At 43.0% G+C, this 105,906-nt stretch overlaps 1 protein-coding gene across 2 annotated transcripts; it reads left to right on the forward strand.

The window, feature by feature from the left end:
* The first annotated feature begins 26,500 nt into the window (after positions 1–26,500).
* TRPC4 (transient receptor potential cation channel subfamily C member 4) lies at positions 26,501–93,711 on the forward strand. Of its 2 annotated transcripts, none has more exons than XM_035097403.3 (11): positions 26,501–27,008; positions 42,464–42,868; positions 61,763–62,281; positions 78,835–79,171; positions 81,814–81,953; positions 84,454–84,767; positions 85,589–85,784; positions 86,907–87,101; positions 88,818–88,859; positions 89,951–90,040; positions 91,430–93,711. In XM_035097403.3, exons 2-11 carry the CDS (start codon positions 42,491–42,493, stop codon positions 92,117–92,119), a joined length of 2,901 nt encoding a protein of 966 aa, XP_034953294.2. In that variant the 5' UTR covers positions 26,501–27,008; positions 42,464–42,490; the 3' UTR covers positions 92,120–93,711. The 2 variants fall into 2 exon arrangements, with proteins under 2 accessions (XP_034953294.2, XP_088514553.1); XM_088658427.1 differs by having other exon boundaries at positions 26,613–27,008; positions 78,835–79,003.
* The last annotated feature ends 12,195 nt before the right edge of the window (positions 93,712–105,906 follow it).

Here is a 105,906-nt window from a genome sequence, read left to right on the forward strand (position 1 = left end):
GAGGTGGCCAAAGTATTGGAGCCTCAGCTTCACGATCTGTCCTTCCAGTGAGCACTCAGGGCTGATTTCCTTCAGAATGGATAGGTTTGATCGTCTTGCAGTCCATGGGACTCCCAAGAGTCTCCTCCAGCACCATAATTCAAAAGCATATCAAGGCCAAATGACGCAACCTGAATCAAGGGTGGGAGGGCGGGAGATCTGTGGTGCGAGGCGTCACACTGTGGTTTAAGTTGGTCCTGGCAAGACACCCCAAGATGCCTGATTGGCTGCTTGGCTAACTGGCATGGCCGGGCTCCCCCAGCATAAGGCGGGGGGACACAGTCCCGCCTCCCACACTTAGGGAGAGACTTGCCGGCTCGCCCACAACGCGTCCCCACAAGGAGGTGGAGCCGATTTGCTGGAAATAAGTTCTAGGCATGCTTCTCCCCTCCAACGTCTCACTCTGGAACCCTCCCAAGCAGAAGAGGGTTGCTTCGAGAGGGTGGGCCTGTCTGGCATGTTGCTTAGCAACGTGCAGGACCCTCCTCCAGCAGGGAGTCAGAGGGGGACGAGAGCAGGACTGGTACTGTCTGCACGCACAATGTGACTCTCAGCTTCTAGGAGGGCCTTTCTTCTTCTGTCCCCCCTTGATTGCTCCAGTCTCCTGCTTTTATCAGCTCCCAGTTCATCTCTTCTGCTGACCGCTGCTCAGTTTCCCACCACCAAGCTCCAGGCTCTAAGGCAGGCATCCCCAAACTTTGGCCCTCCAGATGTTTTGGACTACAATTCCCATCTCCCCCGACCACTGGTCCTGTTAGCTAGGGATCATGGGAGTTGTAGGCCAAAACATCTGGAGGGCCGCAGTTTGGGGATGCTTGCTCTAAGGTGTCATCTTCAGAGCCCTCCCTGGGGGACTCTTGGGCTGGCGGATCCCACCACTCCTCCTCATCTAGCCTGTCCCTAACACCACACCACAAAGTCACTGCTGCTGGAAAACGGGAAAATGGGATTGTTAAATGTCTGCTGGTCCAAACTCGTATAATGATGCTAAGAAGATGTCCTTGTGGTTGCATGGTCTCATGGATTTAATTTTATTCTCAAGCCTGTTTAGCTTGTTTGTCACCCAGCAATGGAAGTATAAATGTATATGCTCCCAAAGGGATGCTAATAAATATATTTGATTGCATTAATATTAATTAGGTGGCTCAAAAATTAGCCAAGGTGACTGATAGTGCCTGTAAGTAATACAGGACTCCCCCATGGCATTCACCTACTCTCAGTGCCAAGGGTTGGGGGCAAACTTGAATCTGGGTCTGTTTGAGGAAAGGCTTCATCTCTACTTCCACCACTAGGCTACACCTCCAATTATTTATTTATTTATTTATTTATTTATTTATACCCCGCCCATCTGGCTGGGTTTCCCCCACCACTCTGGGTGGCTTCCAGCAAATGCCAAAATACATTAAAATATCACAGATTAAAAACTTCCCTAAACAGGACTGCCTTTAGGTGTTTTCTAAATGTCAGGTAGTTGTTTATCTCCTTGACCTCCGATGGGAGGGTGTTCCACAGGGCGGGCGCCACTACCGAAAAGGCCCTCTGCCTGGTTCCCTGTAGCTTTGCTTCTCGCAGTGAGGGAACCGCCAGAAGGCCCTCGGCGCTGGATCTCAGTGTGATGGGGGTGGAGACGCTCCTTCAGGTATACTGGACCGAGGCCGTTTAGGGCTTTAAAGGTCAGCACCAACACTTTGAATTGTGCTCGGAAATGTACTGGGAGCCAATGTAGGTCTCTCGTGGCTCCAACCACTATTGTTCAATATATACACAGGTTCATATTCTAAGCCCAACTGCCTACTACTTAGGTGAGAAAAAGCAAGGGCACAATATGCAAATCCGCTCTCTACCCTTCAGCCGCCGACTTGTACCCAATGTCTGCCATCTTCCCATCCTTCTTGCTCTACGTGGAACTTCCCTCGCTTCCACTTGGCTGGACTGCTTTGTGAGAAATGAGGGTGACAGGACTGGGAATGAATGGGGTTGTAATAGAGAAATGGAAGGCTGGAGCGTCTAATGAAAGGGCAAAGGAATGGCAGCCGCCGCCAGCTCAGCCTGACACCACCCACTGTGGACGTGTGGTTGAAAGGTTTTGACTATGACTGGGACTCTCTTTAGCACTGGACCATTTGGCAGGCTGTTGATTTTGATATTTATAACTGCCATGCAAGTCCAAGTGCAATTGCACAAGGGCTGGATCCAATTCAGGATCCCATCTGTTGCTACAGCCAGCACTCCCAGCTGCAGGAGTATTGATGAGACAGAAGCTATGGAGAGAGCTGTCTCTGCTACCACCTTCTAGGCAGGTGATGCATCGAACATCTGTGCATTTCTATTCTCAAAGCAGCTCTCACATATTTGCAGCTATGGAGAAGAATCTCAAATAAAGCTGCAGTTACTGTGGATTGATGGTGGGGAAAGGTTGAGGAAGTGCCTGGCAGCACCCATATTACCAAACTTTTAAGCCTTTTGGTGGTGGTGGGGTTTCCATGGAAGGAAGAAGTACCTAAGGTTGCTTCCTATGCCAGATCCCCTCAAGCCTTAGAAAGGTTGCTTTGGGAAGGCCGCGCTCTCTAATGTAAAAAGGTAAAAGGTAAAGAGGGATGCAGGTGGCGCTGTGGGTTAAACCACAGAGCCTAGGGCTTGCCGATCAGAAGGTCGGTGGTTCGAATCCCTGCAACGGGGTGAGCTCCCGTTGCTCGGTCCCAGCTCCTGCCAACCTAGCAGTTCAAAAGCACGTCAAAGTGCAAGTAGATAAATAGGTACCGCTACAGCGGGAAGGTAAACGGCGTTTCCGTGTGCTGCTCTGGTTTGCCAGAAGCGGCTTTGTTATGCTGGCCACATGACCTGGAAGCTGTACGCCGGCTCCCTCGGCCAATAACGCTATATGAGTGCCGCAACCCCAGAGTCGGTCACGACTGGACCTAATGGTCAGGGGTCCCTTTACCTTTTAAAAGGTAAAGGACCCCTGGATGGTTAAGTCCAGTCAAAGACAACTATGGGGTTGTGGCGCTCATCTCGCTTTCAGGCTGAGGGAGCCGACGTTTGTCCACAGACAGCTTTCTGGGTCATGTGACGGAAACCAGAAATGCCGTTTACCTTCCCGCCAGAGTGGTACCTATTTATCTACTTGCACTGTGTGCTTTCGAACTGCTAGGTTGGTAGGAGCTGGGACAGAGCAACGGGAGCTCACCCCGTCATGGGGATTTGAACTGCCAACCTTCTGATTGGCAAGCCCAAGAGGCTCAGTGGTTTAGACCACAGCGCCAATGTACCCTGCTATGAACAACCCTCCCTGAAGCCATGATGGCCATATTGCAGAGTTCAGAAACACAACACATCCTTCCAGCCCTATCTATTTTCCTAGGCTCCCTGGTCCCTTCCTGCTTTCTCTGTGCTGAAAAAGGTCCAATCAGAAGATGGCCATGCCTGGTACCCAACATCTTACCAGTTACAGATCCTTATGAGCCCTTAAGCTCATGGTCAAGACTGTCCTCTGCCCTAGATAAAAAGTGGTGTGTGGGTCACTTCTCAATGATCCCAGATGAAAAGCCTGGCAGGTCAAGTCCCAGAGGGAAGCATAAATGAAAATCTGGTTCCACATTTCTCTCATACCCAGCAGCCTGTGATTGTCAAGGAGAAGGGACACTTCCCTATGCTCCTGAATACAAGTATCCTGCCTTTCGTTGCTTAGTTTCAAAACCTTGCTGCCAACAAAGATTGGGTGGTGCGGGACTGCCCATCCAGACACGCTAGCAGAAATTCCAGCTGTGGCAACACTTCCCTTGGGATTTTCTGGACAGAAAAGTCCTGCTCTCTGCACCTGTTAATGGGACCAGCCCTATAGCAATACATCAGTTTGATACCATACTGTAGCCCCCACAACCACATGACTTGAGGACTCATCCTCCACGGCCACCATTTCATAGTAATGTATTCTGATTCTCCTGCTCTTTCAATGGTCTAAATTGCTCCATGTCAACAGACTCTTCCAAGGCCAGGGACAGAGATTGTAGCGCTGTGGCTTGTGACATCTTCCTAGTGGTGCAATCAGGGCCTTTGGGGGCACTTGGGACCTAAAAGTCAACCCTTATCTTGGGTATTGCTGCCTTGCCCTCAATGATCCAACTGCTCTTGGGGGCCTTTAGATGACCCTTTAGAGCAGGGGTCAGCAAACGTTTTCCGCAGGGGGCCGGTCCACTGTCTCTCAGACCTTGTGGGGGGCCGGACTGTATTTTAAAAAATATATGAACGGATTCCTATGCCCCACAAATAACCCAGAGATGCATTTCAAATAAAAGGACACATTCTACTCATGTAAAAACATGCTGATTCCCGGACTGTCCACGGGCCGGATTTAGAAGGCGATTGGGCCGCATCCGGCCCCCGGGCCTTAGTTTGGGAACCCTGCTTTAGAGGCACCAATAAACTGTGGGGCGGAATTTCTCTCTCCACCACCTCCTGTCTGCTCCCTGGTCCACTCAGCCTCTTGCTCACCTATTCCACTCCTGCCTCACCCTTCCAAGACTCCCCAAACACTGAGCAGGCCAGTTATGAATGCCATTTGGCACAGGCTGCTCCTCTTCGCTTACCACTTGGCACCACTGACAGTCCGATGGGGGTGGGGGGTGGGGAAAGAAGTCTTAAATATATTCTCCTCGCCTGCCTCTCTTCATGTCATTCCACACAGTTGCCTGTCAGTTCTATGGCTTGTGTTCCCTTTCTGAAAGAGCGGGGCAGAGGAAGGAGCTCTCTTATCCAACAGGCATGTGTACAGCCTGATCTTAGTAATCAACTATACCATTAAAGGAAATTGAGGGGAATTATTTTAGAAGAGCAGAAAGCGTCAACTTCCAAGGCACTGTTCTAAGGACTCAGAGAGAGAAATTGACACAGGCACGAACATCATTTCTCACTGTTTACAGTGTCTTTCCTCTCTGGCTTTCATATCTAATCATCATCATCATGGTATCCATCTTCAGTCTGCAGGGGGAATTTCATAATAGGAAATTTCATAAAAGGATACTAATTTCATACTTTTAAGACCGTTCTGATGTGCCTATACATTACCTCCTGCCGCCACCACAACCCTCCAGTGGAAATCTTTGACTTCTGTTCTCCGAGAGGCAGAGTCTTGCTGGTTTAAAGTGCTTTGTCTCCTCAGTCAGAAATGTGAGGTGGTGACAGCAAGCAAAAAATACAACCTACTTCAACCCAAAATGTATTTTTCCATGCAGCTAGGGTGGAGGAAAGAGGTGGGCTGGGGCACCGGCATGATACAAAACCATTTTTCTCTGTTCCCATAAAATAGGGAAAGAAAAGAACACAGCTTCGAACGAAATCTGTTATGATTGATTGGGCAAAAGATGTGGGTCATAATATCATGATGGAGGACTGGGAAAGGTTACGGAGGAAGAACATAAAGTTTACTGCGTGTAATGCTTTAAGAGAAAATGTGATGAAAATGATGTATAAGTGGTACCTAACACCAGTAAAACTAGCAAAGATTTATCATAAGCATGATAATAAATGTTGGAAATGTAAGAGTGTAGAAGGAACCTTTTACCATATGTGGCGGACCTGCCCCCAAAGTAAAGAACTTCTGGGAAAAGATTTATAATGAAATGAAAAAAGTGTTGAAAAAGACCTTTATCAAGAAACCAGAAGCTTTTTTTACTTGGGATAGTCAGAGAGGAACTACCAAAAAAAGATACTACGTTTTTTCTGTATGCCACAACAGCAGCAAGGATTTTATTAGCTAAGAATTGGAAGAGTGAACATTTGCCTACAGTGGATGAATGGCAGATGAAGATGATCGAATTTATGGAACTGGCTGAACTGACCGGGAGACTTCATGACCAGAGAGAAGAGTCGGTGGAAGAAGATTGGAAGAAATTGAAAGTTTATTTAAGAAATAATTGCAATATTAGAAATGTTTAAGATAAGATATGGAAGTACAGGGAGGTTGTAGAGGAGGATTTGTAGAGGTATTGTAGTATATTAAGATTTAGATATAAGGGTAAAATAAGAATTGAATGTTGTTAAAGAATTAATATGAGGCGAATTTTTTAAGATGATTAAAATATGATATAGAAATTACTAAGGATGATATACAATCAAAAGCAGAAAGGAGGGACCCGAAGAAGTCAACAATGTTAGGATATATCAGGCTCTCCAAACTAAGGCCCGGGGGCCGGATGCGGCCCGCACGGGCCAATTGTGCGGCCCCCGCCACCACCCGCCGCCACCCGTTCTTACTGGCACGCCATGGTGTGCTTGCCCATCTCCAGGTCGGCGCGGTGGCAGAAATAGCTTCTGTGCATGCATGGGCCGGAGGGCAGGCGATCGTGCTCCCATATTCACGTCCACAAGCTATTTCTGGTGCTGCGCCAACCTGGAAGTGCACCGGAAATGACGTCTGCGCATGCGCAGAAGCCATTTGCCGCGCCGCGCCAGAAAAAGTGTGTGCGCATGCGTATGGGCGCGCGTTGCCCCACCCTCCGGCCCACCGCGCGATCGGCGCCAGAGGAACCGGCCCGAAGCCAGGTAAGTTTGGGGACCCCTGGGATATATGAACGATAAATATGGTTGTTGTTTTTTTTCTTTTTGTATATTGTATTTTTGTGTTTCATGTGCTTTTTATTTTTTGTATTTTTGAGTTTTTTATGTCCGTCCGTCCGTCCCCCCGTTTTATAAAATCAATAAATATATTTTAAAAAGAAAAAAAGAAAAGAACACAGCCTAACACGGTAGCTGGTATACCCCGCCCATCTGACTGGGTTGCTCCAGCCACCATGGGCGGCTTACAACAAAAACACAAGCAAAACCAAACAAACCAGCCATCACAGAAATGTCCTTGCTCACTCTTCGCAAATCATAGCAAGTAACTGTGAATTATCAGAGCCACCTCCTGCTACAGCTATAATGCCCACCACATATAGACGGCATCCATCTGGATCCTTGGCTCCCACCTGACACCTGCCATCTCTCAATAGGGAAAAGGAGGGGCACATGTGACAGGCACTCAACGATGCTGTCTCTTTCAATAATTAACACCTATTTTTTACGTAATCATTTTGCATTTATTTTTGCGTGGTTGGGAGGGGAAATGGTGGGCGGATCATGTACAAGAACACGAGAAGAGCCTGCTGGATCAGGCCAATGGCCCATCCAGCCCAGTATCTCGTCCCCACGACAGCCAACCCTCTTCATCTCTGGTTTCCATAGTGTATGGCTCACCCTTGAATTATCAAAAGCAAACGACTGCTTCCTAGGGAACTTGACAGTGAGCCGAATACAATCCAGTCAATGTCTAAATTGCAGGTAAAGTTTTATTGTGATACAAGGGAGCCTCTCTGGCTGATGTGTTAAATCTTAATTCCTCGAGATTTTCTGGGCTGCATCCATGTATTAAGACAGACCACCAGGAAGCTGTTTGGAGTTAATTGCTTTGCCTCCATGCAGAATTGTGTACAACTGCTTTCCCAGAATTAAGACTTTGTGTTACGCCCACTGCATTTCTGGATGGCCGCTTCAAGAAATTATCTTTTAGTAGTCCATTTGCCACCACCCGTCTATCTCGTTTGCATGGTGTGCTACTTGTTACTTTTATTTGCCTGGACAGGCAGAGTCCCCCCCCCAGCCCCAGGCGACCCCCGAGCGGAATAATGACTCAAGACAACGTGCTATGGGATTAAAATTGGCCACAACTTTATTAAGGTTCAGATGTAGGGGGACCTTGGCTCAGGCATTGGACGTTTATCCAGTTGGCTCCTGCAGCCAACTGGAAGCTGTGGAAGCCCCGCTGGACATTCAGCTTCCAAAAATAGTTCACAAACCGGAACAGTCACTTCCGGATTTGCGACATTTGGGATCCAAAATGTTTGAGAACTAAGCTGTTTGAAAACCAAGGTAAGACTGTATTATGTTGCGAAAATTTAGGTGCATATTAAGAGTCGATGGCATATTTACATTCGCCAGCAAATATTTGGGGGGGGGTTTCAAGATTCTGAAAATTGAGGTGCGTGTTAAGATTCGATGGCGCATTAGACTCGAGTAAATGTGGTAATTTATAACATTCAACATTCTTCGGGATCCATCTGCTGATCCACAGGTCACCTTATTTGGACCCTTGAACTATTCTCAAGCTGGCAGAATTAATATGTCTTTCTGCAACATTTGTTCCACTGTTCAGCAGTCATTGAACTATAGCCTTTATTTTCCATTAGACTGTGCACTGTGCTTTCAGGAACAAAGAGCTGGGAATGGAAGGGGCCTCCTGTCTGTTAATATCAGTGTGCATAAGTGTACTTTATGCCTCTCAGCACAGCAAATATCCCCAACTTTTCTCCTTTCTATGCCTCTGACCATTAACTTTCCCTCTCTGCTAAGTTCTGACACCCATTTCGCACCCCACAGGCATAGCAGGGAGCGGGAAGGGGGCAGCTGTCCCCCCCCCAAATCAATAAAAAATCAATACAAATCAATACAAATACTGAAAAAACAGATTCTGCCCTCTGGAAGGACCTGTTGAAAAAGCCAATAATTACTGATGGAACTGAACTTAACATTGGTTGCACTTGTGGGCGCCAGGGCCAGCAGTGGTTTGAAAGCATGAAGAATGCCATAATTAAATTATTTCTCAGGAAATCCTGCCAAAATCTAAGATTCTTTATTTTCTTCATAGGAATCAAGAAATGCTGGTTTAAATTTGCATTCTCAGTTGCTTAATGGGGTATATTCTCTGAAGTATTTTGCCTTCTCTGGCACACATTTCAATCAAATGGTGGTAATTCTGGATACTTTAGGGTTGCAATGCAAGAGTTATATTGACTTAACATCCTTGCTTCTCACAGAAATTGGGTGTGTTCGAATTGTTCCTGATGGCAAGTAGGGAAGCCAAGGGAGAAGAAGGAGGATTTTCAGCCCCTGAAGAATTAATATCATGGAACCAGTTGCCTGTGCCCTTGCTCGCAGCATTGAAATCACAGCATACAGTATCTTGCAGCATTCCTTAATCCAAGACATTGACTGGATGCAGAGTTTGTTTTTCCACAGCACTCTCTGAAGGCAGCCCTGTTCAGGGAAGTTTTTAATGTGTGTCATTTTAATGTATTTTAAATTTTTGTTGGAAGCCGCCCAGAGTGGCTGGGGAAACCCAGCCAGATGGGCAGGGTACAAATAATATATTACTACTACTACTACTACTACTACTACTACTACTACAGTGGTACCTTGGTTTAAGTACACAATTGGTTCCGGAAGTCTGTACTTAACCTGAAGCGTACTTAACCTGAAGCGAACTTCCCCATTGAAAGTAATGGAAAGTGGATTAATCCGTTCCAGACGGGTCTGTGGAGTACTCAACCTGAAGCGTACTTAAACCGAGGTATGACTGTATTATTATTATTATTATTATTATTATTATTATTATTATTATTATTATTATCTCTGCAAGATTTAAATATTTGACTCTTTCGAGTGCCTTCTCAGCATCGTTTCATTGCTTGAAATAACTATCACTGCCTGTGTTTCTCTCTGTCTCCCCCTGTAAAGTTCACATGCCCTCAATAATAACCAGCAAGCAAGTCTATGCATGCCTACTCAGAATAGATCCCATTGAGTACCTTTACTCCCAGGTAGGTGGGATATGATTGCCGCTTTAGTGCTCATCCACACTTCCGCTTGTCCTGTGCCTAGAAAGTTTGGATCCAAGCAGTTTTCTGATTGCCCCACTACTTTCCCAAGGAAAAATCACTCTTTGGAGATAGTTTGGAACAAATGGAAACTCCAGGGAAAACCTGAATTGCTGTTTGGTCCGATTGAGTGTTAAAGAACAGTTTTTCCTAAGGGAAAACAGAGGGGCAAGAGGAAGCATGGATAAGCCCTTTATTTCCAGCAGAAGACTAGATAGTAGATCTGAATACTCCAGCGGAAACGGTATTAATTAAAGAGGCAATTGTATTTGGAAGCCGTTCACAGCAAGTAATAACGCTGAGAACTTCCATAGCACTGTTTTGAGTGTTCAAAAGACTTCGTATTCATTATTTCAACAATCTTTACATAGGCCCATAACGTACAGCCAAGAAAGTGTGGCTTTTCTCAGCCTGCTGTTCCCCAGATGTTTTGCATGACACAACTTCGCTGCTTGGGGCTGATGTTCCAGCGGTGGGGGAGGGCAGAGGACAATTTATAATGCATCTACTTAATAGATTGGATAAAAGTATTTAGACGCAGAAAAGAGAAGAGATAATTATTGAAAACTGGAGAGAGGAGTGGGGGGAAGTCAGGGGGTCAGAAGAACCCCAACAAAGATACTGAATTTGTTTATGGATTAATGCAAATAATAATGTACCGTGTGTAAAAATAAAAAATAAAATTCAGGGTACCTTAATCACCTCTAACATTAACAAGGTAAGCGGCAAGACCTTGACCATTAGCCTTTAATTTAGCCTAACTCACAGTTTTGAGTTGATGCGGGTGGCGCTGTGGGTTAAACAACAGCCTAGGGCTTGCCGATCAGAAGGTCAGCGGTTAGAATCCCCGCAACGGGGTGAGCTCCCATTGCTGGGTCCCTGCTCCTGCCAACCTAGCAGTTCGAAAGCACGTCAAAGTGCAAGTAGATAAATAAGTACCACTCCGGCGGGAAGGTAAACGGCGTTTCCGTGCGCTGCTCTGGTTTGCCAGAAGCGGCTTAGTCATGCTGGCCACATGACCTGGAAGCTTTACGCCAGCTCCCTTGGCCAATAACGCGAGATGAGCAACCCCAGAGTCGTCCGTGACCGAACCTAACGGTCAGGGGTCTCTTTACCTTTACAGTTTTGAGGATAAAATGGCAGGACCTTAACCCACTTCCCCATTGCCTTGAGCTCCTTGAAAGAAGGGTAGGCTGCAACAGGGATAAGAAATCAATAAATGCAGAAGCCTGAAGAAGCTGCATCCAGTGAGTCTGTATCAGCTGAAACTCCTTATTTCCCCTTTGCAGATGGGGAAGAAAGGACTGGGAAATATTCACCTATCATTTGCCTAAGGATGTGTAGGTGGAATGTATAAATGAGGCTACTATAAAAAGTGGATCTCCAACTTCTCTGTTTCAACCCCACTTGCAGGATGATGAGTAACCTACTTGTGTTGACTTCCTATAAAATGGAGATTTATTGTATAATGAAATGAATTATGTTGGGTAGGGGGTGTGTGGTTCTTTTTTGGGTTGTTGTTGGTAGCGCTGGCGCCGAATAAAATGTGTTTTAACTTGGCTCCGGGGGAGAAAGTAGGTAGGCCTCCCTGCCTGTTCTTTGTTTCCATACAATTGAAAACATAGAGATAATAGATGTATTATGATTATACGGAATAATAAGTACACCCTCTGAAACCGCAGCGGAGCGGTGTTTATCTCATTCTCATAGGATCCTTTCCACTTCTATGGTTCTATTTTGTAAGCTTGCTGTGAAGACAAGGAGCAAGGAGCAACAGCTCTCCTACCTAATTCATTTTGTTTCCGAGTACAAATCAAAGTGTTGGTGCTGACTTTTAAAGCCCTAAATGGCCTCGGTCCAGTATACCTGAAGGAGCGTCTCCACCCCCATCATTCTGCCCGGACACTGAGGTCCAGCACCGAGGGCCTTCTGGCAGTTCCCTCGTTGCGAGAAGCCAAGTTGCAGGGAACCAGGCAGAGAGGGCCTTCTCGGTAGTGGCGCCCGCCCTGTGGAACGCCCTCCCATCAGATGTCAAAGAGAAAAACAACTACCAGACTTTTAGAAGACATCTGAAGGCAGCCCTGTTTAGGGAGGCTTTTAATGTTTAATAGATTACTGTGCTTTATTTTTCTGTTGGAAGCCACGCAGAGTGGTGGGGGAAACCCAGCCAGATGGGCGGGGCATAAATAAATAAATATATTATTATTATTATTATTATTATTATTATTAATTATTCAGGTTGTGAAATGCAGAGCAAAGGACTCCGGGCTGCTCGAACGTTTTGCTTACCCCCATATTCCCTGCCTCTCCTACGAGGGGAATTTGTCCGCCCACACCTTTAAATCCCCCCCACCTCACCAATCCAGTCAGGCATTTCAATACAGACCAAAAAATGGCCCCAGGGGGCCTCCAGCTGCTGACTCATATTTTACATATTCTGACTGCAATCTGAAACAACAGGAGGAAGGTTTAAGTCCAGCAAAGTGAATGGCTAAGGCATGCTTAGCTTTCTGCTGGATTGTAGCCCAGCATCTCAAAGACATAACATAGAATTAGAGAGAGTACATTCATTGCCAGTTTTTCCCCTTCCATCCCAGACAACCTCAAGCTTACAGTGGGAAACCAGCTATGTCCTGCTGGTCTTCATTGTGGAGTATCACACAATACTGATCTCTCTCTAACACTCTCTTAAGTGTCCCTGTTTTCCAGGGAGAGTCCCAGATTTGCAGAAGCCGTCCTGGTTTCTGATTTGATCCCGGAATGTCCCCCTTTCCCTTAGGATGTCCCTCCCATCAGATGTCAAGGAAATAAACAACTATCTGACTTTTAGAAAACATCTGAAGGCAACCCTGTATCGGGAATTTTTTATGTCTAATATTTTACAATTTTTAATGAGATGTAAGCCGCCCAGAGTGGCTGGGGAAACCCAGCCAGATGGATAGGGTATAAATAATAAAATTACGATTATTATTAATTACTACTACTACTACTACTTTTTTCATCAGAGAAATGTTGGAGGATATGGAGTCACACAACCCCCCCGAGCCAAGGAGATAATAATAATAATAATAATAATAATAATAATAATAATAATAATAATAATAATACCCCGCCCATCTGGCTGGGCTTCCCCAGCCACTCTGGGTGGCTTCCAACAAAATATTAAAATACAGTAATCCATCAAACTACAGTATAAGTATATAGTAACTTATAACTGATAGTAACTTATAGTTACTATAAGTAACTTTGCAACCTTTAGAAGCAGCCCTGTATAGGGAAGTTGTTTTTAATGTTTAATGTTTTATTATGTTTTTATATATGTTGGAAGCCGCTCAGAATCGCTGGGGCAATCCAGTCAAATGGGCGAGGTATAAATAATAAAATGATGATGATGATGATGATGATGGAATAGGATGTCCCTATTTTCATCGGAGAAATGTTGAAGGGTATGATCTCTTATACACACATGCACACACGCACGCACGCACGCGCACACGCGCACACGCGCACACACACACACACACGACACTGTTGCTGGCTGATAAAAGGGAAATAACACAAAAATATTTTGTGATACCTTATTTCATATGTTTCTTTGAGGGTGGGGTAGGGGCTATTTTGGGGACTGCACCAAGACACACCCCCAACCTCTTTAATGTGGCCTTGGTCCCTACAAATGATTCACCTACTCTGGAATCAGTCCTCCTTCCCTTATTTGTTTTAGACTACCGGAGCACCTGCATCTCTGGCTAGCTAACCAGTTCTATAGCTGATTGACTATTGTTAATCTGTACACATTTAAGTGCACCTTCTGTGACATACGGTAGTACCAGGTACCACTCCCGCCCATTGTGAATTATGTAAAAATAAACAATAATGGATGCTTTTCAAGTACAGTCATACCTCGGTTTAAGTACACCTCGGTTTGAGTATCTTCAGTTTAAGTACTCCGCGGACCCGTCTGGGATGGATTAATCCACTTTCCATTACTTTCAATGGGAAAGTTCGCTTCAAGTTAAGTACGCCTCAGGTTAAGTACAGACTTCTGGAACCAATTGTGTTTGTAATCCGAGGTACCACTGTACAGCGGCCTTTTGCAGTTCACTCTTTGACTGTACTTTACAGGAGATCTTTGAATCATGCTTTGAATATTATTTCCTCCTAGAAATCCACACACACACACACACACACAGAGCCCTGAAATCTGAAGCGGTGTTCCATCCTTCATTTGTCTTCATGTTCTTCTCAAATGTCATTAAGTATGGATACTATGGAAATGGGAAAGCATTGCTTTTCATCTTCTAAAGATCCGGCCAATGGTTTTCCACCTGGTTACAAGTGCTTTCATTGTTGTTTCAGGAAACAGAATTATGAGCCTGTTGAAACTCAAACAAACAATGACCGTAACTTTCTATTTTGCAAGGTTCTTGGTGAGCATAACACAGCATTGCAAAAATTATTGTAAAGAGAGTTGTGAATTGAGTTCTGCACTTATAATACATATGCAAGCAATTTCTAGACATTGTTGAGAAGTTTCTTATTTACCGCACCATTGGGAAAACTTTAGGTTTCAGAAAATTATAGCAATTATAGTGTGTGTGTGACACAGGGGTCTAAATACAGTTGCATGATAAAAGGTATTTTCCACCCACAAAGCAAGGTGAGAAAATGTAAGAGGGAAGGAGCTACAGGAAGGCAATTAAAATGAAGCAAGGAGACTGAGTATAACTAGTTCATTTCTGAAAGGATTTTATGTTGTAAACGGCTCTGTGATCTTCAGATGAAGGGCAATATATTATTATTAATAATAATGATTCATCCTGTCCAAAAAGGAACTCGTTTCAGTTCATTTACAGAATGAGCTAGATCAGTTCAAGTTCTTCCAAATTAACTTTTTAGTTCATAAAACTTTTGACAACAGCAACAAATGATTGACATTTAGAATGTCACAAGCTGCTGTGCTAAAGTATAGGACTCAAAAGTACATCGGGCTCACATGCAAGTAATAAAATGTCTGACAGACAGAATGTCAACAAATGGATCTTTCCCCAAAATTGTATTTCCTTATAGTACTAGAAAAAGCTTACCCTGTATAATGTGTGGTTAAAAACATATGCCATCATTTGCTTTGTTCATGTACCTATACTTCTCACTGCAAAATACCCTCTTGTACCAAGAGTGGATTTTTTTCATCAGGGGAATGCTTTGCATCCCTTCCATCTGATTGCTGTGCAACAGTGATTCAGTGATTCTGCTTTCTTAGCAACAGTGGTGCCTCTGTTGCTGTCTTATAATGTTGCTTCCACATTTTGCTTTCTAACTTTCTTTATAGATGTCCAATTGCCTTACTTTGAGAGAGAGAGAGAGAGAGAGAGAGGGAGCACTAAGATTCTGCCCCCATGCTGGACATGTGTAAGAGAGAAGGAATGAGCATGAAGGTTAACTAGAAATACGGTAGTTAAAAGTTCCCAGAGTTTCCCGGGGTGCCAGTGGGTACTTTGCCCCCTCCCTTTCCTTCTTCTCCACTTTGGGTGCCATACATTACCAATTTTCTCTCTACTTCTATCCACCCCCACCCCTCCACCTTATTCTACTTCCTTTCACCTGCTGGTACATGTATTGCCTTTTTGTCTCCCTCTCACATTTTCATTTTGCTCACTTCCTTCCACTTTGTGCCACTTTCTATGCCACTTTAATGCTTGCTCTGTGACTCTTGCTCCCTCCTAAATAAAAATGAACAGGAAATCTGGGGAAGTTTCACCCCACCCCACCCCGAACCTAATATAGTTAGCAATTGTTCTCTGTTGCCCCTTAGTGGGAAGTTTGAAAGAACTCCCCATATTCTCCCACACTGAAGCAGCACACAGTTGTAGTAGCATAACAGTAAGCTTTCCTTGTTCTTTTGAGGTTGTGATGTCTTGCCATTTCACATTTTAAAAAAGAAAGCCACTAAGCCATTTTCACTCCGAATCAAGAAAAATAGCAAAGTTTCAGTCCTGCATGCATTTGGATTGAAAGCATCAAATTTGTCATAAACACACACTGCGATAAAACCTTGACGTTTCCTGATCTGGACCCACCCTCATATTGACTCCTGTTTGTAAATAAATGAGTTTTTAATGAGTTTTTATTTAGAAACATATATTCTCTACATCAGGCATCCCCAAACTGCGGCCCTCCAGATGTTTTGGCCTACAACTCCCATGACCCCTAGCTAACAGGACCAGTGGTCAGGGAAGGTGGGAATTGTAGTCCAAAACATCTGGAGGGCCAAAGTTTGGGGGTGCCTGCTCTACATTAACAGAATGCCTTTTCTCCAGGCTTTTTCAACGTGCTCTTGCAGAATTGAGACTCAAAAATCATGAGAGTAATTTAGATTTAAGAGAATTTTGGAAGCTCGTATAACTTTGACTGATTCCAACTTCTTTTGTGTTCACAGATCATTTTAAACCATTTACTAAACTAACCTTCTCTCTCCCAAATAAATCAAGGTCTGTCATTGATGAACAGTTTTTTGCTTCCGCTGATTTAACTGGGATTAAAATGCTTTTAAACAATGTAGTTTGGCGTCTTTGGAGGAAAGAAAGCTTATGGAGAATTAAATGCATCTGCCAGAAAGTGGCAGAATAGACACTGTGAAACGGCTTCACCAGGGCAATACAGGAACTGCCGATCTGCATCTTTCACTTGGATCCAGATGCCCAGTATCTCAGAAAGACTTGGGGAGGAAGCAGGCACCCTTTAATCAGTGTTTTCCTGCACTGCTGTTACTTGACAACCACAGGACTCACCCTGCTCATTCTGCTCAGCTGCACTTGGAAGCTTGGGGAAGGAGAATGAGAAGTGATCAGCATCCCACACCCGTTGTCACCCGCTGAAAAACTCACCTACAAGACACAATGGCCATTTTCAGTGCTTATTCCGACCCTCTGTGGCTCATTAGAAGAATATCAAAGGGTCTCAGTTTGAACCTTTATAAGGATTTAATGCCAATATGCTGGACTTAATTATAATTTCTGGTGTAATGTACAATCTTTCCTCCCTGCAGGCTCCCTTGGGATGAAAAGACCATGCAAACCTTGTCACAAGGAGCCCATCATCCGGGACTCTTTCCTGGTTAACTGTTTTATGCTTGTTCTGTGACCTTTTGCATTTACATTTTAAAACCAGTTACAGTTAGATCAACAGAGCCCTCTCTTAAGAAATTGAATTGCGTTCTGTAGCCATAGCTAAATTGCAGATTATGCCACAAGGTAAATGAGCTGGGGAATAGCAGCTCCAAACTACCTCAGAAGGTGATGGATTGGAGGTTTCTAAGCAGAGATTGGGTGGCCACCTGTCAGGGATGCTTTAGCTGTGATTGCTGCATTGCACCCCTAGATGACCCTTGGGGTGCTTTCCAACTATACAGTTCTGTGGTTCTGTGATATCATTAAAAGACGGACAGAAATGACTGTAAGAAAGGACACCCAGACAGAATGCTGCTCCAAGGAATGTAACTGAAGCAATAAGCTCACATGACAATTGAAATGATATGGGTTCAGAGGACAAATTAGTACAGCAGGCACGTCTACAGCACAGGGAAGTAGTCATATGAGAGGAGGAGGAGGAGGAGGAGGAGAGGAGGAGGAGGAGGAGAGGAGGAGGAGGAGGAGTTTGGACTTGATATCCCGCCTTTCACTCCCCTTAAGGAGTCTCAAAGCGGCTAACAATCTCCTTTCCCTTCCTCACCCACAACAAACACTCTGTGAGATGAGTGAGGCTGAGAGACTTCATAACCCAAGGTCACCCAGCAGCTGCATGTGGATGAGTGGGGAGTGAACCCGGTTCACCAGTTTATGAGTCCACCGTTCTTAACCACTCCACCACGCTGGCTCTATAATGCACTATAAACAACCTTTCATAATTCCAATGGAAGGAACAAGGGGAGGAGGGGTCTGCATCTAACATTAGGCTCTTTGGCGCTGTGGTTAAACCACTGAGCCTAGGGCTTGCTGATCAGAAGGTCGGCGGTTCGAATCCCTGTGACGGGGTGAGCTCCCGTTGCTCGGTCCCAGCTCCTGCCAACCTAGCAGTTCGAAAGCACGTCAAAATGCAAGTAGATAAATAGGAACTGCTACAGCGGGAAGGTAAACGGCGTTTCCATGTGCTGCTCTGGTTTGCCAGAAGCGGCTTTGTCATGCTGGCCACATGACCTGGAAGCTATACGCCGGCTCCCTCGGCCAATAATGCGAGATGAGCGCGCAACCCCAGAGTCGGTCACGACTGGACCTAATGGTCAGGGGTCCCTTTACCCTTTTTTACTGCCTGAATGACTAGAAGCATTTATTTTTTTTTGCTGAGATGCTTGAGAAAAATTAGAACGGTTTAGAAAAAATGATATTTTAATACATGGTTTAAATTATGTTTTCAACTAAAAAAGAAAAGAAAGACACAGCTCAAACCAGAGTTTGACTGCTTTGTACACACTGGACTTGCATAGTCTCTGTGTGATCATGGAAGCAGCTGTATCAAGTCACATGGGGTTATACTTATTATTCTAATAACCACAAAACCTATTCCAGCAGATGAAATCAGGTGCCTAAAAGACATAGAGGGAGTGTAAATCAATAAGGTAAGACACAACATTTATCTATTTGTGGATGAGTGGTTTAGTAAATTTATTGATCACATCCCACAACCAACAGAAGTCATAACACAATTTGTAGAACGAGAAATAAAATTCCAGAAATGGTTGGCATCCGTCTGTCTCGGAAGACAGTGGAAGTGTGTGGCTTTGTGAGTTAAGTCAAACTGTTGAGTTATAGTTCCTGCAATCTCAGAGCAGCAAAGGAGTTCACCGTGGGTCTCGAAACCATCAAAACAATTTCAGTCTAGATCAAAGTAGCTGATTTACAGGTAGTACTATACTCTGCTACATCTTCACAGAATCAATAACTTATTCTCTCTGTACTGCTAGGATGTAAAGAAAAAACAGGACACTAGCAGATATGTGGCAGCATTTTGAATGGGAAAGATAACTTTGGAAGTAAGTCTTTGTTATCGTGCCTGACATAACTCTGCAGAAAATTGAGCTTTCACAGACTCTTAACCATCTTTGAGAATTGCAGTGAGAACTTACTACATAAGGATCTCAACAAAATGAAAGGGGCAACATTTCTGGAAGGTAATCTGAAGTCTCTCAGTAAGAAGATGGACAGAACGAATATGAGGGGGGAAATAAATGTTGGAAGATCATACAAAACTTTTAATTAGCATTCATATTGTCTATGAACAGAAATCATCACCACACACTTCTGGCAGTGTTGCAAGCCGAATTATGAATTCATGCTTTTTGAACACCATCAACACCAACAAATAGGTATCAGTGCGGTGATAATGCCAGAATACACCAATTGTTTGGTCTTTGTTTTCTTTGGATTGTTTGTGTCCTGTTCTGCATAATGTTTGGTAATTTTCTTCTAACGTTCTAGTCAACATCTACCTTAAACATGTTTTCATGCACTGCTTTATTGAAGTGTGTGTGTGCACATGGGTGTATCGATAAAACCACATGGTACAAACAATATTGCAAAAGGATTAGTCTTTTTATTTCTTTGTCTACATCATACATTCATTGGTGCTTCTGTTTCTTAACTAAGAATAAAAACATCCGTTGATATTTTGCTTAAGGATAATGAAATGGCAGTGAATTGTGCACACTGACAGAAACTGCAGAGGCTGCTGCTGTTGCCAGTGGCAAGTTACGCTCCACAAATAACAGTAAACAACATCACTGCAGCTGCTTTCTGGTTCACCTCCTCTGCAGACAGGAAAATTAAATAGCCCCACACTTCATTGCCAAATACAGCTGCTTATTGTTTAGACGCAATATAATCACTGGATGCTTCTGCCTCTCCTGAACCTTTATACGTGACCGAGAAGACTAGTGAAACAAGCTAAACCAAGCATATTCACTCCCCTTTGCTTGCATATTTTCTGAAACAGAAACATCAATTTGCCGTGCTTTGATGTGATATTCTGCAAAATGTCATGTGATATTCTGGGGGCACTGTCATACAGTGGTTCCGCTCCTTCCTCCTGGGCCGTGTTCAGAAAGTGGTGGTGGGGGATGAGTGTTCAGACCCCTGGGCTCTCACTTGTGGGGTGCCTCAGGGTTCTGTCCTCTCCCCCATGCTTTTTAACATCTACATGCAGCCGCTGGGAGAGATCATCAGGGGGTTTGGGCTGGGTGTTCAACAGTATGCGGATGATAAAGGTAAAGGTAAAGGGACCCCTGACCATTAGGTCCAGTCGTGACCGACTCTGGGGTTGCGCGCTCATCTCGCATTATTGGCTGAGGGAGCCAGCGTATAGCTTCCGGTCATGTGGCTAGCATGACAAAGCCGCTTCTGGCAAACCAGAGCAGCACATGGAAACGCCGTTTACCTTCCCGCTGTAGCGGTTCCTATTTATCTACTTGCATTTTTGACATGCTTTCGAACTGCTAGGTTGGCAGGAGCTGGCAACGGGAGCTCACCCCGTCACAGGGATTCGAACCGCCGGCCTTCTGATCAGCAAGCCCTAGGCTCAGTGGTTTAACCACAGCGCCACCAGCCGCTGGGAGAGATCATCAGGGGGTTTGGGCTGGGTGTTCAACAGTATGCGGATGATACCCAGCTCTACCGCTCTTTTAAATCTGAACCAGTGAAGGCGATGAACGTCCTGTGTGAGTGCCTGGAGGCGGTTGGAGGATGGATGGCGGCTAACTGATTGAGATTGAATCCTGACAAGACAGAAGTACTGTTTGTGGGGGAGAGGAGTCCGACAGGTGTGGAGGACTCCCTGATCCTAAACGGGGTAACTGTGCCCCTGAAAGACCAGGTGCGCAGCCTGGGAGTCATTTTGGACTCACAGATGTCCATGGAGGCGCAGGTCAATTCTGTGTCCAAGGCACAGATGGAGTCTATCAGCTCCATCTGGTACGCAGGCTGAGACCCTACCTGCCTGCGGACTGTCTCGCCAGAGTGGTGCATGCTCTGGTTATCTCTCGCTTGGACTACTGCAATGCGCTCTATGTGGGGCTACCTTTGAAGGTGACCCGGAAACTACAACTAATCCAGAATGCGGCAGCTAGACTGGTGACTGGGAGCGGCCGCTGAGACCACATAAAACCGGTCCTGAAAGACCTACATTGGCTCCCAGTACGTTTCTGAGCACAATTCAAAGTGTTGGTGCTGACCTTTAAAGCCCTAAACGGCCTCGGTCCAGTATACCTGAAGGAGCGTCTCTACCCCCATAGTTCTGCCCAGTGCCGAGGGCCTTCTGGTGGATCCCTCACTGCGAGAAGCAAAGCTACAGGGAACCAGGCAGAGGGCCTTCTCGGTAGTGGCACCCGCCCTGTGGAACACCCTCCCATCAGAGGTCAGAGAGATAAACAACTACCTGACATTTAGAACAGTGTTTCTCAACCTTTTTTGAGCCAAGGCACACTTGTTCCATGAAAAAAATCACGAGGCACACCACCATTAAAAAAGTTAAAAAATTTAACTCTGTGCCTATATTGACTATAGAGAGAGAGAGAGAGAGAGAGAGAGAGAGAGACCAGTTTAGTTTGTGGGGTAAGTCCTAAATCTCAGTGAATTATGACTGTAAGAAACACTTGCCAATTGCTGTGTTGGTTGCAATCTCCTGTAATAAGGCTTCACAAGCCGCTGATTTCTCTGCCAGCACGTGCTCCTCGCCGAAGAGGCCGCACACTCCCTCGTAGACGCTGCTGGCTGCCCTCCGGAGGCTGTTCTGCTTGTCGGCCCGCAGCCTCGCGCCGGTCAAGCCCGGGGCGCCGCCAGCAAGAGCAGCGAGAGCGAGACAAACAGCAGCAGCAGCACCCGCCGGCCGCCTCTCACGTCCGAGGCCGTGGTGGTGGCTGTTGAGAGCTGCGCTCGCCCCGCGTCGTGACCCGGCCGGCTTCCTTTCCGGCGGGTCAGCGCTGTTTATTGGCGGCCGCCAGGCACGTGACAATGCAAATCGCCCTTCTCGTCGCCGCACGTCGCGGCACACCAGCCAGCGGTTGAGAAACGCTGATTTAGAAAATACCTAAAGGCAGCCCTGTTTAGGGAAGATTTTAATCTGTGATATTTTATGTATTTTAATGTTTGTTGGAAGCCGCCCAGAGTGGCAGGGGAAGCCCAGCCAGATGGGTGGGGTATAAATAATAAATTATTATTATTATTATTATTATTATTATTATTATTATTATTAAAACTTAGCAAGAAATGCTGACGTCTCTGTTCACAGTCTAGTGAAACTGAACTTGCTCCACTCCAGCAAAGGGATGTATGTCAAAACGGACCTCTTGTTTTGTGGCTTGGAGCAACACACACATTGTTGCTGTTGCTTGCTCTTTTGCGTAAATCTGTGTTGTTGTTTTTTTAAAAGAGTATCGTCGCCCCCCCCCCCAATCTAAGTTTGCACACATGGAAACAAATACCTGCAGGCATGCTTATAATGAACCTCAGGTTTCTGGAAGCTATGGTGGGTTAAAGGTAAAGGTAAAGGGACCCCTGACCATTAGACATAGCTGCCAAGTTTTCCCCTTTCTCATGAGGAAGCCTATTCAGCATAATGGAAAATCCCTGAAAAAAAGGGATAACTTGGCAGCTATGCCATTAGATCCAGTTGCAGACGACTCTGGGGTTGCAGCACTCATCTCGCTTTACTGGCCAAGGGAGCCAGCATACAGCTTCCGGGTCATGTGGCCAGCATGACTAAACTGCTTCTGGCACAACAGAGCACCGTGACGGAGCGCATGGAAATGCTGTTTACCTTCCCACCACAGTGGTACCTATTTATCTACTTGAACTGGTGTGCTTTTTAACTGCTAGGTTGGCAGGAGCTGGGACAGAGCAACGGGAGCTCACTCAGTTGCGGGGATTTGAGCCGCCGACCTTCTGATTGGCAAGCCCAAGAGGCTCAGTGGTTTAGACTACAGCGCCACCCACATCATAGTGCATGTGTTAATGTAGGTATATTTCATGAGAAAACAAGAAGAGTCTGCTGGATCAGGCCAATGGCCCTTCTAGTCCAGCATCCTGTTCTCACATTAGCTAACCAGATGCCTGTGGGAAATATAGTTTGTCTGTTTATACAGGCAAACTAGTTTTTGCTTTTGTTTGCTGGAAAAGAAACAGAAATGGAACATAGGAATCAAAGCATGCTGGTGATTGGGATGCCTAATTTCCCAGTTCTGTATTTTTATTTCTAGTGTCTCCATCATCTCCTTTTCCCCTTAAAAAAGCAAAAAAATATAGAGTTACAGATGTTAATGTTTAACATATGTCAAACTGCCCAAATATTTTGATGCTGTTGTTTTTACATCATGGAACTGTGGAATGGTGGAGTGCAGATAAATAATGTTCGTTGTGTGCTTCACAATTGGAGTGTTGCTGTTATCCAGTCCCTTGCCGCGCTGTATTCTTCCCTAGGGAAATGCAGCAGTGGGATGGGGTGGAGGGTGGGAGTTACATACGTTGATTGTAGTAGCAGTAAGAGACAGGGACTTGCCCAAGGGCACCAAGTCCACTCATCCTCTCTAGTACAGTGGCATTGCAGGGCATAGATTCAGCATTAAAATTGATTGGTTGTTTTATGTTTTTGTTGTTTTATGTCTATGTTTGGGTTCTTTGGTTTAGAAGAGAAAAAATAGGATAGACCATTTTAAATAACAAGAGTGCAAGTCATAGTTGTGAGATGATAAGGTAAAGGTAAAGGGACCCCTGACCATTAGGTCCAGTCGTGACCAACTCTGGGGTTGCGCGCTCATCTCGCATTATTGGCCAAGGGAGCCGGCGTATAGCTTCCAGGTCATGTGGCCAGCATGACAAAGCCGCTCCTGGCAAACCAGAGCAGCACATGGAAACGCCGTTTACCTTCCCGCTGTAGCGGTTCCTATTTATCTACTTGCATTTTAACGTGCTTTCGAACTGCTAGGTTGGCAGGAGCTGGGACCGAGCAACGGGAGCTCACCCCGTTACAGGGATTCGAACCGCTAACCTTCTGATCAGCAAGCCCTAGGTTCAGTGGTTTAACCACAGCGCTACTAATGTAATGCCTTGTGACACTTAAAACAGCACTGTGGTGCCCACTAGAGGAACTTAATCCTTCGGTTCCATTTTTCACCGCTGAAGAATGAATTTCCACACACACACATACAAATACTTAGGACTTGGCTACCCCAGAAGTTAGGTCAGGTGTGCCAAGTTGCCCCCAACATTGGGGGATCCATCACAAGTGCATGGCGCCAGTGAGTTAGTTCAATTCCCACAATTACAGCCCTTTTACAGTTTGTACTTGCCGGCGATGTATCCCAAGGCATTCCCCCGCCTAGCTGCTCTTGGGAGAAAAAGACAAAATGGGGGAAAAGCTAATTATAAGCAAGTAAACACAACATGGGGCTGGCTTTGAAAAGTTCTCAGAAACTTCAGCTGGCTCAAACAGCTGCAGCCAGACCAATGTTTGAAACTCCCATTGTTCTAGGTGCACTTTGTGATAAGGAATTTCATTAGCGTTAGCAGTTTCCGAGCTCTGGATGCAGTACTGCGCCTCAGATTTCAGATTAAAACTGCAGAGTGGAAGGAAAGGAGGAGCTTTTTCTGCCCCCCCCCACTTCCAGCTACTCTCTGAAGACTGGAGAAGAGGCCATCTTAAGAATATTAGGGGGGTTGGCAGGGGAATGACTAGACCATGTGAAAAGTGAACATCATATTTTAGCTGCAGCTCATTCATTTTCAGCTTTGTGTCCTTGTTATAAAAGTAACGCGCCTGGACATTCCATTGTTGCACTCATAATCTAGGTTTAAGGTGCCATTTAGCTCCTAGCTTTCATATCTCAGCTTCTAACACCGAGACACTCTGTTGACCAGGGCTAGTTATAGGGTGCATATGACTGCCTTGTTACAATAGTTCCACTGGCTGCTACGACCTATAAAGCCCTGCATGGCTTAGGTCCAAGGTATCTGAAAGACTGTATTCCCTCTTATGAACCTGCTCAGGTTCTGAGATCTTCAGGGGAAGCCCTTCTCTTGGTCCCATCACCAAAGGGTCTTCTCAGTGGCTGCTCCCAGACTCTGGAACTTCCTCCCTGGAGAGGTTAGGCTGGCTCCCGGCTTGTTGTCCTTCCACCAGCAGGCAAAGACTTTCTTGTTCCAACAGACTTTTGTGAACTGACTGCTTTTAATGAAAGAGCTGGTGCCGTAATTATTTCATCGTAATTATTTCTACGGTCTTAAACGATTTCTTGTGTGTTTGCGGGTGGCACTGTGGTCTAAACCAGGCATAGGCAACCTTGGCTTTCCAAATGTTTTGGAACTACATCTCCCATGATCCCTGACCACTGGGCCTGTTAGCTAGGGATCATGGGAGTTGTTGTTCCAAAACATCTGGAGAGCCAAGGTTCCCAAGCCTGGTCTAAACCATTGAGCTTCTTGGGCTTGCCAATCAGAAGGTCAGCGGTTCGAATCCCCGCAACTGAGTGAGCTCCCATTGCTCTATCCCAACTCCTGCCAACCTAGCAGTTCAAAAGCACGCCAGTGCAAGTAGATAAATAGGTACTGCTGTGGCGAGAAGGTAAATGGCTATTAAGTGCTCTCTGGTTGTTTCCGTCACGGTGTCCCGTTGCGCCAGAAGAGGTTTAGTCATGCTGGCCACATGACCCAGAAAGCTGGCTGTGGGCAAACGACGGCTCCCTTGGCCTGAAAGCGAGATGAGCTCCCTCGGCCAATAATGCGAGATGAGCGCCGCAACCCCAGAGTCGGTCACGACTGGAACTAATGGTCAGGGGTCCCTTTACCTCCCTTTACCTTAAGGTGCTACTAGAAGGAATCTTATTTTGTTTCGACTACGTCAGACCAACATGACTACCTTACCTGTAACTAGAACTTGGAACTCAAACACTGCAAACCTGGAAGTAAGTGTTCTGGTTTGTGAACCTTTTTTTTTTATGCCGGACATGCTCCGTTTTGAGTGTTACACTTCCATTTTGAGTCTTATGCTGAGGTCTGTCTGTTTTTGCTATTTATTTTGCTTTTTCTGTGGTTCCTTTTATTTATATATTTTGAAACTGTGTGGAACCCAGTTCAGCTACTGATTGATTGTGTGGCTGCAGTGCAATTGTTTATTGCTTTCATTTTATGGATCCCTGGTCCCGTTAGATAGTAAAATTCATTTTCGATTGGTTTTAGGGGTTAAAAAAAATTCCTTCAGTAGCACCTTAAAGACCAACTAAATTTTTATTTTGGTATGAGCTTTCGTGTGCATGCACACTTCTTCAGATACACTTGAAACAGAAGCCAGTCCCTTATGTATATACAGAGGGTGGGGGGGGGAATGGGTGATGGGCTGATGGGAGTGGTAAACCTGTAGATGGCTGTTAACGACTGCTGATGACTGCAATTGGTCCTGCGGGGAAAAAGAAGGATTTTTTTTTTTATATTTTGCTTCGACTCAGACCAACACGGCTACCTACCTGTAACTAGAACTGTTTTAGGGGTTGTTTTCCAAAGTCTGGAATGGATCAATCCGTTTTGCATTCCATTCTATGGGAAAGCGCGCCTTGGTTTTGGAACGCTTTGGTTTTGGAACCAGACTTCCGGAACGGATTAAGCTTGAGAACCAAGGTACCACTGTAAGGGGCATTTGGGGGGAAAGGCCCTGACTTAAGAACGGCGGAGCCCTCGCCGGGTCGCCCTTGTCAGCTACTACCGGTTGTAAAGCCTGCGTTCCCTCAGGAACCTAGAGGCGGCGCGCGGAGGCGAGGCGCCTATTCCCGCCTTTCCCAGGTGTTTGTGTGTGTGTGGTTTTTTGTGTGTGTGTGTGTTCGTGCGCGCGCGCGCTCTTGCTGGTGTCGACAGACTGAAGGAGCCAGTCGGGGAGAAGCCCTCCTCCGTCTGAGGCGAGCGGCGTCCCTTGTGTGAGGGGAGCCGAAGAGGAGCTTCGCCAACGACGCTCTGCCTCCCTGCCCTGCCGGAGCCGGCGTGGGTGGGTGGGAAGGATCCACCACGCACGCCCACATCCCGCCTCGCCATCCCGGAGAAGCCGCTGCTCGCTCCCGATCCCTCACCCCCCGGACTCATCTGTTGCGCCGCGGCGAAGCGGCACCTCTGCCGGGGGGGATCCTGAGGAGAGCGCCGGGCGAAGGCGGCTCGGGAGAGGACTTGAGGGAGAGAAAGAGGGAGAGAGACCTTCGCTGCCTTCGGGAAAATGCGGCTGCCTCGCCGAGCCTGCCTTTCCTTCTCACGCCCTGTAGTAAGTCTCCCCCGTCCTCCCGGCTCGCTTGGGGACTGTACGGGTTTTTGTTTTGTTTTTAATCTCTAGAACGGCTTTTTATTATCCTCAGGGGGAAAGATTCCTGCATTGCAGGGGGGGGTTGGACTAGATGGCCCTTGAGTGTCCCTTTCCAACTCTTTTGTGGTGATTATTCATAATGGCAAATTATTGGGGTGGGGATGGGGGGGGCAGGCAACCACCACCTCGAAGCGGGTTTAAAACAATCCGGAATGAAACATTGCCCGAGGAAAGCCAAATGGGAAGTACTGTATAGGTTTTCCATCACTTAGCACCAGGGGTAACTTTTTCGTGCCCCGGAGGGAACAGCGGCATGAGAGGCGCTTATAAGCTTTAGGAAGGGGCTATTCCTCCCCAAGAAGGGGGGTGGAAAAGGTGGTGCTGGTTATGACGCTCTCAGCGAGACCCATAGCTCGGAGGGATGAACATGACTCCCCCCCCCCAATCCTCCCAATGCTGAGGTCCAGAGGAACTTTAAAATCCTCACAAAATAAGCAGGTGACAGAGGGAGGCATTGTTATTACTCTCTTTGAAGGCTGCAGAAGGGTCACTTAACATGTTGCAGCAAAAAAACAAAACAAAACTGGGCCTGTGTCTCCCCTTTCTGGACTGCCTCGTTTCTGTCAAATTATTTCTGTGTTTGTGAAAGTGTGCAAGCAAACACCGGCCTCCGTGCCTCAGCCAATTCTCGCTTGTGGTTTTTTTTTTTCCAGACATAGGAGCGCCTTTTTAATACTATAGAATGGAACATAGGAGAGAGGGTCAGCGGTTTTGCTAGGTGGCAAAGGGGGGGGGGAATGGCAGCACTTTTAATCCTGTTTTATATTGCTGCCAGTGAGAGAAGTTGTTCCTGTTTTTTTCAGATGTAGGACTGAGGTTGTAAGACAGTGATGTGTACGGTCAAGAGCCGGTTCATGCATATATGTGCACATCGCTTGAACATGTGTGAACTGTACTCAAGGCTGTTTCTTTCAAATCTCACGCAGAACCAAGATGTGTGTTGGTATTTCACTACTAACTTGTCAGGTTAAAAAAAAAATCTTAGCCATCTATAACTTTGCAGTTCTATCTTGTCAATAAAAAAATTGATTTGTTTCTCAAATCTACTTGCTGGCTATGAGCACGGCAGTAACACTAAAGGGAGAACATTACCCTTTTGTACAGATGAGAAGCCTTGGTACCAATGATGCTCCTTTTGATTTTAGCCACATCATCATTGGATGAATTTGAATAGATTGGTTCGGTGTTATTGATTATGCAGAAGAAATACAGTCCTGTTCTGTAGAATTTCAACTTTTCTTTGACAGTTTTTCATCTAGAGAAGGAGAGTGGAAACATGCAATGATATCTGGAAAGATTTTTGGAGACGTGAGGACCAACAGAAAAATATTTATGATGTATTGAGTTAACATGAAATTTAATCATAATTATTGCAATCAGATGTTGATTTTTAAAAAAACTGATCCGATCGAAACCTTGTTTTGTAGAATAAACGAGAGAAAGAGGTTCAGAGCCCCGTGAAATTCACTGGATGGCCTTTCTTCCTTAGCCCTTTCTACGGTTGTTTAAACCTGGGCCTGTTCTAATCACATAATGCAAGACTTGGGAGGGGGAGGTGCTTTTAAGTTCAGGTGGCCATATAGGTGAGGGGTTCTGACCTTCCCTTCCCTCCTGCAGCTTATGTTCCTACTCTCTTCCACAGTTGGTCTCTGATACCAAAAATGAGCTTGGCAGTGCCTAGAGGCAGGGGCGAACTTCAGTCTTTCAAATCTCAGTGGCACGCCAAAATTTGGCATCACTTTCCATTCTACACATGCACTATGTCATAGTTGCTAAACCCTTTGGCATCCCTTTCGGCTCAGTGCCCAATGTGGCGGCACTGATCACACTACCCTAAATCTGTCTCTGCTGGAATAACTGCAGGGAGGTAAGCCATGGGCAAAGATCTGCCCCTTACAATCTTAAAACTGGGCCCTCACATTTTTATTTGATTGGGTCAAACCAAGGCTTTAAAAATGGTTCTGCTACTATCACCTGCAGTTTGAGGCTGCTTTTCAAGGTTAAACAGAAAGACTTGCAAATTTTCCAAGGTTCCTCCAAAGAATCTTGTTCTTCTTGTGAACTTTGAGATTACAGGGGGGGGGGGTCGGATATTTATCAGTTCTGCAAAATCAAAGTTGATAGGAACCAGTTAAACATGCAACAGATCTTAAGTAGAATGTTGCAGCATTCAGCCCTTTAGGCTTGTTCTTTTTCAGTTTGCATATAAAGCCAAGTGCTACAGAAGTCTGCAAGCACAGAGAAGGAGTCGGGGAAGAGATGAAAGTGAGAGGTTGGTTATATGGCAAAGAACTGTGGTGAGAGGAGCAACAGACAGACTTATATGGTAAACCTAGTGGCTGAAGGAATTCATCTGTGCATTGTGTTCACTTTTGTAAGCTCCTAGATGGTCTGGCTAAATTACAGACACCATGAATCTAAAAAGAAGTAGCTGGCACGCCATAAAATAGGATAAATCTTGACAAGATGAATTTCAGAACCATGGAATACACTACTGGGCAATTTTGATTTTTACAAGCACTTCCTCCACTAACATCTCCTCAATCGATTCCCAGCACACCTGGCAACCAAAATATATTTAAATGAGAAAGTATTTAAAAATGGCCACTCCAGAATAAACTTCTTATGCCAGACAGGAATATTAAAGGAAGAGAAAGTACAGAGAGTGCTTATCATACACACCACAAAGTAAGATGAGTGTGGCACCCCAGGAATCCTCTTTGCCTCCCTAGGGTGTAGATAATCTCAGAAGCTCTTTTCTCATCCAAGAATTCCTTCCCCATGGAGGGAACATGCCCAGCACATCTGAAGGCTCAAATGTATACGGTACTAAAACTAAATCAGAGACACATTTACCCCAGGGAAGTTAGCAAACTGCAGAACAAAGAGAGACTATGAGGCCAGTCCACAGAAGGATAGGCATACCAGAAAGCAGTGGGATGTGGAGTGGGATGACTCAATGGTGGTGGAGCAAGGTTTCGGTTGCTATCTTAGATCAGCAAGGCATGAGTATGCTGAGGCTATGGCAAGGGCAGACTTGGATTTCCTGGTACTAGAAGATATTGTTTCTCTAATCGTAGTACTTCTAGATGTATGTTTATTTCTTGCAAAAAATTCTTCTCACAATGCATAAAAATATAAGGCTGTCATCATGCAGCCCCCCTTGGAGGATTTGCAATGTCTCATAAGAATCCTGGATTTGCATGATGTCAGGGTGGGGGGAGCAAAAAAAAACAAAAACAAAACAGCAGTGACCATGGAATAGTAGTGAGAAGGGACAGACACTGAGATGGGGGGAAGAGGTGGTTTAAGTAAAGCAGATATGGAGAAAAGTGAGAAGAAATTTGTTCTAAACAATGACAAAAGTTTGAGTAAAAAAACTGGAATATTTGAGGGTTCTGCAGTCTTTCATATCACATTGGGCAGCTGAGGGGTGGAAGAGGGAGACGTTTGAGTATGTTGAGAAGGGAAGAACACTGAAATGGGGGAAAGTGGTACTTTTAAGCAACAGGTGATGTTTGAGTAAAGCAGGGGTAGAGAAAAACCGAGGAGAAAAGTGACAGAGGGTTGAGTATAGTGAGCAGGAGGAACAAGGCACAGCGGGTGTGGGGAGTGGCACCTTTAAACAAAGCAATGAGAACTGTACACAGCATTCCAGGTGAGGTTGCACCATAGATTAATGGCCTTATGATATTGGCAGTTTTATTTTAAACTCTCTTCCTATTGATCTTCTGCACTTTGGGTCAACATTTTCATCAAGCTATTCATGCTAACAGGGACCCAGGTGGCGCTGTGGTTAAACCACTGAGCCTAGGGCTTGCTGATCAGAAGGTCGGCGGTTCGAATCCCTGTGACGGGGTGAGCTCCCGTTGCTCGGTCCCAGCTCCTGCCAACCTAGCAGTTCGAAAGCACGTCAGAATGCAAGTAGATAAATAGGAACCGCTACAGCGGGAAGGTAAACGGCGTTTCCGTGTGCTGCTCTGGTTCGCCGGAAGCGGCTTTGTCATGCTGGCCACAGACCTGGAAGCTATACGCCGGCTCCCTCGGCCAATAATGCGAGATGAGCGCGCAACCCCAGAGTCGGTCACGACTGGACCTAATGGTCAGGGGTCCCTTTACCTTATTCATGCTAACACCAAAGGCTTGCTCCTGGTTGGTCATTTCTAGTTTGAACCCCATTAGAATATATTTGAAGGAAGGCATACGTATAGGATTCTTTGCTCTGATGTGTCACTTTACACTTGCTTACATTGCAATTTTAATGCCCATTCATCCAGTTTAGAGAGGTCCTTTTGGAGTACCTGGCAATTCCATTTTGTTCTTGCCATTGTGAATTATTTGGTGCCCTCCACAACCTTGACCACTTCACTACTCACCCCTAACTACAGATAATTTATTAATAAGTTAATAAGCCCAGGTGCCAATACAGAACTTTGGGGGAACTCCACATCCCTGAAGGGGACCCACCCACCTCTCTTTCTTGCTCAGGTTCTCCAGGTAAACTATCTTGTCCTTGAGGGAACAAACTGGTTCCCTGAGGTTATTTCATTAGTATTTCATTAGTATTATACAAAATAAATGGAAAATTAAAAAGAATTTTTTTACAATAATTAATTCTATTGAAAAGCCTGTGCACTGGATTTGTGATATATATGTGTAGAATAAGTCCAAACTGATCTGGGTGGAGAATTCCAGTTATATGGCATTTAAATTGAGTTATTAAAATTAATATGATTTTATAATCATTATTTAATACTGTTAATACTGAGGATTCCATCCTCGGGGGGTGATCCTCGATTGTGTCCACATAACAGAAAATTGGACACTGTCCTGGATCCCATTAAGGAGGTGCACCAGATATAAGGCAACATCACCAAAATATACGTAAACCTCACTTGTAAACCCATCAGGGCCTGGGGATTTATGCGATTTAAGAACTTGTGGCTCAACTACTGGGCTTCACCAAAGTCCATTTACCAGAATTTTGAAGAAGGGATTTAGGTCAGTTTTAATGAGAATTTTTGTTAGCAGAGTGGACAGTTGATGATGATTGAATGGGGATGTGGGCAGTTGAAGCTCCTCCGGAAAGGCAAGGGTCTGCTTCTCTGGGTTCCCCCCACCAAAAATGGTCTAGACTTTAACTGATCTTAAAACAGAACCTTACGTTTTGCAGCTCTGTGGAATTGCTGCTAAGTAGCGGTTGAGTAGTTGCAGAGTGAGCAAACTTCCAGTTGCTTGCCCTTGCTGATGACAACCACTTGCAGAATAAAAGTACTGTAGAAGGTTGCAGAAGAAGAGCCTGGGCAATGTACTACTCATCTGATGAATTCAATAGATTCTGGGTGAACTTCTTGTATTTCATCCTCTTTCGTTAGAATCCCTGATACATTGCTGCTCTCCAAACAAAAAGCTTGTATTGCTTGTGAAGTCAGGCCAGCCCTGACAGAGAGTTAAGACAGGCTTCTTTAGAAGAAAGCAGCCCCTGCAATGACTTGCGGGAAGCTCTTGGTATCTCTGAGTTATTCCACAGAATTAGAATAGGGCTTCAAGCCCAGAGAATATTTTTCTGACTGTAAAAAAAAAATAGGTTCAGGGTGCATTCATTAACAGCGGTGGGGATAAAGATTGTTTAGAGGTAAAGTATTATTTTCATTGCAGCAGTTCTTTCTGTGCTTCTTATTTATTCAAAGCAAATATAATCTTGACACCAGCCAAAACTTGCTTATAAGAAAAAGTTTTGATTTGTTATAGCTTGCCATTTGTCAAAGAACAGTCTAACTGGAAATACTTCTGCACCAACTCTACTGAAACTATTCAGAACTATGCTTGGCTCATGTGTCGATCCTGTTCATTTTAAAGTGGCTTGCATTCGAAAGCTTCATGCTGAATTGGGACAATAATGTTTAGGAAAGCATTTGCTCAGTATTGGCTCTACTGTGTGCCACCACTCTGAAATCCTGCTTAACTCCCACGACCCAGTCACTAAAGGACCAAACTTGTGCTGATAATGCTGTTTGAGGATGGGAGCTTGATTTCAATTCCAAAATCCACTTATACCACGACATGGGCAAAAGAAGATTAAGTGGTGCCACACAAAAACAATTATCTTATACTATAAAGACAACAACAGAAAAGAGCCACATGTGACAAAACTAGCATATAGACATAAAAACATACCGTATTCATCTCTCTTCTTCCCACCCACCAGCAGTAGCACTCTTGTGAAATCAGCACTACTATTTTATTTCATGAAGGTTTTCTGTGGGTGGGTGGAGGATGACTCTTTTTATTTGCTACTTCAGATTTCATTTGTTTTAAAAAATATGGTTATATTCTTTGTTCTGCTGAGTTTAGGGATGTACGGACAAGCCTCAATCCATTATGATATTCATTTGCACTTTCATCTGGTATATTTGACTCCACTGCAGTTGCTTTAATTTGCACAAGTCCATGTTTTGTTTCATCATTTTCTGATGCAGAAATATATGTCTTATTAATGAATAGTTAAAATAGACAGGCTTGTCTCAGACATCAACAGATATTTGGATTAACTTCCTGGCATGTTCACTTTCAGAGTTCATAAAGTGGCTAATGGCCCATCACAAATCTAACTACGGCTGCAACCTAACTATGTCTACTCAGAATTAAGTCCTATTATATTTAGTGGGGTTTGGTCCTAGCAAGTGAGGTTGGAATTGCAGCCACTCTTGCTACTTTGGTTTCACAGTTCAGTATATACTTGTCATCCCATCTCATTTTCCTCACTCAGATATCAGAGAGAAACAGTTTAATTATAGGCCAAGAAAGCTTTGGAGTGGGGAGGAAAGGAACTGCAAATTCAATATTTTTGTAAGCCACTTTCTGTTTTGGGGTTTTAAAAAACCAAACAATGTATAAATTTTATTAAATAAATAAATAAATAAATTTTACTCTAAAAACCAGGTTTTAGGGTGGTAAAAAATGGATGGTCAAAGCCAGATGGTTGTCCCCACTTTGATAAAAAGCTAGAAATTTAAGATAAAACAGAAATAAAATCCACAGGTAACAGAAGGGTTCATTATTGACTCTGCAGCAGCAAAAAGAAAGAAACCTCAGCAGCAGGGTAGAAGATCAGTCTAGCCCAGTCTTGGATGACCTGGCTAAAATCTAATCATTAAGAGGCACTAACTTTTGAAAAAAATAGAGCAATTGAACACAAAATTCAATTAAAAGATTCCAGTGAATCAAGGCAGGTGCCTGGAGTGTATAAGACTCCTTTGAATAAGCAAAGCATGCAATTCCCACATAGCTTCAGAGGGGCAAAACCCGAAATACCCTGTAAGATAACACAAGTTTCAAAGCAGCATTCATAAATTAAAGAGTGAAGTGGCTAGCTGAGCAGAAGTTGTGATACAGCCCATTTTACACAACTGTTGTTAGTTACCCCACTATCTCACAGCTCCTAAGTGGCAAGTGGTTCCTTAGTCCAAAAAAAGGCCCTGGTGCCTGAGAAAAGACCTAAATCTTTGAAAATTCAAAGTCAGGTTCCTTATACATAGGAGCACTGTAGGGATCCCAGGTGCACAACTTTTTTGAAGGCAACTGTGCTAGCCTCTGCCAACTGAGCCTTTGTGGAGAATAGGTAATTACCGTGTTTCCCCCTTTTTAAGACGGAGTCATAATATAAGCCATGGCAGGATTTTAAAGCCTTTGTAAAATATAAGACATACCCCGAAAATAAGCCATGCCTGCAGGGTCGGCTCCCAGCAGCGCTGGGCATGGGAGAGAGGAGACTGAGCAGCCACTGTGGCATTGCGCTGCCAGAGACTCGCAGCCACTGAGGAGCTTGCGGCGCCGGGGCTTGCAGGCGGCTCTCGCCTTGCCGCCCTTTCTCCTGCTCCCGGGGGAGACGTGGCTTCTATTCCCCATTGCCAAGGAAACAGCCCGGGGGAGAGACGCCAGAGCTGAGGCGCCCCCCGCCCGCGGATCCCACGTGCCGCCGAAAACGGCAATGCTTAGGGCCCCCCACTCCTCGCCCGAAGTGGAGTAAGGCCCCCCGAGCGGTCCAGGGCTTGCTTCCGAATGCGCAGGGACAGGACTGCGCTGTTAAACTCTTTGCAAACTCCTTGCCCAAAAGAAAGCTGTCCTGCAGAGTGCCGGATCGAGGAGCCGGTCTGCAGAGTCAGCGCCCAGCAGCGCGGCGCTGGATTGAGGAGGCGGTGCTTCGTGCGGAGCTGCTGGGCGCCGACCCGGCAGGCCGCTTCCTCGATCCGGCGGCCTCCCGGGTGGGCGCCCAGCAGCGCCGTGCGGAGCACCGGATCGAGGAAGCGGCCTGCCGGGTCGGCGCCCAGCAGCTCCGCACGAAGCACCGCCTCCTCAATCCAGCGCCGTGCTGCTGGGCGCTGACTCTACAGACCGGCGGTGCTCCGCGCGGCGCTGCTGGGCGCCAACCCGGGAGGCCGCCAGATCGAGGAAGCGGCCTGCCGGGTCGGCGCCCAGCAGCTCCGCACGAAGCACCGCCTCCTCAATCCAGCGCCGCGCTGCTGGGCGCTGACTCTGCAGACCGGCTCCTCGATCCGGCACTCTGCAGGACAGCTTTCTTTTGGGCAAGGAGTTTGCAAAGAGTTTAACAGCGCAGTCCTGTCCCTGCGCATTCGGAAGCAAGCCCTGGACCGCTCGGGGGGCCTTACTCCACTTCGGGCGAGGAGTGGGGGGCCCTAAGCATTGCCGTTTTCGGCGGCACGTGGGATCCGCGGGCGGGGGGCGCCTCAGCTCTGGCGTCTCTCCCCCGGGCTGTTTCCTTGGCAATGGGGAATAGAAGCCACGTCTCCCCCGGGAGCAGGAGAAAGGGCGGAAAGGCGAGAGCCGCCCGCAAGCCCCGGCGCCGCAAGCTCCTCAGTGGCTGCGAGTCTCTGGCAGCGCGATGCCGCAGTGGCTGCTCAGTCTCCTGCTCTCTCCAGTGTCCAGCACCGGCGCAGCTGGGCACCGACCCTGCAGGCTGCCTCCGGAACCCAGCAGCAGCAACGCTGGCTGCCGTAATTACAGTTAAAAAAAAATTAAAAAGACACCCCCCCGAAAATAAGCCATAGGCTTATTTTCTTGGGTAAAATAAATATAAGACGGTGTCTTAAAATGTGGGAAACACGGTACATCCAAACAAAAAAAGCAAGGGGGAACAAAAAAGAGGAAATCCCATTGCAGGAAAAAGAAAGCTGTTTCAAAATGGGAGCCTTTTAGCAGCTCCTAATACGCTGTGGGTTAAACCACAGAGCCTAGGGCTTGCTGATCAGAAGGTCGGCGGTTTGAATCCTCACGACGGTCCCTGCTCCTGCCAACCTAGCAGTTCGAAAGCACGTCAAAGTGCAAGTAGATAAATAGGTACTGCTCCGGCAGAAAGGTAAACGGTGTTTCCATGTGCTGCTCTGGTTCGCCAGAAGTGGCTTAGTCATGCTGGCCACATGACTACTGTACGCCGGCTCCCTCGGCCAGTAAAGCGAGATGAGCGCCGCAACCCCAAAATTCTCCACGACTGGACCTAATTGTCCCTTTACCTTTAATACTCTTTATAAAGGTAAAGGTAAAGGGACCCCTGACCATTAGGTCCAGTCATGACCGACTCTGGGGTTGCGCGCTCATCTCGCATTATTGGCCGAGGGAGCCGGCGTATAGCTTCCAGGTCATGTGGCCAGCATGACAAAGCTGCTTCTGGCAAACCAGAGCAGCACATGGAAACGCCGTTTACCTTCCCGCTGTAGCGGTTCCTATTTATCTACTTGCATTTTGACATGCTTTCGAAATGCTAGGTTGGCAGGAGCTGGGACCGAGCAACGGGAGCTCACCCCGTCACAGGGATTCGAACCGCCGACCTTCTGATCAGCAAGCCCTAGGCTCAGTGGTTTAACCACAGCACCACCTGGGTCCCTTAATACTCTTTATAGGGGTTACCAATATATGAACCACTGTGGCTGAATGAGCCTTATTCATAAATGGTAATTGCTGGCATACCAAACAAAGCTGGTAAAAGGCACTCTAAGCTATTGAGGCCACCTGGACCTCAGGCAACAAAGATTAATCCAGGAGATTAATCTCAAGTGACATGTCTGGTCCTTCAGGGAGAATGCAACCCTGTCCAGAACAAGTAGCTGACCTGTCTCAAACTTGGGAACCATCTACCCACAAGGCTAGTTTTGCTTGAGTTTACTTGCCCTCAATAGCATGTCTTGGACATGTAGGTAGTAGAACTGAGCTGAAAGAATTAAGAACTGTGTGTGGAAAAGAGACTTAAACACATAAAAGGTAAAGGTAAAGGGACCCCTGACCATTAGGTCCAGTCGTGACCGACTCTGGGGTTGCGCGCTCATCTCGCATTATTGGCCGAGGGAGCCGGTGTATAGCTTCCAGGTCATGTGGCCAGCATGACAAAGCCGCTTCTGGCAAACCAGAGCAGCACATGGAAACGCCGTTTACCTTCCCGCTGTAGCGGTTCCTATTTATCTACTTGCATTTTGACGTGCTTTCGAACTGCTAGGTTGGCAGGAGCTGGGACCAAGCAACGGGAGCTCACCCCGTCACAGGGATTCGAACCGCCGACCTTCTGATCAGCAAGTCCTAGGCTCAGTGGTTTAACCACAGCGCCACCTGGGTCCCATACTTAAACACATAGCAGGGGGAAATTACTTGAATATGTGATCATGTGAAGTTCAGTGGCATTGGGTTGCCTATCCTACTTTATGTCCTATCAGGTTACTTTCCAACAAATTAGATGGTTTAGAATAATAGTGATAAATCTCTTTGGACCTGACTGTATATTTAATAAGAGATGAGTATCTTTTGAAAGTTTGCCATTTTAGCATATTTTAACAGGTTTCAAATGCTGGTTAGAATGATTTAATGATTTGTGTATTATGCAGTCACTAACCATCTGCAAAGCTGAAAAAAATGCATATAATATTTGAAAGAAAATGTCACAATTTGTCATTAAAATTTTGGCACCGAAAAGTTTGACCAGCTGTTAAAATAGATCATTTTCACTAATGATAAAATCAAATACACTAAATTCCTTTTGCACGCGCGCACACACACACATAACACTTTTAGACAAAAATTACTTTTTTCCAGACTGATTCTTTCGCAGAGTTAAAATGTAACCACTTCTGAAAACTTCCAAATTATTATTAATAACAAACCCCATTTGTTTATTTACAAAATAAGAACTCTCCAACTCCACCCTGATGTGTGAGTTCTGTTAACTGCAGCTGAGGGACTTGCTTGCAATTTAGTTATTGATTTAATGAGGTCTGCCAGGATTTACAAAGCCATTTTATTTTGCAATATGCATAGCTGCCAAGTTTTCCCTTTTCTCGCGAGGAAGCCTATTCAGCATAAGGGAAAATCCCTTTAAAAAAGGGATAACGTGGCAGCTTTGAATATGTGCAAACTATCATTTTGTACAATACAATCACTGTCTTTTAGATTTTTTAACTTTAAGAGTGCTTCTATAATGTAGCCCTTTAGTGAAGCTAAGGCCTTGCTTTTCTGCCATTATTAAAGCACAATTAAAATGGAGATGTCATACGACTAGTGACAGCTAGTGGGGCTGCTAGGAAGTCACAGGGGTGTGACCAAGTTGTTCTGGTTTTCTCCCTGTCCTTTTCCCTTGTAAAGATACTGTAGACCAGGCATCCCCAAACTCTGCCCTCCAGACGTTTTGGGACTACAATTTCCATTATCCCCGACCACTGATCTTATTAGCTAGGGATGATGGGAGTTGTAGTCCCAAAACATCTGGAGGGCCGAGTTTGGGGATACCTGCTGTAGACACTTAAACATTGCAGTTTTACAAACTGTTATGTTCTTGGCACCTGTCTGTCTTGGGACACAGTGAATGGGGTGCATCTTTGGGGGTGAGGTCAAGCTGTTGGAAGGTTGCAGCGCCTACTGTGGCTGTAGAGACCACTATGGGAGAGAAAAGTTTCGTTATGACTGGGGCAGATGAAGGCATCCGTTTGTGCTGCTGTAGATGCACTCTGGTGTTTCTTCTCTCTGCGCTCCTCCCAGTGGTCATTCCTCCTCTGGTAACTGCTATGCATACATGACTTGACTGCCTGTTTCCAGGCACTGTGGTCTTCTGCAAGGGATTCCCACATGGCAAGGTTGATGAAGGTTGCCCACCTTTATGTCACATTTGCAGACATCTTTGTGGCACAGAGTTGGTCTGCCAGTTGGCCTGGTGCCAGAAGCCAGCTCCCTGTAGAGCATGTTAGCACCTTACTAAACTGAAAGGTGACACATGGTCCCATTGGGTTGCCCTATTTACCCACCTAGCAGCCACATTCTGTACAAGAGGCAGCTTCCAGACTGTCTAAAAGGGTGGTTTCACATAGAGCCCATTTAAGTAGCCTAATCGAGAAGTCCCAGCTCCTGCCAACCTAGCAGTTCGAAAGCACGTCAAAATGCAAATAGATAAATAGGAACCGCTACAGCGGGAAGGTAAACGGCGTTTCCATGTGCTGCTCTGGTTTGCCAGAAGCGGCTTTGTCATGCTGGCCACATGACCTGGAAGCTATACGCCGGCTCCCTCGGCCAATAATGCGAGATGAGCGCGCAACCCCAGAGTCGGTCACGACTGGACCTAACGGTCAGGGGTCCCTTTACCTTTACCTTTAATCGAGAAGTCACTAGAGCGTGGACAGCTGAGGCCAGCCTATACTGGTCCAGGAACGACCAAAACTGGGGAAACAGCCTAAGCTGGCATAAGCACTCCTGACCACAGAAGCCACTTGAGACTCCAGTGACTAACTGGAATCCAGGAGTACTATGATCCTGTTCCTTCAGGGGAAGTGTAGCTTCTCCACGCAGGAACCACCCACAGGACCAGGATTCAGCCTCATTTTATTCGTTCCCTTCCAGAGCTTCACTGCTTCCAGGCACTGGTCCAACACCTTCCAAGCCTCTCCTGATTCGAATTAAACGGAGAGAGAAAGAGCTACATGTCATCAATATGTTGATGGCACCATGTTCCAAATCCACAGATGACAGATAACAGTTTCATATAGCTGTTGAATAGCATAGGAGAGAAAATGGACCCGTATGGGAGCCCACAGCTCAAAAGGCACAGAACCAAGCAACAATCTCCTAGTACTATTTACTGGTATGACCCTGCAGGTAGGAGTGGAACCAATGTGATACAATGCCTTCAATTCCCATCCCTCTGAGTCATTCCTGAGTCAAGAGTCAAAGGGAATTTTCCTCTCGTACCTAGACCATTTTGGTGTCATGCTACATGTGTGTATAAGTTAGGGTCTAAAAAAGAAATGCAAGCTACATTGGGCTCAGCTCATGCATCCAGGGTTCTCTTAGCAAGAAGGGATGTTTATCCCAATCATTGACAGGCAGCCACAAAATGCAGATGTTTCCCTCAGATTTGTGAGTTAACAACACCTGCCCACACTTACGGTACTTAATTGGCTAGTTAGTTTGCAGATATTCTAATTGTCATACAACATTAAATATAACATTTTCACCAATATGGTGTCTTTTGAGTCTTCTTACACAGTGTAGGGGGCAAGAATAAATCCCTTTACATGGCTGTATGACAAAAATGGATTCAGGTTGTAGCTCCAGTGCAGGGGAATGAATGATCTAGGCGGCTTGCCTTTAAGGACCCTTATACCAAACTCAGACTGCTTCCTTGGTAATGAACATGGTGTATCCAGTTGTGTTCTATAAAGGTCATTGCAGGCTCATGCCTCTCTCTACTGATATGAACTTGGCATTTTTTTAGCATTAAAATCAAGATGGAACAATTGTGGGGGCATGCCATTCACAGGGTCTTCCTTGTAGACTTATTTCCCTATCTGAAATGGTCTGCATTAGTCCCAAACTGCAGTCCTTCCTAAGGCAATGCAAGTGTTCTTTCTTATACAGTATCATCAGTGTGCGTGGTGTTTTGAATATTGAAAGAAGGGAGATAACAAAGGCAATTGATGGATGAAAGGAAGAGATTGGTATAATAGTGTATGAGTATGTGCAATGTAGTCTAAAGGGTTCAACAAAAAAAGTTGGGGTATCATGAAAAACTATTCTGTAATTGTGATTAGTACTGGGTATTCTGAAAGCTGTAAGAGAATGCGTAGTGGTAAGTTAGAAATGTGATGGAAGATGCTGCAGAAGGAACTCACAGTAAAAAGGACATATTCTAAGCTATAGTATTTCCTTGCATTAACATTACCACGGATTCACCTTACTGCACAGTCTCTCTCACCCTTTCAACAGATGTTCTGCAAGATATCATGGCCACTTAAGAGTCCCAAATTGTTTTGTTTTAAATGGCCAATAATGTTTTTGAAAATGTGTAAGATTGATCATTCAAAAATGACAATAATAGTAACCTTTTCATTTAAAACACTGCACAGTTCAGAGATCCCTGCTGCACACACACCTGTTTTTTATTCTAAACAAGAAAATTATTATTGTGGAGTTTGGTTTGAGTTTAGGCCCATCTTTCTATTATATTAGTCTTTCAACTTCATTCTATGGTTTCATTTAAAAAATGACACCTGGGGGAACGAAGGAGAGCAAAATCATAACAAGCTTCCTTTGCTTTTGAGATGCAAGCAAAATGTTTCAGAATTATTTTATTTTCAGTCTTTATTTTTAGGTAAAAATATTGCCCTGAGACTACACAGAATTTGAGGAAAGAAAGGTTACTGTGGTAATGGCCAGGTGCTTTCCTTTTAACAAGGCCAACTTTAAAGGATATAACTTTAGAGCAACAACATCAGTACCAGTCAATAGATTTTTCAGTACATTAATGAAATGATTTCAAGTGCTTCCCAACAGAATCCTAAACTACAATATGGAGCAACCTAGCAATGCTTGAATGCCCTTATGCTGCAAATATTGACTACATGGTGTAAGACTTGGGCTTTTGTTTGGCTCTGAATTTTTCTTTGCAAAAAAATGTTTGTATTTTCAGGCAAAGGCCACCTGAGTTAACTCTTTGTATAATACTTATCAAACACTATTCTTGGTTAAGCTCTCTGGCTGTCTTTGGTCTATTATGTGCATTCAATTAAATCATATTAATTCATCTATTATTGCTTTAAAGATTTGCAAAAGGTGCTTTCAAAATTTATATGGCAGGGGAAAAAACCAGGATTAAATATAAGATTTTAACTGATAGTAAAGTACAGTGCATAAATTAATAAAAACCAGTTAAGCTTCTTTGATCTAAGTATTTATGCAGTTTTTCGTCTTCCTGTTGCTAAACATGAACGCAGCCATTTCTGTGAAATTCCATTGCTATAATAATGGTGTACTTGCAATATTGTGTTCCAGGAATGTTTAACTGATGGGTGTTCCCTTTTCTATTGCAGAAAGACATGGTTAGGCTGGTGTGAGCTATGGCCCAGTTCTATTATAGAAGAAGCGTCAATGCCCCTTACCGAGATCGAATCCCGCTACGCATTGTACGAGCTGAGTCTGAACTCTCACCTCCCGAGAAAGCCTATTTGAATGCTGTGGAGAAAGGAGATTATGCCAGTGTGAAGCAAGCTCTGGAAGAAGCAGAGATATATTTCAAGATCAATATTAATTGCATTGACCCCCTTGGAAGAACAGCTCTTCTTATTGCAATAGAAAATGAGAACCTGGAGCTCATAGAGCTACTTTTGAACTTTAACGTCTATGTTGGGGATGCTTTGCTGCATGCCATCAGGAAAGAGGTAGTTGGAGCTGTTGAGCTGCTGCTAAACCACAAGAGACCCAGTGGGGAGAAACAGGTATTTTCCAATGGAAGCTTTTTGTCTGTTGATAATTGCTGCTCTAAGTCTCTGTATGTGTGGAGAGGGGGCGATCCTTTTCAGGATCATGGCTGGTGTAGAAAGGCTTAAACTTTCTCCCATGCTGCAGGAAATTAAGGGAGACTGTGTCTCAAATGTATTTTAAAACAAAACAAAACCCTCATGTGGATGCATCAAATGGCTAGACCATTGAAAGCTTTGTATTCCTAAACTGTTCCCAAAAGGCCAGTTGTAAAGATCCTTACCCTTAGTGGGAGACAGCTGTGCAGTAACTGAAAAGTACCCGGAAGGATGCTTTTAACCCTGACATAAGGTTCCTGTGTGATAACCAGACACACATAACCAACATACTTGTCTAATTAATGCATGAAAGGTTTTAGACCAAATAGTAAGCTGTCCTGCCAGGCTCAGCTCACCTTTGGAGGAACTAGGTAAACAAGCCTACTGTTCTCTCCCAGCCTACCTAAGAAGAAGAGGTTTTGAGTGGGTTGCTACAGCTCAGACCACATGGCTCTTACGAGCCATTACTGTATTCCAATACCAACAATTTAGGAAGCTACACCACTGTAGCTAAGCCAAATTTTACTGCCTGTGCAACTCTTTCTGAATGCTGTATGGAAAAACACATGAATTTGACCTTTGGAGAGTTTGTAAGTAAATCATTTTTAACTTACCAATCGTGTGGCCTTTTCCTATGTTAAGGCAAGAATTTTGGAACTCACAAGGACATATTTTAAAGGTCTGTTTCCATGACTTGCTTTGCTGCCTATTTTGTGTTTTAAAATCTCTTTGGGTTCTCTCACCAAAGTGTACTTGCCCCAAACTTGGATCTTGGCAACCAGGAAGCCTCCTTTCTATATACCTAGATTTTTCCTTGCCACCAGCAGTTCCCAAGCCCTGCTTTAGAATATCCAGTATCCAACATTTGTCCAGGTCCCCTTGTGCCTCTCTGTTCCTGCTTCTGATGAGAATAGTTTGAATGTCAGAGCCCTTGGGTAAGAGTCAGCCACTGAGGCAGGAGGAGAGAGGTGGCTTAATATGCAGAAGTGGACAGCCTGCTGTGCCACAATGTGTAAATCCAGAATGTCAGTAATATCATAGGAGAAGAGTGGAGGATTATAGTAAAGTGCTATGCAAAGCTGATAGGTGCTCTACTCCTTGTAATGTTGAGAAAGGTGTGGTGAAGGCAGATTGGTAAATGGGATTGCTGCAAAAAGTAGCTCTGAGGTTGCAGCAAATGCTGTTCTGTGTCAGTCAGAAACACTAGCAAGAGTCCTTGCAAATAGAAAATCCAAGCATGTATAGAAGGCAAGAGAGATAATATAAGACCTGCACCCCGAATGATGTGCTAGAACATTTTTGTGTAGAGATTAGAAATAGATGTAAGGTTCTGGTCTTTTCTTGTCTGCTTTAATTTTCATACATTATCAGGGTACTGTTAAAATATTGAAATGAACAGCATATTGAAATGTCTGGGAGTATTTCACAATGCATAAGGTAGCATTTAATTACACTATCTTGTTCTCATTGTGGATTCGGTAGTGAAAGAGGAGTAAAACGTATAATTCATTTCTTCAATAGCATAATGAGAGCTTATTGTTGTATTGTGAAAGCATTCAATGTATCATCCCTGTTTTTGCACTGCTGCAATGCTATGCAGTCTGAATAGAAGGGAATAATCAATTCCCCATTAGAATCCCCCCCCCTTTATTATCTTTCCATTTTTGGAAGAGAGAACAGGCAAAATCTCTGTGTCTTCTTCTAAATATTATTCATACAGAATACTACATTGCTTGTTTTGTATCCTGTAATTTCAGACCTCGTATATTCTTCTGTGACTCAAAACTCCAGTAATAATTCTACATAAGTAAAACCTCTCCCTAAGATGGAACCCAGAATGAACCTTACCAAAACTGCAAAATTCCTGAATCACATTGTTGTTGTTGTTTTTACTGTCCTTTACTTTGCTTTGGAGTTATGCCACAATTCCACAGGAGTGCAGGAAGAGCTCAGAACATGACATTGAACATATAATTTCTTTCTGAAATCTCAGAAGCCAGGAGGAAGGACCAATCTGAATAATAATTCTAGTAGATGGAAGAGGGGCCTGAATTATGTAAAAACAGCAAACATTGCAGAATACATTATGCATAAGAGAAAATATACAAATATATTAATTTGCTTATTTAATACATAGTATAAAATCCAACTTTCCTTGGGGCACAGTTTAGAATGCAGAAAGTTAAAAATTTTTAAAAAATACTGAGTTACATATTTCTCGGTGCACAGAAACAGCAGATATCATTAAACTTTAGTACAAAGCACATAGCGCAACTCAGCCACAGTTAAGCACATTTAAATTCTTCCAGTTGGTGCATTAATGTGTGCTTACATGTCTTCCATTGACATCAGACTGACATATAAATGCTTGTATTTGTCTGGATTCTGACCATTTTTTTAATAGGATGGAAACAAACGATGAGACTTCTCTCATATGAAATGCATTCTCAACTCCACAATGCTTATAAAGGACGGGCCACTCTCTCTATATTTTCATCCCCGAAAATTAGTATAGCTCCAAGGTTTCAACCAATCTTAATCTTGCCTGAATATGGTATGTTTTGGATGCATAAGTCCTACTTGTGTGAATGTGTGAGTGAAAAGGGGGGAGGCGTTTGTTTGTACCTGTGGTCTGTCAGGTGTGTGTGTACAGTGGTTCCTCAGGTTACAGACACTTCAGGTTACAGATTCCGCTAACCCAGAAATAGTACCTCAGGTTAAGATCTTTGCTTCAGGATGAGAACAGAAATCGGGCGGCGGTGGCGCAGCAGCAGTGGTAGGCCCCATTAGCTAAAGTGGTAGCTCAGGTTAAGAACAGCTCTGATTTAGTCTCACACTCTAAGTCATGCAGCTTCTCTATGCATAGAGAAGGCTCCCTATTTCAGGCATTATGCTGAATGCAATGACAGTAATGGTGGGAGCAGGAAAAGCAGTATAAGTTTGAGCATGGGGCTAAGCACATGACCCTGAATACCCCCTGAACACACTCTCCTTCTACCTGAGAGTAACATGACTCCTACACACCTAATTCATATCAGCAACTCCCCTCACAGGATATGTGTGTCATCTCCTCCAAACTTCGTTGGCCAATGTTAAATAGATATACTTGCATCAAGGGACCGTCTCAGTTAGTTTTCTATATGGGCAAATAATGCTTTGTTCAGAGTTTGATTCTATAATGTCTCTGGTATGTAGCTAGATAATTAAAGTAGTGTGCTAAAGTTGTAACAAATGCTGCTCTAGAAAAATTAGAACTGATTCATAGCAAGTGCACATAGAAATGGACTTGGGAACAAACATCCAAGACCAAAATAAATTAAAATACTTCCCTTCACATGCAAGAATAACTCAAGAGTTCCAGCACAAAGAATGACATGCAAATAGTAGCAATATATCAAATCACAGCATATAAACAACACAGAACAAGGCTTTGCAGAGCTGAGACACTTGATCTTTACAACAGCTTTCCTATCTGAGTGCAAACAAGTTTTGAGTTACTCAGAGAGCTAAAAATTTGTTCAAATGTGATATATATTGCACAGTTTGATGTGTACAAGAATGTCTAATTTATTACACATACCGTTATTTATGTTCAGAGTTGATTGCTGGCTAGCACAACTAAATGAGAGAAGGAAGCTATGTAAATCGAAGCCAAAAGAAAAAGGATATCAGGCTACATCAAAATACTGCAGTAAATCCCAACTACATATTTCCATATATCATATATACTTTTAAGTGTTGGGTTTGAGGGCTGAAGAGGGCTGTCTGGCACTCCTGAACCCAGTGTTAAGCTTCTCTCTTCCCAATCAAGTTGCCTTTTGCAAGCAAAAGCAACAAAGCCTAGAAGTCCTACTTGCTGCTGTCACTTGCAAATTGCAGCCTTGTTTGTCCCATCCTTATCAATGGTGGGTGAGGGAGAAACAACCACTTTGTTCTCCATATGCTCAGTTGTCCTTTGTTGTGTGGTTCCCAAGTGCAAACCCCATACAAGGGATTTTGACAGGTGGGCAGCTCCACCTACCTGTCAACTTTGACCTGCAAGGCTGATATAGATAAGGATCAGGCCCTTCAAGCCAAAAAGGTTCCCCACTGCTTACACTGAACAAAATCATTTGATTTGTTGCAAACCCTAGGAAACAGTAGTGAATTGGGCTCTGAAAATGCACAAGTAAGTAAAGTGTTTAAGAGGATAGCTCACTTTTCAGTGAATATTTGGTTATGGATATGTTATGGATATCTGTAGGTAAACAAAACAAAACAAAACCTTGCACTCCATAGAGAGCTGGGCTGAATGTTAGCAAGTTTCAATTTCAGCCAAAACAAAGACACCATCCAAAAATATTTGGAGTACTGTAGAATAGCCACACTTTTTCCATTCACTTTTGATGGAGCATCTGCTTAACAGCTCCAAAATAGATGCAAAATTTATTCAGATGTAGATAAACTATTGCACTGTTTTCTTGGCCCATAAGATTGCTCTAATCATTTCCTTCTCAGTGACTTGTAGCTCCCTTCTAGAAATCAACTTTTGCACTTTAACCCTTCCATTTGAGCATACTGCTGATAATGTCAAGGTCATGGGTTTGATCCCCATATGGACCACCTGCATATTCCTGCATTGCAGGGGGGTTGGACTAGATAACCCTTAGGGTCCCTTAAAACTCTATAATTCTATGATTCTATTGCTCTTTTCAAATAGCATTGCCTTTATAGCCATTATTATCGTTGCAATGTGGGGAGGAGAAAATTATGAACGGGGGTTTCTCCCTTGTTGCTGCTGCTGCTTTAGTACCTTTTTACTCCTTGGCTGCTTCATTTGCTTTCCTATATTGCTCACACAAAGGACAACTACCAATCAGGGATTAAATAAAAGAGGGTAATGCCACAATGGGTAAATACACACTGCATTATTGTTTTGTATTTTATTATTGAAAACTTTTAACCATTTTAAAAAAGATTTCTAGCCACCACACAGGCAATCTGCAGGGTCACCTTGCCTAAAATTCCTTGATCTGAAGGACTCATGGCCCTTTCTCAGTGAGACAGAGGGAAGAGGGAGCTTGGGGCCAAGGTACAGCCAGCACAGATGCTACATTAGACACAGTAAAACACTAAACATCCTGGGTTCTGTGTGAAAAAAAAGGGTGATGGCATCGATGCTCCCTGCCTCAGGCAGAGACATTCCTTGTTTTGTACCAGCTCTGACCTGCAGCTTTGCTCTGACAGACTCCACAGACTTTATAGACATGAATTATGCTTCCTTCAAAATGGGCAAAAGCAGCCCCCTTTCTTGTTCTAATAATAGCTACTATTTATACCCCTGGGTGGGTGCAAGATGGAGAGAGAACAAACAAAACTCAGAAGCATTTGCAGTGATTAAGGTGCTGCACTACTATGCAGTGGTCTGTACTCCTATGGACTGTTCCATCTTTGGCCATGCTGCTGCAATGGATCAACTGTTCTGGGGATGTTTTCCAGTCACTTGCTTCTACGGAGTGTTATTTCTACGGAGAATTTCAAAGGCACTCATCTTTCATCGAAACACTGTCCAAACCTTCCCTGATTGCTCAAGCCCAGATTTATTATTTATATTTAGCGCACATGATCCTGGATTTCATGACTCTGAACCTGAACAACAGCCAGAACCCTGGCACAAAGGAGGAGGAAGGAGCTGGCTCAGGAAGACCAGTCATGCAAGCAGCGAAGATGCTGAACCCAGCCTCAGGCCCTGACACAGAACCTGACCTGAAGTTCTGCGTCAGGCTTTGGGAAGCAGGTGTAAGAGATCCTAGAGCCCTCTTGCTTCCTTCTCAAAGTCTCAGTAAGCACTTGCCCAGCTTTGGGAAAGGAAGCAGGAGGACTCTTAAGACCTTTACTGGGGGCCAGTGGCACTGCCCTAAAACCACCTCTGCCTTACATCAACTGTAAAGAAGTTGAAAAAGCTGACATGATTAGCCTCTTAGCTCATTATTAATGTTCATGGAAGAAGCCACAGAGAGAGAGGTAGAAGGAAGGAAAGGCTCTTTTATTGTTTGCATCTCTGGTTGTTTTTACTTTCCGGACTGTTTTATTGTCAAACAAAATGAACAAGTTATAAGGTGCTAGAAGATCTAGCTATGAATTAGTGCTCGTATTTTCAGCGAACAATCTAACTTTGTATTGATTTTACCATAGTTTAAATGCCATCTAGTGTTTAAATGAGGCATTTCATTTTTGAAATTGTACAATTACAATAATTGTACAATTATAATCCAAGTCACTAAGGCAGGCATCCCCGAACTGCGGCCCTCCAGATGTTTTGGCCTACAACTCCCATGATCCCTAGCTAAGAGGACCAGTGGTCAGGGATGATGGGAATTGTAGTCCAAAACATCTGGAGGGCCGAAGTTTGGGGATGCCTGCACTAAGGCCAATCTTTATAATGCATTCTGCATCTATTTCAATTACAACCTATTTTACAGTTTATGATTGGGATTATTTTGCCCTTGTAGCATTGATTACTTTTTTTTAGCCAATAAGCCACTCCTTGTGATAAGAACTTTGCCATATGACCTGGTTTTATTATTTTAGATCTCTATGAAGTTTTTAGTATGACACAGCCCACTTTTTTCTGCACCAGCATTGGAAGTTCTATTCTGAAGGCCCTTGATGGATTTCCATGCTGTAATCTAGTTGTTGTTTTTTATATGCCTTTATCCATGGAGATTTCTTGGCAAAATACTGGAGTGGTTTGCCAGTTCCTTCTCCAGGTGGATCACATTTAGTCTAAACTCTCAGCTATGACCTGTCCGTCTTGGGTGGCCCTGCACGGCATTGCTCATAGCTTCTCTGAGTTATTCAAGCCCCTTTGCCACGACAAGGCAGTGATCCATGAAGGAGTTGATGCTTTTGAATTATGGTGCTGGAGGAGACTCTTGAGAGTCCCTTGGACTGCAAGAAGATCAAACCTATCCATTCTTAAGGAAATCAGCCCTGAGTGCTCACTGGAAGGAAAGATCCTGAAGCTGAGGCTCCAATACTTTGGCCACCTCATGAGAAGAGAAGACTCCCTGGAAAAGACCCTGATGCTGGGAAAGATGGAGGGCACAAGGAGAAGGGAACGACAGAGGACGAGATGGTTGGACAGTGTTCTCGAAGCTACCAACATGAGTCTGACCAAACTGCGGCAGGCACCTACAAACCCATCACAATAACAACTGAAAACCCAGTAAAATACAAATCCATTCAGCGGGAAGATAATGTTACATCCACTTGTAAAATCCCTGCAAAATCCCTTGACCTACTGTTCTTATTTTTGAAGATGCGTGAACAACATTAAATAGAAAATTAGCAACTTTGCAGCCAGTCCTTATTACAAATTAAACAGATTCCTTATTCAAGGGCAACATAACAATGGTTTATATAGTGGTGGAAAGCACAGTTATGCTGAAGATTATCCACTAGTTGGCCTCCTGATGAATATGTATTATTTTTGGAATTCAATTATCTTCTCTTTGTTATGCTTTTCACATATCCTGCTGGCAAATGGAGTTGTGATAATGTAAGAAATTAGCTACTTTGCATGTCAAATATTGCCCAGCTGATCACACATTATTTTTCCCTTGACAGAATCCGTTTTATGTTGCAAAAACAGCCAACTTAGGGCATATACCAACATGTCTGCAGTAGTAGAGTTTATTTTTTTATTTTTAAAGAGAAAATGAGGGATGTGTATATTCACATGTAAAAGAGGAGATGAGTGTATGCCAAGAATCTGAAAAAGCTGTAGAATATGCCAGACTGCTGTCAAAAGTCATGCCCACATTGGAACAGGGGTTGCCAACTTTTTCTGGACAAAAGGGCACATTAGGAATTTTGACAACAACAAGAAGATCTTTATTACAGCCATAGGACAGCGAATTTTGTCAAAATGTTGTAAGTCACCAAGTGGCTGTCGGGCATGGCAGAACACAAAATGTAATGTGTGATGTAACATAAAATTAAAGTACTCTTACTGCTGCTGCTTCACTAACCTACCGACAGCCTAATGTTTACTGTAGAAAGTTAGCTGTGTTCTCCTGGTCCTGATTGGGGAGATCACACAAGATGGATTTCACACACAAATCCATGAGCGCGTGCATATACGGATGCTGTTGCTGTCTGAACAAGGATCATTCCCTAGTACCAGGAAATATACATGAAATGGGTGCTCCTCCCAGCAGTGGATTTAGGACAGTTCAGGCAATTCCCTCGCACATGGCACCAAGCTGAGGGGGCACAAAACAACAACAACAACAATATTGCCTATATTTATATGGGGACCTACTGAGAAGATCCATAAAAAAGCAACTCTACCAAATGAATTATTGTGAAAATAAGAAATATTTGGGTGTGAGTGCGCAAGATTTCGTCCTTGCTCAGGACCCCATATTACCAAAGTCTGCCCCTGACATCACATGCACATGACAAGGCCCCCAATGTCGGGTGGAACTCTGTGCCTCTGATGTACAACATCCATCAACTGAACTTAACCTCTATCTGAACAGGCTAACAAACAGCCTTGCTTTTAAGATTCTATTAATCTTACAGATACAGTAAAATATATCATGCTCTACGTGAGGAAAGGGGTTGCAGAACAGGAGAGAGAAGACATAGAAACAGGGATGATCTATGTGCAAGGAAGAGTTGAGAAAAGCTAGTAGAAGGGGGAGAAGGGAAAGGGGTGAAATGGGGGTGCAAAGAAGGTTGGAAAAAGGGAGTAAAAGACACAAGAATGGGGGGTGGAGATGAAATCAGGGGCATGAAAGGTTCTGCAGAATAGATGGGGATGGTGATTTCATAATTGGGCAGAAGGTGAAAAGGTTGGTTAGTATTCATTGCAGTGTGCAAGAAGAGGAAGAGGCAGGAGGTCACCATGAAGGTGGCTTGTGTACAAGGGGGTGGGGGTGTTGCACAAAAGGTGAGGAAGAAGGAGGCATGGGTTGGTGGGGCAATAAAATAGACATGGCTTCAGAAATGGGCTTAAGAAGGTGAAAAGCAAGCATTACAGTTGCATGAGAAGGGCAAGCCCTAGGGCAGGCATCCCCAAACTTTGGCCCTCCAGATGTTTTGGACTACAATTCCCATAATCCCTGACCACTGGTCCTCTTAGCTAGGGATCATGGGAGTTGTAGGCCAAAACATCTGGAGGGCCGCAGTTTGGGGATGCCTGCCCTAGGGGTTTAATGTGATGGGGAATGGCAAGAGGATTGGCAAGTGGAGTTGACAGGGGTGTGACCCCCAGTATTAAATATGAAATGAAATGAAATTGTTTATTACGGTTGTAATAATAATAATAAAATCTGCATATTATAAACAGTATATAGCAAACTGCTTAAGACTTAAAATTGAATTAAACAGACATATGAGAACCTAAAAGTTTAAAATTTGAGATACCATACAGATTGACCCTATCACCCTGGAGGCTCCCTTTGACTATTTTCCCCACAGGCTAATTTGTTCTGGGAGGATAGACTGCGTCTGCAAATCTGCGTGCAGAATCTGGCGACCGACCAGGTCGTCTTTTGATCTTTTCCTAAGAGGAGGGCATTTAATTTAGACTTCTCTGGAAGGTCAGCAAGCCTCTCCAGTAGGGACACAATGGTGTCTCTAGTATTAAATAATAATTTGCCCATCCTCATCAAACCTGACTTCTGAACTGTCAGGTTTATGAATTAAACCTAAACCCTTGCTGTATTCATTAGATATCTGCCAACCTTCTGCAAATTTATCTTGCCTTAGCCTTTTTTAAAGTGATGTCTAAAAACATAAACACAAAACTGTAATAATTTAAAAAACAGGTGGAGCACAGTTAGTGGTGACTAGTCAGAGAATCTAAATCAGGCATCCCCAAACTTCGGCCCTCCAGATGTTTTGGACTACAATTCCCATCTTCCCTGACCACTGGTCCTGCTAGCTAGGGATCATGGGAGTTGTAGGCCAAAACATCTGGAGGGCCGCAGTTTGGGGATGCCTGATCTAAATGAATCAATATGTTCAGAAACAGCATACCTCTGAATGCTACTTTTGAGGATGATTTCCTGAAGAAAATATTTTGAACAGTAATAGAAATGAAGAAATTTAAGATTATTATTATTGTATAGCCACAGTAAAAAAAAAAATTCTCCCAAAAGAGCCCTACGTTTGCTAACCAATTAAAGGCTGATCTGCACAATATATTTTTGGCTACATGAATCAGCTGCAGTATATACAGTAATACCTCGGGTTACGTAACCCGAGGTACGACTGTAGTTGAAACTGAATAAATGCAGATGTAGATGTAGACTGGGCAATTATGCATATGGTCACCAATGATTGTTTTAATCTTAATGGCATTTTTCCTAACCACCATGAGAAATTGCTGCTGAGCATGTTACCTGATGCACACATAATACAGATGCCCACACAGGCTCCCTCCACAATTGGGATTACCCTCAAATCGGTTTCCATAACCATCTTGGAAATTGCTAGAAAAATTGCAGACAGCCGCAGACACCTTGGGGTGAAAGACTAAAGCCTTATATGTGTGCTTCTGCAGTAATAATAGCATGAGGGAGAACTGGGACAACATTTTGAAGCTCCACCTCCCTCCACCATGTCATGTTCTTGTTTCCAGTCCTCCATGTGCTTGAGGGCAGAATTGTGAAATGGGGCACCTCCTATATTCTTAGAGGTTCCCTGCACAGTTTAGAACCCCTGCTTTAGAGGTTTGCCCTCCAACTCACAGAGGGCTGTAAACAGGGCAAAAGGAATGAGGCATAACTGTGTGCCCCTGATCTCCCTTATCATGAATACCAAACAGGGTTTATTTGCTGCTCCACTCTGTCTTTCAATTCATTATTCCTTTTTAGAAGAATGTGACTGCAAATATTGTAAGCAAAACAAGAACACTTCATTCTGACAAATCTATATGAGAATGCTCTCTGGAATGTCAATAACGTTCCCTCTTCACACTAAGACAGATAGGTCTTTATTTATGATGTTATGCCAGGGAAACAATCATAATTGAGGAGACTGTGAGTCAGATCCAGATATACAGACTTATTTAAATTCAGCAGATGAATGAACATGGACACATAAATAATGACAATATATTTGCCTTTTTTGCTATGCTCCTCCTACAAGACTTTGGGAACCGTCTATATGCTATATATTGCATCACAATCTTCTGGGCAAATCATGACTCTACAGTTCTACAGTACCTCTTCACTAGAAATATGACCTCTTGAAGCTTGAATTATTTAAATGTCTACAATGCACAGAATTAAAGCACATGGTTCAGAACTTGTATTTCCCTTGCTTGCTTTCCCTGCTGCAAGTGACAAAGGCAGAGATGTCAAACTGTTTAGCAACATTATACAGACAGGGAAACTGTTTTCAGTCTTCATTCTGCACTCAATATACCTTTAGCTGCCTGTAGCTGCTTTCCTGAAATTTCCAAGATAATGAGAGCTCCAGGGCCTATGTCAATTTTTTGCGAGGCAGGGGGGACTTGCAAGAATTGCTAAAACTAACGAGTTTCTCTATATGTGGGGGAAAGCATGCAGAAACCTGAAGCCAATCAGATTAGTACTCTAGTTCTCAGTGTAGTCAGTTGTCTGCCAGAATTACTTCCTAAGATCTCTGTGCAAACAATTCAACAAATTCAAGAACCCAGGTATCACTTTGTGACTAAAGATGGATTGTCAGAGGGGATAATTTTATTCTTTTTCCCATAGGACCAGTTCATCATGCAGATGTTAGTTAGAAATATTGATGGACTACTCTGGTTCTTGCTGTCAGCTAGTTTTTTCTGCTGCCTTGTCTAATGTGGTGTGTTTCACTTCTTTGAATAAATTGGATTGGTTGTACTAACCAGATTGTTTGTCCCAATGTTGCCTTTGCTTGGTTCATGTGGGTCCACTTTGTTCTCTGCTGTCATAATCTGCTTGATGATCTGCATATCCTGAAAACAGAACTCACACAATACCTTTGATTTATTAGAACCAACTAAACACCACAGTAAGGGAAACTAATTTGCACAAAACCACCCTCAGGCTAAATGTGAAACAAAAATACTGAGTGATCTTTGGCCAGCAGCACCATCTCAGCCTAAATCTAGCACACAAGGATATTGTTAAGATAAAAGAGAGTAAGATCTGTATGCTGCTGTGAGCTCCTAGGAGAATATACGCATTAAAAATATACTAAAAATTAACTTTAGAAAAAACCTTTAAGTTGGCCTATATTAACTCAATACTAAAGTATTGAGTTAGAAGTGGGAGTGGGGGCTGAGAACTAGTGTCTTTTCTAAGGCTGCTATTATTATTATTATTATTATTATTATTATTATTATTATTATTATTATATACCGCCCTTCAACATAAGATCTCATGGCAGTTCACTAGTGAGTTTATAATTCTGGAAACCCCAATATGGTGACTATGGTGACCCTTTAATTTTTTTTAAAAAAATCTGGAATTTATTCAGTTTTGCCTTTGTGTGGTGCCCAGGGCTTTTTAGGAGAGGTGGATGATATTTGCCTGCTGTATTTGTGTTAGATTTGTTTTGTGTGTAGGTGTTTTTGGAGGGGGGTGGATTCTGTGGGAATGTTCAGGGAGCCAGGAGAAGATGAATTGTTTATTAATATCCTTCCTACTATAACTTAGCAGAGTTTTAACATTCCTGTTTAAATGCACAGCAGGTAGCTGGTTGCAAGCTTGTTTAAGCTTCTCAATATTATTCCTGGTAAGATCGCTTTCTTTCCCTCTTAAAAGAATAAACACGCCACAATCTTATTTAAGATATATAAAGTTTACTCACATTAAACATCAGTTCACAGATGGATCCCTGAAGGCAGATTTAGTTACAGATATATATACATGTGCGTCTATCCCATATGGATAGCATCTCTGGCTAAAAAGAGAGGAAGTCAAAGAGAGAGATGGCTGCATGCCTTGTTCTTTTGGTAACCTGGACAGGTAAGGTCATGCCCACCTCAAGTCACATGCAAGAGGAAGTATGTCCCAGTCAGGAGGAAACAGGAAGTTTTCTACTGACAGGACCAAACATTTCCCTGCAAGTCCACTCTAGGAAAACAAGGAATGTTGTATTTGACTGCTATCTATGTATCACATCCCACAGATTTTAAACATCACCAGCTTTTTTTCTATGAGGCTACTATTTTGTGATGTGTCTGCAACAGTTCCTTAGATTTCTAAATGTGCCCATAGAAAAAAGTTTGGAGACTTTTCTTCTACTACTACATCAACTGACATTTGAACCCAGGACTTTCTTGCTTACACTCATGGCAACCACAATTTGCGTGTCGAGGTCAAAGGACATCCCCCCAATTATTCACACATCACACAGCAATTTAAGTTTAAGGTTTTTTTGCATTATTTTGGCCACAACTTTATTTAAAATACAACCAAATGTGAGTGGTTGCTTAGGCATTGGTTCATCCATCTGTTCCCTGCCCTGGAACAGATCTGACATCCCTAGCCATCTAGGGAAGTCAGTAGGTAAACACCCCCTGAGAGAGGATGGAGCTGTGTGTCAGGCCCTTCACCTCTCCCCGAATGTTCCCCAAGGCTCTTGCTCTTGCATGGCCCGAGCCCCTTGTGGGGGTACGGATGAGAGCCCGTCGAGCCCCATGATTCCTTTAACGGAATACCGTATAAGCAGCAGCAATTTTGAGGGGTAGGCCTTCCTAACCCCTCCACCAACCAATTTTAACCAATGCCTAACCGCCAACCTTACAAGTTGTGACGATTTGCTACGCAGTAGGCAAAATCCAAATGGCAGCAGCCAATCAGCCAAATGGACAAAATTCCTATCGGGCCCCTGCCCCAAATGCAGGCGACCCCATGACAGGCATAGCAGTGTCAATCGCAAAAGGCCCTTAAAGAGGGCGGGCGGGCGGGAGATCTGTTGCACTTGGCAGAAGTGAAACCAGAAGCTGCATGCAGGAGTTTTTTTTAACGGCTATGGCTGTAAATCATTAACTTGCAACATGCCTTTTCCCCCAGCAACAAAACTGCCCAATCCCCCTGTGGAGATCCAGACTATTCTGCCCAGCAACCCAGGGATGTCCTGTTAACCCTTCCGTAACACGTGCTCTCCATGAATGGAGAACCCGCTATACCAACTGACATTGCATTGTGCTAACCGGTCTGTAATTTAATGCGTTATGTCCAGAAGGGGGACGTGGGTGGCACTGTGGTCTAAACCAGTGGTCCTCAACCCCCGGGCCACGGACCGGTCCTGGTCCGTGGATCAATTGGTACCGGGCCGCCCAAGGAACATTAAATACAATTAAATTAAAATTATTAAATCAAAACAATCTAAATAAAATATAAATAATCAACGTTCCCCCCCCCCTCGGCGGGCCACGAAACAATCAACGGCCCCCCCCTCAGCGGGCCGCAGTAAAATTATCAAACGTTGACTGGTCCGCGGCGATAAAAAGGTTGGGGAGCACTGGTCTAAACCACAGAGCCTAGGACTTTCCGATTGGAAGGTCGGTGGTTCGAACCCCCGCGATGGGGTGAGCTCCCGTTGTTCGGTCCCAGCTCCTGCCCGCCTATCAGTTCGAAAGCATGTCAAAGTGCAAGTAGATAAATAGGTACCGCTCTGGCAGGAAGGTAAATGGCGTTTCCATGCACTGCTCTGGTTTCGTCAGAAGCGGCTTAGTCATGCTGGCCACATGACCCGGAAGCTGTCTGCGGACAAACACTGGCTCCCTCAGCCAGTAAAGCGAGATGAGCGCCACAACCCCAGAGTCGTCCGCGACTGGACCTAACAATCAGGGGTACCTTTACCTTTATGACCAGAAGGGAGAAAGGAATATTTTATGTTCATACTGGTTGAAATAACAATACACTGAAATGGAGCAAGATAAAGAAGAAAATAATTAGGAATACAATTGACAATGGCATTTACAGTAGTTATCAAGGTTTATATACTGCTTATAATGGTTTGCTGTGAAAATACTGAATGATTCAATCCCTTGTCAGTATTATGATTTGCAAAGTTATACACTAGAAGTCTATATTTTTACAATCCTAAGGTGTTAAATTTTCAACTAAGGCACTACACAAATATCAGATGGTGAGTTCTAAACTTGTAAACCAATGTGGAATGTTTGGTTCCCAACTTAGAATGTTATTCCAAACTAGTCTCAGGGTTCATTTCTGCTCCTATATTGAGTCTACAACATTAATTCACCCTTAACCTTACAAATGGAAACATCTGTCCTAAGAGGCAAAAGCAAGAGGGAGAAGAATCCCATCACAAGCTGTTGCCAAACATGTTACAACCTGACTAGAATTATTGCAGCCTTATACAGTACTTCAAATCTGTGAAACAATGTGCTAAACTCTGCGGTACCCAGCCTCGTGCATCCCTCCTCAGCTTTTTTCTCTCTCCCAGTTTTCTCTTCCCACTCATGTTTCTGCATCCTTCCCCTTTCATTCTTTCTTTTCTAGGCTTCTGCCTCTTCTACTCCTCCTCTTTGCTTAAGGATCTTCTGCCTGCCTTCTGTAGAATTAGAGCAGCTGAGCCAATGACAACCCAAGGCCTTTTTGGCTCCCCAACCCCTCCAATATGCAGGCTTCACTGTCACCCCTACTGCTTATGCCACTATCACAAAACCCCAAGAATAGTGTTTCTCAAACCATGGGCTATGGTCCACTACTGGGCCTCAGCATTGTTTCAAGGGGTCCTTGTCTTGGAGTATATATATTTTTGATTAACTATTTATTTTGTGCTTTTATCCTGTATTTTTGTATTGTGAACTGCCCTGAGATCTTCGGATGAAGGGCAGTACTGTATATAAATTAACAACAACTTTTTCTAGTAGTTACGTTAAAACATAGAGTGCAACTCTATCCATTGACTGAGGTAGGTGGAGTCCCCAGGTATCCTGCCTGGGGAGGAAGCCAGACCAAACCACCAGGAGCCGCACTGGGATCCAGGGGGCTGCAGGTGACCATGCAAAAGTCACCTCCCCCCATTTGATGTGGGGAGCGGTCATTGCTCTGTTCTTTCTTCCGCCGCTTGGAGGAGTGTGTTCTTTTTCCTACAGCTTTACATTTAGGTTGAACACATTGGTTCTTTTTACCATGATTTCTGAACTGCCACAACAACTTTCTGATGACTTACAGAGCATGAGAGTTGACACAGTCCTCACTCACAGTTTCCCAAAAACATTTCTCTAATCTGCATTGTTTCAAAGGCAAATATAATGAGGAGAAAGACTTGCGTTGTTAACTGAGAGGAGAAATTACCATTCTATGGCTTGGCCAAGGTGCAGTTTTGACTGAAATGAGAATTTCTTTTTGTTCTTTTGTCCCTGTTCCTTTGAGACAGTGAAGAACATGGCTGATTGATGTTCTATGACCTTCAGTGGTATGGTGCCAGAGAAGTTAAGTTTCAAACTTGTAGAACTTTGAAAACCAAGCCAAATCACATGCAGTGTGTCAGACACCTTCAGCTTTAGTAACCCTGGAGTATGCCATGAACAGAGGGGGAAATGTTTCTTTTTGCCTTGCAGCAAAGGAATTTTGAACCTAAGTTCATTTCTTTATGTTACGGGCAAAAAGCCAGCAACATTTATAAATTATAAAAATTTCCTTTTGCTGACTATGAGCCAACAGTCTTCTTTGAGAGGGCCTGCTTTTATCAAAGAGCTCAGAAGTCTAGAGAAACTATTGAGCCGTTCATAGGAGACCTCTATTTTTTTCAAGGAGCTCCTCATGGGGACACAGTATACAGTGATATGTACCTGATGGAAGACTTAACTCTTTGCAAGACTATAGAAACGTCAAGGAAATCAGGGTCACCCAAAACTCAGGCCAGGGAGAGGAAGTAAAATGATCCACAACTTCAGAGATATTTTCATGGCAAGAACAGCCGAGTGTAGGAAACATAGCTTAGTTGGTTAGAGTGTGGTGCTGATAACACCAAGTTTGCAGGTTTGATCCCCAAAAGGGACAGCTGCATATTCCTGAATTTCAGGGGGTTGGAATAGATGATCCTCTGGGTCCCTTCTAACTCTACAATTCTATGGTTTTAAGAAAAATAGGACCCTTTGTTATGGTGCAAGAAGTGATCAACAGAAATGGAAAACCTATTTTTATTTAGCTCCATTATTTCTTTCCAAAGCTATTGAACCTGTATGGCGGGTAAATGTAACAAACTGCAGGACAGCTGCTAATTTCAGAATCTGTTATCTCAGACCTATAAAGTTCTGCCCAACCTACATAATGTTAAGACTGTTTTGTATAGCCCTCAAAGAACGTGAGTAAGAATCAAAAGGAACCAAAGCACCAGACCCAGATGGATTAATAACTGAACATTCTAAGAGCTTTGTAGAAGGAATAGGAGAACCATTAACTAATGATCTAGATAGGTGGGTGTTATACCACAGGAGTGGACAATTCATTCATGCAAAAAGGGTGTGAGGCATTTTCTCGTTCTTCTCCAAAGCTTGAGGGTGCCAAGTCCCTTCAGAACCCCAGCATACCTCTTCTTTGTCTTTGTCTCCAACCCTTGTCCTCACTCGCTTGCTTGCTTTCCTTCTGCTGATCTCTTTCTCTTGCTTTTCTGCTCCTCTGGTTTCCATTTTGCCTTCTTTTGTTTCCTGCTCGGGACCCCATTGCCTGTGCAACCTTTTGCTGCTTTATTTCTCTGCCAGTCACCAATGCTCCACTGGCATTCTTAGTGCACCCACTTCCAGAATGCTCGTCTGCACATCTAGATGCCCCATTTGCCCACCAGGACTCTGAGGAAGCCACAGCGCCTCCCTCTCTTCACAAAGGGGGAAAATAAAAACAATGTTGGGTTCAAACACCCTTAACGCTTTCACATTTTGGCTATAAAACACCAATGTCAGTATTAACAAAATGCTTAAAGTGTTAAAAATATAGTCTATATATATATATATATATATATATATATATATATATATATATATATATATGCAACTATTTGTTTTATTACTGTGGAATTTCCAAAAGAAAGCATTTGTAAATAAAAAAATTAAAAAGTTGTGTTACTGAAATAAATGCACTTTTCGATGATATCTAATTTTCCGAGTTTCACCTGTATATTGCAGTAGCTAAATAAGAAGTACAAAACAAGCTTTTGTCTTTTTGTGGGAGGAAGGTAATGATATCTCAGAAATAATTACGGAGACACTAAGAAGGTAAACAAACAGGGAATGCAAAAATATTGAAATTGAGGAATAAAAGAGCAGCCAGCCTAGCGTCCTTCCCCTCACCCTCCTGTTTCATTTAAGACTGGGATAGATTCTCTCCAGCCAAAGCAGGCCTGTTAGATGTTAGCAATATATGAAGAGGGAAAGCAGGACATCCTGACCTCAGGGCCATAGACCCTATCACACATTTGACTGAAGATGTCTGCAAAGAGGTAGCCTCCTTACATAGAGATGTGTGCACATAGGCTTCCATGTGATCAGGAAACCAGATTGCGCAAGGTTTGGAGTAGATTTGTTATCATCTGCATGTGAATAGCACCCAGCTCTATTTCTCATTTTCATCCGATTCAGGCAGTACATTGGAGGGGCTGAATCAGTGGCTGAGTCACTGGACTGGAGGGCAGCAAATAAAGTGTAGGTCAGGTAAGATGGAGATGTTGTTGGCAGGTAGGTAATCTATCCAGTACAGTTGTGTTCTGGATGGGTTTGCACTACCCAAAAGGATAAGTTCTCATATGATTTTACCTTGATATCTTGTACCTTGAGCTACAGATAACACGTATCCAATATAATTGTATTCGCTTTCCTTCCCACAGGTACCACCCATTCTTCTGGATAAACAATTCTCAGAGTTTACACCAGACATCACACCCATTATCCTGGCTGCCCATACAAACAATTATGAGATCGTAAAACTTTTAGTACAGAAAGGTGTTTCTGTTCCCAGACCGCATGAAGTCCGCTGTAACTGTGTGGAGTGTGTCTCTAGCTCAGATGTGGACAGCCTTCGCCATTCCCGATCCAGGCTCAACATCTACAGAGCTCTTTCAAGTCCATCTTTGATTTCCCTGTCAAGTGAGGATCCTTTTCTTACAGCTTTCCAATTAAGTTGGGAACTTCAGGAACTGAGCAAAGTGGAAAATGAGTTTAAATCTGAATATGAAGAACTATCACAGCAATGCAAGCAATTTGCAAAAGACCTCTTGGATCAGACACGGAGTTCCAGGGAACTTGAAATTATTCTTAACTACAGAGATGATAACAGTCTAATAGAAGAGCAGAATGGTAATGAACTTGCAAGACTCAAACTGGCAATTAAGTACCGTCAAAAAGAGGTAAGTGTATAGAAGGATATTTTTCTGATTTAATTGAAATAATGTATGAGATAGATGGTATACCCATCAAGTGAGACAAATTGCTGTCAAGGTCTTTTGTTCTCCATTTTGTCTCATTTAAAAAAAAAATAATGATGATGGGCACATTGGGTTATTAGGCTCTTGTGATACAAGAAACTGAAATATTGCAGCGTATAAGAAATCCAGAAGTACTGCTGCTCGTGTTTTCTCTTGAAAAAAGATCTTGTTAGTTGATCTGCCTGACATTAAGCTCTGTGGAAAGACAGAAGTATTTTCTGGTTCATTTTACAGCCTAGAATTCCTCCACAAGCAGCAATGTGCATTACTGCAAATAGTTGCTTCCTGTAAATGTGTGGAGACTTTCATGGTGATGTAATAATGATAATCAAATCAGTGAAGGTTCAGAAATCAGACAGATGGTACTGTGTTGGGTGGGGAAATGGAGGCTACTGGCAGGAACCTATCTGACCCAGACACTAGTGAGATCCCTTCAGAGTCTTGGACCCCTACTGACTCTTCCAATTGAAGACTTGGAGGTAATCCAAAGGCAGCCTGAAGTACCCCACCTCAGAGGTGCCTGACTTAGGCTATCCAAGGACCTAATGCCAAGCTCTGCCTCGATCCCTGATTCTCCCCCTCCAGCTCTCATGAGTGAAGATGGCAGCAGAACCAAATGGGAAGCCCAGGGTCGCAGGAAGAGTGCTTTATTGCCAGGATCTACTTGGGTGCGAATCCAGCTTCAAGGAATGACCCAGCAAAGAACCTGGTTGAAGTGGAGCTGGTGGTGACTGCAATTTGTTTGGTCTCCTCTGAACCCTTGTTAGGTTAACACCTCCCTTTTGAACTCACTAATGTTGTTCCAGCTCCCTCTGTCCTGTTCTGGAACCCCCTGGCTCCGCCTTGGAGGTTCCTGGCTCAGCCCTACTTCAGCTACCTATCTGACTTCAGCCTTCACATCAGGTGCTGGTCATAAACAACTACTTAGAAGGGTTACGTTCCTTTTGGTTGAGCCACAATGGTCCAGTAATTCAATGAGGACAAAACAACTTTGAAATTATTATTATTACTATTACTATTACTATTATTATTATTATTACCCCGCCTATCTGGCCGGGCTCTCCAGCCACTCTGGGTGGCTTCCAACAGAATATTAAAAACACCATGAAACATCAAACATTAAAAACTTCCCTAAACAGGGCTGCCTTCAGATGTCTTCTAAAAGTCAGATACAGTCGTACCTTGGTTTTCGAACAGTTTAGTTCACGAACAACTTGTAACTCAAATGTTGCAAACCCGGAAGTAGGTGTTCTGGTTTGCAAACTTTGCCTCGGAAGCCAAACTTTCGGCGTGGCTCCCGATTGGCTGCAGGACACTCCCGCAGCCAATTGGAAGCCGTGACTTGGTTTTTGAACGTTTCAAAAACCAAGGTATGACTGTAGTTGCAAGTATGCCTTAGAAAATTCTATGCACATTTAGTAGGAATAAGTTCCACTGAGGTAAATGGAACCTATTTTTGAATAAATAGGCATAGGACTTGGCTGCACCAAACAATTTACCTACTGAAGCTGAAAAGCATTTATATATATATATATATATATATATATATATATATATATATATATATATATAATTAGTAATGCAGTTCTCAAGGGGAGCAATACCTCCTTTATCACCTTTTAGACTCATTCAGAAAGTTCAGATTTTTCTGCTTCAGCCACTGAGTGAGTGAGACTAACACCAACCGATTAGTCTATAAAAGGATTTAGATCACCATGCTAATCACATGATGCTTGAGATGAGCCTGTTTTGTTTGATTCAAAGTTATTTTTTATCATAATTGATGAATTTCCACATGTTGATATTTTAATCAAACTTTTAGCATTGATTTTAATTATTTTTGAATGCTTTTAATAGTTGTTTTTAACTAATAATAGGTTCTTTTTTTTGTAAACCACTTCGAGGTCTGTTTGTTTTTTACAATCAAGTGGTATATAATTTTTAATAACTAAGTAAAAATAATTCTTTATAACTGGAAAGTCATATGAAGATAGGTACAAGAAGATACTGTTTGCAAATCATGAAGCTTCAGCATTACAATGTAAACACAGGGTTAGGGGATCCTGTTTGCCTCATAGCACATGGTTCTAGTCAGATAATTTATTGTGTAACATGAGAATATTTTTTATATTATATTTTAAGATTTTCAGACATTGCAAATAGCTAACATAAATACTAATATTTTTAAAGCAGAGTTCATTTAAAGAAACAGTCCTAAGATGATAATTTAGTTATGTGTGTGCATTACTTATTTGGTTGTGCCACCTTAACATTTTATGCTTTATAACAAAAGTATAGCCATGTTAGAAAGCCATCATAACAAATGTGATATTGGAGAGATTTCATTTGGTCTTTCATACTTCGTAGAAGCTGAGCAATTTCTTCAAGCTCCATTTTAACAGATGGCATCCTTTGCCTTTTAATTAGCTGTTACCTGAAATCAGACTGTAGGGAGGAGGAAATTAATTATGACTAAGATTCCAAGAACCACGTGACTACCATTTCTGCAACCCCAAGTGGGCTTTTAGAGTTGTACTTTTCTAATGCTGCTCCATCATCCCAAGCAATAAAATCCCTTTAAAACTAAGGCATATTCTCACAGCAGTCTGTGATTAACCCATATTGGGAAGAGACTCCGCTGTTCAAAAGTATGTGTGGAGGGAGTGTAAAAAGCTCCAATGAGAAACACACAAGCCAGGAGGGGTAACTGTCCAAGTGAGGCATCGAGTTGGAGCCCTTGTACAATTCTAGCAAGCAATACATTTTCCATAATATCCTAACTAGGCTAAAGGATGTCGAGAGACAAAATATTGTGGCAGCTGTAAACAAAATTTGCTCCCCTATATTCTTTGATCTAAATATACTAGATAGCAGAGCCAATTACGTCACTAAGTTAATAACCCCAGCCCAACGTAAGGCTTTTATGTTGGCCCGTCTGAATGTTTTTCCCTCGGCATTTGTCAGGGGAAGATATCAAAACATTCCTAGAAACAAGAGATTCTGCAGATGTTCTATGAATGTCCCGGACACTGTAGAGCATATTCTCTTTCATTGTCCATTGTACAATACGCTCCGTCAACGTGTGCTGTCCCCTCTTTTGGGTGGTCTGGAACCCCAGCAAGGTGAAAGTGTGGGATTCGGCCTATCTGATGTTGACCAAAGGGTAACGGCGGGGGTAGCTGAGTTTTTGGTAGCAGTCCTCCAAGGAGCAGGTTAACAGGGAAAATCCTAGATTCTGCATATATATATATATATATATATATATATATATATATATATATACACACACACACACACACACATACATACACAATCAGTCTATGTAGCCAACTGCTGCCTTTTTATATATATACCAGCGTTTCTCAACCGTTGTTCCGCGGCACACTACTGTGCCGCGAGACGCGGGCTGCTGTGCCGCCACGTGCGGCGATGAGAATGGCGATGTGCAGCTCGGCCAGGCAGCAAGCCACGTCCCGGTACACATGGCTGTTGCGAAAGTTGCCGTCAAGGGCACTCTGCACGTCCGCCTCCCCCCAGATCTCCAGCAGAGCTCGAGTCTCCAGCGCGATTGGACGGGAAGGGGCGATCAATGGCAGGCAGGCGGGGGCCAGCCGCCCGCCTCGCTGCAGCCCCTCCTCCCGCAGCTCCCCCTCTCAGCGTCCCCGGCAAGGCGGCAGTTGCGGCGGCCGAGATCCCATTCCTTCTCTCGCCTGGCTTTCCTCAGCCTCGTCTGCAGCTGTCGCTCCCTCGCCTCAGGCGGCGGGAGCTTGGTGGTGGTGGTGGTGGCGGCGGAGGGGGCTGCGCTTCGAGGCCCATCGCCTTGCGGAGGCCGGAGGCCGCGGGGCTCGGAGAAGAAGCGGCAGCTGTCGAGAAGAAGGCGGGCGCTGAGGCTGAGCAGCACCGGTGCGGCCTCTTTCCCCTCTCCGCTCGCTCCCCGGCGGGCCCAAGCCGGCCCGGCGTCAGCAGCGCGCATTGCGCTCCAGCTGCCCCCTCCCCTTCGTGTGCGTGCACACTCACATCCATACACACACACACACACGCCAGTCGCCCAGGTTCACACACAAAGCAGCGAGGGTGTCTGTCGCACAACTTCAGTGGTGGTGGGAAGAGGGGGGCAGGAAGGCGAGAACAATAGGCAACGGTCTCCTCCCGAGGAAAAGGCGTCGCGTACCTATAGGGCGGCACAGAGTTGGTGTGCCTCGTGATTTTTTTTCATGCAACAAGTGTGCCGTGGCCCAAAAAAGTTTGAGAAACACTGATATATACAGTGGTACCTCTATTTACGAATAACTCTTCTTACGAATGTTTCTACTTACAAATGGAGCTCCTCCGCCATCTTGGATGTGGTTTTGATAGGATTTTTTCTACTTACGAATTTTTAGATAGGGTTGCTTCGACTTACTAATTTTTTCTCCCAATGCATTCCTATGGGATTCAACTTACAAATTTTTTTTGACTTACAAATGTGCACCCGGAATGCATTAAATTCGTAAGTAGAGGTACCACTGTATTTCAAGGCTCTTGATTTTCTCTTTTATGTGATTTTCTCTTTTATGTTTTTATTTGTAAAATGCCTAATAAAGGTTTGATAAGTAACTGCCTAAGTGAATCTCAGCCTGCATCTCTACTTTTTGGATTAACCTGCCTGTTTCTATCCAAACAGCTCATCTTTTGCAACAATTTGTAGATCAATTGTGAATATGTAGCCATTTTCGGCTTGCACAGAATCCCATCACATGAGAAATCTAGAAGAACCCTACTGGTATATTATTTTTGTGGAGTCCATTCCATCTGCCTTTAATGTAGCATATGAAGAATTTAATTCATAAAGCTTGATTTATGCAATGAAGCACTGCTATCCAATTCATTCAGCCATTTTTTTAAAAATATATATATGTTTTCCTCTCTTTTGTAAGGGCACTTCCAGAATATCCGTTTATTGAACATACATCCTGATTTGTTTGCAGGGAGAGTAGATGATATGGTCATTTAATGAGTATTCATTCCAATTGGCTTGTGGGGAGGTTTGATATGATGTGTGAAAGCAAGTGTCATCCCATTGCTTCCCAGTGGAACCTTGCATTATTATTATTTTTGCAAGAAGGCTAAATTTTGGGGGAAGCAGACTTGTTGCATGCAACCTCCCAAACAGCTTGAGTTGTACAACCTGAATTTGCCAATCTGAGCAACTCCAGACTGATGTCTTATACCAGGTTTATGCAGCGATAAGCATTATACACTTTCAATGTGGATTTATAAAGTACCGGTATTTGTCTGATCCTCCTCCTGCTACATCAATGTTTTCCAATACGCCTGCATTATTAACTCTGCACTGGCATCCTCCAGCAATTCCAAGGCCATTTTTTGCAGCCTCACCATCCACCCTTTTGACCCTCCCCCTCTACAAAAGTAGAAGTTAGTTGTGCTGTATGATACCATGCTTCCATATCACTGTGCTTTTTCCAAGCACCAGCAGTAGCACAGTTGTTCTTTTCTCTCAGTTTGCAGCAAGGTGTCTGATCTTCTCTTCTTCCCTCCCTGTGCCCTGTAGCTGGGCAAAGATATGACATCTAGAAGGAAGGGAGCTGGGAAAGAAGGAGGAAAGGACATATATCGTCAGTTGCCTCTGTGTTGCACTGGCACACAAACACCACTCTAGTTTCTCTCTTGCTCTCCACATACACAGCCATCACCTTGTGCATGCACCCATCTCTGAGCAAAACAAAACTTTTAAGAGGCTGAGCCAGTCACAAAGCTTTCCTTTGAAACCCCCCCCCCCAGCAATTGGGCAGCAATTTTATCTCCCCCCTCCCCCCTTTTAAGTGCAAGTTATTTGCAGAATGGCACCATGCCAGCACCATCCTTCCACTTTTACAGTTTTAATGTTCAGGCTGTCATTACAGTACTGTGCTAAACCTTCACTCGGTTCCACAAAAACGGCATCAACAGGAAGCATGTGGGAGTAGCTATTTCACAAAGAAGCAACTTCAATTCGGCAGATTGCCATAATACCATAGCACATCAGTCATTAAAAAAGGAAAAAGGGAACATTTCTGGTATGAAAAGTTTAATGATAGGTGCCAAAAGTTATGGATTACACACAGATTGCTACTTATGCCATGTGGCCATCCCATCAGTTTTAAGAGTACAAATCAACTTTAATGTGGGAGCACTAATGCAACACCATCAAGAGGACAAATCCTCAGTAACAATGACATCAGTAAAAACAGTGAGTCTACTCAGGGGCTAAGGTCCCAATCCCAGGAGGCATAAGCCTCTCACCAAATTAGTCAACAGAATAGGCAGGATTGGTGGTGCAGCACAGTCCAAACAAACCAAGGTCAAGCACAGGGAATCAGTCTAGGAAACAGTCCAAGATCAGTACCATAAGTTCATCAAGCCGTGGGAACTAGACTTAGAAACAAGGATGTGTTGTTTCCAGCAAATGAAAGATTCAGGAAGGAGACATTATGTACTCTGGCCTCCTGACCACAGTTGATGTTAGTAAAGGACCTTCAGGGATTGCTTACTCGTGTATACCCCTTACTCATCAGTAGACCACTGACTTTGGGTCCATAGATGCATACTGTAATGTTATCTTTAGCCTTGACCCAAATATTTTAGCACCAGTGTTCTTGAGAACTGATAGGTGGTGCTACCTCCTCCTCTGATAGGTCCAGGGGTTCTCCAACAGGTCCCAACCTGGAGGACCCCTCAAGGGGATACTCGGGATTGGTTTCACAGGACCCTGCTTGCTCCTTAAAGTTCTTGACCTGTGGGGTATCTGGTTGACTCTTCAAGGACCTCATGTCTGGTACCAGGTCAGGGCTAGATATAACAGTATGTGATGGAATCCCACCAGAAAATAGCCGATCTGGAAGTGCCCTAAGTCTATGAGTCTGTCCCAGGGTATGATGAAACAGGGATGACCTCCTTCGTGCCAATTATTTCACATTTTTGGCTTTTTGCTGTATGCCTTTCTATTTCCAGCCCCATTGTTTTTGTGGCATACTGGCAAGATGTAATAACTTGACCTAAGATTGATTTGCTCTCCTTGTCTCCAAACATGTTGTCTGCACAAAGAGAATTAGGATTTTAACAACACCTACTGGAAGAAAAATCAGTATACCGGTAGATAAAAAGCAGCAGCAAATGAGTCAGAGCCAATATGTGGCAATTAGGAAGGAGTTAAAAGTTGGCAAGTTAGGGGGGAAATGGTAAGGATGGTTCATATTCCAATAAATATAGCAAAGTGTCTTCAATGAATTTTCAAAGTGTCTGTCGACATGGAAACAGCATATTGCTAATACAAATCCAGAGATTTTATATTGCATTTACAGCAAAGATTGAGTTTTCATCCTAGAGTGCAACTGATGTGGATTATCCAGCACCCCCATAAATGCAAAGGTCTCAGACCCTGAGCAACTGGAAGACTTCTTATGGGAGCCCTGATAAGAAGGATCACTTGCAGTCTGCATACATGTTCACCTATATGGAATGAACCATCCAGGGGTCCTTCATCTTACCTTTTACTTTATATTGTGCACAAATTGCTTTTTGTTGTGTCATTTCATAGCTATACAAGTTACAAATTTCAGCACAGACGCCAAAAAAGAGGAACTTCTTTGTTAATAATTGCTTTCAGCATTCGTTCTTTTATCCGTTGCAACCGCCTTACTATACTTAAACTATGCAAAACAGTTCATACTGTACTTTCGTATTAGAATATTTAGGTAAATAAACTCAATTTTTCCTCAATGTAATATACCAATGTTGCTTTTGTTGTTTTGTTTGCCACCTTCTCCCAGGATTGTGGTCAGCTTTTTCACTATTAGTTTATTTGATTGCTGAACTTTTATGTTATTTCATGCAATTTTATTGTTCATGGCTTAGAGATCAAAATTAGTGAAATATATAAAATGCATAAAATAAGCACAAATGCTGCCTGCCTACCCCTTTGCCATTTTAAACTTTTTTTCCCTTTTTAGAAGGCTGGCTGCATTGTGGTCTTGGAAATGCCTTGCCCATGCCAAACTGCTTCTCAGTTATTGAGGGAGCTCTTTGCAGCTTGCAGATCACCAGACTCTACCCAAAGGAACTGAGAAAACACATAGCCAAAGGTGCATAAGAAATAGCCCACTTGCCATACACATCTTTCTAGAGCAGGCATGCATCTGTGCAACTTGAGCAGAGTCTAAATGGCCGTCCTACTGCTAACAGCGGTGAAATTAATGCTGACTTACCGGAAATGTGGATCAATGTTCTTTTTATTCAACAAAAGCCTAAAGAGAAAATAATGCTGTGTAGGAGATATAATATTTAATTACCAGAGAAATGGATTCAGCAAAGCAGGAGACACTTGTAAATAGCTAACCTCAAGGACTGCATTAGCACATTCTTCATCATTTGCCAGAAGCCTATGCATGGCTGAGTTACTCAGAATTTGACACTAAGCCAAGGTAAAAATGTGATTAGAGGTGGAAATTGTTTGTCAAAATATTAATAACTAGGTGCTGCTGCTCTGCTTGCCACCCTCACATACACCTTTACCCTTCCTTCACCCCTTCCCCCACCCTCCAGCCACCCCCTATCCCCCCACAGCTTGCTCCAAGCCCTTCCCTTTCCCTCTTGAGTCTCATAACTCCCACCCTAACCCCCCCATTAAAGAATGGGGAGGTGCTTCACAAAGCGGCTTGCTATACTGCTGTGTAAAATGCCTTCCCCGCCATTAAACCCTACTGTAGCCACGTTTAATGGAGGGGGTAGGGCTTCACAGTACCTCCCCTCCATTAAACAGCTCACCTGGGCCAGCTGGCCATACCTAATGCTGCAGTTGGTGTGCCCCCCTACTGAATGTGAGAACTGCATGATGACAAGTTGGAATTTTTTTAAAAAAAATTACCTAAGGGTTGGCGTGCTCTGGTCCATGGGGTCACGAAGAGTCGGACACGACTAAACGACTAAACAACAACAACAAAGGGTTGTGTGTTAATTTGTTCCAACCAGGGTCCTAGTTTTGCTCGAACATCATAAATAGAATCTTTAAGTATGTATTTCATTATAAACAAGCAGAAAACTTTGATGCAAGTTAACTTGTCAGCCTCATTCCCCCTCCTTTGGCCTGATTCAGTACCTAAATTAATTTCAGCATGAGATGGTTTAAGAATGAATTGTGATTCTTAAAGCAGGGCTTTCAGATCGACCTCCCCAACTTATTTTTGATTTTGTGTGTTTATATTTGTAAACTACAGTTCTGGACCATGTACAAACAGGGACACACACACACACACACACACCTCATTCGCATTAATGACACAGATAGTGCAGATCTAATTTGGACAGAGGTGGATGTGGGCATGACTCATGAGGCAAAGGCGAACTAGCAATGTGACTGGAAATTAAATTAGACCTCAAGTAAACTCATTCCCTGATTGGAAACTAGAGCTATTAATCACAGACCTACACTCACATCATCTGCCTTTCCCCTCCTGACTGCCTGATAGTTTCCATTTATGGAGACTTTTGGGGAGATTACAAAAATGTATCAAACTAGACAACAACACAAGCAATTCTGAAGCCTTAGCCTGTTTCTTAGATTTTCTTGGATCACAGCCACCCTGCATTCTGAGATTTTCAGAATATCCCCAAGGCAAGTATTCTCATCTTGGCCACATTATCTGAAGCGAATGCATAGTCTTAAACATCTGCCCGTTTTGTACAAAGCTCCAGTTTGTTTGCCCCTACCCAGTCATTTCTGACCACAAGCACTTCAAATAGTGCTGTATGGAAACCTGTCCTCCAATTTCTCTTAACTGTTATTCCCCTGAGAAACAGACTTTTCTTCTTCTGCCTCATTCATGGGGCACTTAATTTCTTTGGGTTGAGCAGGATGACCTAAGGTTGTGTTCGCTTTTATATCCAGTAAACATTTCTCCCTGGTTGCCCATGCTTCTTGAACTGAAAATATAAATAACCATGTGTGGTGTTCTCAGCTCTGTTTTTTTTAGAAGTAGTGCGGGAACTCACCTTGAATGCCTCCCTTGTTCTCTTATAATGGCAATGGCACTCACCTGAGAGGTGCTGAAACTGAGTTCCGGCAAGTTCTGGCTGAAAAAAAAAGCCCTGGTTGCACTGTATCAGAGGAAAGAGACAATAGTGTGGTTCAAGCCCACCCAGGAATGGCATTGCAGGGGGCTGGAAGGGATCCTCTGGATCTCTTCCAACTTACAATTTTGTGATTCTGTTACAGCTTTTTATATACAGTGGTACCTCGACTTACAAAGGCGATCCGTTCCGCGGCGCTCTTCGTAAGTCAAAACCTTCAGATGCCGAAGCGTTCATTTTGCGCATGCGCGAATTTGCGGTTCTGCACATGTGCAGACCGCGCGTGCCACTTCTGCGCAAGCGCAGAACGCGCGCACAGCGAAAATATTTCCGGGTTTGCCGACTTCGGAAGTCTAAACCTTCGGAAGTCGAGGCATTCGGATGTTGAGGTACCACTGTAGATGGAAAGCCTTTATTCAGCATTATGTTTTGCACCTGATATTAGTTATGGATTTTTATTTGTTTGTGAAAATCAAGCTGTTCAGTTACTTATATATGTGGCTGCTAGTTCTAAGTTAAGGAATAATTGTAGTGGATTTCTTAAGATCCTCTGGAAAGTCCAAATTTGATCTTTTTAAAGTGGGTTATCATGTATCTTCATTTATGACTTCAGTAGCACCTTAAAGACCAACTAAGTTTTTATTTTGGTATGAGCTTTCGTGTGCATGCACACTTCTTCAGAAGCTCATACCAAAATAAAAACTTAGTTGGTCTTTAAGGTGCTACTGAAGGAATTTTTTTATTTTACTTCGACCCAGACCAACACGGCTACCTACCTGTAACCTTCATTTATGATGCATGTATATTATTATTTTATCAATAATAAAATAAAATAATGATATAAAAAAACACCAAAACTTTCTTCCCTCTGCTGATTTTTGAATATCATTTCTTTTCATATTTTTAATGAACAGTAGTTAAAGAAAATGGGCTCTAATCTCATCAGTCTTCCTGGAATAACATGGAGAGTAGAATTATCAGTATCTTGGTGACATCAAACTCAAAATCCAAGTACAACATTCCCCAGCATCTTCATATACTATTTATTTAATCTAAAGGCCTTCTGTTTTACTTTTCTGCCTCAATGTCAGGTACTCCAGATAATTTACAACAAGTTGGCACTACAATTAACAATATGTATTCAGTAAAAGAACTGAAACATACAAAAATACAAGAAAAAATAATAAATCCTAATAATAGATCCTAATAAATAAAGTAATGTTTGAAGCTTTGGGAATTTGATCTAATATGGAGCTTAAAGATTAATCTTCTCTAATTTATACGACACTATTGAACCTACAAATGGGCAATGGATGAACACAAAATATGATCTAAACCCCCATTGCATACCATTTTGGCTAAACTGTAGGAGGCCTCTCTAAGGGTCATTATAAGATGCCACTGGATGGCCCTATGCTTTTAAAGAGTTAACTAATCTCTCACTCTTATGCTGGAGAGGATATAAACTTAAAGGCACGTGTGAGGTGAGTGTCTCTTAACGATTTCTGCACCCAATTTTCTTCACAGTCATCCACCATTATAGGGCAACATCTTGTTACCCTATCCCATGTTAGCCCTGCTGTCAATGGGAAATGATATCAACCCAAATGTTAAAGAGGCAAATATTGTAATAAACACCCCCTCCCACCACAAAAACTTGACCTGATATGTTTGTAATATAGCACATATGGAACACTTAACTCACCTTTGGAGAGTGATAGGAGGTTGGTTTCAATGTATTATTGTTTATTACCAGTACAGTAACCTCCCTTTGGTCTCAGTCGCAGCAGCCAGTAGATAAATTATCTTAATGCTTTAGACTGAAGTATACTCTAATTTACAAGATTTTACAAGTTTGTTTAGATGTCACGTGGGCGACTCCATACAAGACTTAATACAGTGGTACCTTGCTTTATGAACTTAATCCGTTCCGGAAGTCCGTTCTTAAACCAAAGCGTTCTTTTTAAAATCATTTTTATTGATTTTCCAAGAAAAACAGCCAATTAACGTATCCATCAAATCATAATCATAATCCAATTAAGGGCCACATGCTAGCACTGGGAATGGCTAATATTGTGTGTGTGTGTGTGTGTGTGTGTGTGTGTGTACGTACTCTCTCTCTTACTCACACACACACCACATATATGCATATTCACCACACATATACAATGCACACAGTCACCAGGCATGCAGGCACACTGCCTTTCTCTCTCACACACATTCTCACACATGCATTCTCACAAATAAACACATGTAAAAATAAGACACACACAACCAGAATTGCCAGCCATCCACACTCCAGGGCAGTGAAAACAGTACTTTGCATAAATCATTATTTTTACTTCTCTTTAAATAGATCTGTTTATTTGCAAATACAAAAAGAAAAAAGGCAGGGGAGATAACAGCCTTTTCAGCTGACATCATTTTTTAAAAAATAATAATAATAATTTATACTCCGCCCATCTGGCTGGGTTTCCCCAGCCACAACAATAATATTCCATCAATTCTTATTTAAATATACAGATTACTATAAGCAATCCATATGCCCAAATAGATATTTAAACCATGTGTTCAGATAAGCACCATCACAACGTCTGCTACTGTCCTGCAACACTTGGGAGTCTCAGTTTCTCTCATTCCTATCAGCATGAAAAGACAAGAAAATAAGCCCCTCAAGCATAAGGTTTCAGATTTGCACAAAAATCTAGTTTATTTACTTATTTTATTTCTGACATTTATATAGGTAAAGCGACCCCTGACCATTAGGTCCAGTCGTGACCAACTCTGGGGTTGCGGCGCTCATCTCGCATTATTGTTACAGCTTCCAGGCCATGTGGCCAGCATGACAAAGCCGCTTCTGGCGAAGCAGAGCAGCACACGGAAACGCCATTTACCTTCCCGCTATAGCGGTACCTATTTATCTACTTGCAATTTGACGTGCTTTCGAACTGCTAGGTTGGCAGGAGCTGGGACCGAGCAACGGGAGCTCACCCCGTCGCGGGATTTGAACTGCCGACCTTCTGATCGGCAAGCCCTAGGGTCTGTGGTTTAACCCACAAGATGCCAAATAACAATTGCATGGATGATAATTCCATGCTGATAAAACTCTTAGGGGTAAGGTAATAGCATTCTGGGACCTACTCCGTGCTTTCTATAGATTTTATATTCTAGCACATTGAAGCATGTGTTATAAATTGGTAGGATTTAAATAACTACCAACTGACATGTTTAATTAGGAGAGATAATTGAGTTTCTAAAAATACATTAGTATCCAGTAGATTAAATTGAATTCGACCATCCATCATGTTTTAATAGTCTGAAAAGTGCCTTAAGTTTTACACTAATGGTTTCCTTCTGCTGGCCATGCTTTGACTGTGTGCAACGACTAGAGCTGCCATTTATTTAGTTATTACAGTTATTTGGCACTTCTTCCCTAGAGTGTCTCAAAGTGACTTGAAAAGTAAGAATAAAAATAACATGCGACTGCGACTGATCCAACCCACCACACTAAAACGATTAGCACAAAAAAAGGTGCCACAGACATACCAAATTATCTTTTAGGGCCAAAGGCCCGGGAGAATAAAAATGGTTTTGCCTGGCAGCTAAAACGTAATGATGTTGCCAGCTGTGCCTCCTTGGGGAGAGCATTCCACAATGTGGAGCCCCTGCTGAAAAGGCCTGTTATCACGTCATCGCTCTCCCCACCTCCCTTCAGAGGGGCGCCAAGAGAAGGGCCTCAGATGATGAATGCAGGGTTCATGTGGAGAAAGGCAGGTGGGTGGAAGAGTGGAGATGCAATGAAAGCAGAAAAAAATACGCTTTCTCCACTGCTTCCAATGCTACCAAATCAACATGAAAATGAGCACTTACTAGCGTTTGGTTCCATTTGTCTGGAGTTTTCTTCCACTTGCATTCAAGCCTTCTCTGCGCTTGCTTCATTGCCCTAAACCATGGGATCCGGCTCAATCGCCTTCTAAATCCAGCCCACGGACGGTCCGGGAATCGGCGTGTTTTAACATGAGTAGAATGTGTCCTTTTATTTAAATGCATCTCTGGGTTATTTGTGGGGCATAGGAATTCGTTCATTTTTATTTTTATTTTCAAAATATAGTCCCGCCTCCCACAAGGTCTGAGGGACAGTAGACTGGCCCCCTGCTGGAAAATTTTGCTGACCCCTGCCCTAAACTCTGGGCTGACCAGGCAATGCTGGGAGATATTCTCTGCCTGAAATCATGGAGTGTTGCTGCCCGCGTAGACAATGAAGTACTGAGCTAAACGGACCAATGGTTTGACTCACTATAAGGCAGTTGCCCATGTTCCTATGATTCCTATGTTCCTATGATTATCTTCTGAAGAGAAACTAGAGATTTTTGGATTAATTTTTTACAAATTCCGGTATGAGCTGGCCTGATTCGCGCCTTCCAAACTAATATGCAAATCAAATTTTCTGACTATTGCAACGTAATTCTTGACTTGGAAGGCATCAAAATGCTTATTTTTTTGAAATTAAAAATAAAGAAAAGACATTTAAAAATATGTATTTAAATTCAAATTTTCATCAGGAAATCAGCCCTGAGTGCTCACTGGAAGGACAGATCGTGAAGCTGAGGCTCCAATACTTTGGCCACCTCATGAGAAGAGAAGACTCCCTGGAAAAGACCCTGATGTTGGGAAAGATTGAGGGCACTAGGAGAAGGGGACGTCAGAGGACAAGATGGTTGGACAGTGTTCTCGAAGCTACGAACATGAGTTTGACCAAACTGCGGGAGGCAGTGGAAGACAGGAGTGCCTGGCGTGCCATGGTCCATGGGGTCACGAAGAGTCGGACACGACTAAACGACTAAACAACAACAACAACAAAAGTGGCACAGACTGAGAACAGATTGTCCTGTATATCCTCAAGAGAAGCACTTTAATATGGTCACAATATTAGAGTTTCCTCATGCTTTCTCAGCATCAGCACTCCTGAACATCAAAACGGATAGCCCATCTAGTCCAATGTTCTGTTTTCAGCTGTGGCTAGTCATAACCTTCATGATCCCTTTTCTGTTCACATGATACCCTAATTATGGATATGCCTGTTCTATGTCTATGAAGTGGGGGCAGGGATTAGGCAGGACAAAAGACACTAACTATGGTTTCTTTGCTGCTTCTTTATCAGTGGCTGCTATTGTATGTTGCAGAGGAAATTGCAGGTATTTGTGCAGTAAGTGCATATTCCATTTAGAGTTGCTGCTGCTGTGTCTTTACTGGCAGCTAAAAATGATAAAGATGAAACTTTTGCTGGTTTGACGTTGTCAGAGGTTGTTACGGCTACTCTTGAGTAACGACTTTCCACATACTTGTCTTTAAAAGAGTCTTTATTGGTGCACGTTATTTACAATGTGGTGAGCTGTCGGTTTCACCTCCGCTTACTCCGTCTCAGAATCCGGCACTGCCCCTTTTCACGACTTGGACCAACATAGCAGTCTCGGGACAGCGAATCTCCTCCCCTTTCTCCTCCTCCTTAATTCCAGTGCCGGGGGAAAGGGTCTGTGCTCTGTCTTTTCCCTCTCCCCCCTTTCCGTCTCTCTCTTTTCCCGCCTGTGTAGCAGGGGCTCTCCCATGCTGCCAGAGACCTGGCACTCTCTCTCTGCTTCCTGACTAGCCCCTTCATACCCCGCGCTTTCATGGCTGCTTGGGGACGAACTGCTCCTGATGAGAGGGGGAGGTTCTCTGTAATCTCTCCCCCTTACAGACGTAAAGGGGAAATTCCACCTGCCTAATTTCTATGCATTGGATGCAGTGTCAGGGTTGATAAAACAGTGGCAAACCCAATACCGTTACAGAAAATTTGTTCTTAAAAGGTCCATGTATGCTTTTCTGAGCTAAACCCAAATCTGGACGAATTAAGCCACTTTGGGTTCAGTTCCAGGGCCCTAAAGATGGAAGCACACAGCAGGTTCAGAACATTTGGTGTTCTAAGTTCCAAGATGAATTACATAGCAACTGGGACTTTTGTGTTCTTTCAGTTTTTATTTGGTTTTGAAAGCTGATCTAATGACAGCTGAGTAGTGTTGCTAAGTCCAGTCCTTGAGAGAGTTCCAGTAAAAGTTGCACCGAAGAGAACCTTTCCTCCAGGTGGGTTTTTCCATGGCTGTACCACTAAGATAAGAAGAAGAAAATGCATTAATATGACTGGATGCAATGGATGACAAGATGCTTGTACCTTTAATATTTGGTCATAAAGGGAGCCCATTTCAGATTGTCATACAGAGAATTTCTGGCAGGCAGGCAGAACCTGCTGAAATTCCTTCATCACCATGGTACAATGTACAGGTAATGATGTAGTAGGTGGGAGAGATTTGACTGTTCTTTTTCTTTTTCTTTAGTTTGTTGCCCAGCCAAACTGCCAACAACTGCTTGCCTCTCGCTGGTATGATGAGTTCCCTGGCTGGAGGAGGCGCCACTGGGCCGTGAAGATGTTGACTTGTGTCATCATTGGATTTCTTTTCCCCGTCTTCTCTATCTGCTACCTGATAGCTCCCAAGAGCCCACTGGGTCTGTTCATCAGGAAGCCATTCATCAAATTTATCTGCCATACTGCATCCTACTTGACTTTCTTGTTCCTTCTGCTGCTTGCCTCTCAGCACATTGACAGGTCAGATCTGAACATGCAGGGACCTCCACCAACCATCGTCGAATGGATGATATTACCGTGGGTCCTGGGTAAATGTATTAGTAAAGAACATTCAGTTGACTTGCATAACTCTTCCATAATTGTCTAGCATTGCCTAGCATATACAGCAGGGCATAATAATTTATTCTATGATTCTATTATAAACTAGTTCAGTAATCCATCTGCAACCCATCTAGGTCAATAGCAGAAAATTCCGTTTAAGATTAAGGAATTTTTAAGGAAAGGAATTTCAACTTTAATTTCAGAATTAAAATTACTTTAAAATTAATTGGTTGAATGGTGGGCAGTCAAATCCAGATGGTTTTCTCCACTAGGACAAACAGACTAAACTAGCATTTTTGCTCTAGATTTTAAAAATGGGAAATGATGTGCCTAAAAAAAAAAACAACATATGGGGAGAGGGGGAATCAAAAACAAAGCTCCACCATTCCAGTAGGGAAAACACAAAATAGATCATTATGCTTCATTACCAGCAGTAAATTGCATAACAAAGGTCTGGGCTTCTTCCACCATTTTAATGGAAGTTCTTCAGTCTTAATAGAAAATAGAAGGCAGGGGGATGGGGTTAAAGATGAAAGCAGGAACATGAAAGTGTCTGAAATATGGGAGGTGATGGTGAGTTCTTCGCTGGGTGGAAGATTATAAGGATGTTTAGTAGTTTCAAGGTAGGAGGAAGATGCAAGGGGAGTCATAGACATGGGGGCAAAGGTGGAAAACAGGTGCAGAGCGGGGCTGTAGGGCAGTTGGAGAAGTGGTTGCAGAAATGGAGTTGGTAAGGTGAAAAGTGAGCTTAGCAGTCACCTGGGGTAGGAAGCAAAAGCTCTAGTGGGTTTATGTGAAGAAACCTGTGACTGGAGTGAGCAGGAATGCAGCCCGTAATACATTAATCATTCCTGACATTATGCTCCTGAGATTCTTGTCAGATATTGAACAGTTTGACTTTATTCTAAAAGCAGTTTCAAAATGTTTGTTTCCAGTAAAGATGCTACCATTCTTCTTTGTAAATACCACTAAACGTCTTGGGACATTTCCCTAAAACATTTGTTTGTGTCACTGACCTTAGTATTGAGACAATATAGTTTAATGTTTATTGGTTTTGCTAGATTACCGGAGATGAAGGGGAGAAAGAGGATTACCAGCAGAGCAAAATACAGACTGTCAAACTCTGTGTTTTCATGCAAGTGCACATTAATAAGGTCCTGGCAAGTTTCTCTTTATAAATAAACAACAACTAAATTCAGCCCCAGTTGGTTGCAGTTTTCAACAAAGTAGTTACATGGAAGGAAGTGCTGATCTCTTTACTCCTGGCCTTTTTCTGATCAAAATCTCTTCCAAGCTTCTTACCATCCCATACATTCTTTTTCACCCACTGATTTCAATCAACATAAGAGATTTAAGCATGTGCTTAGCTTCCAAGTCCTTTTGCTGAATAACTTTGGCATTATTATTTTGGCCCTGGCTGCAATGATTCCAGTTACTGCTATTCATGACAATCAAAAAGACCATTAGCAATGTTTTGGGAATGTGTGGATGTGGAGAAAAAGCTGGAATTTAATGGTTCCTCCTTGAGAACTCCTAAACCAAATCCCATGTTGTGTGCACCCTGTCATCTTGACATATGGTATCTCTTTGGGGGAATTATATATGGCAGCAGTATGTTGTAACTGGATGCTGAGTTCACATCCTACACTCTTGTGATGGCACAGGAAGTTGCCTATTCTTTAAAAAAATGCAACAGGACAAAAGTTCTTTGCAGTAGGTCTGTGGGTGTTGTACAATTCTAAGGGTATAGGATTTGATCCAAGTATTTTACTCTCCTGTGTCACCCACATCTCACCTATGTCTGCCCCATTTTGGCCCCTCAGCTGAAGGATATTCAGTACTGCATTACACCCTAAAAGGCTCTTTACATTCTCTCCCTAGAACTATTATTTTCCAAGGTATATCAGCCACACTGAAATTTCTTAGCTGCTTGAAATATATCCTGATTTGTTCAAGCAAAGCTACCTCTATGCATAACATCTGATAAGTGTTTCCTATTAGCAGTTTCCCAGAATGAGTGTCTTAAATCAGTTATGAGTGCTATGGAAAACAAAAAGGTGGTGTTCGTTGCTGTGAATAGTAGTAATCAAACAATTATTTCCCAACAATAAATTTCACTTGAGGTGACTGAGTTTTTCATCACATGCAGTTCCTCCGAAGTGCCATTCAAACAGCAGGTGACCAGCACTCTTAGGGGGGGGGGAGGTGCTAAATTTCAGGAAGTGTTGTTTAAAGGTCAAAAATCAAAGTTTGAAAAGCAGTTATAAATTTGAACCTGAATTCACTGCCTGCCAAGTTCAGAGTAATTCTTCTCCCCATTGCCTTTAGGCTGCAATCAGTGGAACCAAAGTACATGGTGAGCAGAATAGTAACCATTGTTGCTGCAGCTCCTGTTCTTTTCAGAGGGACTGCACTGGAAAATCTCCCGTTGATTATGCCATATATATAGGAAACGTGAATCACAAATTAAAAATAATAATATATGTGACTAATAGATTGTAATGGTTATTATGGTTGTATTTGAGCATGCTTAAAATGTCTTGTGCTTTCATTTCATTTTAAGCAAATAAAGACAACAGCTTAAGCAATTCGTACAACTAACTTTTATCACTGCTTTTTATATTTGCAGGGTTTATCTGGGGTGAAATTAAACAAATGTGGGATGGTGGCCTGCAGGATTATATTCATGACTGGTGGAACCTGATGGATTTTGTAATGAACTCATTGTACCTGGCAACAATATCTTTAAAAATTGTTGCATTTTCAAAGGTAATCAAGACATCTTTTCATAGTGTTAATATACTATATACTTGACATTTACTGTACTTTGAATGTGATTTTATTGTTATTTTCCCTTTTTCAAGATCTGTTCTCTTTATATTGCCTTTCATTGTTGATTAATAATTGCCAGTTCAGTAATCAGTAACTTGGGGATAAGAGATAATCCTAAACAAAAGTTTTGGCTCATTGTGGAAAATGCCCATTCTGAATTAGAATTTTTGGAGTGAAGAAATAGGACAAAAACAAAATGGAAATTCATTGTTAAGAAATTCAAATGTCACAATTTCCTGAATAATTTCTGTTGATTAGTGAAATGAAATCAGATCAGGGAGTATCTCCCAAACAACATACCTGAACTCTCCAGGGGAAAGCAATCCCAACAAGAACAGGAAATCTATTCATTTCCCAAACTCAAGGGCCTGCAAGGCACATCTTGACTGGATTCAATTTCAGTTTAAACTTTATAGGTACAGTGGTACCTCTACTTACAAATAACTCTACTTACGAATTTTTCTACTTACAAATGGAGGTCCGTCCGCCATCTTGGATGCGGTTTAGATAGGATTTTTTCTACTTACGAATTTTTAGATAGGGTTGCTTTGACTTACAAATTTTTTCTCCCAATGCATTCCTATAGGATTCGACTTAGAAATGTGTGTTCGGAACGCATTAAATTCGTAAGTAGAGGTACCACTGTATCTGAGACCAGAAAAATCCAGCCTGCTTGTGGAGATGAATTATTGTATGTACCAGTTCAGTTCCATTCCTGATGTCTCACTTGCTGGACCATCACCTTGTCGCAGTGAGTGGGCTTGCACATTCCCATGACGCTTTGAACAAAGCTGTCGGGAGTCTCGTACTCCCAGCAGGGTGACCCAAGGCAGTACAGTAAAGGGAGACAAAGAATGATCCAAGAATCCTAAACAGCAGAACAGGCAGAAGATAACAAGTGGTATGTTACAATGGCTGTGAAGGTGGATGGAGGCTGCAGCAGATAAGAATCTACTGGTCGTTGTGATACTCATGCCATCGGAATAAGGCCTTACTGTGAATATTGCAACATAAAACAAATTCACGCACAGGCTTCTTCCAAAAGCCCATCCTGGACCCAAAAAAGTCCCATGGCAATCAGCAAATGGTAACGGGGGCAGGACCGTGAAATCTGGAAGCCCCTCGTCATGAACCGGCACATGGGCAGTGAATACACATTCAGTCGACTCAAGGAATGAGGCAGTTGAGTAGCTCAGCAGCTGTATCCATCACTGAGCAGTCCTATTTAGGATCCATTCTGCTCACCCCAAAAAGGGGAGGGGCTAGAAAAGGTGCCCTAAAGATAGTCTGCCACCCTTCCCCCCTGTCTGGATTACTGCGCCCAGTGGGGTCACCACCCAGCAGTTGTAAAAGACAATTGAACTTTGGAACATGGACTATACGGACTTCATTGGATAGCACAGATAATGAGTGTGCCGAACACAGGACTGCCATCATTGCAAGAGATTTGTGATGTTTTAACATCGATATTGCAGCACAGTCTAGGTGACGTTTTAGAAATTTATTTAGAGACTGCTCTCTCTTTCTCAATGACTGTAGAGTGTGACATGTCAAAAGATCTACCTAGTTCTGGCCAGTTAGCTTTTGTAAAGAAGGTGTATATTCTGGAAGGTGTATATTCAGAAACAAAACACGGAATAACTACCGTATCTGTGGGGAATTTCCAAGCGAGTGGTCTGGTCACAGTTACAGTGGAAGGACTGTTCATCTGTTCAGAATATAGGGTACCTCACAAAATACTGTTTTTATATGTGTTGGAAGCCATCCACAGTGGCTGGGGAAACCCAGTCAGATGGGCAGGGTACAAATATATTCTTATTCTTATTATTAAAGTGGTATCTTGGTTCTCAAACTTAACCCGTTCTGGAAGTCCATTCCAAAACCAAGGCGCGCTTTCCCATAGAAAGTAATGCAAAATGGATTAATCTGTTCCAGACTTTTAAAACAACCCCTAAAATAGCAATTTAGCATGAATTTTGCTATATAACGAGACCATTGATCCATAAAATGAAAGCAATAAACAATGTACTGCAGTCACACAATCAATCCATCAGTAGCTGAACTGGGTTCCACACAGTCACGAAAACAACAAAAAAGCTGCAGAAACAAAAATGCAAAATGAATCAAAAGCTGACAGACCTGGAACAAGTTCGGCTTCCGAAAAAAGTTCGCAAACTGGAACACTTACTTCCGGGTTTGCAGTGTTTGTGTTCCAAGTTGTTTGAGTATCAAGGCGTTTGAGAAGCAAGGTACCACTGTATTCTCAAAAGGATTGTGAAAAAGCAAATGAAAGGAGTCCTATCTAACAATTACTCATTGAGGGGTCTGTCTTGGAAGAGTATGGTCTTGCTGAAATGAAAAGCGATTGCAGAACATAATGGGTTTTGTATTGTTGGGGAAAGACCTTGCTAATTTTGCATAACTCTATTGTTTACAGTACAGTGGGCTGCTCCCAAGACAGAGCTGGGATATGTGGCACCCAACACTGGTGGCTGAGGCACTGTTTGCTATTGCAAACATATTTAGTTCTCTGCGCCTGATCTCCTTATTCACTGCAAATTCTCATCTGGGACCATTGCAGATCTCTCTTGGAAGAATGTTACTGGACATTTTAAAGTTTCTTTTCATCTACTGTCTTGTGCTGCTAGCTTTTGCAAATGGCCTTAACCAGCTATATTTCTATTATGAAACAAATGATGCCAATCGCTGTAAAGGGATTCGGTGTGAAAATCAAAATAATGCATTTTCAACGTAAGTTAGCATTTCCTACTTAAACGATTCATAGTATTTTTGTATTGCACAGTGCTCTGTATTGATTTGTTGCTAGAGAGTTGTCTAGGCAAACTGATTTCATTTTAAGGAAGGAATTTAAATGCACAACATACAAGGCAACTAACTGATACGTAAAGGTTTGGTCATAACAATGATTTGACAACAATAATAATGTGAGCTGGACTACATCAAAACTGTCTGGAGGCTAATTCTCTGCTGCAGAGACCAGTATAACCAATGGTAAGGGATGATGGGGGTTGTAGTTGGAAACACCTGGAGAGCACAGAGTTGGGGAAGGAAGTTTTAAAATGTTATGATAGCTTGTACAGATTATGAATTAGGCTTTGTTTGGACACAATGAGATTGCAGAGGAAACAGAACACATTTTCTGTTCCTATAATTGCATTACTGAAAAGTGCATTTATTTCAGTAATGCAACTTAAAAGGTGAAACCAATATATGAGATAGATGCATGATGTGCAAAGGAAGATATGTCAAGCAGTACTGTAATTGTAATTATTTGTCGTTAGGCGGGTCAATTATAAATGGAATGTAATTAATGAAATGTAATAGCGACGTTTATTTTTGTATTATTGTAACTATTGGTTTTATTACTGTGGAATTTCCAAAAGAAAGCATTTGTAAAAATTAAAAGAAAAATAATAAAAAATAATAAGTTGCATTACTGAAATAAATGCACTTTTCGATGATATTCTAATTTTCCGAGTTTCACCTGTAGTATTTAAAACATATAAGATGCTTCTGTTTTCTTTAAGACTTTTCCTTTCTTTTTTTTGCAGTTTGTTTGAAACCCTCCAGTCACTGTTTTGGTCCGTGTTTGGGCTCATCAACCTTTATGTGACCAATGTAGACGCACGGCATGAATTCACTGAGTTTGTTGGGGCCACCATGTTTGGGACCTACAATGTCATCTCTCTGGTCGTCCTTCTCAACATGTTGATAGCTATGATGAACAATTCCTATCAGCTCATTGCTGTCAGTTCCTTGGTTTGATTCTTGTTCCCTTTGAAAGCCGTATCTGTCCGTTGACCCAAATTCCAGCTGTTTGAGAACAAATAAGCCCTGTGTGCTTATGTATGCTTACAAAATTAGGTTCCCTTGAATGTGCTCTAGCCTCCAAAGAAGCAGAAATCGGCTACCTGAGCATTCCAGCAGGAGTAAATTTTCACCAGGTGCAAAATTAAATAAGCCTGGCTTTGCATACCATTTGGTATTCATCACCCAGCATCTCATAATTTAATCAGTATTCAACATTGGTGGACATATAAAGAACCTATTTTTCTAAGCACGAAAGCTGAGATTCCCAGTTTTGCCAAATTGTGCCAAAGTGTTACTGACTTGCTGCTCCTGGCCGGCCATCTTATTAGACCTAAATTCTCTTATATACACTTGATTCTCTTCTAGATACTTCTCAGTTCCATCAACTTACATTCATACTTTTATTTTTCCTTGTACTGAGAATACCAAATCTGTCTGGTTCTCTCTATCTTCTTCCCGTTATTCTCATTTCTGTTTTCCTTCATTTGTTCTTTCCTTTTCTCTGCATTCTTCCCCATACCATTCAGTTTGTTTTACTTATCGTACATTGAACACACCTACTTTTGTCCTACTTCTTTCTTTACTTTTAACTGCTGTTTATTATTTCCCATCCTCCTTTTCATCAGAAAAGGCTCCTCAAGTAGCTTTACAGATCAGGTTTTCAAAAAGATATTCTCTGCCTTCAAGATCTATATCCATTTCCCCCTTTCCTAGAACCAAAGTAAAAGTTATGTGGAAAATCCATGATTTGATCTCACATAATTGTGCTTCCCCTAAAAAAAACCTGTGGGGGATTCTAATTTAGTATAGAGCTACAACTTGAGGAGGTTCCTTTCCCATTGTAACATAGCTGTGATCCAAATTGGGTCCAATTTCTAGAATAAAAATAACTCAAACTTTTGCTTTAAAAGCAAAGGAGACAACATAAACACCATTATCTGTAACATACCTGATGGACTAAAAAGGTTTTCAGCACCTGTGCAGAAACAGGTAGAGGGAGAATTCCAGATCTTTCCAATATGAAATAAAAAAATATGTTTCCATATTTCCTCTATTCAGGATCATGCAGACATTGAATGGAAATTTGCTCGAACAAAACTTTGGATGAGTTACTTCGAAGAAGGAGGGACTCTACCTACTCCATTTAATGTCATACCAAGTCCAAAATCTCTCTGGTACCTGGTCAGATGGCTGTGGAGGCAAGTGTTCAGGAAAAAAATCAGAAAGAAACCTGAAAGTTTTGGAACAATTGGGGTAAGCAAAAATTGCCATTTTCCTCACCACCTGCCTTTCTTTATGTTTAGGTGTTACCATAGATATTAGACACCAGCATGTTGGGCAAAAGGCAGCCTGGGCACTACTCTTTTCCATCTATCTCATACTACTGTTGGGAGACAAGCACAAAATGAAAATATCCACCCCTTCCCTTTTCTGGTTAAGGGAAACCAGAACTGATTGGTGTTGCCTATCACCACCAAAATAATGAGTCAGGTGTTAACGAATTTGGAAAGACATAACTTTAACATCTTAAAATAACGTTTCCCCAAACAATCCCCAATGATGGTTTTAATGACCAAAAAGCAGTGGATGAGAACTCCCAATTTACTATCAGGTAGCACCATGTTAAATTGCCAGATTGCTGAATTAGTAATGTTTGTGCATGTGTATCATATTAATACACACATCAGGGAGTCAGGATTGGACATTCAATAGTCAGCCTGAGTTAATTGCCATATAAAGTGTGGAATTGCAGCACGGCTGTAATCCTGTGTCTCCCAAGTCACTACTTTACCACTTTCTTTTCCTCATTACAAAGGATTTTTTTTCCTAAATATATATGTTAGATGTAATGTAAGATGAGCAGTTAATATGCATAAAAACTGGCCATTGTGCTCATTCACTAAACCTCCTGAAGAATCTGCCCATGCAGAAGGAATTGTGCACCTTTCCAGGTCAATAAATGCAAACCCCCCACCTCAACAGGTCTTTGGGAAAATTGACTAAATCTCTCCAACTGCATTTTGTGTACTCTCTGGCCATTCTGCACAATCCCTAACAATGAATGAATGAATGAATGAATGAATGAATGAATGAATGAATATATGCAGACCTACTCCCTCTTTCCAATGTTTGGCTGATCAGAGGGAAGACATGTTGTAAGCCATGCAAGATTAGGCAGTGGGCCAGAAGCAGAGGACAGGGGGACATAGATTTCACACTTCTGAACAAGAGATAGATTAAAAAAAAACAAGAGCATGTTTCTTGGAGGCTGTGCATACTGACTGGACAATGTACAAAATGCAGTTGGTACATGCGTATTCCCCTGTTGGTTTATGTATATTGACCAGGAAATGAACACAATTCCTTCTTCATGGGCAGATTATATGCACATTCTCCATAAGGTCTTATATCACCCCTAACATACACACACACTACATTTTCAGTCAAAGTTTCTCTTTATTGACTGCCTCATGTCTGCTCTGCCACATCAGCTCTGCTCTGCCTACACTGTCCAATTTCCATGAGCCAGGGCTAGATCCAAGACAAGTGGTCTGATGGTGGCCTCTGTTTTCAAAATCCTAATGCCTTTCCTGGGCACTGAAGTTGATCCATATTCACTTCTACTCATCATTTTGCAGCTGTCTTAAGCAATCAATCTTCTTCTTCTTCTCTTCTTCTTTGGCGATCACTCATAGCCAAGTATTACTTTCCCCGAAGTAAAAGGGTTAATTTGGGAGCTCTTGTGAATGGGTCTTTCCTGTAAAATTGACATGCACTTCACATTAAGATGTAACACTATTCATATTCTTTCTTGGATATTATCTTTTTGACAAAAGGTTTGCATCAAATTAAGCCCAATTTTGAGGCAGACCTTTGGTGGATAATTTTGGCCATGGTGGACATTTCTGCTATTCAAACATAATTGCTTTTCAAATATCATTCCAGCTAATTTATGTTCTTTATTTTCAGAGGCGTGCAGCTGATAATTTGAGAAGGCATAATCAGTATCAGGTAACCAATCTCAGCTTTTACTTTTTTTTACTGGAAGGAATTGAGCATTTTGCTCGGGACGTCACTCAGGATAGGATACCGATTTAGTTTCCAACATAGATATTGCCGTTCCATTGTTGGAGACAATTATTCGAGCTTATCTTCTGCCCAAAGCTGTCCAAGAATAAATGCTTCCAGTTGCAGGTGCAAACATTAGTGCCTGGGGAGTTTGCAAATGAATAAACAGTGGTACCTTGGTACTCAAATGGCTTGGCTCCCAAATGCCACAGACCGAATGGTAAGTGGGTAAGTGTTTGTGAACGTTTTTCGGAAGCAGAACATCTGACATGTCTTCCGATTGGGTGCAGGAAGCTCTTGCAGCCAATCGAAAGCTGCACCTTGGTTTTCGAACCGTTTCAGGAATCGAACGGACTCCCAGAACGGATTAAGTTTGAGAACCAAGGTGCCACTGTATATGCAGGTGCACATCTCATTGAAAGCCAGGAAGGCATCCCCACTCGCTTGAATATCTGGTTGTACAACCAGATGATCATCTCATTGAAAGTAATGGACAGCATCCACCTTTGGGCTAATTCAAGCTACTTTCAAATGCATTTACTCCAATTGCTTTCTCCCAACTGTTAACACGAGTAAAGTGTGAAGACTAACTGTGTGTCTATGTAACATTGCCTCCCTTATGCATCTCAGCTACTGGCACTTGTCAGATCACAAGTAAATGGGAGTGAGCGGTGCCATTCACTGTGAGAATTAATGAAATTTTTGCCTATGTCTCAACTTGTGCCATAGCAAGTCAGGAGCCAAAGCTAAGGGCTGTTGTGGCCCTTCAACTCAGTTCAAAACATGGCACCTGCACAAATTTAATTTTTCTGTAAACAAGGGTCAAAATGAAGATAGGTTCCCCTGGATCCTCACAACTCCTTTGTGGCAGAATCTGTTTCCCAGAAAAGTGACCAGCTGGCAATTACTCTACATTACTTTTACTTTTTTTGTAATGGCATAATTTAAAGCAAAAGGAAGAAATTTCTGGTTCATCAAATGTCAGGCCGCACAGTTAGAAGTGCTGTAAAAATTGGACTGTTCTTATCTTTCAGGAGGTCATGAGAAATCTGGTTAAGAGATACGTGGCTGCAATGATAAGAGATGCTAAAACGGAAGAGGGGTTGACCGAAGAGAATTTTAAGGTGACTACTCTTACGTTGGACATCTTAATAAAAGTGAATCAAAACATTAAAATGTCTCATGTGGTGGTGGGGGAATAATCTAAGTCAACATTTGCCATTGAAGGTTGAGCTCATTTACACATGAAAGCATACATGAAATACATTGTAATGCAACAATTTTCAGTTTTCACCTACAGTGTCTAATATAAAATATGAAACATTAAAAATAGAAATGCAGACAGTCTGTAGGGTTTCCTGGATGCAGAAATGAACCTAGAAGCATAGCCAGCCCATGAAATCTGGATGCCTTGAGAGGAAAACATGACAGGAATCCACCTGCAATCACATAATGAACTTTATTTATTTATTTATTTATTATAATATATTTATTAAGATTTTTTCAAACAAATAAAAAACATTTAAAAATTACAAAACGGAAAAGGACACACAACACAAAAAATACAACAATACAAAAAATATAAAAACAAAAATTCAGACTTATAACCCTAGTTGCTAATCTATTGACTTCCTCATTCCTCCTCCTCCTGCGATTCTTTACATATCTTCAGTAGTAAAGTCTAAATCTTATATACTTTCTAATAATTACTTTAATATTACCTTGTTTCTATATCTTTTACATCTTAACCTTTTTATATCCTAACCATATCTTCTTCTTAATTAATTTGTCATCAACTTCTAACAATACTCGTTTTACACCATTGTATTATCTACAACCTCTGTTTTATCTCCCTCACTTCCACTAAGTCTAATCTATTATATGCTTATTCTTTAAGTAAATTTTAAATTTCTTCCAGTCTTCTTCCACTTCTGCTTTACTTCGATCTCGGAGTCTCCCGGTCAGTTCAGACAGTTCCATATATTCTATCAACTTCTTCTGCCATTCATCCGCTGTTGGTATTTCTTCATTCTTCCAATTCTTTGCAAGTAGAATTCTTGCTGCGCATAATGATCATTATTTCCTGTCATGTATTCCTCGCTCCGATTTTTTTCACAAATCCTTCCCTGCTATCGGAGCTAAACTTTACGTCTCTTGCACCTTTCCATAGGCAGACAGTGTTCACCTTGCATAAAACAATTGACTAAGTGGGGGGGGGGAGAGCTTGGAATACTATAAAGTGCCTCAACTGAACTTTTACAAATTTTCCCCTTTCCCCCTCCAAAATCACACTGCATTCCCAAACCCAAGTTTTGATTCTCAACAGCTGAAAACCTGCAAATAGCAAGATACTTATTAAAATAGCGATTTAATGATATTCCAGCATTTATCTTGTGAAATGTCCTGAGATCTTTGGATGAAGGGTGGTTATTTATTTATTTATTTATTTATTTATTTATTTGCGATTCCTTTCATGTTAAGCATAACATTCCCCCCCCCCTTTAATGTTTCAGGAGTTAAAGCAAGATATTTCCAGTTTCCGCTTTGAAGTCCTGGGCTTGTTAAAAGGAAACAAACTCTCTAGTTTACAGTCCTCGAAAGTCAGCAGAGAAGAGCCCTCTTTGCCAGAATCTGATGAAGGAAATGAAAATGGAGGAGACGAGAAAATTAAGAAGAGAAACCTGAGCCTTTTTGACATAACTTCAATGATTCACCCCAAAGCGGTGGCAAAGTCCTCTGAAGCACACAGCCACAGCAATGGGTCAGCCATGATGACAAGAGTTTCCTCCAAGGAAAAGCAGAGGAGAGTGAATTGCGTGAGTGATGTCAAGAAGTTTGGGTTCTTTCACAGACAATCCAAAAGTGCTGAGCAAAGGACGAGTATTTACTCGATTTCTGAAGAAGTTTCCCGCCAACAAGCTTCAGAAGAATGTGAGAAAGCTCCCGAAATGGGAGTGAAAGCGTTGGTTGTGAACTGTGAACTCAACATTCGGGATCTCCATGAAGTAGGCACTCATAATCAGGCCAGAAATGAGGCACTGGACTCAAAGGTGGATGAGAAAGTTGCTGCTTCTGAAATGAAGAAGGCTAATTTGCCCACACCAAAGGATTCTCCGGACAATGAGCAGGACTTCAGTAGTAGTGACTCTGTTGTGAAACAAGAAACAATTGCTCAGGACAATTACCTGACAACAAGATTGTGATGAGCGGAGGCAGAAGCTTATAGAAACACACTTGGCGGTGGTGATGCTTAAATCAGAAAATAAAGAATCAAAGCATTCGGAGGCAAGGATTTGTAACATAGCTCAGTGAAGAAGAGGAAATGGAGGAGCCTTCTGTTTTGTAGCCTGCTTTAGCTTTCACGGCTTCTTTTACATTTTTTTATTAAATGGGAGCATCTTGTATTCTTGTACTGTTGCAATAACCCACAGATACTTTTTAGCTATCTTTTTCAATTTGAAATAAATGCCATTTCTCTCCTGTGATAGTTAATTGCCTATGGTAAATATTTTTCTATGCAAATAAATGTAGCTTAACAAAGGTGCGAGCCTTTATGAACCTTTTTTTAGGATTCCTAAAAACGGAAGAGAGAGAATCGTCAGTGCTTTCTGTCAAAGGGTGTTAGCCAACATTACTCTATGATTAATGTTGGATATCTACTCTGACCCATTGAAAGCAGTGGACAATTTAAATTGATTTTGGTGGGTCTGCTCTGAATATGATTTAGCTGGCTATACCCAAAATTATTTAACTAGTTAGGAATCTTATTTATAAATAAAATTTAAAACAGTGAAATGATTTATTGAAATTTATTGAAATGGTTAGTGCCTATAATTTACTAGTAATCATTTCGCTATTTATGTAAAATAGCGTAAATTTGTTATTTATGTATACCCTATTCGCAATCACCATTTCCATACCTAAAAAATGTTGCAATTGAATTTTTAAATTTGAAAACTTCAGATATAACCCTGCAGCAAAATAAAATATTGAGACTTTTTAGTGGAAGATGCATTATCAAAGCAACCTTGCACATGCATTTTGCTGTAAAATGGGTTAATCCTTCCTTAGCCTCCTCATGCCACACACATATCCCGCAATGGTCTGGGGGAGGGGGAGAGCATATTTTATAAAATGTCTCTGAATGATAACCTGCAAGCATTTCTGACTCTCCACACACACTCAAGCTTGGATTAATCCAGGCATAGGCAAACTCCAGTCCTCCAGATGTTTGGGACTACAATTCCCATCATCCCTAGCTAACAGGGCCAGTGGTCAGGGATGATGGGAATTGTAGTCCCAAACATCTGGAGGGCCGGAGTTTGCCTATGCCTGTATTAATCTGTGAGTCGTACTCTTTCGAGAAGTCTCTTTTCACTTCTGCATTCATAATCCCAGTGTATTCCACTAGCAACACAAGAGTGCTTCAGAATAATCTAATTGATGTGCTATCAAATTATGACAATCATTCAAAATCTTCTAAAGACAAATCTGAACAGAATCAGTCTCCTTTCCGAGATGTTGGTGGCCTCCTTTCTGACTCTTTGCACAATAAATACGATGGCTGGTATTCAACTAAGTTTTACTTAGAGTAGACATACTGGAATTAATGAACATGATTGTGTTAGGCCCATTAATTTCAGTAGGTATACTTTGACCAAAACTTAATTGAATACCACCCCATTGGCTTTTAAATGTACAATATTATTAATCTGAGAGTATTTTCATAAACAAAGTGTTTTACTGTGAGCCAAAATAATTTTTGAAATTAAACAGTCTGTTTCTTTCTCATCAACGACTGGTGTTTTATGTTATAAAAAGACTAATGTACACAACATTCATATCTGAACATCTGTTCTAGTAAATTGACCACTCCATTTAGCATTTCACTGTTCACTATATTGCATCAGTGAGGAGGACAGGCTGATGCACCATGTTCTAAAGTGATAATCATGGTGTTACTTGGCATGGTTGCGGTAAGGCAGAGAGCATAGACAGCTGAAAGCAGAAGTTCCCTTGTAGAGTTGTAGAGTTTCCTTCCAAGTCTAAAATTCTACCATTCTATGAGTTTCTCATTGGTTAGATATTGTAAAGGTAAAGGGACCCTTGACCATTAGGTCCAGTCGTGATCGACTGGGGTTGCAGCGCTCATCTCACTTTATTGCCCAAGGGAGCCGGCGTACAGCTTCCGGGTCATGTGGCCAGCATGACAAAGCTGCTTCTGGCGAACCAGAGCAGCGCACGGAAACGCGCCGTTTACCTTCCGGCCAGAGCGGTACCTATTTATCTACTTGCACTTTGATGTGCTTTCGAACTGCTAGGTTGGCAGGAACAGGAGCTCACCCCGTCAAGGGGATTTGAACCGCCGACCTTCTGATCGGCAAGCCCTAGGTTTAACCCACAGCGCAACCCGCATCCCTGGTTAACACTTAATGCATCATACTTAATGCATCATACATCATGAGAGCCCACCCTATGACATCACTGGGGGCCGTCTCCTATGGTGGCCATCTCCTATGACATCACTGGGGGGGCGTCTCTAGGGGCTGCCCCTAGGATTCAGGTTTAGGCTCCTGATCTGGCAACCCTTCCTGAAATCTGTTCATGTAGTTCTGAGGCAGCACCTTCTATGCTGAAAGTTATGATTAAGCTGCCTCCAGGCCCACACCACATTAAGCACGGTGCTGTGTGCTGTTGTTGCAGACTCCCTCTCTTAGAGGAAGGAAGGTCTTCCTCATTGGCAGCGTCGCAAATGACTATGCTTTCTGTGCCTGGGATTGCCATAGCAACACACAATGATCTGATTTACTCATGTTGGTGGTTGGGAACAGGGCATTAAGCCTCAGCTCAAAAATACTGAGGAGACACTTCTCTTCCACCACACATCCGGAAATACAATCCCATATAATCTAAATTGTTTTTAGACTGGGAGCACTGAAGTTTATCTCTACATAGTTCTGATCTCTCTGGAACAAGAATAGATTCCCAATCTTTGTCACTTGCCAGCCTCTGATATGCCCAAATAGAATATTGTGTCTCTTCAGTAGCGAACATCCTTGGGCGGTGTGTGTGTGTGTGTTATGTGGAACAAAGCGTAGTAGTAGTAGTAGTAGTAGTAGTAGTTTATTATTTATACCCCACCCATCTGGCTGAGTTTCCCCAGCCACTGTGGCTTGCTGGCTCCCAACGGAATATTAAAAACACAATAAAACATCAAACATTAAAAACTTACCTAAACAGGGCTGCTTTCAGATGTCTTCTAAAAGTCAGGTAGTTGTTTTTTTCCTTGACATCTAATGGGAGGGTGCCACTACCAAGAAGGCCCTCTGGCTGGTTCCTTGTAACCTCACCTCTCGCAGTGAGGGAACCGCCAGAAGGCCCTCGGCGCTGGACCTCAGTGTCCTGGCTGAACGATGGGGGTAGAGATGCTCCTTCAGGTATACTGGGCCAGGGCTTTAGAAATCAGCACCAACACTTTGAATTGTGCTCAGAAATGTACTGGGAGCCAATGTAGTTCTTTCAGGACCAGTGTTATATGGTCTCGGCAGCCAATCCCAGTCACCAGTCTAGCTGCCGCATTACTACACTCATAGAAATGCTATTATCAGAGGGCCGTCGTGGCTACTCTAGAGTAACTCCGCTAGAGTCCAGTTTGTCTTTAAAGACTTTTATTGTGCATAGTAAGGGACCCAGGTGGCGCTGTGGGTTAAACCACAGATTCTAGGGCTTGCCGATCAGAAGGTCAGCGGTTTGAATCCCTGCAACGGGGTGAGCTCCTGTTGCTCGGTCCCAGCTCCTGCCCACCTAGCAGTTCGAAAGCACATCAAAGTGCAAGTAGATAAATAGGGACCGCTCCGGCGGGAAGGTAAACGGCATTTCCGTGCGCTGCTCTGGTTCGCCAGAAGCAGCTTTGTCATGCTGGCCACATGACCCGGAAGCTGTCTGCGGACAAACGCTGGCTCCCTCGGCCTATAGAGCGAGATGAGCGTCGCAACCCCAGAGTCGGACACGATTGGACCTGATGGTCAGGGGCCCCTTTACCTTTTACCTATTGTGCATAGTATCTACAGTGCAGAGATAGCTTAAAACATGACCTCTCAGTCCGAACCAGAATCTGGCAATAGCGTACGTCTGTTCCTACGCCAGCAAAGTAGTTGGGGCACCCCAAAACGCCTCCCCCTTGACCTGTGTCATGGTGCTCTCCTTAACTCTTGCGCTGGAAGGAGCGATACCCTCTCAGCCTCCTCCTGCTCAAGGCAGTAGAATGGCTCTCCAGCATCCTGGAGCCCTTGCCTACATCTCTCCTCCCCTGAGCTTTCCCATCGTTCCGCACGCTGGCTGCTCTCTCCCTCCGAGTCTCTCCCTTCGCCCCTGGCTGCTTCAGACCCACTGCTGCTCCCTGTGCTTGGCAAGTCACCCTTACATCCATACTTTAATCTCAGCACACATTTAAAGTCAATGAGTGAGGTTTTGATTGGGAGCTCATTATGGGCATCATCTAAAGTCTACTTTTCTTCTCCCAACACCTGTATACCTGCCAAGCGCCCTGTTTTAAGTGGAACAGCCCCATTTTGCCTGCCCTTAGTCTGGCAGCAGGTGGGTGGGTGGCAGTGGGCATGCGGCAGCAGCAGCCGGGGGGGGGGGTTGTTCGGTTAGAAAAAGTTGAAGTGTATGCAAGTCTAGTGCTCCCTCCTGGGATCATGTACTGCATCTTCAAAGGTTCCGTGAGAATCCACGCTAATGAAATATGTTTTTACAATGCATTTCTAAAAGACTAATTTTACATTCCCATGGTAGTGATACAATTTTTTTATATCCGAAAACCACATGAAGTAACAATTACAGTTCCTGTAATGGAAAAAGTGCTTTTCAGCTGTATCAGTTGCGACTGTGCTTTGTGTTGAAAGGACATTGTAGTTGTGTGTCCCCCGCACTCTCGCTCTTAATATTTTTCACAGTGTGAACAAAAATGGAATAATATGCATGTAGCTCTAAGGCGATGAATGAATGAAATTTCACTGGAGGTGGAAGAGAAAGAGCCATGTTCTTTTGCATCCTCCCACTACACTGACTCACCTGGTTACCTGTGGTGCTGCAGATCTTGACCAACACACCTTGCAATGTGGCTCAGCAGGCTTGTCCTTTGGGAAGCTTCCAGTGTACAGAATGGCTCATACTTGGAACAAAAAAAACAACAACCCACAAATCATCAGCACCTATTATTTAAATCCAGAGCTCATTTCTGTTGGTGTTTCTTCCATATTTTGAAAAGACTACAACACAGCACTGAACTGTACCAAGAGTTTCTCTCCTTTCTCTCTCCTCCCCACTCCTGCACCCTCTGCAAGTGTCAGGCTTCGGGGAAGCGGATCCCTCCCTCCCATGGTGGCAGTAAATGAGCAGATCAAATGAAAGGAGTGTTCTTACCCATTAGTTTCTTTAATAATCACAGGGAGAGACAAAGGAATGCATAGCTCTCTAGAAACGGTGTTGCTCCCAGTTAAGGTTCACCCCCTCCATCCCCATTAATTACGTCACACCTATGTCGGGTAATCTGAGCTTGTTGCCGTTGCGCTCTCTCTTCTATCACTCTCAAAGTCTGTCTAGTCTTAGGAGAAGGGTTGGGGGTCAGGAATGCTGTCCAAGTACACTGAATCTGCCAGCTGTCTCTTGGTGTTTCCTATTCTAGCTATTCCTCACCCAGTATTTCCCAGCTTTCCCCCTCTGGACTATGCCCCTCTGCAAACCACTCTTCTAAATCAATACAGTGGTACCTTGGTTCCCAAACTTAATCCATTCCGGAAGTCCGTTCCAAAACCAAAGCGTTCCAAAACCAAGGCACGCTTTCCCATAGAAAGTAATGCAAAACAGATTAATCCGTTCCAGACTTTTAAAAACAACCCCTAAAACAGCAATTTAACATGAATTTAACTATCTAACGAGACCGTTGAGCCATAAAATGAAAGCAATAATCAATGTACTGTACTATAAAATAAGACAGTATTGTAGATTATAAAAATTAAAATTGAATTTTTTTTCTTACCTGCACTGATGATAGTAGCTGAACTGAGTTCCACACAGTCACAAAAACAAATTAACCGAAAAAGCCTTAAAAACAAAAATGCAAAATAAATAGCAAAAACAAAAGCGCCAATCTTAATCTGTTCCAGAAGTCCATTTGACTTCTAAAATGTTTGAAAACCAAGGCGCAGCTTCTGATTGTTGCAGGTGCCCCAGAAACAATAACCGACAACCGCATTGGACATTTGGCTTCCAAAAAAAACGTTCAAAAACCGGAACACTTACTTCCAGGTTTTCGGCGTTTGAGAACCAAGGTAGCACTGTACTGTCCTCCTGCCCTTGGGAAGGTTCAGGAGAAGGGGCAGCGGCTCCATAGCATTCCTCCTCAGTCCAGCCCCTGACATCAAGTGACCACATCATATGGCCGGAGATGAGAGGCTTGGTGTCCCCCTCACCCCGAAGACCTGTCCTTGAATGGCTCTCCTGGCTTGCCATCGCAGGAGCTCCCTGAGCCAGTTCTCAGGCACTGTGTTTTTAGTTTCTGTTCTGCATTACTAGGCCTACTGCATGCTTCTTCTGTAGCCTTATTAGCTGATAAGGGTTCTTAAGTTGCGCACAGGCAGGGACAGAGACAGTCAATAATGACACCGGGGTTGAGTTCCATTCAGAGAAAGAGTTTAATTCTTAAATATAAGAGGCTCTTGGTGATCAGCTCACGACAAGAGTAAAGAAACACAAATTTGCAAACATTCTTATACACTTCTTGGGCTCCTTCCCCCTCCTCTGTAAATGTGCGCACGTAAGGGGGTCATGGGTTACAAATCCATATAAGGAAGATCCGTATCCTGTCATAAACACATGCTGATTCAGCAATGCTACCCCGGTAGCATCCTCGAGCAGCTTTGAGTGCCTGTTCTGTGCGTCAGACTGATAGCGTCAGACAAGGCCAGCCATCCCGCCTTGATAGCAAGCTGGGCATCCTGTTCCTTTTGCTTACATTACACTTTGGCACGCAGAGAGAGGCAAAGAAAAAAGCATTTTTAAGCAAGACATCCCAGGGATATGGGGGGGGGGCTAAGCTATACAATCAGAATTATACAATGCAACTATATGATGAGATTTAGCTCAATAACACAATTGGCAAATCTCTCCCTTCACTTCCACTCCATAAACCATTTTGTAACAAAGCTGGTTTTTGTTATGCATTCTCTTTGTGGCCTTCGTGAAACAATTTACTCTAAAAAAAAAAGACCTCTTATCAATGTACTATCATCCATAGGAGCCAACTCCTGGGGGCCAAGATCCCTTCGCGCCCCCAATAAAATAATTGAGGGTCCCCCCCCAAAAAAAGTTGATAGGCATTGCCATTCAAAAGGCTTGTAGCATCAACCCTGTCATTTGGGAATCCCTTGCAAATGACACAGTTCCTGGAGACGGACAGCTGGATCATGAATCAATAGCAGTGACCAGAGGAGCGCAGAGAAAAGAAACAACATATTCCATCTGCACCAGTGAAACTGGACACCTTCATCTGCCCCAGCTGCAACAAAACATGTCTCTCTTGTATCGATCCCTACAGCCATAGTGGGCAGATGCCAACTGACCTGTAAAGCTGTGGGTTCTTACAGAGCCTAAAGCCCCTGACAACACCATGCAGAACATCTCTTGGGCTTGGCTGCAAAAGAAGTGCTGTTGACAAGAGGAATATCTAACTATTTGATCCATATTCATGGAGCTGTTTGATAACTGATCTAAATAGGAGAGAGAAAGGCTGTTGCTCAAAAGTCTTCCTTTCCCTCTGCTCCACTAACTGAGGGGGTGGGGAGGGGTAATTTCGGCTTGTGTGGATGGATGGACTGTGGAACTTGATTGACATTATTTCTTAGTATTATTTTATTTAAAAAACCTAATAAAAATCTAAATAAATGGGTTGCATGGAATTGTGACGTTTTGTGAACTAGCCTGCTTCAAAGAAAATGAGCTGCTAGAGAAATTATCTGCCCACTCTGTAAAAGTGTGGTGTGGTTTCCTGCCCCCTGTATATATTCAACTGTTGTCCAGTCTAATGGCAGCCATCACTGAGTGGCCATTTTTTTATGGCGACAGCCATTTTGAATTTCCCAGCATTCAAATGGGGCTTTTGGGGAGCAGGGGATAGTACAGCGGTACCTCGGTTTAAGTACACAATTGGTTCCAGAAGTCTGTACTTAACCTGAAGCGTACTTAACCTGAAGCAAACTTTCCAATTGAAAGTAATGGAAAGTGGATTAATCCATTCCAGACGGTCCGTGGAGTACTTAAACTGAAGCGTACTTAACCTGAAGCGAACTTTCCCATTGAAAGTAATGGAAAGTGGATGAATCCGTTCCAGACGGGTCTGCGGAGTACTTAAACTGAAAGTACTCAAACCAAAGCGTGCTTAAACCGAGGTATGACTGTAGTCACTTTGATTCTATTCATTCTCAGAGGGATTTTGCCTCCAAAACAGCTGGTAACCCAGGGGGAAAACATCTGAGAAATGGTCCTTGACAGTTTGGCACATTCACCCTAAAACTTGGGGGTTGGACTGACTCTAGGTGGCCAGAAGTGTGTTGAACCGAAAGCTTTTTCTTGAATGAGGGCCTTATCACTTCACAGACTTCAGTATCACATTACAAGTTTTGTCTCACATTTCCAATAACCTTTTTGCTCTTTTTCTAGCACATTTATCAGAACAGTTTAGCACTGCGTTCAAGGTGCACTGAAGTGTTCTGGGTTTGATGCAGAAACAGGTGGAGCTTTTACGGTATAACAGTTCTGTGTGTTTCAATTTCCAGGAAGACCTTAACGTCTCATCATTAAGACAATCTCACCCAAACAACAGGAACCCTCCTGCTTTTCAATGCAATATGCCCGATCCAGGAGACTTGACTATATATTGTTTTGTTTGTTTTATAGCACATAGAAAAACCAACAGCTACCCTTGATAGCACAAAACTAAATCTGGCAACGCCACGTGTTTAGTAATGTGGTTAAAATGAAAATAACTTTTAGCAGGCCTCCTTTAATATCGGGAGTCTGGAAAGCTTCACAAAAAAAAAGACGATGCGCCCAATCTTGCCAATCAGATCATTGTCAGAGGACTCGGTTCTTTATTTTAAGCTTTGAAGAGACTAACCTGCTCTTAACAAGAGTTCTGCTGGAACCTGGGAGAGCAGCTCCAATTGATTTTCATAGGATTCACTCTCACCTTGCAGCATTCTTGCAGAGAACATGGCAAACTGATGCTAATTAAAAAGGGATGGCACAGGACCATAGTGATCTCCACATCAATAGAGCATGTTCTACTTGAGTGCAACAATCGAAACATATTGACTTGATGATCTTTGATCTGCTAGCTGTTGTTTGATTTTAGGTGTTGCTCCCCCCTCTCTTGTAAGCTGTGGATCAGTCGTCTTGAGGGCAGTATTAAAATGTTTTAAATAAACAAATGGATGACATTTGTCACAGCACAGGTCTGAACTCACATATGTGTCTAGCACTCGTGTGTAGCCATGCACACACTATCAGGAGGTTTGCTAGAGTTATAACTTGTGTCTGTTTATGAATATATGTTTGCTTCTATTCCTGCCTAAGTAAAACTCCTGACACCTGGTTTTTTTTTGTCCTGGGTGGGTGATCCTAACACCCTGTTAACTATCAGCTGGGCAACCCAGTCATGTTTAAAGACAAATAAATAGTTTTTACTATTAGATTCTCAAAAGACATATGAACAAAGGAAGCTTGGTTTATTACATGAAATGAACATGGCAGAAGACATACATGGTGTTTCAGACGGTGAAATTACAATTTAACCAAGCAGCAAATCCTACCATTGATTCTAAAGGGTGGAAGAATGCCTATCTCGCCTCAAAAAAACCCAGAGGTGAGTGTGTGGCAGTTTTGTCAGCAGGACTCACAATAATAGTAAGCTAAGAAATGGAAGGCAAGGGAGGAAGAATATACTTGTCCTTAAGCACGTGTATGTTCATTCCTTGTGATGCTGAGCTGAATGACAGTCCTTGCTGGAACTAAGAGAGCCATTGACTACAAATTTTAGGGGGCTTTCAGATGACCAGCTCCTATACAGTGGTGCCTCACAAGACGAATTTAATTCGTTCCGTGAGTCAATTTGTTTTGTGAAAAATTCATCTTGCAAATCACGGTTTCCCATAGGAATGCATTGAAATTTCTTTTTTTGCCCATAAAAAGGTAAAGGGTAAGGGGACCCCTGACCATTAGGTCCAGTCGTGTCCGACTCTGGGGTTGCGCGCTCATCTCGCATTATTGGCCAAGGGATCCGGCGTACAGCTTCCAGGTCATGTGGCCAGCATGACTAAGCCGCTTCTGGCGAACCAGAGCAGCACATGGAAATGCCGTTTACCTTCCCGCTGTAGCGGTTCCTATTTATCTACTTGCATTTTGACGTGCTTTCGAACTGCTAGGTTGGCAGGAGCTGGGACCGGGAAACAGGCGCTCACCCCATCACAGGGGTTTGAACCACCGACCATCTGATCAGCAAGCCCTAGGCTCTGTGGTTTAACCCACAGCGCCACCTATGTCCATAGGAACCCATTAATTAAATTTCAATGCATTCCTATGGGAAACTGCGATTCGCAAGATGAATTTTTCACAAAATGAATTCGTCTTGCAAGTCACCATCAGATCGCAAGACGCATTCGTCTTGCGAAAAATTCGTCTTGCAGGGCATTCGTCTTGCGGGGTACCACTGTAGTTTGTGTGGTCTTCCCCCAGAGTTCCTGCCCATTTCTCACCTTGCCTATCTTGCAAATCAAGCTTTTGAAAGACCAGCATCCTAGTGGGCTGCAACTGAACTGGTTATATCTTCTCTGCTCTCTGCCTTCAAATCTTCTAACATTATCCTGATGGTCTCCATTCAGGGAGTGAATAGACTCCACTTGGAAACTAAATTTGCATGTGCTGACTTTTATGCAAGATGCGAAGAACTCAGAATTTCCTGAATGCCTTTCAGGAGAAGAGACTCGGATCTGACTGGTACCAGTGTCACCAAAGTTCGAGATGGCGGGGGGGGGTGATCTCTTGCTATATTAGGTTATGTTACTTTTCTTCCCTATGTCATGATCTACAGAAAAATTCAGATTGACACACGCCTACTGCAACCTGATCAGTTCAACTGTGGGAGTGCATAATGCAGAAGGCATGACAAAAAAAATGTGACCAGTCTCAGGAATGTTTCACAACTGTGCTTTTAGCTACTTTACAAAGATAATCTGCATGTGATGTATGTCTTACACATACGGAGAACAGTAACTTCTGAATACAGGTAGGTAGCCGTGTTGGTCTGAGTCGAAGCAAAATAAAAAAAAATTCCTTCAGTAGCACCTTAAAGACCAACTAAGTTTATATTTTGGTATGAGCTTTCGTGTGCATGCACACTTCTTCAGATACACTAGAAACAGAAGTGTCAGACCCTATATATATACAGAGGGTGGTGGGGGTGGGTGGGAATGGGAGATGGGCTGATGGGAGTGGTAAACCTGTAGATGGATGTTAATGGCTGCTGATGGCTGCAATTAGTCCTGGGCTGAGGTGCTAAAGAAAGCTTGATCATGCATAATGAGATAAGAATCCGATGTCTCTATTCATCCCAGGTGCTTCCATGGTTTTAAGCTTGGTAATGATTTCCAATTCAGCAACTTCCCTTTCCAGTCTGTTCCTGAAATTTCTCTGTAATAAAACAGCTGCTTTGAGATCTTGTATAGAATGTCCTGGGAGATTGAAGTGTTCTCCTACTGGTTTTTCAGTCTTATGGTTCCTGATGTCAGATTTATGTCCATTTATCATTTGGCGTAGGGTTTGGCCTGTTTGTCCAATATAGAGAGCTGAAGGGCACCGTTGGCATTTGATGGCATACACAATGTTAGAAGATGAGCAATTAAATAGTCCTGAGATGGTATGTTGGATGTTGTTGGGGCCAGTAATGATGTTGTCCGGGTGTATGTGGCAGCAAAGTTGGCATCTGGGTTTATTGTAGGCTCTGGTACCAGTGTCCATGTTAAGTCTGGTGGTTGTATTATTGTGGGTGAGGAGTTGTTTAAGATTGGGTGGCTGTCTGTAGGCAATGAAAGGTCTTCCTCCCAGAGCTTGAGAAAGGGAGCTGTCATTGTCCAGGAGAGGCTGTAGATCTCTGATGATGCGTTGTACTGTTTTAACTTGGGAGCTGTATGTGATGACTAGTGGTGTTCTGTTATTTTCTTTTTTGGGTCTGTCTTGCAGCAGGTTCTCCCTAGGTATCAGTCTGGCTCTGTTGATCTGTTGTTTAACTTCATCAGGTGGATATTTTAGTTCTAAAAAGGTTTGCTGTAGATCTCTTAGGTGAGATTCTCTGTCTGTAGAGTTGGAACAGATACGGTTGTAACGTAGGGCCTGGCTGTATACGATGGATTGTTTGGTATGTTTGGGATGGTAGCTAGAAGCATGTAGATATGTTTGTCGGTCAGTTGGTTTTCTGTATAAGGTGGTGTCTATACGTCCATCCTGTATTTTTATAGTAGTGTCCAAAAAATGTATTTCTTGCATAGATTGGTTCATTGTTAGGTTGATGGTGGGGTGAAAGTCATTGAATGTCTGGTGGAAGGTTTCCAGGGTCTGTTGTCCATGTGCCCAGATAATAAAAATATCGTCAATGTATCATAGGTACAAGAGAGGTTTGAGTGGGTAGGAGTCTAGGAAACGATGTTCTAAATCTGCCATGAAGATGTTGGCATACTGTGGGGCCATGTGTTCCTGTTCCTCCAGATCAGCGGCACAGCCATGGGCACTCGCATGATTAAAATCATTACCAAGCTTAAAACCATGGAAGCACCTGGGATGAATAGAGACATCGGATTCTTATCTCATTATGCATGATCAAGCTTTCTTTAGCACCTCAGCCCAGGACATCAGCAGCCATTAACATCCATCTACAGGTTTACCACTCCCATCAGCCCATCTCCCATTCCCACCCACCCCCACCACCCTCTGTATATATATAGGGTCTGACACTTCTGTTTCTAGTGTATCTGAAGAAGTGTGCATGCACACGAAAGCTCATACCAAAATATAAACTTAGTTGGTCTTTAAGGTGCTATTGAAGGAATTTTTTTATTTAGCAACTTCTGAAGTTTGTCATGTTTGTTTTGTCTGCCAGGTGCTTAGCACACATGAACACACACTTCTAGACAGACAGGTGCATTCAGGTAACAACAACAACAACAACAACAACAACAACAACAACAACAACCCTGCCCACTTGACTGGGTTTCCCCAGCCGCTCTGAGCAACTTCCAGCATACATAAAAAACATAGTAAAACATTTAACCTTAAAAAGCTTCCCTATACAGGGCTGCCTTTGGTATTATGGTCCAGATTTATTCAGGGCTTTGTAGGTCAATACAAAAACCTTAATTAACCCTGTTTATTGGCAGCCAGTGCAACTTCTTTAAGCATAGCAGCTGGATTATACACCAACCGCAGTTTCCAATCCAACTTTAAGGGCAGCCCCACACTGAGGAGATTTCAGCAGTCCAGTTGTTAGGTTGCCAGTGCACAGGTCACAGTCCAGGCAATGCACAATATATGAGGAGAAAGTAAATGTTCAGATTATTCTGTTTCATTTTTTAAAATATACTTTTGTGTGAGAAATCTCAGTCCTTCCTTATTGAAGTAAACTCCCCAGCAGCCCCTGTTGCAAAGTACGGTAATTGCAATGACACCTTCTTAATATTGACTTCTGAATAGTTGCGCTGCATGATTGCCATTTGTGATGCTAAAAAGAAAGTGGACTTATTTTAGTTGCCTTCTGCTGTTTTTAACGTATCCAAATGAAATAGCCCAATTAACTCTGCAGGAGCTCGAACGCTGTATGATCCAGATTCTGAACATATCTAAGTGCAGAATACTTAACTTGTCAATAAAAGTGAGAATATTT

Source organism: Zootoca vivipara, chromosome 15 (genome assembly GCF_965207765.1).
Source record: "Zootoca vivipara chromosome 15, rZooViv2.hap1.1, whole genome shotgun sequence".
Lineage (NCBI taxonomy): Eukaryota > Metazoa > Chordata > Lepidosauria > Squamata > Lacertidae > Zootoca > Zootoca vivipara.

What these genes read in the sequence shown, in the direction of transcription:
- TRPC4 (XM_035097403.3), top strand. Translation starts at nt 42,491, where the DNA reads ATGGCCCAGTTCTATTATAGAAGAAGCGTCAATGCCCCTTACCGAGAT. An exon ending in GAAGGCATAATCAGTATCAG is followed by an intron (nt 88,860 to 89,950) that starts GTAACCAATCTC and finishes CTTATCTTTCAG; the next exon opens with GAGGTCATGAGAAATCTGGT. An exon ending in TGACCGAAGAGAATTTTAAG is followed by an intron (nt 90,041 to 91,429) that starts GTGACTACTCTT and finishes TTAATGTTTCAG; the next exon opens with GAGTTAAAGCAAGATATTTC.